This window comes from Malaclemys terrapin, chromosome 13, assembly GCF_027887155.1.
Source record: "Malaclemys terrapin pileata isolate rMalTer1 chromosome 13, rMalTer1.hap1, whole genome shotgun sequence".
Lineage (NCBI taxonomy): Eukaryota > Metazoa > Chordata > Testudines > Emydidae > Malaclemys > Malaclemys terrapin.
The window spans coordinates 34,876,209-34,997,671 of NC_071517.1; the positions used below are offsets into that span (position 1 = coordinate 34,876,209).

General features: G+C 44.0%; 5 protein-coding genes and 2 pseudogenes across 5 annotated transcripts; all 7 read right to left on the reverse strand.

The window, feature by feature from the left end:
• Positions 1–6,271: 6,271 nt before the first annotated feature.
• On the reverse strand, positions 6,272–7,210 carry LOC128848101 (olfactory receptor 1009-like). Its single transcript, XM_054047883.1, has one exon. The coding sequence runs from the start codon at positions 7,208–7,210 to the stop codon at positions 6,272–6,274; it is 939 nt and encodes a 312-aa protein (XP_053903858.1).
• A 33,234-nt stretch (positions 7,211–40,444) lies between these two features.
• Positions 40,445–41,377, reverse strand: LOC128848134 (olfactory receptor 5A1-like). The gene has a single exon (XM_054047924.1). The coding sequence runs from the start codon at positions 41,375–41,377 to the stop codon at positions 40,445–40,447; it is 933 nt and encodes a 310-aa protein (XP_053903899.1).
• An 11,145-nt stretch (positions 41,378–52,522) lies between these two features.
• On the reverse strand, positions 52,523–53,464 carry LOC128847998 (olfactory receptor 5V1-like). The gene has a single exon (XM_054047711.1). It carries the CDS (start codon positions 53,462–53,464, stop codon positions 52,523–52,525), a length of 942 nt encoding a protein of 313 aa, XP_053903686.1.
• A 10,399-nt stretch (positions 53,465–63,863) lies between these two features.
• LOC128848474 (olfactory receptor 6F1-like) lies at positions 63,864–64,791 on the reverse strand (annotated as a pseudogene).
• Positions 64,792–88,213: 23,422 nt separating this feature from the next.
• Positions 88,214–89,143, reverse strand: LOC128848237 (olfactory receptor 5V1-like). The gene has a single exon (XM_054048099.1). The coding sequence runs from the start codon at positions 89,141–89,143 to the stop codon at positions 88,214–88,216; it is 930 nt and encodes a 309-aa protein (XP_053904074.1).
• An 8,331-nt stretch (positions 89,144–97,474) lies between these two features.
• On the reverse strand, positions 97,475–98,440 carry LOC128847277 (olfactory receptor 10A7-like). Its single transcript, XM_054046666.1, has one exon. The coding sequence runs from the start codon at positions 98,438–98,440 to the stop codon at positions 97,475–97,477; it is 966 nt and encodes a 321-aa protein (XP_053902641.1).
• A 4,787-nt stretch (positions 98,441–103,227) lies between these two features.
• LOC128847999 (olfactory receptor 6C76-like) lies at positions 103,228–104,160 on the reverse strand (annotated as a pseudogene).
• Positions 104,161–121,463: the final 17,303 nt, after the last annotated feature.

The window sequence follows — 121,463 nt, forward strand, 5'->3', positions numbered from 1 at the left end:
CTTAGAGCGATCCCTAAGGGTATGACTGAGCAGCTGAAGAACACGTGAGGAGTGCAAGACATCATGTTCAGTGACTTCCAGCAGACAGCGCTCTTAAGCACTGTGAAGGAAAATCAAATGAAAAGGAGAACATTTGAGCATCTAAAATGCAGGAATTCTGTAAAGGGTTTAACAAAATTCCTGACTACCCAAACCTACAGAGTCGGTGCAGGACAGGATTCATTGGTGACTTATGGGGATACATTTTAGACAGTAACTTTACCCTTTTCATGCATAAAGATCTTGTATATTGTGAAAGCTATTTGTTTAAAAAAAAAACCTTATGTAATACTGAGGACAGTAATAATGATCCTAATAAATGAATGTGCCCAGTAAACACTCTCTAGACACGCTGACATGATTTTAAAAAGAGGGGTCTGATTGTAAGTTAATGGGAGTTTTGTTCCTAAATCACTTAAACTCCTCTGAAACTTCAACCCAATGGGACTTTTGACTCAGGGATCCTGCACTGCTAAATATCAGGCTGTTCCTACATAAGAGAATCTCTCCTGCCCTAATGGAATTGACACTGATGTGTAGTGGAAATGGGAAGGAAGCCAATGTTCTGACCAGTGTCAAATCTATGTTTATCCCATATGTATCCCAGAGAGAAAACGGTTTTCCAATTATCAGCTAATCAGACAAATGCCTGAGCAAAGAGATGGACCTTGTCTGAGTGGTAACAAAGTCACTGTGCACAGTGATACCAAAAGCTAAGTGTCTTCTCTAGAGAATGCCCTGCCTCAATTACTCACCCTCCATCACAGACTCCAAAAGTAGAAACTACTGTTTCCTACACCAGCTGATCTCAGTGTTCTCAGTGCTGCCTTGAGAAATACATAGAGAGAGATGGCTGGGTTGCCAGCCACGACCCCTATGCGGCTACTGACTCTGTGTGAGCCAACTGCTGCATTCAGGCAGAAATCAAAGGGACTCTGCAGAGAGACCCACCCCTAGAACTTGGTCCTTTGAAATTAAAAGGAAAATAAAACATTATAATGAATAAAAACATGAATCAACTCACCTGCCTTTTTAATGTGGATCATAAATATGGTGAGATCATTCTGACCTGTGGTTTCCTCTTCTTGTTTTCTTAGTCTATCTACAAATTTATTGATTTGTCTGTCTAATCTCTCTCTGCCTCTGGGAAACAGCATTTAGGTTATCTTTTTTTTTTTTTTTTTAACCAGGAGCAGTGAGACCCTTAAAGGGTTATCGGTGAGAGTGGAACAAAGACCCTTCCCTTAGCAGACTCCAAGACTAAGAGCTGATTTCTTGAGAGCTGTTTAAATGCTGTCTTGTTCCCCTGGAACAAGATCCCTGAAGTTCACTCTCTCTGACAAGGTACCAAGAACACTGCGCTGGATCAGCCCTTAAGCAACGGTGTATGGTTCATAAGAATGAGGGTACTCAGGCTTAGATTATGAAAAGAGCCCAAGAGATTTAGGTTTCCAATCTCAGGGACAGTCAATTAATAAGGCACACATTTAGGCTCAGATTCTGAAAAGTAGGCTAAGGAATTCGAGATTCAAATAGCAAATAATTTCCTCTCCCTAGACTCCTTTGAAGATGTTAGCAATAATGTATAATTACCACAAGAGGGCAGTGCAGGTGAAAGCAGGGGAATTGGCCAGCCACCCTTAAACATCAGCAATAGATCGATACACAGGTTAAGGAATGAGAAAAGCGCAATTAGACTGTAAGATGAAAGGAAAGAATAGGAGATGAGACAAAGGAAAAGCTATATTGTATGAGCTGGGCAAAATTTTCAGACAAACAGTCAGTTCACCGATAAATGCTGTTTTGATTGACCTGATACATTTGTGAATTTGAAGCAAGCTTGCCAAACGGATTAATCCAAGGCAAAGGGAAAAAAAGAAAAAAGGCTAATTTCACAAAGAGGCACAAGGAATCTCATTAACTTCTAGTACCTTTAACACATTGGTTAGGGAACTCAACACCCAGGCACATGGGAGACACTTATTCACGACCCACCTCTGCCTGTTGTGGAGCAGAGATTTGAAGTTTGGTTTCCCATCTCTCAGGAAAGTGCTTTAATCTCTGGGCTACAAAGTAGCTTGAAGCAGGGCTTTCTCAGTCTCTTTTCTTGAAGCTGTTCGCTTTGTATAAATCAGCAGCACATCAGAATTATCAGATACACGTCTGTAATACAGGCATGGCAGTGTATAGAATTGATTTCCATCTTAAATGGTTCCTTGCAAGTCTTCTTCCTTCCACAAGAGTCAGTTTGAGAGGACTAAGGTTTCTTATATCTCACAAAATTGCATCTTCCAATCTTATTCTTAGGCCTGGTCCACACTAACCCCCGACTTCGAACTAAGGTACGCAACTTCAACTACCTTAATAAGTAGCTGAAGTTGAAGTACCTTAGTTTGAACTTACCGTGGGTCCAGACGCAGCAGGCAGGCTCCCCCGTCAATGCCGCGTACTCCTCTCGCCGAGCTGGAGTACCGGCGTCGACGGCGAGCACTTCTGGGATCGATCCAGGATCGATTTATCGCGTCTAGACAAGACGCGATAAATCGATCCCAGAAGATCGATTGCTTACCACTGGACCCGGAGGTAAGTATAGACCTACCCTCAGTCAGCCTCGTGCTCTATTTCCTTTGACCCCAGATATAAAAAGCATTAGTAAAAGCATAACTTCTTCTGGGAGTTGAACATGACTCCACCATTGCAGTCATCTTCTCAACTGATGCCAGACTGCAACTTGCTGGGATCATCTAAGTATCTCCTCATTTGTGACAAATCAAACAAATTGAAGTCAAAAATACGCTGTAACTTTTGACACTGAAAATTGTTTAGTTTCCTCTCCTCAGCTGTGTTTAATGGATATGTTTCTTCAGCATATATCAGAGATGTCATCACAACAACATCTAACAGTTGCTTCTTAGTTGTCACATAGACATCCTGCTACCCAAACAGGGCCTTTGAAGGATGCTAAAATGCCATTGATACAAGAACTATCAGAGCTGTGACTTCTTCAGATTTACAACTTCCTTCCGTCAACTGACTACCCAGATACATAAAACTATTCACACATTCAATGTTGTTCTCATTTACGTGTTCTTTCTGCAGGTCATGAATAACCCCAGGCAAAACAAATTGCCCATCCAAATTATTTGTCATAGCATTCAATGAAATGAGAATGAGTTCACAAATAATTCAAGGGCACAAAACTAGGCCAACGTTCACAGCTAACATTTGACTGACTAATAAAACCACTATCATGGGTCTATAGCTTTTTCAAGAGATCAGAAACTGTCTCCTACATTTCTGAACATGTCCTGATGTGAACAGTCTAGTGAGGCCACCCAGTCTCAGGCTTCCTGCTCCCCAGTCTTTATGTCTCTTGGGTGGAGACCTGCATTGTTCTTCCTTCTGACAGGGGTGTTCCCAGTCTGACCAGTTTCCTGCCTTCACTATGTTATTCTAGGCAAAAGTCTGCCTAACAAACCAGCTCACTTCTCTTCTCAGATACACTACACAGGGATTATCCTGTGGATTCATGTTCTTCACACCCTCACCTCAGAACAAGAACAATGCCTGACTCTGCGAGTGACTCATTTATCGAGTTTGTCTCTTTGAAGAGACCTTGTATATGTAATCAGCCAGACAATCTTTGCCCAAAGTGCAGCTTCAAAAGATGGGTTTCCAGGTGAGTCATTTGCATAAGGCTGGCCCTAGACCAAATGGCGCCCCGGGTGAGAAGCATCTTTGGCGCTCCACCTCCATTTGTTAAACTTTTGAATACCTTATTTTTATTGCATTTGTAACACATTTCATGACTTTGGTGAATGATTTGCATGCATGAATTTGAACACTAGGATGTGTACATCTGTATTTTGTCGCTAACAACAAAAACAGCACTCTGAGCCCATCACCCCCCAAATCCGGGCCTGCATTTGCATTCCCTTACCCCCCACAAAATGTCCTTGGGCAGGGGTAGGCAACCTTTCAGAAGTGGTGTGCCCAGTCTTCATTTATTCACATTAATTTAAGGTTTTGTGTGCCAGTAATACATTTTAACATTTTTAGAAGGTCTCTCTCTATAAGTCTATATTATATAACTAAACTATTGTTGTATGTAAATTAAACAAGGTTTTCAAAATGTTTAAGAAGCTTCATTTAAAATTAAATTAAAATGCTGAACTTACGCTTCCAACCTTCTCAGCTCACTGCCCGCCTGGGGTTCTGTTCACCTGGGCCGGCAGCTGGCTGAGCGGGGTCTACGGCCGGGATGCAGGCTGGCAAGGGGCCGGCAGCTGGGACCCCAGACCTGGGGGGGGGGTTCAGGGGTCAGGGCAGAGGGCTGGGGGGCATGGGAGGTGTAGGGCAGAAGGCTGTGGGGGGGTTCAGAGGTCAGGACAGAGGACTGGGGGACGTGGGAGGTTTAGGGCAGAAGGCTGGGTGTGGGGGGGGAAGTTCAAGGGTCAAGGCAGAGGGCTGCGGGTGTGTGGGAGGTGTAGGGCAGAAGTCTGAGTGTGGGGAGGGTTCAGGGGTCAGGGCAGAAGACTGAGTGTGGGGGGAGTTAAAGGGTCAGGGCAGAGGGTTGGGGGCATGGGGGTGTAGGGCAGAAGGCTGGGTGTGTGGGGGGTTCAGGGGTCAGGGTAGAGGGCTGGGAGTGTGTGGGGGTTCAGGGCAGAAGGCTGGGTGTGGGGGGGAGTTCAGGGGTCAGGGCAGAGGGCAGTAGGGGTGGGGGGGTTCAGGGTCAGAGCAGAGGGTTGGGGGGCATGGGGGTGTAGGGCAGAAGGCTGGGTGTGAGGGGGGGTTCAGGGGTCAGGGTAGAGGGCTGGGAGTGTGTGGGGGTTCAGGGCAGAAGGCTGGGTGTGGGGGGGAGTTCAGGGGTCAGGGCAGAGGGCAGTAGGGGGGGTTCAGGGTCAGGGCAGAGGGCTGGGGTGTGTGGGGGGTGTAGGGCAGAAGGCTGGGAGTGTGCAGGGTTCAGGGTTCAAGGCAGAGGGCTGGAGGGTGTGGGGGTACAGGGCAGAAGGCTGGGTGTGTGGGGTAGTTCAGGGGTCAGGGCAGAGGGCTGTGGGTGTGTGGAGGTGCAGGGCAGAAGTCTGTGTGTTTGGGGGGGTTCAGGGGTCAGGGCAGAGGGCTGGGGTGCTCAGTTCATGGGGGTGTTCCCAGCCCCCTGCCCTGAGTAGCTCAGGGCAGGGGTCTGGAAAGGATATGCCCTGTTCCACCCCCTTCCCCAAGGCCTCTTCTCTGCCTCCTCTATGGAGCAGTGAGCATGCTGCTACTCTTCCCCCTCGCAAAGGCCATCAGCTGATTGGCGCAGGGAAGGAAAGGCGGAGGGGCAGGAAGGCACCAAGCTGGGAGAAGAAGCGGGGGAGGGGGAAAGCTTGGCTACCGCATGACCAAGCTTCTGTCTCCTGCTCCCGCAGAGGAGAGCGTTGGGCGGGGGGGGGCTGAGTGGGGCTGGGGGCCGGGACCACGGCAGGCAACAGTGTGCCACTCAAAATTGGCTTGCGTGCTGCATTTGGCACGCGTGCCATAGGTTGCCGACCCCTGTCATAGGACATCCACTTCACTCATATTGTCCCCAATAGTCCTTTGAAGTTCCTAATAGCTCCCAGAGATTGCATTATTCATGACTTCCTCCTAAAGAATCTCCATTGAAACCTACAACACTCCGATATAGGATACCTGATATGTGTCTCTCTTTATCTCTCCTAATAAAGCCTTATTTCCTTTGTGAATCTTGACCCAGCTGAAGATAACACTCATTGTTAATTATTGTTATTATTGGAGACAGAGACATTAATAGGGATGAATCCTATAAGTACTACAGATATTAAATAGGGTTTTCAACAAAATACTCTAAAAGAACTACAGAATGCAATAGACAAAGATGTTCTTTTCATAGAACTGGCCAGATCCTCAAGTGGTATAAATTAGCCATAGTTCCATTGAAGTCAGTGGGTCAGATTGAAAGAGATATTGGCCCAAAGAGAGAGAGAGCATGAATGGCTCTAGATCCTGGAGCTTCTAGCACTCACCCTACATGGAGACCCAGGATCCTGTCCCCTTTGCTCCAGTGTCTCTTCTACCCAATGGGGATGTGCCCTGCTGAGTTAATTGGAGGCACATTGGCCAAAACCTCAGCTGGTCTAAATCAAAGTGTCAGATACCTGAGCAGAGAATCTCCCAAACACAAGTTATACACAGTTCTATGTTCTTTGTGTTTTTTAAAAAAATAAGATCGACACTACCTGAGAAATTTGAATTTCCCCAACATTTTCCCTACAGCTGTCTTCACTTCCTTGTTTTTCAGGCTGTAAATAATGGGGTTTAACATGGGGGTCAAGATGCTGTACTGGATGGAGAACATTTCATCGAGAACCACAGAAGAGACTGAGCTGGGTTTTGTGTACTGGAAAAAAGCTGTCAAGTAAAACAAACCAACCACAATAAGGTGGGAGCTGCAGGTGGAGAAGGCTTTACGCTTGCCCGCTGCAGAGCGTATCCTCAGGATGGTGGAGATTATGTGAATGTAGGAATTCAGGGAGAAGAGAAAGGAGCTTGATCCAAGTATGACAGCAGAAATAAGAAGCACCACTTGATTGGTGAGGGTGTCAGTGCAGGACAGTTGTAATAGAGGAGGGAGCTCACAGCTGAAATGGTGGATTTGACTGGGCCCACAAAAATGCAACTTGAGGGCAAAAACAGTGTTAAGCAGGGCATGGAAGAAGCCTATTGCCCATGCACCACCCACCAGCTGAAAACAGATCCTTGTGCTCATTGTGTCCATGTAACGCAATGGGTCACAGATGGCAGCGTAGCGGTCATAAGCCATGGCTGAGAGAATGAAAGCTTCAGTAACAACTAAGAGGAAAAAGAAGAATATCTGGGTAATGCAGCCATTGACAGAAATAGTTTTGCGCTCTGCTAGGAAGTTCCTCAGTGTGTTAGGCACCGTAACCGAGGAATAGCAGATATCAACAAAGGATAAATGAAAGAGGAAGAAGTACATAGGGATGTGAAGGTGAGAATCCGCTCTTATCACTACCATGATCACTATGTTACCAGCAAGAGTGATTAGGTAAATAAGTAAAAACACCAGGAAGAGTAAAATCTTCATCTGTGGGTCACTGGAAAGTCCCAGGAGGATAAATTCGGTCACCATGGTTTGATTTTTCATTTGCATTTATTCAGGAAATCTGTGACCTGGAAGACCAGAAAAAAAATGAAATTAACACTTATTATGAAAATAAATTGATATAGTATGTGGAGATCATCTGTTCCATAGAATGAATGTAAAAAGAGTTCTATTCCATTCCATAAAATGTGTGTTTTAAGTAGACTAAATTTAGAGAGCGAGAGAAAGAGAGACGTGAGATGGCATTTGTGTGTTTTAAAAAAGCAAAATAAGCTGGATCCACAAAAGGACTTAGGAATCTAACTGCCACTTTAGACACCTAAATCCTATAATCACATCCTATTGGTATTCAGAAATTCCCTACTCAGCTCTGACTGAGGGATTGTCTGATTTGGGGCTCCCTCAGTCTCTCCTCTTGAAGCTGAACCTCTATGGATAAATCATTAAAGAGGCAGTGCAGGGTTAGAGGATACATAGTCTTCTGCATCCAGGGTGAGTGTTTAAGCCACCAGGCAATAGAGGAATTTATTCTCTCTCTCTCTGAAATCTGGCTTTATGACTTCAATAGAGCTACAGTTGTGTTACACCAGCATGGGATCTGGCAGATTGGCTGCAATGAAACTATGTTGAATTTACAATAGCTGGACATCTTGCCAAATCTATGAAAATAATCTCCTTCTCCATTACAGTCTGTCAGTTGTTCTAGACTGTTTTGTTGAAAACACTATTTAATATCTGTAGTATATAATTGGATTCTTACATATGAAAATCATTAGGATTTTTCAAGAAGAAGATGAAGAATAGAATCATAGAACTGGAAGGGACAGCAAGAGGTCATCTAGTCCAGTCCGCTGCACTCATGGCAGGACTAAGTATTATCTTGACCATCCCTGACAGGTGTTTGTCCAACCTGCTCTTAAAAATCTCCAATGATGGAGATTCCACAACCTCTCTAGGCAATTTATTCCAGTGTTTAACAACTCTAACAGTTAGGAACTTTTTTTCTAATGTCCAACCTAAATTGCCCTTGCTGCAATTTAAGCCCGTTGCTTCTTGTCCTATCCTCAGAGGTTAAGAAGAACGTTTTTTTCTCCTTCCTCCTTCTAACAACCTTTTATGTTCTTGAAAACTATTATCATGTCCCCTCTCAGTCTTCTCTTCTCTAGACTAGCAAAACCCATTTCTTTTCAATCTTCCCTCATAGGTCATGTTTTCTAGACCTTTCATCATTTTTGTTGCTCTTCTCTGGACTTTTTCCTATTTGTTCACATCTTTACTGAAATGTCACACCCAGAACTGGACACAATACTCCAGTTGAGGCCTAATCAGCACGGAGTAGATTGAAATAATTACTTATCGTGTCTTGCTTAAAACACTCTTGCTAATACATGCCAGAACGATGTTTGCTTTTTTTGCAATAGTGTTACACTGTTGACTCATATTTAGCTTGTGGTCCACTTGACCCCCAGATCCCTTTCCGCAGTTCTTCTTTCTAGGCAGTCACTTCCCATTTTTTATGTGTGCAACTGACCGTTCATTCCTAAGCGGAGTACTTTGCATTTGTCCTTACAGAATTTCATCCTATTTACTTCAGATCATTTCTCCAGTTTGTCCAGATCATTTTGAATTATAATCCTACCCTCCAATGCACTTGCAATCTCTCCCTTCTTGGTATCGTCTGCAAACGTTATAAGTGTACTCTCTATGCATTATCTAAATCATTGATGAAGATATTGAACCAGACCCAGAACTGATACCTTCAGGACCCCACTCATTATGCCCTTCCAACATGACTGTGAACCACTGATAACTACTCTCTGGGAACTGTTTTCCAACCAGCTATGCGCCTACCTTATAGTAGCTCCATCTAGGTTGTATTTCTATAGTTTATGAGAAGGTCATGCGACACTGTATCAAGAAGAAATGAATGTGACCAGAAAACATTATCTCGACACAGTGACATAATTTTGAAAAGAGGGGCCTGATAGAAAATCAATTGGACTTTTCCTCCTAAGTCACTTAAACTTCGACTCAGTGGGATTTTTGACTCTGTTGTCTGCACGTCTGAATATCAGGATGTACATACAGTAGAGAAATTTTCCTGCCCTTCTGGAAGTGAATGACTTCAGTTATTAATGGAAAAGGGAATGAAATCAATGTTCTGTCCAATGTCAAAATTATGTTTGTTCCCATACAACACTAGAGAGAAACTGAACCTTTCCTCCATTATCAGCTCATGAGATAAATGCCTAAGGAAAGAGATGGACCTTGTACTAGAACATGAATGTCAACACAGGCAGATTCTGTGCACAGGGAAATTCAATTCCAAGGGCATTTTCCAGAGAATGCCCTTTCCCTGACCTCCCCCCCCGAATACAAACTACTGCACCAGCTGATCTCCGCTATCTCACTGCTGCCTTAAGAAGGAGAAAGAGAGAGCTGGGTGGTTCAAGTAAATCAGTTTCGCCAGCCATGGCCCCTGTGCTGTAACTGAGTCTGTGTGAGCAGACTGCTGCAGTCAAGTAGAAGTCAATGGGACTATGCAGAGACCCACCCCTAGATAAGAGGGGCAGAATCCGGTCCTTTGAAATGAAAAGGATACAAAAAATAAAAAGGAATAAAAATATGAATCAACTCACCTGCCTTTTAAGTGCAGATCATAAATATGGTGAGATCCATTCTGACCTGTGATTTTCTCTTTTCTTAGTCTATCTACCTCCTTATTGATTTGTTTGTCTAGTCTGTCTATCTGTCTCTGGAATACAGCATCCAAGGAGATCCAATATTCTTTATCCAGAGCAGTGAAACCCCTCAAGGTATGTAGGGTTATCAGTGGGAGTGAAGCAAAGAGCTTTTCCTTAGCTGACTCCAAGACTAGGAGCTGATTCTTGAGAGTTGTTTAAATCCTGTCTTGTTCCCCTGGGGACAATCCCTGCAGTTCACTCTCTGTAACAAGCTTCTAGTAACATTGTGCTGGGTCAGCCCTTAAGCAATGGTCTGTGGTACCTAAGAATAAAAGCATTGAGGCTTGGGTTATCATATGCATACAAGTAATTTAGGTACCCAATGTCAGTGACAGTCAATTAAAAAGGCATGTATTTAGGCTGAGATTCTCAAAGCAGCTGAAGGGGTTAGATGCGCAAACAGCAGCACATTTCCTCTCCCTTAGACTCCTTTGAAGGTCCTAGTATTAGTGTATAATTACCACAAGTGCAGCAGAGGAGAAAGAATGGGGAATGACCAGCCATCCTTTAAAAATCACCAGTGGCTGGATACACAGGTTAAGGGATGAGAAAGGAGCAAATAGACTGAATAAGATGGCAGGAAAGAACAGGAGCAGCGGCACCGGAGGCAGCAAACAGGGCGGCTAACAGGGGAGTTTGAGAGGGAGTTCTCATTGGAGGAGAAGGTACCTGTATTTGCATCTGTCCTGGGTGTTCCTGGGTGTTCTTGTGTGTTTGTTTGTTTTGGTTTGTAGGGGCCGGCAGGGGCTGGGTGCTGGGACGGACGCCGAGGCCTGAGCAGGGGGCGGGGCTTGGCTGATTAGGGGGCCCATAAAAGCGGCCGCCCAGCCAGGCAGCGGCACAGCTGCGAGCAGCGGCACCGGAGGCAGCAAACAGGGCGGCTAACAGGGGAGTTTGAGAGGGAGTTCTCATTGGAGGAGAAGGTACCTGTATTTGCATCTGTCCTGGGTGTTCCTGGGTGTTCTTGTGTGTTTGTTTGTTTTGGTTTGTAGGGGCCGGCAGGGGCTGGGTGCTGGGACGGACGCCGAGGCCTGAGCAGGGGGCGGGGCTTGGCTGATTAGGGGGCCCATAAAAGCGGCCGCCCAGCCAGGCAGCGGCACAGCTGCGAGCAGCGGCACCGGAGGCAGCAAACAGGGCGGCTAACAGGGGAGTTTGAGAGGGAGTTCTCATTGGAGGAGAAGGTACCTGTATTTGCATCTTTCCTGGGTGTTCTTGTGTGTTTGTTTGTTTTGGTTTGTAGGGGCCGGCAGGGGCTGGGTGCTGGGACGGACGCCGAGGCCTGAGCAGGGGGCGGGGCTTGGCTGATTAGGGGGCCCATAAAAGCGGCCGCCCAGCCAGGCAGCGGCACAGCTGCGAGCAGCGGCACCGGAGGCAGCAAACAGGGCGGCTAACAGGGGAGTTTGAGAGGGAGTTCTCATTGGAGGAGAAGGTACCTGTATTTGCATCTGTCCTGGGTGTTCCTGGGTGTTCTTGTGTGTTTGTTTGTTTTGGTTTGTAGGGGCCGGCAGGGGCTGGGTGCTGGGACGGACGCCGAGGCCTGAGCAGGGGGCGGGGCTTGGCTGATTAGGGGGCCCATAAAAGCGGCCGCCCAGCCAGGCAGCGGCACAGCTGCGAGCAGCGGCACCGGAGGCAGCAAACAGGGCGGCTAACAGGGGAGTTTGAGAGGGAGTTCTCATTGGAGGAGAAGGTACCTGTATTTGCATCTGTCCTGGGTGTTCCTGGGTGTTCTTGTGTGTTTGTTTGTTTTGGTTTGTAGGGGCCGGCAGGGGCTGGGTGCTGGGACGGACGCCGAGGCCTGAGCAGGGGGCGGGGCTTGGCTGATTAGGGGGCCCATAAAAGCGGCCGCCCAGCCAGGCAGCGGCACAGCTGCGAGCAGCGGCACCGGAGGCAGCAAACAGGGCGGCTAACAGGGGAGTTTGAGAGGGAGTTCTCATTGGAGGAGAAGGTACCTGTATTTGCATCTGTCCTGGGTGTTCTTGTGTGTTTGTTTGTTTTGGTTTGTAGGGGCCGGCAGGGGCTGGGTGCTGGGACGGACGCCGAGGCCTGAGCAGGGGGCGGGGCTTGGCTGATTAGGGGGCCCATAAAAGCGGCCGCCCAGCCAGGCAGCGGCACAGCTGCGAGCAGCGGCACCGGAGGCAGCAAACAGGGCGGCTAACAGGGGAGTTTGAGAGGGAGTTCTCATTGGAGGAGAAGGTACCTGTATTTGCATCTGTCCTGGGTGTTCTTGTGTGTTTGTTTGTTTTGGTTTGTAGGGGCCGGCAGGGGCTGGGTGCTGGGACGGACGCCGAGGCCTGAGCAGGGGGCGGGGCTTGGCTGATTAGGGGGCCCATAAAAGCGGCCGCCCAGCCAGGCAGCGGCACAGCTGCGAGCAGCGGCACCGGAGGCAGCAAACAGGGCGGCTAACAGGGGAGTTTGAGAGGGAGTTCTCATTGGAGGAGAAGGTACCTGTATTTGCATCTGTCCTGGGTGTTCCTGGGTGTTCTTGTGTGTTTGTTTGTTTTGGTTTGTAGGGGCCGGCAGGGGCTGGGTGCTGGGACGGACGCCGAGGCCTGAGCAGGGGGCGGGGCTTGGCTGATTAGGGGGCCCATAAAAGCGGCCGCCCAGCCAGGCAGCGGCACAGCTGTGAGCAGCGGCACCGGAGGCAGCAAACAGGGCGGCTAACAGGGGAGTTTGAGAGGGAGTTCTCATTGGAGGAGGTAAGGGGGGAGGCAGGAGGGCACGGTGTGGTGTGTGCTCTGAGTCCACAGGCGCCGTGGGCAGGGAGCCCAGCAGGCATGAGCCAAGCAGCAGCAGCAGACAGAATGCAGATGGCTGCATGTGGAAGCTGTGGTATGTATATGGTCCTAGCAGGGGAGCCGGAACACAGGTATGTGTGTATGAAGTGTCGCCTGATAGTGTTACTGGAGGAAAAGATTAAGGGGCTAGAGATGCAGGTAGAGACCCTGGTGGAGTTTAGGCGGGGGTTTGAGCAGCTGATGGAGGACAGGCAAGGAGGGGCTGAAGGAGAACGCCCTGCGGCGCAGGTAGAGGCAGAGGAGGGTGATAGGGGAATGGAAGGGGGAGAGCATGGGAGGTGGAACCATGTGACTGTCAGAAGCAGGCCAAGGAAAAGAAAAGCCAGTGAGGGGGGAATAGAACTCAGGAATAGGTTCGAGTGTTTGGATAGCGAGGTGGAGGGGCAGCAGGTGGCGGCTGAAGGTGGGAGAGTGAGGAAGAAGAGAAGAGCGCCTAGTCCGAGAGAGAGAGGGGAGGAGTTGATGGAGACAGCACCAATTCTGGGCCCCGGGAGGATTCAGGAAGGCATAAGGGGGAGCATTAGGGAAGATAGGAACAGGCTCAGGTCAGGACTAGAGGGATTAGAGACTAGATTACTAGATGGCACTGTTGCCAGGCGAAGGCAGGTGTATGTAATTGGAGACTCATTACTGAGGAGATTGGACAGGCCTGTGACCAAGGCGGACCCGGAGAACAGAAGGGTGTGCTGTCTCCCGGGCGCAAAGATACGCGATGTGGACCTGCGGTTGAAAAGGATCCTAAAAGGAGCAGGTAAGAACCCCTTGATAATCCTTCATGTAGGAACGAATGACACGGCTAGGTTCTCGTTAGAGAGAATCAAGGGAGATTATGCCAGGCTGGGGAAGACGCTCAAGGAGATAGAGGCTCAGATTATCTTTAGTGGGATTCTGCCCGTTCCGAGGGAAGGGCAGCAAAGGGCTGATAGGATTGTGAGAATAAATACTTGGCTAAGGGAGTGGTGCTATAAGGAGGGCTTTGGGATGTATGGCCACTGGGAGGCTTTTGGGGACAGACACCTGTTCTCGCGGGATGGGCTTCACCTTAGTAGGGAAGGAAATAGACTTCTGGGAGGGAGGCTGGCTCATCTTATCAAAAGAGCTTTAAACTAGGAAGTTTGGGGAGAAGGTTGGGAGATGCACAGTTAATCTCCACGCCAGATTCCAGTATGGAAAAGGTGAGTAAAATGAGAGGAGACATAGCCGGGGAGACGAGATTGGACATAGGAAGGACAGGGGGGACGGGCGCAAGGAGGCCCGCAACATATAGTGCTACTAATGGGAGACGGGCTAAACGACATACATTAGGGTGTTTATACACCAATGCGAGAAGCCTAGGTAATAAAATGGAGGAATTGGAGCTCTTGGTCCAAGAGCTGAAACCGGATATCGTAGGAATAACAGAAACGTGGTGGAATGACGGTCACGACTGGAACACAGGTATGGAGGGGTATACGCTGTTTAGGAAAGACTGGAACAAAGGTAAAGGTGGGGGGGTGGCATTGTATGTCAACAGTGAAATAAGCTGTAAAGAAATAATAGTGGATGGATTAGATAACACAGAGTCCGTCTGGGCAATACTCACACTGGGTAATAGGACTACTAGAGCCTCTCCGGGGATAGTGCTTGGAGTGTGCTATAGACCGCCGGGATCGACCCAGGATATGGATAAGGAACTATTTAATGTGTTTAGAGAAGTAATTACTAATAGAAACTGTGTAATTATGGGGGACTTTAACTTCCCGGATATAGATTGGGGCACAAACGCTAGTAGTAATAATAGGGCTCAGATGTTCCTAGATGTGCTTGCTGATCAATTCCTTCATCAAGTGGTAGCTGAACCGACGAGGGGGGAGGCCACTTTAGATTTGATTCTGGTAAGCAGTGAGGACCTCGTTGAGGAAGTGCTAGTGGGGGACAATTTGGGCTCCAGTGATCATGAGCTAATTCGGTTTAAAATACATGGGAGGAGTAACAGAATTAAGTCAAAGACTAGGGTTTATAATTTTAAAAAGGCCAATTTTAACAAATTAAGGGGACTGGTAAGGGAAGTGGATTGGGCAAACGTATTAAGGGATCTAAAGGCAGAAGAAGCCTGGGATTACTTCAAGTTAAAGATGCATGAGCTGTCGGAGGCCTGCATTCCAAAAAAGGGAAAAAGATTACAAAGCAGGAGATTTAGACCGAGCTGGATGAGCGACCGACTCAAAGGGGTGATTAGGAAAAAACAGAAAGCGTACAAAGAGTGGAAGAGGGGAGGGATTAGTAAAGAAACTTACCTTAGTGAAGTCCGAGAATGTAGAGATAGAGTGAGAAAGGCCAAAGGCCGTGTAGAGTTGGACCTAGCGAGGGGAATTAAAAGCAATAGTAAGAGGTTTTACAGCCACATAAATAGGAAGAAAGCAAAGAAAGAAGAAGTGGGACCGCTGAAGACTATTGCCGGAGAGGAGATTAAAGACAATCTAGGCATGGCGCAATATCTCAATGAATATTTTGCATCGGTGTTTAATGAGGCCAATGAAGGTATTAGGGATACTAGCACCACTACAGAGGGGCATTCGGGATGGGGGATTACCGTATTCGAGGTAGAAACAAAACTTGATTGCCTTAATGGGGCTAAGTCGGGAGGACCGGACGATCTTCATCCGAGAATATTGAAGGAATTGGCGCGGGAAATAGCAGGCCCGTTAGCGATAATATTTAATGAATCTGTAAACTCGGGGGTGGTTCCGTTAGACTGGAGAATAGCTAATGTGGTTCCTATTTTCAAGAAAGGGAAAAAAAGTGATCCGGGTAACTACAGGCCTGTTAGTTTAACATCTGTAGTGTGCAAGGTGTTAGAGAAAATTCTGAAAGAGAAACTAGTTGAGGACCTGGAGGTTAGTGGCAATTGCGATAAATTACAACATGGTTTTACGAAGGGCAGATCGTGCCAAACGAATCTGATCTCCTTCTTTGAGAAAGTAACGGATTTATTAGATAAGGGAAATGCGGTGGACCTAATATACCTGGATTTCAGTAAAGCGTTTGATACTGTACCCCATGAGGAATTATTGGTTAAACTGAAAAACATGGGGATCGATATGAAAATCCAGAGGTGGATAAGGAATTGGTTAATGGGGAGAATGCAGCGGGTCGTATTAAAGGGTGAACTGTCGGGTTGGAGGGAGGTTACTAGTGGAGTGCCTCAAGGTTCGGTTTTGGGACCCATTTTATTTAATCTATTTATAACTGACCTCGGGACCGATTGCAGGAGTGGGCTGATAAAGTTTGCGGATGATACGAAGGTGGGAGGCGTTGTAAATTCGGAGGAGGATAGGGATATCCTGCAGAGAGACTTGAATGAGCTTGTGAATTGGAATATCAGAAATAGGATGAAATTTAATAGTAAAAAGTGTAAGGTAATGCATTTGGGGATGACTAATAACAATTTTAGTTACAAGATGGGGACGCATTGGTTAGAAGTAACAGAAGAGGAGAAGGACCTAGGGGTCCTCGTAGACCGCAGGATGACTATGAGTCGACAATGCGACGTGGCGGTGAAAAAAGCCAATGCTGTCTTGGGATGCATTAGGCGAGGTATATCTAGTAGGGATAAGGAGGTCCTGCTCCCGTTGTACAAGGCGCTGGTGAGACCTCACTTGGAGTACTGTGTGCAGTTCTGGTCTCCCATGTTTAAAAAAGATGAACTCAAACTGGAACGGGTGCAGAGAAGGGCCACTAGGATGATCAGAGGAATGGAAAACCTGTCGTATGAAAAGAGACTAGAGGAGCTTGGGTTGTTTAGTCTGACAAAGCGAAGGCTGAGGGGGGATATGATTGCTATCTTTAAATATATTAGAGGGATTAATACAAGGGAGGGAGAAGAATTATTCCAGCTTAGTACTAATGTGGATACGAGAACGAATGGATATAAACTGGCCGTGGGGAAGTTCAGGCTTGAAATTAGACGAAGGTTTTTGACCGTCAGAGGGGTGAAATATTGGAACGGCCTTCCGAGGGAAACGGTGGGGGCGACGGACCTGTCTGGTTTTAAGATTAAGTTAGATAAATTTATGGAGGGAATGGTTTAATAGTAAAACATAGTAGTCAAGGAAAACCAAACAATGGTAGGTAAATCGTATAATGGCTGACAGGGGTCAGGCTGGTGAATCTTGCCTATATGCTCGGGGTCTGACTGATCGCCATTTTTGGGGTCGGGAAGGAATTTTCCTCCAGGGCAGATTGGCCGAGCCTCTGGAGGTTTTTCGCCTTCCTCCGCAGCATGGGGCAGGGATCTCTAGCAGGAGGGTCTCTGCCGATTGAAGTCACCTAAAACAGGATTGGGGACTTCAACAGCAGAGTCCAGGGAAGGGGTAGGGACGGTTTTATGGCCTGCAGCATGCAGGGGGTCAGACTAGATGATCATAATGGTCCCTTCTGACCTTAAAGTCTATGAGTCTATGAGTCTATGAGGAGATGAGACAAAGGAGGAGCTTTTCTGAATACAGGTGGTAAATTTTTTCAGACAAGTAGTTTATTCACTGAAAAATGCAGTTTGGTTGACCCAATACTATTTGTGATTTTTTAAAAAAGCCAAATGATTTATACCAGGGTAAAACAGACAAACAAACAAAAACAATTAAAGTCACAAAGCAACACAGGACATCTTAGTGCCTCCCTAATACCTTTAACCTAGTGGTGAGGGAACTCACCGGGGTCATGGGAGATCCTCATGCAATTCCTTCTCGGTCTGATGTAGAGCAGAGATTTGAAGTTAGGCCTCTTATCTATCAGGAAAGTGCTTTAATCTCTGTGCCATAGGCCTTGCTGGAAACCTAAGCATAAGTAACTGTATTAACCAAAGGCAGGGAACCAGAGTAGGCCTGTCTTTGACAGAATAACAAAGCACTAGGTAAGCATATTGCTGACCAGAGAACACGGTACAAACACACACAGATCTCTGAAGTAGCTATGTTAATACATTCTTAAGAGATGGTACAAGAGCACACTGACCCCTGATAAGATAAGATTGGGATCACAGGATAATGGGTGAGGATGTTTTGTTCTAACTAGCAGGTACGAGGATAAGGGTGGTAACTAACAGCATCTGGAGTGTAATACGTAACTTTTTTGTATCAGTGTATAAAAGGAGAAGTCCAATGAGGGGCATCTTTGTATCGGTCAAGGGGACAGGACCCTGATGTCCCATCTTGTCACGGAAATACATGTGTTAGTGTCCCGTTAGACAGGGCACTAGTACCGTGCTTTGCTGACAATAAACCTGGCCGAGGGCCTTAGCCACCAAACGGAGCCTGTGGTCTTTCCTTAGGAATAACATCGAGGTCTGCTGAATTGGTAAGCTGCATTCCCTGCTCATGCAGCTGACACCGGAGCTCCAAGAACAGCAGCACTGAGCAGCCTTAACAACTCTCCACACCATGGTGGCATGTAGAATGGGTTTCCATCTTGAATGGTCCATTCCAAGTCTTCTTCCTTTCACAAGAGTCAGGATGGGATGATTTAGGTTTCTTAAATACCACAAAATTGCATCTTTCAATCTCATTCATGGTTGCACTGACTCTTTACTTCTTTCTTCCTCAGCTCTATAAACCTTCTGTAAAAGCATACAGTCTTCTGAACATTGCACATAACTCCACCATTGCAGTCGTCTTCTTCTCAACTAATGCAAGACTGCAACTTGCTGGGATCATTTAAGTATCTCCCTGTTTATGACAAAATCAAATCAATGGCTTTCAAGGATATGTCATAACTTTTGACACTGAAACCTGTTTAATTTCCTCTCCTCAGCTGTTTTTAATGAATATGTTTCTGCTCCATATAACAGAGTTGTCATCACTAGCATATTGAATACTTGTCTCTTAGTTGTCGCATAGACATTCTGCCTCCAAAACAGAGGGATTTGAAGGTGCTGAAATGTCATTGACACAAGACCCATCAGATGTGTGACTTCTTCAGATATAGAAACTCGTGCCGTCAAACAAGTACCCAGATAGAAAAACCTATTCACCCATTCAATGTGGTTGCCATCTACATGCAGCATCAGTGGGTCATGAGCAACCCCTGGGCAAAAGAAATTGCCCATCCCAATTATTTGTCAAAGCATTCAGAGAAACCAGGATGAGTTCACAAATGACTCAAGGCCAACATTCACCCCTAATATTTGGCGGACTAGTGAAATCCAGTAACATGTGTCTATGCCATTTTGAAGAGATGAGAAACTGCCCCGTGCATTTCTGAACATTTCCTCATGTGATTTTAATACAACATTTTGGATTGTATAATATGTTTTGTCACAGTACACTATCAGCATTATTTCTCTTTGTTCCTCTCTGTGTGTCATTTATCCTTCCATCAGCATCTATCTATCTGAGTAATAAGATAGATGAGCTAATATCTTTTATTGGGCCACTTCTGTTGGTGCAAGAGACAAGCTTTTGAAATACACAGAATTTTTCTTCAGGTCACTGTGCAATGGGTAGGACATCCTCTATGAAACAGGTACTCCATATCTTGTGGACATGAAGTGGGAGGTAAACCTGCATGTTTTATTCATAAGGTAAAAGCACTACAGAGAAAACATATAAAAATATGCTACACATATGCTAATAAGCTTACCAGTCATCACCCCAACTGCAGCCTGGGCTCTGGCAGAAGCTCTGGAAGAAGTCCCTCCTTAATATTAGCTCAGTGGTTCTGTTACTCACCCAATATGGAGGTGACCCCTGGTTCAAGGACTTGATGAGAAGAATAAATTTAAATGGTGATTTGTCCCCTCCCATATGTGTGACCTAACCACTGGGATACGGGATATGTTGATGTGGTTCTCTCTTAATCTCTCCTATTCAAGTCAAAGTCCCTTCATGAATCTAGACACAGCTCAGGATCGCACCCATTGGCTCCAAAGGAGCTATGCTGATATACATGGCAGGAGATCTAGCTTAAATATGTGTGCAAGGCTCTGGCAGGAGCTGTCCTTTAACCCCTACCCAGGGTTTTTCCTGTGGTTTCAAGTGCATCATATCTCAGCTCAGACCAAGAACATTTCCTGCCTTTGTTAATTAATTTCTCCAGGTAGGCTCTTTAAAGAGACCTTGAGTAGGTAATCAGACAGACAATGGGTATCCGCTCAAAGTGTAGCTTCAAAAGAATGCATTTTAGGTGGGTCATTTTCATAATCTTCACTCCCAAACAATTTCCTTGAAAATCCACTTCACACGTATTATCCCAAAAAGTCCTTTGAAGTCCACAATATCTCCCAGCAATTGCATTATTCATGTCTTCCTCCTAAAGAAGCGCCATGCAATCCTACAGAAGGAAATAAACAGTTGCATTTTTAATACAATAAAGTCCAAGAATGTGAAGAGTGTGGTGATCACCCTGCTACAGTATCCAAACTCAGTGACAGTCAATTAAAAAGACACATATTTAAGTTCAGATTCTTAAAGCAGCCAAAGGAGTTAGACACCCAAATAGCAAATATTGTTGTCACCCATATAATCCTTTAAAGATCCTAGCTATAATGTGTAATTACTGCAGAAAGGCAGAAGATGACAAAACGTGGGAAATGGCCAGCCATCCTTGAACATCACCAATAGACAAACACACAGGTTAAGGAATGAGAAATGAGCAAATAGACTGTATAAAATGGCAGGAAAGAATAAGAGATGAGACAAAGGAGATGTATTGTATAGAACTGGGCAAAATTTTGAGGTAAATTGCTTATTTACCAAAAAAAAAAAAGCAGTTTTGGTTGACGATTTGCAAATGTGAAACATATTTGCCAAATATTTTAATCAGGGTGGGAGTGGGGGTGGGGAGGGAAGTCTAAGCTGACAAACTCAGCATGTGGAACCCTAGCATCCCCCCCATACCTCCAACCTAGTGGTTAGGGCACTCAGCCATGGAAAATCCTCATTCAGTTCCCTCTCTGTCTGATTTGGAGCAGAGATTTGAAGCTAGGTCTCCCATCTCTGAGGAAAGTGCTTTAATCTCTGAGGTGTAAGGTAGTTAGGGCGGGGCTTCCTCAGGGTCTCCTCTTGAAGCTGTTCACATTGCATATATATCAGCGACACATCATCAGCAGCAGATACACATCACTATAATGCAGCCATGCTGGGACATAGAATAGATTTCCATCTTGGATTGTCCCTTGCAACTCTTCTGGCTTCCATAAGAATCAATATGGGAGGATTTAGGTTTCTTAAATTCTTCATAATTGCATCTTCCAATCTCATTCATTGTTGGTCTCATACTCAACACTCTTTGACCTCATATTTATAAACCTTCATTAAAAGTATACCTTCTGATGCACATTAGACAGGACCCCACCATTGCAGTGATCTTCCTCTCAACTGGTGCAAGAATTCAACTTGCTGGGTTTATCTAAGTAGCTCCTCATTTGTGACAAAATCAAACCAAGGGATGTTAAGAATACTCTTAACTTTTGACCCTGAAAACTGTCTAGTTTCCTCTCCTCAGCTATTTTTAATGGATATGTTTCTGCTCCGTATAACAGAGTTGTTATCACTACCATGCCAAACCCTATTCTCTTAGTTGTTACATAGACTGCCTGCCACCCAAACAGAGGCCTTTGAAGACGCCGATATGTCATTGATGCAAGACCAATCAGACGTGTGACTTCTTCACATATAGGACCTCCTGCTGTCAACTGACTACCCAGATAGGTATTCACCCATTCAATGTCATTGCCATTTACATGCACCAGGTCATTCATTTCCATTTTTTAGGAGGCATGCATGGCTTTGATTTTATCATCATGGATTCATAGAGTCATAGATTCCACAGGTATTTTCCTCAGCTCTTACAGCAGTAGCCATAGCTGGTCAATAGTCTCTCTAAGTAAGGAAATATCATCCACATATTCAAGATCCACTAAAGATGAATATTTAAATAGTACACCTCGTACTTCGGCTTCAATAAGCCTTGTCACTGGATAGTCAATCAGAACACTAAATAACATAAGTGAGAGATCACATCCCTGGCGTACCCTTCATTCTACTGAAAACCAATCTGTAATAAAACCATTTACCCTTATACAAACACATGTACTATGGTATAGTTCTTCTATGAGACATCCTAAGCGCTCAGACATCCCACACACAAGTTGAAGTATCCACTGAGCTGATTGATACACTGAGTCAAAAACAGTAGCAAAGTCTATAAACATGATGTTAATCTCCTTTTGTCACTCTAGCCATTTTAAAGTAACATTCCATCTATCTATTTAATGTGTGACACATGGGATTTCTCTTTAGTAATTCTCAATATTGTTTCTGGATCCATCACTACTCTTGTGCTTTTGTACTATATAATGGAATGGATATTTCACCCAAGGGGTCTGTCAGGGTTGTAGAGCCTAACTCCTTAGGGGAAGAAAGAGGAGGCCCTTTCCAATACTTGCCTAACAACTTACACCTAGGGTGTATCTATGCTATGAACTAGGGGCGTCATTCCCAGTTCACATAGACATACACGTGCTAGGTATAATTGAGCTAGCTCACTTAAAATAATAGTGTAGCTGCTGCTGAATGGGTAGTGGTGTGTGGTGGTATGGCTAGCTTTGGGAAATTCATACCCACAGGGTTCATGTGGGATTATTACTCTGTAAAATGAGCCCATGCCACTGCTCACAGCTGCCCATGCTATTACTGCTAATTTTGGAATGCTAGATCCATGAACTGGGAAACACACCTCTAGCTCATAGTGTAGATGTAGCCTTAAGTGTCATTAACAAACAGTGCCTTAAAGGCTTAGGCCTGCTGCCCGTGTGGAACACTGAAACCAGTTTGAACAGGCTTGGTCATACTGGGGGAACCACACTGAGAGTTATACGGACAAACAGGAGAATCTGGGCAGGCCAGGAGAATGAAAATCAGACAGGTTGTGTTCCTGTAATTTAAGAGCCAAGCTAAATTAATTTAGCTTTAGTGAAGTATGAGATTAGATGAGATTAAGTACACCTCTACCCCATATAACGCTGTCCTCAGGAGCCAAAACATCTTACCGCATTATACGTGAAACCGCATTATATCGAACTTGCTTTGATCCGCCGAGGTGCACAGCCCCATCCCACCGGAGCACTGCTTTACTGCCTTATATCCAAATTCGTGTTATATTGGGTTCGCGTTATTTTGGTGTAGAGGTGTATGTGTGCAGGGTTCTGACAGGAGCTGTCCTTCAAACCCTACCCAGGGTTTTCCTCTGATCTCAAGTTCATCATATCTCACCTCAGACCGAGAACATCTCCTGCCTCTGTCAGTCATTGCTTTCTCAGAATGGCTTTTGAAAGAGACCTTGACTAGGTAATAAGCCAGACAATAGGTATCCACTCAAAGTGTAGCTTCAAAAGAATAGATTTTATGTGGGTCATTTGCATAAACTTCACCCCCAACAATTTCCTTGAAAATCCACTTCACAAGTATTATCCTAAAAAGTCCTTTGAAGTCCCCAATATCTCCCAGCAATTGCATTATTCATGTCTTCCTCCTAAAGAAGCGCCATGCAATCCTACAGAAGTACATAAACATTTGTATTTTTAATACAGTGAAGTCCAAGGATGTGAAACTTAATTCAATAAGGTTAGTTCAGGATGTTACAGGATGTTGTCATATCTGCAATATAGTGTTTTTCACTCTTGCACTCTATATTGCACTCTTGTAATATAGTGTCTGAACTTCTTGCTGGACTTACTTAACTAAAATCTTCCTCAAGCCTTACTCCCATCTATATGGGGTTGGTTCTTCACATTCTTCTTATCCATTCCAGTCTGTCCTGAATGCTATTCCTTAGAAACTCTGCAGCTAATCATATCATTTAGTATGGCACCTATCCCTCTAGTTCTGGGCCTGTTAACCCTTCTCTTTCCCTCCACTTCCAAGTTTAACTCCCTGTTTCCTATATATTCTTCTGATTTTCTTTTCACATGGCCAAACCATCTATGCTTCGATTCCCTCAGCTTTTCCATAATTGGTACCACCTTCACATTTCCCCTACTTCATTCATTCCAAACATGGTCCATCCACAGAACTGCAAGTATCCATCTTTACATTTTCATTTCCATTGTATTCAAGATCTGCTCTGGTCTCCTTCTCAGTGCCCAGAATTCAGAGCCCTATGAAAGTGCAGGCCTAATTAACATCTTGCAGATCTCACTTTTCTGTGTGGTAGGTTTAGTGAAAATACAAATGCTCATATAAAAAACATATAATGCCCAATCCAGCAAGAACTTTACTGCTGTGAATATGTTGTACACATGAATAATTTTATTGTAATTACATGTGAGTACGGACTCCTAGCACGAATGTGAATCTGTCTTAAGTATGGGGGTCGTGCGTAATGTTGATTAGATTCAGTCTTGCAATTGGTCTATACGTGGAAGCCTTCTAAGCCTCAGTTGGGTTTCTGAATGCAGACAGGCTGTAGGGGTATGTCCATTTAGTCTAAACATTCAAGTGCATGAAGTATCATGTCTATAGAGAAGAAGAGATTCACAAAAACATAATAGGAAAATTAATAAGCCCACTTAGTGGAGACCTCCTCCCTTTCTTCCTGTAGGATTTTCATAGGGGAGGGTGATGGTTTTGTCAACCACTGTTGGGAGGGTGTTCCATGCATGTGCTGATGGCATAAAGAAGACACGTAATTAGACAGTGGAACTTCTTGACACAGAGAGACTGGAGATAATGTGAATGTAGGAGAGCAGGGTGAGGAGGAAGGCACTTGATCCTAATATCACAACAGAAGTAAGAAGTACTACTTGATTGGTGAGGGTGTCAGTGCAGGACAGTTGTAACAGAGGAGGGAGTTCACAGCTGAAATGGCTGATTTGATTGGGCCCACAGAAATGCAACTTGAAGGTAAAAACAGTGTTAAGCCGGGCATGGAAGAAACTTATTGCCCATGGACAGCTCAACAGCTGAACACAGATCCCTTTACTCATTCTCTCCATGTAACACAATGGGTCACAGATGGCAATGTAGCGGTCATGAGCCATGGCTGAAAGAATGAGAATTTCAGCACCAGCTAAGAGGAGGATGAATAATATCTGAGCAATGCAGCCATTGACAGAAATAGTTTTGTGTGCTGCTAGGAAGTTTCTCAGTGCATTAGGCACCGTGACCGAGGATAAATGGAAGGGTAAGAAGTAAATAGGGGTGTGAAGGTGAGAATCAGCTCTTATCACCACCATGATCACTGTGTTACCACCCAGAGTCATTAGGTAAATAACTAGGAACACCAAGAAGAGGAAAATCTGCATCTGTGGGTCACTGGAAAGTCCCAGGAGAATAAATTCGGTCACTGTGGTTTGATTTTCCATTAATATTTTTTCAGCAAGAGTGTGACCTGTAAGACAAATAAATAAAATTAACTCAAAATTAACTCATATCATAACAATGAATTGAAATGGCATGTAGAGATCATCTCTTCAGTAGGATGATTATAAAGAGAGCCCTGTTCTATCCTGTAAAATAATGAGCTGGTTGGAATTTGTGTGTTCTATAGAGACAAAATGGGCCAGATACACAATGGGACTTAAGCCCCTGACTGCCACTTTAAGCACCTAAATCGCAGAATTGGGTCCCACAGGTATTCACAGAATCTCTGCCCAGCTGGGACTAAGGGACAGTCTGATGCGGGCCTCGCTTATCATCATAATTTTCAGCCAAAGAGTGAAAAGGACTCATAGTGCAAACCAAGAAGTGATCTAAAGTTGGATTTTGGCAAAACCAGTAAAGGCTGGAGGACATGAATGCTCCAAGACTTGAAGGAGAGAAACGACAACACCGAGAAAGAAAGGACTGAGCATAGACTCACTGGACAACTGAGAGCTTAATAGCAAAGAGGAGTCATTTACACAAATGGAGTCAGAAAGCCTGAAAAGGGAGATTAGTCATGTTGATCCACATGCAAACATTTTGGTAGAACCAATGACACAGGATCAACATTAGTGTGGCACGCTGCCGGGGTGATAAAGTGGAATCAAGGGGATAAGTAAAAATTTGACATCCAAACAAGACAGCTGCTAGTGATGCAACAAGTTTTGAATAACAATCAAGACACGGACAGGATGTCCTACAGTGTGATAGAGGAAAAGGTCTGCTATCTGTGGATGAGGAAGTTGATAATCAAGAATACAATATCAAAACATATTAAAATTGAGAGACAAAATGATCATTTGTTGGTGATTAATAGCAATGACAGAGAGTGCATCCCAACCCAAGAAATCATGAAAGATAGTAGAAAGGAAATCCTCACAGAAAGACTCCAAAGTTTTACACAGAAATGAGTGCATGGACAGTGGTGGAAAGAGATCAAACCCATTAGGGATAGAAGATGCATAAACTAATAGCTTCTAGAAGGATATCAGAAAAGAGACAGAGAGCCTCAATATGAGTGCACAAAAGGAGTCCTTAAGGGTTATTTACATAAAAATAAGATCAACCAACAGAACTGCTCCCTGAACTGCCTAATGTGTTCTGAAAAGGAAGAGACTGTGGAGCGCCTGCTGAGCCTGGCTAGGGAAGAATAGACACATGAGGCCACCAAGTTCCTGCACTGGAGTCTCTGTAAAGGACAAATGTAAATGAATTGCATGTTATTACAGCCATCAAATCAAAAGCACTCTAGAGCAGGGGTCGGCAACCTATGGCACGCATGCCAAAGGTGGCACGCGAGCCAATTTTGCCGGGCACGAGGCTGCCAGCTGGGGTCCTGGCCGCCGGCCCCGCTCAGCAAGCTGCCGGCTGAGTGAATGGAACCCCAGGCCTGCAGGAGGCTGGACGGGGCCAGCGGCTGGGACCCCAGATCGACGGCAGGTATGACCCCCCGGCTCCTCCCTCACTGTGCTCGGGTTCTGTGACTCCTGGGAGTGTGAGCCACTGGCGAGCAGGGCTCTGAGCCTGCTGCGGGATGGGCGGTGGTGACGACTCACACTCCCGGGAGCCGCAGAGCCCGAGTGTAGCGAGGGAGAAGATGGGGGGCGCACAGGGACCACCGCCTGCATGCATCCACTGCAGGAGCCCCCGGGGGGGGGCACCATGCCGCAGCCCGGGCAGGCGCACACCCCCCCCCAAATCCCCCCTCACCGCGCTCAAGTTCTGCAGCTCCCGGTAGTGTGAGCCGCCACCCCTGCTGCCCCTCCTGGAGCTCCCCACCCCAGCTGCCTCAGCACTCTGCGGGGGAGGGGCTGTGAGCGCGGCAGCCCGGCAGCGTGTTTTGCCTCCACGTGGAGCCAGCGTCTGACCAGCATGGGAATGGTAAGGGGAATCCCGGGGGGCAGTCAGGGAGAAGGGGAGGGTTGGATGCGTCGGGAATTCTGGGGGTCCTGTCAGGGGGCGGGGAGTGGTTGGATGGGGCATGGGAGTCCTGGGGGTCTGTCTGGGGGTGGGGATGTGGATAAGGGTTGGGGCAGTCAGGGGACAGGTAGGGTGTAGGGTCCTGGGGGGCAGTTAGGGTGGGCGGGGTCTCAGGAGGGGGCAGTCAGGGGACAAGGAACAGGGAGGCTTAGGTAGGGGGTGGGGTTCTGGGGGGCAGTTAGGGGCAGGGGTCCCAGGAGGGGGCAGTCAGGGGACAAGGAGCGGGGGGGGGGGTTGCTGCAGCTGTCCAAGCCTGGCAAAGCCAGTGAGTGGACTCAGGGAGGGGGCCACAGGAGTGGGGTGGGGAGGGCTCGTGCGGGGGCTGTGCACCCTCCAGGGGAGTTCAGGGGGCGGGGAGGGGGGAACCTGGTCTGGGGAGCAGCCCCTGGGCATGGCTGGCCCCTGGGCAGGCTTACCCCTGGGGTCTATAAAGGCTCATTGGGATTTGCCCCTCAATGAACCGTTGTGCAAGGTGAGGGGCACAAGGTGGAAGTTTCGCCTAGGGAGCAAAATATCCTTGCACCAGCCCTGCCCCAGGAGGTGCGTGCACCCCAGATTAAGAACCATAGCACTAAACTGATAAAACCTGCATTTTAATTTAATTTTAAATGAAGCTTTTTAAACTTTTTTTAAAAACTGGGGAGGGATAGCTCAGTGGTTTGAGCATTGGTTTGCTAAACCCAGGGTTGTGAGCTCAATCCTTGAGGGGGCCACTTAGGGATCTGGGGCAAAATCAGTACTTGGTCCTGCTAGTGAAGGTAGGGGGCTGGACTTAATGACCTTCCAGTTCTAGGAGAGAGGATATCTCCATTAATTTATTTACATACAACAATAGTTTATAGACTTATAGAGAGAGACCTTCTAAAAATGTAAAAATGTATTACTGGCACGCAAAACCTTAAATTAGAGTGATTAAATGAAGACTCGGCACAACACTTCTGAAAGGTTGCCGACCCCTGCTCTAGAGAATGAAGGGGCTAAGATTTTATGGGATCTGGCAATTGTAACAGACTGAGCAGTGCAGAAAAACAGGCCAAATGTTAATAGATAGCGCCATACCAGCAGACAGTGTCATAAAAAATAAACAAGAAGACAAGATAGCAAAGTATGAAGAACACTTCCACAAAGCAGATAGATTATGGAAAAATAGAACACACATGATCCAATTGATTATTGGAATACTTAGTGATCCCTAAGGGTATGATTAAGCAGCTGAAGAACACATGACGAGTGCAAGACATCATGGTCAGTGACTTCAAGCAGACACAGCTCTCAGACACTGAGAGAACGTTAAGGAAAGTCAAAGAAAAGAGCATTTGAGCATCTAAAATGTAGGAATTGTGCAAAGGGTTAGGGTTAAAACTCCTGACTACCCAAATCTATGGAGTCGGTGCAGGGCAGGATTCATTGGTGACTCATGGGGATAAATTTTATACAATAACATTCACCTTTTTATGCATAAAGATCTTATCTATTGTGAAAGCAATTTGTTTAAAAAAATCCGCCTTATGTAATACTAAGGGACAGTAATAATGATCATAAAAAATTAATGTGCCCAGAAACACCCTCTAGACATGCTGACATTATTTTTAAAAGGGGGGTCTGATTGTAAGTTAAAGGGAGTTTTGTTCCTAAATCACTTAAACTCTTCTGAAAATTCAACCCAATGGGACTTTTGACTCGGGATCCTGCACATTTGAATAGGCAGTTCCTACATAGAGAATCTCTCCTGCCCTCATGGAATTGACATTGATTTGTAGTGGAAATGGGAAGGAAGCAAATGTTCTGTCCAAAGTCAAATCTATGTTTATCCCATATGTATCACAGAGAGAAAATACATCTTTTTCCAATTATCAGCTAATCAGTGACCACCCCACTACACACTGTCCCCCTTAAGAAAGCTGACGGGGGGGCGGAACTCCCTATTATCCCAGCTTCCCTTGGAGCTGGGCCCACAGGGAATCCCTCTTTTGCCGCAGGTTGTCCAGTGTGAGGAGCAACTGGCCTCCCTTCTGAAGCGTTTGGGTGCCCACTGTAGCCTGCTCAGCTCCCGCATGGGTTTTCCTCCCTGTTTGCCTCACCCCCGAGGCCTGTCTCACTCTTGCATGGATTTCCCTTTTGATCTGGGGTCCCTCTGCCCCAGAACCTCTCCCTTCTGGGGCCTTGTTCCTTACCACCTCCTCCTCCAGGGCAGTTTCGGACCTGGCCCAATCATCCGGCCTCCCGCTCCTTCTCTGGGGGCTGTGCCTTGTTAAATGGCACTTGGTGTGTCGGTGGAAGCACCTTCTGTGCCTTCCCTTGGCTACAGCCCTTCCACAGTTTGTTTTTGGCTTTCCCTTCCTTCAGGACTAGCCTCAGCCTGCAAGCCCCTGAGGGCACTCTCTCCTTATGTGCCCGGGCTCCTTACAGGCCCAACAAGTTCTTGACCCCCCTGTTGACCTCACAAGGGGTGCATTTTCTGTGTGGGACCTCCTTGCTCCATCTCAGTAGGGACATTCCCCCTTGTAGTGTCCAGATCACCCACAGGCAAAACAGTTTTTAGATCCAGGCCCTGGCCTCCTGCCCTTGGTGCCTGGTCTCTCACATGATTTGGGTGTCCACTCTGGCAGGAGTCGGAACAACCCCCTGTGCTGCTCAGCAATATGGGTCACCCAGGCCCTCCAATAAAAGTCCATTTTCTCCACCCTCGGGCACTGAAGTTCCACATCTGGGCAATAGTCCCACAGTCCTTGCCCTGCCCCTTGTATCAGGGGTGGACCACAATTGGCCGCATTCTCCACCACTTGTGGCAGGGCAATGACTCACTGGTGTGGTGCCTCCTGCTGGCCATCCTGGGAACTAGCTCTTCCACCCTGGAGAGCCCTCTGCAGGCCGGTGTCTCCTGGACCCCGGTGCCTTTTACCTCAGAGTTCTGCCCCCAGCGGTAACCGACAATCTGGGTCTCCCCAACCAGGGGAAACCCCAACCCTCTATCCCCACCTTGCCTCAGTGGCTACTGCCAGTCTCCATCTAGCCACCGCTCACGGGGACAGACTACAGTCTGTATACCACTCGTCATCAGCAAGCGAGGTTAAGACCTGCTGCCTTTGCCTGTCTCTGGGCTGCCCCTCTGCAGCTCTAGTACCTTTTTTGCCTTTTCGCAAGGCCTGCAGCATGGGGTTTTACTAGGCTGGAGCTTCCCAATCCCTCTGCCCTTCCCCAATACTGCTCCACCTCAGGTACCCTCCTCAGCTACTAGGCAGCCAGGTCCTTCTCTCTCAGGAAGCTAGAGAGAGAGTGTGTCTTTTTAAGCTCCTGGCTCTCACCCTCAGCCCTCTTATAGGGCCAGCCGTAGCCTGATTGGGGCATGGCCCCACCTGTGGCAACTTTCCCCCAATCAGCCTAGCTTTCCCCCCATCCTAGCCCTCTCCCAGGGCTGTTTTAAGCCCTTCGGGTCATGAGAGGGGTGACCACCCCGCTACAGATGAATACACAGGTTAAGGAATGAGAAAGAAGCAAATAGACTGTAAGATGGCAGAAAAGAATAGGAGATGAGACAAAGGAAAAGCTATATTGTATAAAGCTGGGCAACATTTTTCAGACGAACAGCTGATTCACCGAACAATTGACCTGATACATTTGTGAATTTGAAACAAGGTTGCAAAATAGTTTCATCCAAGGCAAAGGGGGGAAAAAAGGCTAAATTCACAAAGAGGCCCAGGGAACCTCATTTACTTCCAGTACCATTAACACAGTGATTAGGGAATTCACCTGCCACATGGAAGACATTGGTTCATGACCCATCTCTGTCTGTTGTAGAGCAGAGATTTGAAGTTTGGTTTCCCCGGTCTCAGGAAAGTGCTTTAATCATTGGGCTATAAAGTAGTTTGGGGCAGGGCTTTCTCAGTCTCTCCTCTTGAAACTGTTCACTTTGTATAAATCAGCAGGACCTCAGCATCAGCAGATACACATATCTATAATGCAGCCATGGCAGCATATAGAATTGGTTTCCATCTTAAATAATTCCTTGCAAGTCTTCTTCCTTCCACAAGAGTCAGTATGGGAGGGTTAAGGTTTCTTTAATCCCACAAAATTGCATCTTCCAATCTCATTCTTAGTCAGCCTCATGTTCTATTTCCTTTGACCCCAGATATAAAAAGCTTCAGTAAAATCATAAATTCTACTGCAAGTTGAACATGACTCCACCATGGCAGCCATCTTCTCAAATGATGCCAGACTGCAACTTGCTGGGGTAATCTAAGTATCTCCTCATTTGTGACAAATCAAACAAATGGAAGTTAAGAATACGCTGTAACTTTCTACACGGAAAATTGTTTAGTTTCCTTTCCTCGGCTGTGTTTAATGGAGATGTTTCTTCTGCATATAACCTAGATGTCATCACAACAAGATCTAAGACTTGTTTCTTAGTTGTCATATAGACATCCTGCTACCCAAACAGGGGCCTTTGAATGATGCTGAAATGCCATTGACACAAGACCCATCAGACTTCTTCAGATATAGAACCTCCTGCCATCAACTGACTACCCAGATAAGTAAGACTATTCACCCAGTCATTGTTGTTGCTGTGATGGGTTGGGTCACAGAAACCCTCTTGGGACTACCACCTGATGTGCTGAGACTACTTTTAAACCTGTTTTCCCTGCCAGCTTGGGACTCCAGAACCTTGCCTTGATTGAGCCCGACACGCTAGCCTGCTACAAACACAGACCCAGGTCTGCACCATGTCCCCCAAAACCTGCAGGCTTAACTGAAATAAGTTTAAGAAGTTCTCCTGTCTCTAGCACTCAGATACCCAACTCCCAATGGGGTCCAAATATTATACAGGGTAAACTCATAAATTGTTCGCCCTCTATAACACTGATAGAGAGATATGCACAGCTGATTGCCACCCTCCCCTCCTCCAGGAATTAATACATACTCTGTGTTAATTAATAAGTTAAAAATGATTTTATTAAATACAAAAAAGTAGGATTTAAGTGGTTCCAAGTAATAACAGACAGAACAAAGTCAATTACCATGTAAAATAAAATAAAACATGCAAGTCTAAGACTAATACAGTAGAAAATGACTACAGATGCAATCTCACCCTCAGAGATGTTCCAATAAGCTTCTTTTACAGACTAGCCTTCTTCTAGTCTGTGTCCAGCAATCACTCATATTCCTGTAGTTACTGTCCTTTGTTCCAGTTTCTTTCAGGTATCCTTTGGTAGTGGAGAGGCTACCTCTTGAGACAGCTGAAGACAAAATGGAACAGTTTCCAGGGGCTTAAATAGACTTCCTCTTGAGGGTGGAAACCCCTTCTCCTCTCCTATGCAGAATCCAGCTCTAAGATGGAGTTTTGGAGTCACATGGGCAAGTTACATGGCCATGCATGACTCATTTCCTAACAAGCCAAGCCACATTCCCAGGAAAGCTCAGATGTGGATTGGCATCTCAAAGTTCATTGTTAGCTTACATGTTTCTTGATTGGGCACTTACTGAGAATAGCCTTTCTCAGGAAGCTGACCAACTGCTTCATTGAGGCTATTTAAAATTAAACAAGTACATAGCCAATATTCATATCTTCGAATACAAAAATGACACATGCATACAAATAGGATGAATATATCCAGTAGATCATAATCTTTGCAGAGATGTGATACATGGCATATCTAGCATAAAACACCTTCCAGTTATGTCATGTTTACACTCATAAGCATATTTCTATAAAGCATTATGAGGTACAATGTCAGAGTTGCCATTTACATGCTCCGTCGGCAAGTCATGAATAGCCTTGGGCAAAAGAAATTGCCCATCCAAATTATTTGTCAAAGCATTCCGTGAAATCAGGATGAGTTCACAAATAACTCAAGGGCACAAAACGAGACCAACTTTCGAGGCTAACGTTTGACTGACTAATGAAAACCACTGACATGGGTCTCTGACTTTTTCAAGATATCAGAAACTGCCCCCTACATTTTTGAACATTTCCTGATGTGAATGCTATACATTTTATTAATTGTTTAATGTGTTACATCATGATAGACTATCAGCATTATTTCTCTTTATACCTATCTGTGTGTCGTGTATTGTTCCATCAGCATCTCTCTCTCTCTCTCTCTCTCTGTGGGTGTGACAAGTTGGACCACTTTTATTAGTGAAAAAGACAAGCTTTCAAGCGACATGGAGTTCTTTTCCAGGTCACTGTTCAATGGGTAAAACATCCTCTGTGGGGTGGAGACTCCATATCTTATGGACTTGAAGTGAGCCAGCACCATATGGAAAATAAACCTGCATCAGAAGGACATTGTTTTCCCTAGGAAAGGGAGCCTGGGGCAGGGAGCCAGGAACTGGATGGAGATTCTCAGGGTGTGCTGAGTGAGGTTTGCTCCTTACATGGGGCTGGCTGTGCAATGATTGGTAAAGTTCAGGAAAACTGCACCTGTGTTCCTCCTCTATGGTCCAGTGAGGCCACCCAGTTTCAGGTTTCCTGCTCCCCAGCCATTACCTCTCTTGGGTGGAGACCTGCATTGTTCTTCCTTCTGATGGGGTATTCTCAGGCTGACCAATTACCTGCCATCACTGTGTTACTCCAAGCAAAAGATATTCTGCCTAACAGACCAGCTTCACTTCTCTTCTCAGAGACACTACACTGCTATGTTTGTAAGTTTCCACACAGTTTTCTAAGCAAGTGTATTGTCATGGAAAAAGTCACCCACACATTGATTTTAGTTCACAGACTCAAGCCTGAGGCCAGTTTATTGCAATACATACCAACGCGTTGGGGTAGCAGTCCAAAAACTACCACCCCTAGCACAGCACGCAGGCTGCTTTTATTCCTTCAGACCGCAAGCATAGTACAAATAATATGTAATTTGTGAGAAATAAGAGTTGGGGTCTGTTCCCTTTTCCCGATACCTTCCTTATCAATTTACGAGAACTGGGTGCATATTGGGTTGGGGGTTTCTTGGTGGTTTCCGCTATGGGTGGTACTTGGCACCAGTTGGGATACTTTTCTTGGCAAGATACATATTATTTTCCGGGGTTTTACCGTTAAGGGCATAAGGGTTTATTACAGGATGCCCAAAGAAGATATATGATTGGTTGGTTGGCAATTTGCTGGAACTACAGGAGAAATTGGCCTTTACTAGAAGCAATTTCTTCATGTAAGCAGTTATTATATTTCATAAACAAGCAGTTATTATGTTGCTGAGGCCTTGCACATTGCTCCCTCCCCCTCCCTCCTCTGGTCATAACCCTTAACCGAATTTGGCAGGGAATTGTACAGCTTAGTCTTGTTCAGGCCCTGGCCTGTACTGGCTTTTGTAAGGGCAGTCAGTATATCGAGCCTGTGTTCGGGCCTTCTGTGTTATTCTGGCTGACATAAAGGAGGCCACCCAGTTCTTTTTCCCCACAGTATTTTAGTCTTAAGGTAAATCATTACCGAGAAAAATATATTAAAATCAATAAAAGAAACCTATACAACAAGCTTACCAGAGATCACCCCAACTGCAACATGGGCTTTGGTAAGAGCTGTCCTTCAATCCCCAATCAGGGATTTTCCTGTGGATTCATGTTCTTCACACCCTCACCTCAGAACAAGAACAATGCCTGACTCTGAGAATGACACATTTATCGAATGTGTCTCTTTGAAGAGACTTTGCATATGTAATAAGCCAGACAATCTCTGCCCAAAGTGCAGCTTCAAAAGAAGGGTTTCCAGGTGAGTCATTTGCACAGGGCCAGCCCTAGACCAAATGGCACCCCAGGCGAGAAGCATCTTTGGCCCCCTTCCATTTATTAATCTTTTGAATACCTTATTTTTTATTGCATTTGTACCACATTTCATGACTCTGGGGCATGATTTGCATGCTTGATTTATCCCTGTCATATACAATGATAAATTTGAACACTAGGATCTGTAAATTTGTATTTTGTCACTAACAACAAAAACAGCACCCTGAGCCCAGTGCCCCCCAAGCCCTGGGTCACCTGCCCCTAAATTTGGCCCTGCATTTGCATTCCCTTCCCTCCACAAAATGTCCTAGGACATCCACTTCACTCGTATTGTCCCCAATAGTCCTTTACAGTTCCTAATAGCTCCCAGAGATTGCATTATTCATGACTTCCTCCTAAAGAATTTCCATGCAATTTTACAACAGTACATAAATATTTACATTTTTAATACAACAAATTCCAAAGATGTTAAACTTAATTCAGTAAGGTTTTTCCAGGATATTACAGGATATTGTCATTTCTGTCACAATGGCAATCTTGGAATATAGTGTCTGAACTCCTGGTTGCACTTACTCAACTCAAATCTTCTAGCCTTACTCCTATCTATATGGAGTTGGGTCTTCAAGCTCCTCTTATCCATTCTAGTCTGTCTTGAATATATTTCCTCTGAAACCAAGAAGCTAAACAAAGCTTTACTATGACATCCATCCATCTAATTTTGGGTCTTCCAACACTTCTCTTAACCTCCATTTCTAAATTTAACTCTCTCTTTCCTATATGTTCTCCCAATTTTCTTTTTGCATAGCTAAAACCTCTAAACCTGGATTCCCTCAGCTTTTATATATATATATATATATATATATAATTGGTACTACGTTAACACTTCCCCTACTTTGTTTGTTCTGAACATGGTCCATCCTTGTAACTCCAACCACCAATATTAAAATTTTCATTTCCACTGTATTCAAGATTTCCTCCTTTCTCTTCCTCAGTGTGCAGAAATTCAGAGCCCTGTAAAAATGCATATCTAATTACCATCTTGTAGACCTTACTTTTCAATTTGGTTGGCTTAGTGAAAACTCAAATGCTCATATAAATATTCATATAGTGATCAATCCCCCAAAAGGGCTACTCCAGTGCACAGGATGAACACACGAATATCATATTCCAATTAAGTGTGACTATGGACCACTACCATGATTCTGAATCTGTCTGCAGGATTGGGATCATACACAATCTTGATTGGGCTCAATCCCTCACAAAGTCGAAAAGAGCAAGTTCTGTTAGTCTCTGTTGGAGTTCTGAATGCAGACAGGCTGTAAGGATATAACCATTTAGTCTAAACACTCAAGTGCATGCAGTATCATAGAGAAGAGATGCACAGAAACATAATAGATTAATGAAAAAGCCCATGCAACCAAATTCTATTTTCTTTCTATAGGATTTGCATAAGGTGAGGGTGTATGTTTGGTGAACCACTGATGGGAGGGTGCTCTATGCACAAATAAAACAGATAATTAACCTGTGGAACTCCTTGCCACAGGGAGACATAGAGACCAGAAATATAGGAAGAATCAGAAAGGGATTGCAGAAGAAAAATAGCCAGCACTATCATAATTCTTTATGATAAGATTTTTGGAAGAGCTATTAAATATCAAGTTTCAGGGCTTAAACCAAACTCTAATAATTAGAGACTCTGCTATGGGGGCAGACTATCCCACATCTGTGTACTGTCAGGTTATTGAGTCTTCCTCTGAGAAGCTCGTTCTGGTCACTCCCAGAAAGTGGATTCTAGACTACATGGCAGGTCTGACTCAATACGGAAATTCTTATGTTCCCAAGACACAGACAATGGCAGTACAAGAGGTGAGCAATTTTCTTCAGAAGCTTTCTTTATCCGAAGATCTCAAAGGACTTCATGTGCATCACTGTATTTTCTATTAATTTAGATGGGATATATAGCCCCAAAGGTGTTAACATAACCCAGTCACTGTCCAGTATTAAACTGTGTTAAACAAGCTTCAGAATTTGATATACAGAGAGCTCAGCCTACTTGTTACCATGGCAAACACACCATTAAACATTTTTTTTAGCTTTTATTAAAATCACAGAAATGAAGGAAAAACAATTAAAGCCTTTGAAAAGGAAAGTGTTAAATAAGGCATTTATTTTAACAACATCCGTTATTCCCCTCCGCTTTAACTGAAGCAAGTTTTTTGAAGGGAAAAAAAAAAAAAACATTGGTTGCCAGACTTTTAGATGGCATTAAATATGGTAATAACTATTCTTTTGGGGGAAAGAGAAGAAGTTAGTAGAGCTGGGTGGGAGCTATCGTTGCTGTTCTTGTTAAAGTCAGATTCCATTTCCTAGAAGGAAAAATGAGAAACACACACACAAGGGAGGGAAAGGAACAGCAAAGATAGAAAATGCAGCTTCAGTCTCTTGGGTTCACTCTCATTTGCAACCTCACAGCTGGAGAAACACAAGCACGGCCCACTGTCTTATTAGCCACTTAGAGACCTGGCAAGCTTGTACCAGCATCCAGCTCTTTAGGGCATTACTTTCAGTGACCTTTTTCTGGTCCCAGGCTGACAGCAGTGCTCCTAAGTATATAGTCTTGTCCTGCTAAGCCAGACTCTTATTAGACAGAAGGGAAAAGGGGAAAGATAGGAAAGAGAAGAAATAAAATGGTCATCATTCCTGTTCTAAAGAAATTACAGTCCAACAGAGTGACACTTAGTAGGCAGGATATCCTACAAAAGCAGGAAGTGAGAGTAGCTAAATCATGCTGTTTTCTATTCAATGAGCTGGCTGCAAAAGTTGTGAATTTTGATGAGAAAAAGAGCCATGACTTTTTTTCATTAAAATATTTTCAAAAAGCTCCAGGGCCGGCTCCAGGCACCAGCAAACCAAGCAGGTCCTTGGGGTGGCACATTTTCAGGGGCGGCATTCCAGCCAGCCTCTTTTTTGGTTTTTGGCGGTTGGGTGGCAAAAGCCTAGAGCTGGCCCTGGCAGCAGCAGCGCGTCCTGCACTGGGGGTGCCCTGGGGCCAATGCGGTTCACGTCGGGGAGCAGCGCCTGCACCTTATGGCCGGGCGGGCTCAGAGTGCAGGACACTCGGGCTGGGGGCCGCCCCTTGGGGAATACAGAGCCACCTGCAGGTGCCGCAGGGTGGCCGCTCCCTGTGCTGCAGCCGGGGCTGGGCAAAGCGGCCAGAGCCACCAAGGGACTGCTGCAGGGCAGCTAGGAGCAGCAGCAGGAGCCGGGCCATAGAGGGCAGGGCACTGCTGTGCAGGTCCCGCGTCCCGCTCTCCGGGGCTCTGCTCCCTCTGGGGCTGCCCTGTCCCAGCTCCTTAGCCCCCTGCCGGGTGGTCCCCCATCTCTGTCCTCCCCAGTCTCAGCCGGTCCTGGAGGCAGGAGCGCCGGCTGGAGGGACCCTGGGCTGAGGCGCGGCCTGGGAGCCCCGCTGCTTACCCCGACCCTGCCAGCGCTGGACCGGCTGGAGGTGAGGGGAGAGCGGGCAGTCTCAGCGCTGGTCGGGGAAAGCCCAGCGCTGGGGCGGCAGCTGGTGCGGGTGGGGGGAGAGCCCAGAGTTGGGGCAGCAGGGTGTGGGGGTTGGGTGCGGGGGGAGAGCCCAGGGTTAGGGTGACAGGGGGTGCGGGTGGGGTGGGGGTGAGAGCCCAGGGTTGGGGTGACAGGGGGTGCGGGTTGGGTGCGGGGGGAGATGCCAGGGGTGGGGCGGCAGGGGGTGCGGGTGGGGGGGAGACCCCAGGGCTGGGGTGGGGGCAGCCAAAAATTTTTTTGCTTAGGGCAGCAAAATACCAAGAGCCGGCCCCGACCAACTCTATTCATTTTTTGTGACGAATGTGAAACAAGAAATTCTCCCTGTGAAACCGGGAGGAGAGAGTGGTGTCTTTCTTAACTGGGACAGGGAGTGCATTCTGTTAGTACTAAACTGACATGGGAAGGGAGATGGGACTATCAGTGAACACAAGGATGATTGTGTGATTCAAGGCAGAGACAGGGATGGAGGAGATCAGGCTTCAATAACTTGCTCTCCACCGACTTTCTGACTGACCTTGGGAATGTCGCTGAGACATTTTCCCCATCCAATAGGAGTAGGTCACCTAACTTGCCGAAACTCTTTTGAAAATCAAACCAGCCTGCTGGTTGACTCTTCATTTACCTGAGACCATATCTCTGTAAGTCCAATTTTGACAACAGATGGATTCTGAATTATAACTTTATTCGCTGAGGCAAGATTCTCAGTTGATATATCGGTGTAGCCCTGTTTCTTTCAATGGAGTCATGTTGCTTTCCACCACCTGCAATGCTGCATCTAAGGGGGAATTTCACTGGGGTGCATAGTGCCAGCACCACTTGCTATTATGTTTAGGATTTAAGTGGAAATTGGATGAGACACGGGTCTTTCCAACTCAACGGTGAGGGAAATGTGAGGAATGCAAAATCACATTAGAATATGGACACTATGGGACAGATTCCCAGTTCACATAAATCCACAAAGTACCATTGATTTAATGGCGCTATGTCAATTTACACCCAGAGTTAGGTTCAAAAAGGGACGTAGCTGTTCTAATGCTGAGCATTGCAGTGGATAAATTTTTTTTTAAATCATTTGGTTTCTAGAGCCTGAGTTGGGCAGCCAGGCTCACTACACAGTGAAAGGGGAGACAAAGGCACCTAAGAATGGGATTAAAAAAAGCCAACATGACAGATGGTTCCTTAGCCAATGGGAAGGGCCAAGCAGAGGGTTGTGTTCTAAATCCCGCAGCTGTCACAGGAGTTCAGTCCCTATCTCCTCTGGGAAAAGGCACCTCCTTCACCTTGGGATTCTCAGCTGGGAAGCCTCTAACCCCACCTAAAGTGGCAAGAAACCATGGCGAGAGAGTGGAGAGAAGAAGAAGGAATTAGGTGGAGGAAACCCCTCAACTTTTATCCTAGAGTTAGGGATGTAGCAGACACTCTTCAAGTGCCTTATAAGGATAAAGATTTTAAAAAGGGATCTGCCTCCTCCCGTGTGCGTGCCCTAACCACTGCAGTGTGGGATACCTGATATCTGTTTCTCTCAGTCTCTCCTAATAGAGCCTTAATTCCTTTTTGTATCGTGGCCCAGCTGGGGATCCTGCTCATTATTAATTATTATTATTTTTTGAAGTCACAGACATTAATAGGGATGAATCCTATAAGATACTACAGAGATTAACTAGGGTTTTCAACAAAATACTCTAGAAGAACTACAGATTGCAATAGACAAAGATGTTCTTTTCATAGAACTGGCCAGATCCTCAAGTGGCATAAATTAGCCATAGGTCCATTGCAGTCAGTGGGTCAGATTAAAAGGGATATTGTCCAAAAGAGAGAGAGAGAGAGAGTGCGCACATGAATGGCTCTAGATCCTGGTGCTTCTAGCACTCACCCTAGATGGAGATCCAGGATCCTGTCCCCTTTGCAACAGTGTCTCTTCTACCCAATGGGGATGTGGCCTGCTGAGTTCAATGGAGCCACACTGATTTAGACCAGCTGAGGCTTTGAACAAAAGGCTTTGAACAAAAACCTGAGCTGAGAATCTCCCGAACACAAGTTATCCACAGTTCTATGCTCTTTTTATTTTTTTTTTAAATAAGATCAACACTACTTGAGAAATTTGAATTTCCTCAACATTTTCCCTACAGCTGTTTTCACTTCCTTGTTTTTCAGGCTGTAGATAATGGGGTTTAACATGGGGGTCATGATGCTGTACTGGATGGAGAACATTTCATCCAGCACCACAGAGGAGACCGAGCTGGGTTTTGTGTACTGGAAAAAAGCTGTCAAGTACAACAAACCAACCACAATAAGGTGGGAGCTGCAGGTGGAGAATGCTTTATGCCTGCCCTCCGCAGAATGTATCCTCAGGATGGTGGAGATTATGTGAATGTAGGAGATCATGGTGAAGAGAAAGGAGCTTGATCCAAGTATGACAACAGAAGTAAAAAGCACCACTTGATTGGTGAGGGTCTCAGTGCAGGACAGATGTAATAGAGAAGGGAGCTCACAGCTGAAATGGCTGATTTGATTGGGCCCACAGAAATGCAACTTGAGGGCAAAAACAGTATTAATCAGGGCATCTATGAAGCCTATTACCCATGCACTGCTCACCAGCTGAACACAGATCCCTTTGCTCATTGTGTCCATGTAACGCAGTGGTTCACAGATGGGAGCATAGCGATCATAAGCCATCGCTGAGAGAATAAAAACTTCAGTAACAGCCGGCAGAAAAATGAAGAAAGTCTGTGCAATGCAGCTATTGACAGAAATAGTTTTGTGTTCTGCTAGGAAATGCACCAACATATTAGGGACAATGGCCGAGGAATAGCAGATATCAACGAAGGATAAATGAGACAGGAAGAAGTACATTGGGGTGTGAAGGTGAGGATCAGCCCTTATCACCAGCATGATCACCATGTTTGCCAAAAGCGTGATTAGGTAGACAACTAAGAACATCAGGAAAAGGAAAATCTGCATCTGTGGATCATTGGAAAGTCCCAGGATAATAAATTCAGTCACTTTGGTTTGATTTCCCATTGATCCTTATTCAGGAAAACTGACCTGTGAGACTGGAAAAAATAAAATTAACACACAAGTAACTTGAAATGGCAGGTGGAGCTCATATGATCAGTAGGACGAATGTAAAGAAAGGCCTACTACATCCTATAAAATGTGTGTTTAAAATAGACAAAAATGGGCTGGATACAGAAAAGGACTTTGGTGCCAAACTACCACTTTAGTTGCATAAATCCCAAGATCAGGCCCCACTGGTATTCACAGAAACTCTGCTTTGATATTGGGACAGTTGGACATAGGGCTCCCTCATTCTCTCCTGTTGAAACTGTTCCACTGTGCTTAAATAATAATAATAAAAAAAAAAAACTTTGGAGCATAGGGACTGGATACTTGGCCTCCTGCATCTGGAGGTGTGTGCCCTAACCACCAGAATATAAAGTCACCCATTGATGCCCATGGAGCTATGGCTGAAGCACACCAGCATGGGATCTGGCCAATTCTATAAATACTCTACAAAAACTACAGAATGTAATATCTGTTGTATCTTATTGGATTGATCCCTATTAAAATCTCTAGAATTCTAGAAGACAAAGAAACCTCTGAGGCCTAGAAATTCTGGTTTCCCACCCAACGGGGTATAGCCTGTCAACTCAAACCATTATGGAGAATATGACATTCATAATAATCATTGATTACCTCTAAAGTTGGCCTCAGAAGACCTTATCTGGATGACAGCCTCCTCCCCAGCAGAGTGTTTTGTGTGGAGGTGGGCAACCTCATGTATCATGCAACTGTCCAAACAACCAGAGATCATTTGTGACAATAGAGTGAAAAGGACTCATCTTATAAACCAAGAAATGATCTGAGCTTGTCTTTTGCCAAAACCAGAAGAGAGAGTCTGGAGCAAACAAATGTTCCAACACTGGAAGGAGAGAAACGAGAACACCGAGAAAGAAATGACCAAGCACAGACTCACTGCACGACTGCGAGCTTTATTCCAAAGAGGAGAATTTACACAAATGGAGATTGAAAGCCTGAAAAGGAAGATTAGTCATCTAGATTTATATGCAAATATTTTTGTGGGAGCAGTGACATAGGATAAACGGAAGCCACAAATGGAAGAAAATTTGAGGACAAATATGAGTGAAAGAGCACTCCGAAAGAAGTACAGAAAATATGAAGGATTTGTTGATCAAGATCATGCCGAGTGTAAGAGACATTGAGCACCAGCACTATCAACTGTGAAATTTGTAGACCATCACACACTGGATGATATAATGTGAGCACTTAATGAAGTGCTCAAGGAAACTGGAGGAAAAAAACAACAAAGATTAGCCAATACAATTATATAATTTATGCTACAGTAACAGTAGAAGCTCATTGGTTTAACATGAAGCCATCTGAACATATGAACCATTGGAAAACTTCCTATCTTCAAGAACCTCCTTGGAAATGAAAGTTAAAACAGAAGAGTACTTTTTTTTTTTTTCATGAATATGAGCACAATCATTTGAAGAGAAAAGAGCAGCAAACAGCTTTGGAGATGAAATATCATCTGAATGAAAGGATGTGAGAGTTGTGAAGGAACAATGTAAAGAGAAGCTGACCACTTAGAGTCATGGACTTGAAAAGCACAAAGTTATTATCAAGAGAACAGTCACTTCACCAGAGTCCTTAGGAAATTCTTTCTTCTGACTGATGTTAAAAAACAGAATAGGCAAAAATAGAGAGCCAATAAATGTCGTTGAAGAGTTTCACTGCTTCTGGTCTGAGACTGTACAACATAAGCAGACAGCAAACCAGATTAAAAATGAGAGAAAAAGTTTACAAAACAAACCACAGAGGAATACACAGAAAAACCAAAGAAAGAAATGAGGTACTGAGATAATTGGAAATCACTCAGACCAGATGGGGCGCGTGGATTCTGGTTGTAACACTTTACAACACTCCATGATTGTTTATTTGAACAACTTAATAAATGTTTGAAGAATGGATTTCTAAGATGGATGATGACAGGGACAACTCTTCTCATACAGGAAAGAAAGAAAGAAAGAAAGAAAGTTGTAGTGATCCTATGAATTATAGACTGACCACATTCTTACCAACTATATGGAAACTTCTAACAATAATTGCAGCAAAGACGATCTGGATAGTGCTGGCTCACATTGGAATGCTGGTTCCTGAGCAAAAAAGGCAGCACAGTAAACATGAAAGGAACAAAAGGCCACCTCTGGCTAAACAAGAGGATCACACAAGATGCAAAACAAAGAAAGAAAAAAGTTAGTGATTGTGTGGGTAGACTACCAGAGAGCATCCAACAGCGTCTCACAATCAAGGATCACTGAGACACTGAAAATGTCCAAGATTCACCCACAGATCATTTCCTTTCTGCAGCAATTGATGTTTAACTGGAGCACTCGACTCTCCCAGGGAGGGACTAATTGATGAGATTCAAATTAAAAAGACAAATCTTTCAAGGGGATTCCTTAGCACCAGTGCTGTTTGTGGTAGCCATGCTGCCACTGACATGGATGCTTGTTGAGCTAACCACAATTTATCATATCAGCAAAGATCAACAACCAATTAACAATGTTCGATATGAACAATCTGAACTACATGAACAGTCACAAAAAGGAAATACAGAGATCAATGATGTACAGAAAAAAATGGTGAATATATAAAGCTACAGGTTGGCTCAGCTAACTGTGTGTCAGCATCTGTAAAGATGGCCAGACTGGTATAATCTGATGACATACAAGTTAATGAAGGAACTCTCCATGATATCTCAGTATGACCCCTACAAATATCTTGGAATCAGGGAACTGTTGGAGCTACAACATAATAAATTGAAAGAGAAAATGAGGAAAGAATATTACAGATGTATAAGGACTACTCTACGGACAAAACTCAAGTCTAAGAATTTTATCTGAGCCATTAATATGTGGGGGATGCCAGTAGTACAGAACATTGCTGGAGTGATCAAGTGGAATCAAGAAGAGAAGAACAAAATTGACATTCAAAGAAGACAGCTGCTGGTGATGCACAGAATATTAGACAGCAATCAAGTCATGGACAGGATGTACATCCCATGATGTGATGAAGGAAAACTTCTGCTATCTGTGGAGGAAGTAATTGATAATGAAGACTATAATATCAAAATATATCAGGAGTCAACCAGAATAAAGATCATCCGGTCATGATAACAAGCAATGACTGAGCTGCATCCAAGCCCAAGAAAGCATGAAAGAAAGGAGAAAGCAACCTGCCAAAAAAGATTTGAAAGGTTTACACAGAGATCAATGCACGGACAGTGGTGGAGAGAGATCAAACCTATTGGTGATAGAAGATTGACAAACTCATGACTTGTAGAAGGATCCCTCAAAAAAGAGAGAGATCCTCATTATGAGTGGACAAGAAAAATCCTTAAGGGACTTAATTATTTAAGAAGTAAAATTGACCGACAACTGCTCCCCGAGCCGCAGAATGTGTTCTAAAAAGGAAAAGATGGTGGTGCATGTGCTGAGCAACTGCTAGAGCCTATCTGGAAGAGAATATATGAACAGACACAGTGAGGTTGCAAAGTGTCTACACTAGAGACTCTGTACAAATCCATGATTGCCACAAACTATGTGCTATTAGGAACACCAAACTGAAAGCGCTCTAGAGAATGAAGAGGGTAAGGTTTATGGGATCTGGCAATTGTCACAGACCGAATGGTGCGGTCAAACAGGTCAGACATAGTTGTAGAAAAGACAACAAACAAGCCCATGTTAGTTGATGTTGCCTTGCCAGCAGACAGAAACATAAAAAAAAAAAAAAACCAAGGAGAGAGAATGGCAAAGTATGAAGAACGCTGCCTTGAAGGCACGCAATTATGGAAAACTAGAACAAAGACAACCCCAGCAGTTATTGGAGCACATGGTGCAATCCCTAGAGATAAAACATGTTAGGACTGCAAGACATCATGTTCAGTGACTTGCAGCCGACAGCGCTCTTAGGCACTGTGAGAATGTTCAGGAAAGTCAAATGACAATGAATGAATTTGAGCACCTATAATGCAGGAATTCTGTAGAGGTTTTAACAAAACTCCACACCCTACAAACCTACAGACTCCATTCAAGCAGGATTTATTGGTCACTCGTGGAGACATATTTTAGACAGCAGCTTTCTTCTTTTTAAGCTTAAAGATTTAATATGTTGTGAAAGCTATTTAAAAAAAAAACACGTTATGTAATACTGAGGGACAATAATAATTATAATCATAAATGGATGTCCCCAGAAAACACTCTCACGGCATGCTGACATGATTTGAAAATTTGTGCCTAAAAATCACTAAAGTTCCTTTGAAAAACTAATTCAATGGGACTTTTGACTCAGTGTCCTGCACATCTGAATATCAGGCTGCTCATACATGAGAGAATCTCTCCTGCCCTCTTGGAAGTGAGTGGCTATTTTCACATTGATTTTTAGTGGAAATGTGAACAAAGTATTCTGTCAAGTGTTCTGTCCAATATCAAATCTATGTTTAATACTGTATTTCTCCCCAGAAAGAAAATTTAATTCCCCCCCCCCGCCCAGCTAATCAGACAAATGTCCAAGCGAAGAGATCTTGTACTAGAACCTTAATGTCAACATAGGCAAATTCTGTGCAAAGTGAATTCCAAAGCTAAACTCCTTCTCCAGAGAATGACCATCACACACACACACACACACACACACACACACACCTCATTTGTCTCAGTGCTGTTGTGCATGAGAGAGAAAGCTTGGTGATTCAAATAGTAGCTGGCTTGTCAGCCATGGCCCCTTCCAGGCAGAAGTTAATGGAACTCTGCAGAAAGACCCACCCCTAGATAAGTGGGGCAGAATCTGGTCCTTTGAAATTGAAAGAATAAAGAGATTAAAAAGGATTAAAATTACTAATCAACTCACCTGCCTATTAAACATGGATCATGAATATGGTGAGATCATTCTAACCTGTGGTTTTCTCTTTCTGTTTTCTTAGTCTACGTACTTACTTATTGATTTGGCTATCTAGTCTGTCTATCTGCGTCTGGAATAGAGCATCTCAAGACATCCAGTAGGTCTATGGATGTGACCTTTGGACCTCTTACTAGGAGCAGTGAAACCACTGAAGGTGTGTAGAGTTATCTGTGAGAGTGGAACAAAGAGCCTTTCCTGAACTGCCTGAGAGACTAAAAGCTGGTTTCTTGAAAATGGTTTAAATGCTGTTTTTTTCCCCTTGGGACAAGATCCCTGAAGTTAAATCTCTGTAACAAGCAACCAGTAACACTGGGCTAGGTCAGCACTCAAGCAAAGCTCTGTAGTGCCTAAAAATTAGAGCAATGATACTTGGATTATCACAGGATTTAGGTACACAATCTCAGCAACAGTCACTAAAAAAAAAAAAAAAAAAAGTATTTAGGCTCCTATTTTCAAAAACAGCCAAAGGAGCTAGACCCTCTAATAGCAAATCATTTCATCTCCCCTACACTCCTTCGAAGCTCCTAGCCATAATATATATTTACCACAAAAAGACAACATGGCCAGATAGCCTTAAGCTTCCCTAATAAATGAACACAGGCTAGGGAATGGGAAAAAGGAATAAATAGGCTGTATAACATGGCAGTAAACAGCCGGTGAGACAGAGGAGATACGTTGTAAGTTTTTTCAGATGAATCATTTATTCACCAAAAAGGAAGTTTTAGTCAAATACAAATTATTCATGATTTTAACAGAAATTTTGTTGAATTGTTTCAACCAGAAAAATAAATGTTGGGCTAAATTCACAAAATAGCAGGAGGAAGAGGAGTCCTTCTGCTGCTGCTTTTCTTGTAACTTCAGTCCGTTGGTTAGCTCACTCTCCTTGCATGTGGGGGACCATGATTCTCTTCCCCTGTGTACCTGTTGGGGGGGTGGAGATCTCCCATCTATGAGGAAAGTGCCTTAATCTCTGGACTATAAGGTATTCTGGAGTATTGAAGCTGTTCCACATTGTATAAATAATGAAATAAAATACTCAATGGACCACAGAGTTGAACCTATCAATGGAGTCCCCTAACACTTAGCTACAGTGTGATTTTCCTCAAGCTTTCTAGCCCAATGACTAGCAAAGTATTTTATATAAAGTGGAATAGCTTCAATAGAAAAGCCTGAGAAAATTTCACTCTAGTGTACCTATATACTGGTGGTTAGGGACCTCAGCTGGGAGGTCAAAGTTTCAATCCCTGCTCTAGAGGAGATAGAATGAGGAATTGAACCCAGGTCTTCCAGAACATCAGTAAGTGACACTAGGCTAATGGTTGGAAGAAGGGGCACCACCTCCTCTTCCAGATGTTCCAGTCAACCAAGTCCCATTGACTTATGCTCTAAATAATTCAGGTGCTTCTGGCAATGCCACCTGCAGTTTCCATTTCATGAGGGAAAATAAAGTAGTTTGTTATATAGGGGAAACACCCATGGTGCTCTCTCAGGAAACTTGACTTGGTTTTTTTGTCAAAACTTCCTTGTTTTGTTGTTCAACTTAAGGTCCTCCTGAAAAGAGTGTGATGGTGGTGGTGTGTGTGTGTAAAGCAATGGAGGCTGGGATTTTTCAAAAGATCCTACAAGATTTAGGCAGCTAATATGCATTGAAATGCAATTTTCTTTCAATCAGTGGGAGTTTTACAGGGAGTAAGGCCTGAGTAAAAACAGAGCTCAAACCTAATTTGATTTGATTTGAGTAGTAAAAATTACATTGGATAGGAATCTTGTTCATGAAGGCTTGTCAGTCAAGGAAGAAACCAACCTCTATCATCCAGCACAGCTGATCTCAAACAGTGAGTCATTGTCCTCCAAAGGTCTATGGGCCAGATTTTTTAAAGGTATTTAGGTGACTGAAGACACAGATAATTACCTAGAAGTGCCTAGCTCCCACTGATTTCAAAGGGAGTTATGTGCTTGGATGCTTTGGAAAATCCCAGTAGGCAACTATCTTTGTAAGTCTGGCCCTATGATACCCTTCCTTCTGGTCTGGAGAGAGGAATATTTTGAAAACCAAGAACTGGGGAGACTGAAGTATTGGAAGAAGTCTCTCTCTCCCAAAGCAGTACAGAGATGAAAGAAGTTGGAAGACAACTGGCCTATAAGTTAGAAGGCTCAGAGAGAGGAAGGCGTGATTATATTTGAGAACACTTTACAGGGAGCAATGCAAAGAAATTAAGGAGAATATTTAAAGTCTAAGGGAGACCAGTTGGATCTGATCTTACATATTCAATGGCGCGTAAGGGAGTTAGGTACCCAAATCCCATTGACTGTCAACTAACTCCCTTAGGCTTCTTGAAAAATCCCAGCCTGTGTATATGTAGGTAGATGGGTAGATATCAACACGGTGAGTGGGTAGGTAGGTCAGCCTACCAGGAGAGTATAAAATGGGGTAAGTTAAAGTAGGCTACTACCTATTTTAATGTTCACCTTTTATGGCTCATAGGATCTATGCTATGTCCCAACCTTTAATCAGTCCCTTAAAGGAACCCCTTCAGTGTGCCAGAACGCCACAAGGTCCAACTTTTCTTTAAGTTCTTGTGGCCTTTCACACCATGAGCTCTGCACAGCGAGTGCAATTGAGGGAGACCCCTGGTCACAGAGACTTTTACACTCTTCAGGGACACATACACCTCAGCAAACATTCACAGTGACACCAGGAAGCCTTTTCAACTGGAACACAGCATCGGGGAGTCCCTGTGTTTGTATAGAGAAGCACAGCCTGCAGTCCATCCTGGCCCAGACAGTGCTCCACCCAGCCAAGCTGCCGTGGAATCCATTTTTGTCTCTCTCCCTCTGTCAATTCCAGGTGAGTGCTGCTGAGCTGCCCTTAACCCAGCCACCTGACACCTCTTGTTCAATCCTCCTCCTCCTGCAGACCCAGGCTGAGTCCACATATTCTGCCTGCTGGAGTTGCCCATGGGCAGGTGTCAGTTGTTCAGTCCTTGGGGCTCCCATTGTCTTTCTGGATCTTCCATTGAAATGGGTCAGTTCCAGATGTTTCTTAATGACCCATTCCTATCCCCCAAAGACAGTGACTACAGTTCAGCCCCAAGAGCCCTTTTACCCTTTTAAATCCACTTGGTAGCAATGCCTAGGCAAGTAAGTCACTGCCATACGTGTCATTTATTAAAATATTATAGAAAACTCCCACTTCATCACATATAAATGCTGACTACTCCTCATGGAATACACTCAGATCACTCTACACAACCTGCCCAGTCCCCAGTGATATTTGAAAGACTATCAGTGTCAGGATCTCAACAAGGGCAATCAGGGCCAAGGGTCTAAGCAGGGGCAAACCTGAGGCTAGGAGTAGACGAGGAGTTCATGGTCAGCTCCAGGCCAGGGTCGGTACCGAGTGTCAGAGTCCAAGTCAGGTTTCAGGGTCTGAGTCAGGAAACAAAGTCCAAGCTCAGGGCAGATGTTCAAGAGTATAGAACAGGAACAGTCATAACAGCTACGGAAGATCCATACTGTTGCTTGGACACTTTCTGGAGTGCCTCTTGGGTTTACATAGGGCAAGGAGCCATGGGGCTGCTGCTTGTCAAACCCTGGAGATGGAATGTCCCATGATCTGTGTAGACAGTGGGTGATGGGAAGTGGAGTGCAAGCTGGTTACAGTTACTGCTTGGAGGCAGCTGGAGCTGTTAACTACCTGGGAGCTCTGCAGACCTGGGTTCTGGACCCATGAGGCTTTACATTCAAATGAAGAGAAATAGTAGACTTGTTCTGGTTTAGGGTTTTAAAGTCAATGGGAGAATTAATAGGATTTAGGCACCTCCCTTACAAGCCTTTAAAATTCCAAACTTGAGCTCTCTAACAACCAGAGTAAATCTTCATTGCTCATGTAGGCTGAGCTGAGTGTTTTATCCAACATTTTTAGTGCAAATCGCACTGGTTTTCTGAAAACACAAAACCAAACAAAACCCCTACACATATACAATAAGAGTCTATGGCTGTGACATATTACTCTGCCATGGGCCCATGACCCCATTTGGGGCCTTAGGAATGAATAATCTAGCTGGGTTGGGGCTGGCCGGATTGGGAGCAGGGGGCTTTGCTGCGGGGAGTGGTCAGGGGAGTGGTGAGGGGCCTGGGTGGGGAGGGTTGGCTGGAGTGGGGGCCTGGCTGGGTGCACCGCTCCATCACTCTAAGCAAAGAAGCATACAGCCCCCTAAGCTTCTGCCTGTGACAGTTGTAGGGAACAGCAGAGGGTACCAGAGGCCTTCTCATAAACTCAAACTTTAAGGTAAGAAAGGACCATCGTGAGCATCTAGTCTGACCTCCTGCACATTGCAGGCCACAGAACCTCACCCACCCACTCCTGTAATAGACCCCTAACCTCTGCCTGAGTTACTGAAGTCCTCAAATCATGGTGAAAAGACTTCAAGTTCAATAGAATCCACCATTGACACTAGTTTAAACCTGCAAGTGACCCATGTCCCATGCTGCAGAGGAAGGTGAAAAACCCCCAATCTGATCTGGGTGAAAATTTCTTCCCGACCCCAAATCTGGCAATCAGTTAGACCCTGAGCATGTGGGCAAGACCCACCTGGGAATGAATTCTCTGTAGTAACTCAGAGCTCTCCCCTACTTTCCCATTTCTGGCCATTGGGGATTTTTGCTGCTAGCAGTCACAGATTGGCTGCATGCCATTGTAGGCAGTCTCAGCATAGCATCCCCTCCATAAACTTATCAAGCTCAGTCTTGAAACCATTTAGGGTTTTTTTCTCCCTACTGCTCCCCATGGAAGGCTGTTTCAGAACTTCACTCCTCTGATGGTTAGAAACCTTTAAATCATGATTGGACATCTCTTTCTAAAAGATAAACTCTAGCTCAACCACAGTGTCACAATATAACTGCCCCCACAGTATATAGAATTGATGTAGGAATGACCGGGTGGCTCTCTCTGGTTTGTATTACACAGGAGGTACAGTTGAGATGATTGTAATGGTCCCTTCTGGCCTTAAAATCCATGAATTAAACATTGATACTGTCATAGGTCCTAGAAGCCAACCATAATGAATCCCCATTGTGCTAGATGGAAACAGAAAATGGTAATCCCTAGTTCTGGTTTGCTACAGTTTTACATTGCATTGACATTGCAAAGGGACAATGCACAAGGGGTAAGGCTGGGCACAATCAAGACCAATACTTGTAAGAGTGGTGTGCTCTTCCCTCGATCATCTTAACGTGGTGTCAACTCTGAGACCTCATTATCTCAAATTACATACCAGCAATATCATTTTTGGAGAAACATCAAACTCTGTGGGCTTATCTCATCTCCTTGGGGTGTTAAATCTGAAAAATAATGATAACAATGTTAATGTAATTGCTGGTCATTTTTGCATATGTGTTTATCTCTGGCTGATGAATGTAATATCAAATATTGGGGTGCAGGAAAGTAAGGCTACTGGTTGCGGCAAGTAGAAAACTAAGGCCCTTCTTCTACAAATTTCTTAATTTAGGTGTACACCTGCATTCATATGGAACCTAGCTGGGGTCAGTGGGGCTGCATGTGGGCACATGGCTGAGGTACCGCTGGCAATATTTGGATGAAGAGTTCCCCATGTCCAGTCACTACCGGCACTGCCCACAAGGGACAGGACATAACAAATCTGCATCTCCCCTCTGCTGCTAAATACATAATTTGCCTCCTGGGTGCTAATCCATGTGTAAACACAGCATAGCTCTCTGCCCCCCTCTGAACAATTTACAAAGGGTTGTAGTGGATTCTCCATCACTGACAATGTTTAAATCAAGCCTGGATTTTTTTTCTAAAAGATCTGCACTAGGAATTATATTAGGTATTATTCTATGGCCTGTGTTATACAGGAGATTGGCCTAGATGATCACAATGGTCCCTTCTGGCCTTGAAATCTGAGAATTTAGCCAAGCTCACACAGGAAACGTACCAGAGCAGGGAACTGAAAGTAGTTTTCCCAAGTTGCAAGCTAGTGTCCTAGCTACTGGCACATCCTTCATTTGGTATTAAGTCGTATATGTATAGGGCATCCAAATCCCTTCAGCAGCTTTGACAAAGTTTGGACTTTGGGCTATTGACTTCAGTGAGACTACTTGTGTGTATAATGCAAGAAAGGATTTAGCAATCAAGATAGGACAGATCCCCCAGTCATGCACTTAGAATGAATTTTTACTGAAAAGCTTTTTCAATGTCTCTTTAACCTCTGTGTTCCTCAGGCTGTATACAATGGGGTTGATCAGTGGGGTCACCACTGTGTATAGCATGGAGAAGACCTTGTTTAAGTTTGGCCACTGGTTGGCTACGGGAGCCGCATAGACCACCATAAGCGTGCCATAGAACACAGACACCACGATGAGGTGGGATGAGCAGGTGGAGAAGGCTTTTTGCTTCCCTGTGGAAGAAGGGATCTTCAGGATGGTGGAGATGATTTTGTAGTAGGACAGTAGGGTTAGAAGAAAGGGCGAGAAGGACACAAGGGAGGCTATGATGAAAGCCGGTATCCTGACCATGTAGGTATCCCCACAGGAAAGTTTAATGATGGGTGTCAGGTCACAGAAGAAATGGTCAATCTCCTTGGAAGCACAGAAAGGTAACCTAGAAACCATGGGCATGGTGACCACCAGTGAGAGGAACCCGATAACCCATGACCCCGCTGCCAACTGAAAGCAAAGCTGGAAGCTCATGGTGGAGGCGTAATGCAGTGGTTTGCATATGGCCAAGTAGCGGTCGTAGGACATGGCAGCAAGCAGGAAGCACTCCGCAACCGCCAGAGAGCCAAAGATGTAGAACTGCAGGAGGCAAGCAGAGAAGGAAACCTCTTCTTGTACAACCAGAAGAGTTTTCAGCATCTTGGGGGCGATGCTGGTAGTGTAGCAGACTTCCAGGACAGACAGGTTGCCCAGGAAAAAGTACATGGGGTTGTGCAGGTTGTGGTTATATGATACCGTCACAATGATCAGGATATTCCCTGTGAGTGTTACTATGTAGACAGCCAGGAACACCACGAATATAGGGATCTTCAGCTCATGAAGATCACCAAATCCCAGGAGGATGAACTCTGTGATGGTCGTTTGGTTTTCCCCCTCTACGTCAGACATGTCTTCACAGAGAGAAAAAGAAACCCAGAAGAACATTGTTAGCTCTGAGAACAGGGCTTTATTAATAATAACAATTATTTATTTATTATTTATTTTTTTACCATAACACATAAAAGCATCAGTACTGGACCAGGACCCAATTGTACTAGGTGCTGTGCAAACACAGAACAAAAGGGAAGTTTATGCCCCAAGGATTTTACAGTCTAAGTATCAGACTAGAGACAACAGATGGAGACAGACAAACAGAGGAGTAAAAGGAAACACTGAGACTGGATTCTTCGATTCCAAGGCTGGAAGGGACCATTGTGATCATGTAGTCTGACCTATTGTATAACACAGGCCAGAGAACTTCTCCAAAATATTTCCTAGAGCAGATCTCTTAGAAAAACATCCTCTGGTCCACACTGACTCTTTTTAAGTGAAAAAGGTGGTGGTAGACATGATAAATGTAAACCAGCATTGATAATATCTGTATATGAGTGCATACAATAGTGAGTAATTCTTAGACATGGTCAAAATTGTATGAACAAGACTTTTCCCATCTTAAAACGTAGTTTAAATGAAATTGAAAGGAAAATGACAATTGTAAGATTTTTTTTTTATTTTCATGAAAAATATAGTTCTAGATTGACATTTCAACTTAAAATGTCAATTTCAAAATATACTTTTCATTTAATTTTGACATTTCATTTTTTTTCATTTTGACGACATTAAAAAAACATTTTATTTTGAAATGATGAAAGAAACATTTCATTTTGATCAAAAATGTCTTTTTTTATTTTAAAATACAGAATTTTTTGTTTGAGAAAAAAAATTAATATTTCAATAATTTGCCCCAGTTTGCAATGAAAACAAATGTCGAAGTATCAGAATTTCCTACAGGATGCAAATTCCATTTTTCGAGCAGCTCTGCTAATTCTGCAAACACTATGACATATAGGTCAGCTTTGAAGAATTAAATTTTTATCAGCAAATGTTGATAAATGTCGATGTCACAGTACACATACAGATTGATGAAAAATATTTCCATCTATAGTCATTGAAATTTATAGGCAGGCAAAGTTTAAAAAAAAAATCCAAAACACCTTCAATAACTACAAAAAACTTCAATAGAATTATGCCAATTTGCACCAGCTGAAGATGTGGAATTCATGTGAATGGATGCTCCCGATAGTAAGCAGTAGGCATGTTTTTAATTGTTTGTAGAAATCTTTGGGGCTAATTTTCAAATCCACATCCACTGAAAACTCCCATCAATGGGAACTTGTTTTAGTTAAGACTGCAGATTCAAACTCATGCAAATCTTACATAGTGTCCTCAATGGAGTTGGTCCGATTTGAAAGAGTTAAGGATCTTGTGTCGCACATGTTTAAGAAAACCAATTCAACATGCAAAAAATGGCAAACCTTTCTGTGCAAAGGCAGGGACAACACAGCTAATACAAAAAGGAAAATATTTGAAATGCTGCAAGATGCAAGGTTTTGAGACTTAGGCCTAGATGATTCATATCACAATCAAAACAAGAAGTTCTTTAGGAGACTAAGTCCTATTTTCAAAATTAACTTAGGCACTTAGGAGTTGAAGTCCTTGCCTAAATGGGACTTAAATCAACCAGCATAGCTATTGTGGAAGAAGCTGTCTGCAACAGCTATACCAGAATTGCTTCCCATTGGAACGCTGTATTCCAGAATAAAAATTACTTTATTCCAGAAAAATTACTCTGCTTACAAAGCAGAGTGATTTATCTAGACTAAAATCACTTTTATTCTGAATACAGTGTCCACATGGGGGAGTTATTCCACAATAGCTAAATTAGTCCAGAATAGTTATGCCAGTCAATTTCCCCTATCTAGACAAAGTCTAAGTCCCATTGACTTTCAATGAGACTTAGGCTCCTAGGTTTCTTACGTGCTTTTGACAATTTTACCTAAGAGCTGGAAAAAAAAATCTGAAGTTGTCTTCATTTCACTCATTTTTTCCTATTTTCAATTTTTTTTTACTTGTTTTTTAAAATATTTTTGTTTCAATATAATTTTGCACATTTTTGGTCTCTTTTTTCAATTTCCTGTGGTAAAATAATTTCAGTTTCGATACAAAGCCATTTTTCAGGCAAAGGAGGAAATAATGTGTTCAAATTATTTTTACCAGCTCTACTATGGACTTCAGAGGGAGTTATTTCAGATTTATAGATCTGCTATATGATATCAGAATCTAGCCCTTTGCTTTTATTGCTAAGTACCTTAATAATAAAAACAGTATTTCAATTCACAAATCCCATATTAGATTTCCTGTACCTATAAATGCATAACCCAGTTATACAGAGAGACTAAGTATTATAGCAATTGGTATAGTATGAATAAAATAGAATAGAAAATGAGGTGGTTTAGTCTTAACTAAAAATGATCATATTGTACCTTCAAAAGTGCCGTGATCAGAATGCATCATTTAATTCTTCTTCTCAGAAATTCAGCAGTCAAAGTTGTCTTATGTGGATCTAATACTACTCACTGTTTTCTCTGTGCACATAAAGTTATTTCAACAAATGACCTCATGCTTCTTGCAGTGGTTTTGTACTGCGTAGATGCACACAGTAAAGAACATCAGCGTCACCGATTGCCTTTATCTGCAGGGAGTCGCAGAACTGAAGACTGTGGCCAGGACCTATTTAGCTACTTTGTTTTATTAACTATTATCCATCAAGGAATTTCTAGCAGCAGCCTTATGTCTATGCAGTGTAAACAACATTGAATCGTTCCACCAATATTCTATTCCCAACTGGGAATATTTACCTTTCACGTGATAGACCAAAGCTCTGGTGGATGAACATGGAGGATGCTCTACACCTACCGGTCCAGCAACTGCATGACAAAGACAAAAACACCTTATCACTGATGGGTGAACACTTGTCACAAAACAATCACTCCATATCTGACCTCACAGTCCTTGTCCTCAAAGGAAACCTGAACAACACCTTCAAAGGAGAGTTTGGGAGCTTAAATTCATAACTTTGTTAGAAACTAAAAATCATGGACTTAATAAAGACACTGGGTTTATGGCTTATTACAACAATATATAACCCACTAACCCCCCTTTTTTTTCCTGGGTAAAAATCTGGGGAAGAAGGCAGTGCTTAGATTAATAGATTCTAATACCAGAAAGGACCATTGTGCTAATCTAGTCCGACCGCGTGTATAACAAATGCCAAAGAACTTCTCCAAAATAATTACTAGAACATATCTGGGATGCTGCCCACGCTATATATGTCCTGTGGATGAATATAAGGTTTAAGTCAAGTATGTGTATTTTTTCTGGCCAGCCTGATCCAGCACATCCAAAACACACAGTTGGTGATTTTCAAGGCTGTCACGGGGTGTGATTTCCAAAAGGGCCTAAGGGAGTTAGGTACCCAATTCCCATTGAATTTCAGTGGGAGTTGGACACCTGATTCCCTTACACTCCTTTGTGAATCCCAGCCTAATAGATTTGGGTGCCCACTTCAGTCAATGGAAACTGGTGATCTTTGAAAATCTCAACCACACCAATCTGCTCAGGAAAATTGCAACTGAGATTTCCAAAGGGGGTGAAGGGATTTAGGTGTCCAGTCAATGGGTCAATGGGAGCTAGATATTTAACTCCCTTACACTCTGTTTGGCTGTAAGAAAGGATCAGACTTGGAATTTTAGTAATCACTAGATATATCAGGCCAAATTCTCCCATCACTTTCATTGAGGCAAATGATGAGTGGTTGTATTAAAGTCATTGGAGATAGATCAGTGCAAAAAACTGGTGTGAGTGAATTATCAGGGCAGTTGTTTGTCCTTCTTTGAAACACACAAGTTAGGGGCTGAGTCATGCAAACATTCAAATGGGCCCAACCCTCAAAATCCTTACTCATGTGAGTAGGTCTGCGGACATCAGTGGTTTAATGGATAACATTGGGGTATCTGGGGTAAGAAGTACTTTCATGAGTAACAGCTGGCAGGGTCAGCCCACTGAATAGTTCTTGGTCAGGAAATGCTGATTGTGCCAGATATTCAGCTGCTGTAGACTGACATAGCTCAGTTGGTTTACACCAGCTGGGCATTTCATCCCATTGACCTCAGTGGAGCTAGGCTAATTTACGACAGATGGGGAAATAGCTCCATTGGATTCAATGGGCCATGAAAATTCACGCCAGCTGGGGATCTGATCCCATTGACTTCAGTGGATGTACGGTCATGTTGCACCAGCTGGGAATCTGGCCCGTTGATGTAAGGGTAGCTATTCCTGATTTAGACTAGAGAAAGCAAGAGGGAGGGAGATCAGGCCCACAGACACTGACATGTATATTTTTTGACATATTAATGCTTAGCACCATTCAAGTGGGATTCTCAAATAGGTTAAGTGCCAGTATCCCCAGATGGGGAAGGTGAGGCACAGAATCCTAACCCACAGCAAATACCTGGCAGTGCTGTGACAAGAACTAAAAGACTGAAAATTTTCTGATCTCGTTCACTGTGGTGGCCAGCTATTAAATGCAGTAGAGTTGCTCTGGAATTAGGTCAGTGTAACTGAGGTCACGGACTGACCCAAACTCTCCATTCAGTGCCCTAGATACCGAACCATAGCTGCTCTTGATCAGTGTACTGTGGAATAGACCAGAGGGAAATATTTAAACTGGGTCTTTCAAAGGATCCCAGGGTAGTTAGGCACCCACCTCTGACGGGATTTGGGTACATCATCTCTTAGGCTTCTTTTTAAATCAAAGCTTTAAAGCAGATATTTTTGTTTCAACATTTATTTTCTTTTTCATTTTTATATTATTTTTCACAATAGTTCACAACATAATATTAGTTGAAATAGTCTATTATTGCATTGTATTACATTTTTCTATTATTTTACTTTACAAAAACTAATGATAGCTACTACTCAGTACAGATTGATACATCTTCTTTCTAGAACCAAAGGGCTCCTGTTTGTGTTCTAATGAGGCAGTTTGCCGTTTTCACACTGTATCATATTTTCTTCTTGAAAATGTCGAGGTGGCAAACTGTTCTGATCTGTCCTAAGTAACAGCTGCCCTCAACATTTTGTTTTGTTTGTTTGTGAAAAGAAAAAGGGGAAGAGAAAAAAGAAATAAGAAAAGAAAAGAATATTTTGACTCTTCTATTGTCATATTATGAAGACTTGTCATAATAAGACATGCCATATTGCGCATACTACTGACATGTTAAACTAATAAAAGGAATATAAACAGGAATAATAAAGTAAATTGCAAAACAAAAATTTCATTTTGACATGGAGTTTTGATTTTTTTTTCAAAAACAAATTGTTTGAAATGGGCTTGTTTTGCAATTTCCATTTCGAATGGAATTTTGAATATACTTTTTTCTGTTCTGATTCAGAATTAAAACAACTTTCAAAACATCAACATTTCCCACAAAATGGAAATTCAGAGTTTTGACCAGGTCAATTGCCTCCCACAAGTATTGCCAATTGCCTTAGAAAAATGAAGAGGGTTATGCTGTTATTTGTGGAATTCCCTATAAAAAGGGCTTGTCCACAAAAGAAGTTAGTGGGCAGCAAGCTAGGTGTAAATTTACAGTGCATTAACGACTGTGCACTAACTCCGCATGTGGACTCCCTTTCCATGTACTAACAGTATCTTTGTGCACTTTAGCTTAATGCACTTTCAAGTATTTAGTTAATTCTCATGTCGTGTGGACAGCATAGAGGCCACTGAATACATGTTGTACCTCCACGTTGTTCTGTCCTGAAACAAATCTGGCATATTACAAGGCAGAATTCCTGTAAAGAACAGGTGGTTATCAATGCCATCCAACCATCATGTTATAGGCCTTCAAGGGGATCTTTTTCATCCTGGTTTCATTGGATCAAAGTCAAAGATGATTCTTTCAAGGAATGTGATAGGCATTTTGAGCAAATGACCATACCATCTTAGAGCATGTTTGACTACCATTTGAGTGAATGGGACCTGTTTAACAAAGTAAACAAAGTAGAAACGCCCTCAATAAAAGGCAATTGAGGGAATATTAAAATTACCTAGGTGACCTTATCTTTTTATGCAACAGAGGGTCCTGTAGCAAGTGTTGCGTCTGATGAAGTGGGCATTCACCCATGAAAGCTTATGCTCCAATACTTCTGTTAGTCTTAAAGGTGTCACAGGACCCTCTGTTGCTTTTTACAGATTCAGACTAACACGGCTACCCCTCTGATACTTACTTATTTACGTAAGTCCAAGCTGCCACATTTTCAAGGGCATCCACTGTCATTCATTCTAATCAGGGTTTGTGGCCAGTTGCTGATCTCAGTTATCCCAATGAAGACAGTGAAATTAAATATGGATTCTTATCTCAGTTACCTCAAGGTAAATCCACAGTCTCCTCTCTGAAGTCAATAGAATCAGAGGTGGTGTTTGATCTCAGTTATCATAGAATCATAGAATATCAGGATTGGAAGGACCTCAGGAGGTCATCTAATCCAACCCCCTGCTCAAAGCAGGACCAACCCCCTACTAAATCATCCCAGCCAGGGCTTTGCCAAGCCTGACCTTAAAAACGTCTGAGGAAGGAGATTCCTCCACCTCCCTATCTAACCCATTCCAGTGCTTCACCACCTCCTAGTGAAAAAGTTTTTCCTAATATCCAACCTAAATCTCCCCCACTACAACTTGAGACCCTTGCTCCTTGTTCTGCCATCTGGTACCACTGAGAACAGTCTAGATCCATCCTCTTTGGAACCCCCTTTCAGGTAGTTGAAAGCAGCTATCAAATCCCCCCTCATTCTTCTCTTCTGCAGACTAAACAATCCCAGTTCCCTCAGCCTCTCCTGATAAGGCATGTGTTCCAGCCCCCTAATCATTTTTGTTGCTCTCCGCTGGACTCTTTCCAATTTTTTCACATCCTTCTTGTAGTGTGGGGCCCAAAATTGGACACAGTACTCCAGATGAGGCCTCGCCAATGTCAAATAGAGGGGAATTATCACGTCCCTCAATCTGCTGGCAATGCCCCTACTTATACAGCCCAAAATGCATTTAGCCTTCTTGGCAACAAGGGCACACTGTCGACTCATATCCAGCTTCTTGTCCACTGTAACCCCTAGGTCCTTTTCTGCAGAACTGATACCTAGCTATTCTGTCCCTAATATGTAGCAGTGCATGGGATTCTTCCATCCTAAGTGCAGGACTCTGCACTTGTCCTTGTTGAACCTCATCAGGTTTCTTTTGGCCCAATCCTCTAATTTATCTAGGTCCCTCTGTATCGTATCCCTACCCTCCAGTGTATCTACTACTCCTCCCAGTTTACTGTCATCTGCAAACTTGCTGAGAGTCCAGCCCATGCCATCCTCCAGATCATTAATGAAGATATTGAACAAAATCGGCCCCAGGATCGACCCTTGGGGCACTCCGCTTGATACCGGCTGCCAACTAGACATAGAGCCATTGATCACTACCCGTTGAGCCCGACGATCTAGCCAGCTTTCTATCCACCTTATAGTCCATTCATCCAGCCCATACTTCTTTAACTTGCTGGCAAGAATACTGTGGGAGACTGCATCAAAAGCTTTGCTAAAGTCAAGGAATAACACATCCACTGCTTTCCCCTCATCTAAAGAGCCAGTTATCTTCTCATAGAAGGAAAATAAGTTAGTCAGGCATGACTTGCCCTTGGTGAATCCATGCTGACTGTTCCTGATCACTTTCCTCTCCTCTAAGTGTTTCATAATTGATTCCTTGAGGACCTGTTCCATGATTTTTCCAGGGACTGAGGTGAGGCTGACTGGCCTGTAGTTCCCCACATCCTCCTTCTTCCCTTTTTTAAAGATGGGCACTACATTAGGCTTTTTCCAGTCATCTGGGACCACCCCCCATCGCCATGAGTTTTCAAAGATAATGGCCAATGGCTCTGCAATCACATCTGCCAACTCCTTTAGCACCCTCGGATGCAGTGCATCCGGCCCCATGGATTTGTGCTCATCCAGCTTTTCTAAATAGCCCCGAACCACGTCTTTCTCCACAGAGGGCTGATCACCTCCTCCCCATGATGTACTGCCCAGCTCCCAGTTGTCTGGGAGCTGACATTGTTTGTGAAGACAGAGGCAAAAAAAGCATTGAGTACATTAGCTTTTTCTACATCCTCTGTCACTAGGTTGCCTCCCTCATTCAGTAAGGGGCCCACGTTTTCCTTGACTTTCTTCTTGTTGTTAACATACCTGAAGAAACCCTTCTTGTTACTCTTAACATCTCTTGCTAGCTGCAACTCCAAGTGTGATTTGGCCTTCCTGATTTCATTCCTGCATGCCTGAGCAATATTTTTATACTCCTCCCTGGTCATTTGTCCAACCTTCCATTTCTTGTAAGCTTATTTTTTTGTGTTTAAGATCAGCAAAGATTTCACTGTTGAGCCAAACTGGTTGCCTGCCATATTTACTATTCTTTCTACACATCGGGATGGTTTGTTCCTGCAACCTCAATAAGGATTCTTTAAAATACAGCCAGCTCTCCTGGACTCCTTTCCCCTTCATGTTATTCTCCCAGGGGATCCTGCCCATTCGTTCCCAGAGGGAGTCAAAGTCTGCTTTTCTGAAGTCCAGGGTCCGTATTCTGCTGCTCTCCTTTCTTCCTTGTGTCAGTTATCCCAGTGTAAATTCAGAGTTAGCCCTCTTAAATCAATGAATTTAGACACAGATTCTCAACTCTGCTGAGAAACTATTGAATTTCATTTGTTATAACTTAGAGTAAATATAGCATAGCTCCACTGTTTCTAACTTGCCATAACTTACAAAAAATATTTAAGAAGTATGGCCCAGATCCTCAAGGGTATCTAGAACCCTCACTCCCATTGAAATCAATAGGATTTAGATGCCTAAATACCTTTGAGGAACTGGGCCTGCATCTCTGATTCACCTCTGTTACTCTAGTTTTCAGCTTGTGTGACTCCAGATATGTATCTACCACCTCCACATCACCAGATTCATGCTGGCATCACTGAACCTATTTTATATTTTCCTTTCCCTTCTGTTATTTCAGAGGAAAAAGCTCCCTAAATATCAGTGGAGCTGACAAAAAAACAGAATCTCTTGGCCTTATCATCCACCCACTTATGCTGGTTTTACCCCAGTATAACTCCATTGACTTCAGGGGAGTTACTCCAGACTCACACAGTTCCGAGAAATTATGGGGGTGGGGAGCAGACAATTACTTTGTCGTAGTAGACATTGAGATTCAATACGGTAAGCTTTATAAACCATTAAAACACCAATTGCCAACATCACATGTCAAAATGTGCAAATTAAATATCCTTTAATCAACAAATCCTACCTGTTTATAATGATCATTCACTAGTCCATTTGTTACAAGCCTAATATCAAAATTTAAATCACTGGATTTGGACTCAAATAACTTGTCAAGCAGCATTTTTCTTACTTTGCCTATCTGTACATTTCTGTCATTATCAGTGAGACTATTTTTTCATTAGTTTGTGTGTTTATGGTGAGATCGACATTTTGCCAGCATTTACGACAAATATCTAATCCTTCCAAGTCTACGTACACAGTGTTGAAAATGTGAGGTTTATCAACACTGGATCCATATTTATATTTTACTGTTGTTTAGGTTGTGATTTTTAAAGGAGTCTAAGAAAGTTCGGCCCACCAATCCTATCAAAATTGAAGAAGAGTTTGGTGCCTAATTCCTTTAAGCTCCTTTCAAAGTCCCAGCCTAATTTCAGTGTCTAAATACCGTTGAGGATCTGGGCAATAGAGCCTTGTCACAATGTTGTACTGGAGTTAGAGACATGTCAAACATGTAAAAGTTTGTGAAAACTTGTCAGATTTACATCAAGGTGTTGACAGATGTGACAAAGTATTGTCACAGCTTCCCAGTCACATCCAAGTCTTCTCCAAGTTTTCAGAGTCTAATCAACAGATACTGGAACATAAGCAAAATCATGACAATGCAAGTGGAGATACATCAAAAGTTTTTGAATACAAAAGATCACAATCAAGTATCTGGGTAAAATGGAGAAATATATCATATCAGATTACTTTAGACACACAAACAATGAGCGCCTGATCCTCATTTAAAATAAGGCTCCTTTGCATCATTCCAGTAGTGTAAAGGGGTCTTCAAGACCTTTCAAATTACAGTTAATCCCACTTTATGGCCCATTTACAGTGCCAAGAGAGTCCAAAGTTACCCTATCATAGATCAGAATCAGGCCCATGTAACATAGTTTTCGAATACTGGGACAAATTCTACAATATTATTAACTATTATTATTAATATTAATATTATTATATGTGAGATAAAATGTATGTATTATTATTGTTTTGATTGCTCACTTGATTTCCCCTCACTGACTGCCTAAATCAATGATATCTAGGCAATTGGAGAATAGTGTCACATCATACTGAATGCCTTTCTCAAGATTTCTTTAATGCCTTTGTTCCGTAGGGCGTATGTGAAGGGGTTAAGCAACAGTGTCACAATAGTGTTCAAGAGGGTGACAATTTTGTTCATTTCCAGTGAGTTCTGTTTAGAAGTCTTAATGTACAGAAAAATAGAGCAGACATACCATATAACCACAATGGTGAGATGGGAAGAGCAAAGTGGAAAAGGCCTTTTGCCAGCTGTGGGCAGATGGGATTCTCAGGATGGTGGAGGTGATGTAAATGTAGGAGACCAGGGTGACTTCACAGGGGCCCAGGATGACAATAAAGCAGATAGTAATGTACACCATCTCAACTAGGTGCATGTCTGTGCAGGAGAGCTCTATCCAATAATCTATGTCACAGAAGAAATGGTTGATGGTGGTAGGGTCACAGAAAGATAACCTGATGATCAGAAACACTGGCACAGAAATAGTCAGGAAGCTACTTGCCCATGAGCCAAGGGCCAGATGAATGGACAAGGTGCTGTTCATGATGGAGCTATAGTGCAATGGGTGGCAAATGGCCAAATAGCGATCATAGGCTATGACTGCCAGGAGTAGATATTCAGTGCAGCCTAGGGAGAAGACAAAGTACATCTGCAGGAGGCAACTGGGGAAGGAGACAGTTTTGCTTTGGGACACAAGGATGGCAAGAGTTTTGGGAATGTAGGCAGTGGTGAAACAGATGTCTGGGAAGGACAGATTGCATAGGAAGAAATATGTAGGCGTGTGGAGGCGGTGGTGGGTACCCACTAAGGATATGATGGTGATGTTTCCCATCAGCATCAGGATGTACATGAACAAGAAAAGCAGGAAGAGAGAGATCTGCAAATACCAAGAGCCAGGGAACCCAAACAGAATAAATTCCTTCACATTGGTTTGATTTCCCTTCTCCATTTGGGTGTTCTACCTGCCAAAACACAGGAACCATAAAAAGAAGACAAAGAAATACACAGGAGACTTTGTTAGATGCAGCTCATTGTTGATAGACAACAAACTGAGCAGTCATATATAATTTTTAAAGCCTGCAGTGATCATATAGTCTGACTTCCTGCATAACACAGGCTGGATAATTCCACTCACCAAAGCCCAGTAACTAGTGGTTTAACCAGAGCCTATCTCTTAGGGAAAAAAAAATCCTATCTTGACTGGACACCCCTCTAATGTTAAAGAGCTGTATCCTACTTATATGATGTAGTGCACATTCAACTCTCAATAGGAGCTGTGAGTATATTCTTGGCTCAGGGCATTAGACTTTCAATGGCAAACTGGCACCTAACTCCCCTAGGTTGCTTTGCAAATCCCAGCTTTAGATTCCATTCCACCAGCAGAGCCAGGAAACCTGACCTAACTCACCTCCCAAAGCCAGAAACAGACCCAGGATTTTTCACTCTCAGTCCTCAGCTCTAAGCACGAGACCCCACTTCCCTCCTAGAGCTGGGAATGGAACCCAGGAGTCCTGACTTCTAGCCCTCCAACTGTTAGACTCCATTCCACTGAGCTATTAGTGCACACTGCCTTCACAGAGCCAGAAACAGCACCCAAGAGTCCTGGCCTATATTTTCAAACGAGACTGCTTATTTGGGGTGTCCCAGTTTTTTTATGTCTACCTCAAGACATCTAAAAGGGCCTGGTCTCTAGTGAGCATCTTGGGTCCCTCTCAGCTTGGGACTCCAGAACCCTGTCTTTTTGAGCCAGACACGCAAGCCTGATGAAACACAGACCCGGGGTCTGAACCACGTCCCCAAAGCTGCAGGCTTTCACTGAAAACTACTCAGCAGGTACTTCTGTCTCCAGCACCCAGATGCCCAGTTGGATCCAAACCCCAAATAAATCTGTTTTACTCCGTATAAAGCTTATACTGGGTAAACTCACAAATTGTCCACCTTCTATAACACTGATAGAGAGATACGCACAGATGTTTGCCCTCCCCCTGTCCAGGTATTAATCACTTAATCTGGATTAATTAATAAACAAAAGTGATTTTATTAAGCATAGAAAGTAGGATTTAAGTGGTCTCAAGTAATAACAGACAGAACAAAGTAAGCTACCAAGCAAAATAAAACAAAACATGCAAGTCTAAGCCTAATATATTTAAGAAACTGAATACAGGTAAATCTCATCCTCAGAGATGTTCCAGTAAGCTTCTTTTACAGACTAGCCTCCTTCTAGTCTGGGTCCAGCAATCACTCACACCCCTGTGGTTACTGTCCTTTGTTCAGGTTTCTTTCAGGTATTCTTTGGGGGTGGAGAGGCTATCTCTTGAGCCAGCTGAAGACAAAATGGAGGGGTCTCTCAGGAGCTTAAATAGACTTTCTCTTGTGGGTGGAGATCCCCTCCTCTCTCCTATCCAGAATTCAGCTCCAAGATGGAGTTTTGGAGTCACATGGGCAAGTCACATGTCCATGCATTTCTCAGTTCCTTACAAGTGGCAGCCATTGTTTACATGCTACCTTGAACGTCCTCAGGTAGACTTTTCATGTGGATGGAGTCTTCCAAGAACCATTGTCTGTTAAGTGTTTCTTGATTGGCCACTTAACTTGCAAATTCCTTTCTAAAGAAGCTGACCAAATGCTTTACTAAGGCTACTTAAAATCAAATAAGTACACAGACAATATTCATAATTTTGAATACAAAAATGATACATGCATACGAATAGGATGAATATATTCAGTAGATATGTTACATGGCATATGTAGCATAAAACATATTCCAGTCATGTCATATTTACATTTTTTACATATTTACATTCATAAACATATTTCCATAAAGCATTATGGGTGCAACATCATCTGGGCCTAATCCTTTCCCGTGGTACAGTCCCTGTTCCAGCTCAGATGGTAACTCAGGGATTTCTCATGACTGGCCGCCCCTTTTGTTCTGTTCCACCCCCATCCTTTGTCTCTCTCTGAGTTCCTTCCCCTTCCTTCTAAATGGAAAAGCACCAGGTTTAAGATGGATTTCAATACCAGGTGACATGGTCACATGTTCTGTGAGACCCCAAGCCTTCATTCTTTCCATTCTGAGTCACATGAACACAGGAAGGCTTGCAAGTAAACAGAGCCATTTACAACCAATTGTCCTGGTTAATGGGAGCCATCACGTTTCTAAACCACCATTAATGGCCCACACTTTGCATAGTTACAATAGGATTTCAGAATAATACTTTATATTTATAGCTTCAGATACAAGAATGATACATTCATACAAATAGGATGAACACATTCAATACATTATAAGCTTTGTAATGATACGTTACACGAGTTTTTTTACATAAAGCATATTCCAGTTACATTATATTCACACTCATAAGCATATTTCCATAAACATATGGAGTTCAATGTCACAAGTAGCTCTCAAAGCACTTCACCAAGGAGGTCAGGGTCACTATCCCCATTTTACTGGTGAAACTGAGGCACAAACAAGGAAAGCTTTACTCTGCTCTGAGTGAGAGGGAAATCAGTTGCAATGACTGCATAGGAGTTACTCCATATTTACACTGGGATGAATGAGAGGTAGAAGCAGGCCCATTGACTCCAATGGGCTAAAAACCAGATTATTTTGCCCTGATCATCCACTCACTTACACTGTCTTTACACAGGTATAACTCCATTGACTTCAGGGGAGTTTCTGGATTTACACTGGGATAGGCTCAGGATCTTACCCCATGTGTACACAGCATGTGCCTGAATTTCAGAGAAGCAGAGGGAATCTGAACCCTGGTGAAACCACATGGACTATATCTTCATCTTGAGTAAATAAGCCAATCTGTGCTGATTTCAATTGAGCAATGCTAGCTGACAGCTGCTGGGGATCTGACCCATTTTGACCTGGGAGATCAGGAACTACAGGTGCCCATTTCTCATTTTTTTGCCCTGAGCTGAAATTTAGTAGACCCTGTATTTCATTCTTAAAGATGCTTTACATTTACTTTCTTAAAAATGAGTTCTGAAAAGAACCATTTCCTTTTTTGAAATAGTTGTTTCCCTCACTCAACCGAGCTAGAAAGTATTTTGCTGTATTGAAACTGAAGAAAATAAAATAAAGCACAAAATATCCGTCATTCCCTCCTCATGTACCAGATGTCCCCTGCAGGAGCAAAAGCAGCCAGATTGTGAGGTGCCCAGTCACACTTTGATCTTGTAAGCCAGATTCCCAAAGGTGTTTAAGCACATAAAGATGCAGACAGGTGCCTAGTGGGACTTTCCAAAGCACCTTAATGGATGAGGTGCCTAACTCCCGTTGGATGTTATGTGGCTAATCTGCTTAGGCACTTCTGAAAATCCCATTGAGGTCCAGCTCCTCAAAGGTATTTAGGCATATTAGTTTTCTTCCAGTCTTCTAGCGCATCCTTCGGATATTCCAATACATATTGAAAATCAACATTAACAGTGCAGTGAGCTCCTCAGCCAGATCCTTTACAACTCATGGATGCAAGTTGTCTGTACCTGCTGGTTCAAAAATGTCTCATTTTAGTAGATTCTGTTTAACATCCTCCAGGGATACTAGTGGAATGGAAAGAGTGTTATCATACCATATGATGAGACTATATCATCTGTTTTTTCCTGAGATTCAGAACAGAAATATTTATTGAACACTTCTGCCTTTTCTGTATTATCATTGATAATTCTGCCATTTCCATCTATTAATGGACCAATATCATTGTCAGGATTCTTTTTGTTCTTGATATATTTTAAAAATTCCTTATTGTCCTTAACTCTGCTGGCCAAAGATGTCTACTTGTGTCCCTTTGCTTCCCTTATCAGTTTTCTACAGTTCCTAACTTCCGATTTATATTCATTACTATCAACTTCCCCTTGCTTAATTTGTTATATATTATTTCTTAGTTTGTTTTATAGCTGCCTTCACATCCCCTCTAAAAAAGGTCATTTTTAAACCAGCACAACATTTTCCCTCAGTTGTGGGATTGTGGCTGTTGGGGCATCTACTAAAGTATTTTTTGAATGATTCCCAAGCATAATTTACATTTTTATAATTACATTCTTCGTCTCTTCTCATTTGGCTCATAATCACTTTTAGCTTTGTGAAATTAGTGCCACTAGAGCACCAAGTATATCTATATAACTGGTCTGGACTTTATTCTGCTTTCACATTATAAATGTGATCAAATCATAATCACTTGTAACTATGCTACCATTAAATTTTAGTTCTGTGATCAGTTCCTCTTTATCTGGCAGGACGAGGTCTAATGTAGAACTCCCCCAGGGAGGATGCAACATTTTTTGAGTTAGGAAATTGTCATCTATGATGTTTAGAAATACCAGGGATGTTTTAGTACTGACAGCATGAAACCTCCAGCATGTGTCACTCACACTGGTGTCCCCCATGACCGTGCAGCTTTTTTTGTACACATTATAGATAGGTGTGTAAAGAGGTGGTCATCTTGTTCCCTACTGTGATTTGGTTTTATTTCATTTACTTTCAAATTATTTCTGTCAAAAACAAAATAAATTATTTGAAATCAAATTCTTTTCATGAAACATTTTGATTTTGATGAAACTTCAAGTGAAAAATTGAAAACATTTGGCCAACTTTGGTGATTAAGAAATGGGTTTTATCAATGTGGCCTAAGAGGGTTAAGCCCCCTCCTCCAATTGATAGCCATAATGTGAGGCCAGAAGGGACCATTAGATCTAGTGTGATCTTCTGTATATCACAGACCATTGAATTTCATCCAGTTACACATGTATTGAGGTCAATAACTTGGGTTACACTTTCAATCCTTAGGAGACTGTTGTGAGCCACAGGCAGAGACCAGGAGAGACTGAGGTGACACCAGTGCCCATGGCCTCTGCAAATACAGGGAATTGGTCAGTTGAGATATGTCCAGATGATCCCAGCAGTCAGTCCATGCCCCATGCTGAAGGGGGGTGGGGTCTCTACCAATTGACCTGGGGGGAAATTCCTTCCTGACTCTAAATCTGGGGATCACTTTAAAGTGATCATGTGAGGAAGACACACCAACCAAGCTCTTGAGAAAGAATTTTCTGTACCACTTCAGTTCACCGACCCATCCTGTCTGGTGTTCTGTCTTCAGCTGTTTCCAGTCTCTGATGCTTCAGAAGAAAATTTAACAAATAAACAAAACAACCACCACCAACAGAATACAGAGCAAAAGGGGAACAAAAACCCACCTTCTTCCTGACCCTTCCATGTGACCGGCTGAATCCCTGAAGCATGAGATATGATTATAGTCATTACCTGAATACAGAGCTGCAAGTTTTATGAGAATGTTGAGGGCAATGCAGGCAAATCTGTGCTCTCTGGGTATGTCTACTCAGCACATTAAGCCTGGGCTCTGACTCAGGTTTGAGACCAAGATCCTCTTCTGTCCATATACAAATCAGACTGACTTGGGTCAGCAAGCACTTGGGACCCAGGTGCTAGGACCCTACTAGGGGCATGGGTCAGAGCCCAAGTCCTGCTGTGACTTGGGTCCAAGCACTATCATTTTTTTGCTGTATAGACACAGCTCAAGCCACAAACCCGAGACAAAAGGTCTGCCGAGTGCAGTGTGGACATGTTAGTATGGCTGTGAGACCTGGGTCCAGCAATTGTAAACCCAGGTTTACAATGCAGTGTGAACGCTCAAGCGTGGGGCTTGGAAACACCGAGTCCACAAAGCCATGAAGGAAGGGATGAACAGGTGGATTCATAGATTCATATTTTCACAGGCTCCAAGGCCAACACCCATCCAGGCCAACTCCCCATAAAAACACAAAAATACAAATGCATACAGGCCTCAGAATTTCTCCTGGAGGCTGGATTAAAGCATGTCTTTTATAACACAGCTCCATTCCTTTCATCAAAGTTACCTCTCATTCACACTGAGAGGAGAAACAAGCCTATTGGTTTCAGCGCAGTTGCTTGTGATTTAGGACAGTGACAATGGGATGAGAATTAGTAGGGGCTCATGAGGAATATAGAAGTGACAGACCAGAAGATTGAGCCCTTTCCTGCATCCACCCAAAATGCAGATCATAGACACTAGCGGAGACTTGACTGGAAGGTTGAGTAAGAATTGAGTAAGAATCTCAGGAGATAGCCAATGGACTTCAGTGTGAATATGGCCCAAGTAACAATATTGCCCAGTAAGGCTGGGATTTTCAAAGGGGCTTAAGGGAATTAGGATCCTGGTTTTCAATGGGACTTGAGAACCTAACTCCGATAGGCTCCTTTGAAAATCCCAGGATAAGTGAGCACTCAGTAAATAATGACTAATAAGAAAGTAAATAACGAATGAGGACTGGGTAAACCCCAAATCAGCTTTCTACAACTTTGACTAGGCTTTCTGTGCCTTTGCTGATTGGCTGTTCGCTCCAACGCTCCCCCTCCCCCAGCCTCTTCACCTCAAGGTGTGTACACACTGCATGCTTTTTTTGGTGGCATGTGGAGTACATATGCGGGCAGCCCTCTAGCACGGGTGTAAACAGCAGTGTAGACGGTGATGCACAGCTTAGGTGAGATAAGAAACACTTGAAGCCTGTTTGTATGTGTTCAAGTACAGACCCTACACAGCTCTCTACTCGCCCAAGCACTGCAGTCTACACTGCTATGTTCAGCTGTGTAGTGTCCTGCTGCCTCCCCAGTGCCGGAGCCTTTCCCCACACCAGGAAAAGACTCCAGCAGTGGGGAAAGGCTCTGGCAGGGGAGATGTAACCAGAAATGGCTCCAGCAGCTTCTCACTGCTGAAGCGTTGCCCCACTGCCTTCCCCCTGCCAGAGTCGTTCACTGACCTGTGCAGCTGCACACCGCAGCATGGACACCACTTGCACTGCACTGCAGCATGTAGCTACACATGCCCTACCCACTGTCACCAGTGATGTGTAGTGTAGACATAGCCTCAGTTTCACTTCACACCTAACCCCCTTAACATCTTTTCCCCTGCCCTGTCCTGCTCATTCCTCCTTCCCGTCCATGCCCCCTTTCTCTTCCTTTTTTCCATTAAGCTGATCCTCCCCCTAACTAACCCTAACATAATAAATGAATGAACATTGAGCAAGGACATAAAGTATGCATGAGTAAACATGGAGTTAGAAATGAATGAACAAAGAGCGTAAACTTTGAGTAGCCACTGAATGATGGTCTCTGGATGTAGGTGAATAAGTAATATGATATAGGATGTAGAGTGTGTATGGTTTTTTTGAGGGGGAAGGTTGAATTTTTTTCCCCCACATCCTTACTTAAGCTCCACTCAGTCATCTTTCCCAATTATTGTTTTGGCAGTGAGGAAGCAAACTGTGGAGATGAGAAAGGGAAACCACTCCTCACATACTGAATTTATCATCTTGGGCTTCCCAGGGCTCCCAGAGCAGCAAGTCAATGAAAAAGTCAGGAATAGGACCCAGGTGTCCCGAGTTCTAATCAGAAGCCCACAAATCCCCCCCCCCCCCCAACATTTGGATGGGCAGAAAATCCTAAATTCCTAAAGGGGTTTGCACTTAGTTGCATTAATTATTTGGCTTGCTGTATCCCCTAGAGGTATCTCTACACAGCCCAGGCCAGTAAGCCCCCGAGCCCAGGTCGACAGTCTCAGTCTTGCACTACTGCACGAAAAATAGGTGGGTAGATGTTGTGGCTTGAGCTGGAGTTCGGGCTCTGACGCCTAGAGAAGGGGCGGGAGCTTCAGAGCTCGCACTCCAGCCCCAGCCAGAACATCTTTACAGTGATTTTTAGCATGATAGCATGAGCCCTGCGGGCCTGAATCGGTTGATCCAGGCTCTGAGTCTTGCTGCTGCAGGCTGTGTAGACATACCCCAGGAGCCCCAGTCATACAGCAAGACCCTGTTCTGACAGGCACTGTACAGACACAGAACAAAGAGATGGTATCTGCTCCAGAGTATTTACAATGTACCTCTGCGGTTATGCTTCTGATGACTTATTAACACCGATTCATGTAGTTAGACACTCTACATCCACATGGAATTTGATGGCAGCTGAGTGACTAATTCCCTTAATCTCAACCACACCACATTTTAATTGGTGCATACATTTTGGGCTGCCCCACTTCACAGGAGTGAATTTCAGCTTGAGTCGAAAACTCACCTTAGTATCTGAACACGTTCAAGACATTAGTGACCCACTGGAGCAACTCACAAAGGGTTTTGGTGGATTCTCTATCACTGACAGTTTTTAAATCAAGAGTGGATGTTTTTCTAAAAGATCTGCTCTAGGAATTACTTTGGGGCAGTTCTCCAGCCTGTGTCATGCAGGAGGTCAGACTAGATGGTCCCTTCTGGCCTTGGAATCTATGAATTTATGGGAGAATAGCATGAATGACAGTTCATTTAAACAGGTGGGATTTTGAAGTCACCCAAGAGATTCAGGGCACCCATTTTCCATTAGTGGGAATTAGACATCTATATGCCATAAAATCTCTAAACAGGTCCTATGGGGACCGCAGTAATGCCTAGACCTTGTGCTGGCCCAATGGATCGGTGAATTTCACCCAGTGGGGAATAGATCAGACTTGGGCGTAATCAATATAAACAAGACTCATTGAGGATGCACATCTGGGGCTGCCTGCTGTCAGAGACAGGATACTGGACTCCATGGACCATGGGTCTGATCCAGTCTGGCAATTCCAAGGCACCTGCGCTGGTTCTCTAGACCCCAGCCTGCACTGTTTAATGGCACCACACAGGGACTGGACTTGAGTAAAGAGCGGTGCAGGGTGGGATTTTAAAAGGGGACCTAAGGGAGTTAGGTGCACAACTCCCACTGAAGTACAGTGGCATTTAGGTGCCAAACTCCATTAGACTTCTTTGAAAATCCCACCTGGAACAAACCTGCTGGCTCAGTATTGGGCACTGCGCTAACGCCCAGTGCAGCATCCACACTCCATCCAGCACAGGGAAGGAGGAGTGATATCCTGAGCCGGGAGGGGACCTGTAAGTAGCATGGGAGCTGCTGCAGCAGCCTGAGAGCTGGCTGCGGAGGGAAGGCCGGATAGCAGAATCCTTAGAGTTGGTGAGGCTGAGTGAAAATTAAAATGAATATCAGCCTCCGTGGCCTCTCTCTGGTGATCACTCCTGAACGTTCTGTCACTTATGCTGGTTTAACGCTGGTGAAACTCCACTTAAGCTACTCCTGATTTACAATGCTGTGAGAGGAGAACCAGCCCTATTGCATTCAGTGGTGTCACTCCTGATCTGCAACTTGAGAAGTGAGAGAGGAATCAGGCTCTATCACAGCTTAAGTGTTCAGATCTGAATGTCCAAGTCCATGAAGATATTCGTTATGAAATACCTATACATAAGACTGTGAATAATGGACAAATTTATAGACAAGAGGTTTCTTTGGTAGGGCCTAAGAGAGCAATGGCCAGACTTTTAAAGGTTTTCAGGTACCTAGGTGGATTTTCTAAAGCATAAATTAAATAAATTATTTAATTTAAATAAATAAATTAATGGAGATATCCCATCTCCTAGAACTGGAAGGGACCTTGAAAGGTCATTGAGTCCAGCCCCCTGCCTTCACTAGCAGGACCAAGTACTGATTTTGCCCCAGATCTCTAAGTGGCCCCCTTGAGGATTGAACTCACAACCCTGGGTTTAGCAGGCCAATGCTCAAACCACTGAGCTATCTCCCTCCCCCCATCTAGGTATCTAACTTCCATTGATTTCAATGGATGCTAGGCAACTAGGTGCTTTTCAAAATCCCACTATTTGCATCTTTAGGTGCCTAAATACCTTGAAAAATCTGGCCTTTAGACACCTAACTCCTATTGACTAAGTGAGATTTAGGCACCTAACTCCCTTAAGTTATTTTGAAAATTCCAGCCTAAGCTTCAGATCTCCCTGTGAAGGTAATTATTATTATTAGCCCCATTTTGAGGATGAGGAAATTGAGACACAGGCAGGTTCAATGACAGAGCTGTGAATAGATCCACATTGACTGACTTCCAGCCTTAAGTACCAAGCCACTTTTTTGCCCTTCAGTGGAAGGATGCCCTTTCCCACAAGTGGTCTTCGGATCAACCCTTTGGGCTGGGAATTTCAAAGAAATGTAAAACAGTTAGGCTCCCAACTCACACTGGGCCAAGACATAGCCTTTAACAATAAGGGTTCCACAAGGAAAGTGAGAAACAAATACAAGCCCAACCAATTTAGGCTTAATCAGTTTTTGCCTTTATTTATACATTTTCTGACAGAATCATTATCACTTGTAGTTTCTGATCATATATTTAGGACAGAATAAAAAGATAAGATGGAACAGGTAGGGGCCCAAGTTACCAAGTTCAGGGTACCAGGAAGCTCTCCACTTCATGATGGTCCTCAGTCTCTGGTCCGGTATTCTCCAAAGTGGACCTTGTTCACTTGTTTTTTATATGTTAATTTGCCCATCAAATCTACGTCATGAATCTTATATTACATATTCATTAGCTTTCTTTCAATTACACTTTGACACAAACATTCGTATGTTGTTTTCCATTCTCCATTCTATGCTATTATAAATTATTAGCATTCCCTCAACATTACACCAAGTTTAACTAACTAAACGTTACTCTTATTTTTACCATTCAACTATTTTTCATCTTTGGATATCATAGCTCAATACACATGTATCACCCTAAGTTATTCGTTAACCTTTATATTTTGAATAGGAAAGTTATAGGGAACAACATGAGCTTAATGGCAGCATATTCTTATCTTTTCCAAACATGGGTTTCCAAAGCAGTTTTTTTTTATAGATTCATAGATTCTAGGACTGGAAGGGACCTCGAGAGGTCATCGAGTCCAGTCCCCTGCCCGCATGGCAGGACCAAATACTGTCTAGACCATCCCTGATAGACATTTATCTAACCTACTCTTAAATAGAAGTTTCTGACTTCTTTGCTCAAAGTTCAACAAACCTTGTCTGTTGAATTTTAAGGGTTGCTTTTTCAGTTAAGGCCCAGGTATTTAATAGTTCCCCAATACACCGGAGGATGTATACTCAGGTGTTTTAGACAGGTGACTACAAAGCTCACCACATAACACTGTGTGAAGCTCAGTGAAGGGGAGCTTAGAGTCTGGGGAAGTTGGGAGGGAGGCTGTCTGGGACAGAACCCGAACGCTGATGGAGGGTAAGCTCGGGAAGTCGATGAGGAGCACAGCACAGGCCCATGAAGGAGGGCTGTGGAGTCCTGTCCCAAGGGAAGCCGGGCACTGGGGCAAGCCCTGCTGGAAGTGGAATGATCTGGAAGATGGCGTGGACTGCACTCTCAGCAAGTTTGCAGATGACACTAAACTGGGAGGAGTGGTAGATATGCTGGAGGGTAGAGATAGGATACAGAGGGACCTAGACAAATTAGAGGATTGGGCCAAAAGAAACCTGATGAGGTTCAACAAGGACAAGTGCAGAGTCCTGAACTTAGGATGGAAGAATCCCATGCACTGCTACAGACTAGGGACCGAATGGCTAGGCAGGAGTTCCGCAGAAAAGGACCTAGGGGTTACAGTGGATGAGAAGATGGATATGAGTCGACAGTGTGCCCTTGTTGCCAAGAAGACTAACGGCATTTTGGGCTGTATAAGTAGGGGCATTGCCAGCAGATGGAGGGACATGATCATTCCCCTCTATTCAACATTGGTGAGGCCTGATCTGGACTACTGTGTCCAGTTTTGAGCCCCACACTACAAGAAGGATGTCGAAAAATTGGAAAGAGTCCAGTGCAGAGCAACAAAAATGTTTAGGGAACTGGAACACATGACTTATGAGGAGAGGCTGAGGGAACTGGGATTGTTTAGTCTGCAGAAGAGAAGAATGAGGTGGGATTTGATAGCTGCTTTCAACTACCTGAAAGGGGGTTCCAAAGAGGATGGATCTAGACTGTTCTCAGTGGTACCAGATGGCAGAACAAGGAGCAGGGGTCTCAAGTTGCAGTGGGGGAGGTTTAGGTTGGATATTAGGAAAAACTTTTTCACTAGGAAGGTGGTGAAGCATTGGGATGGGTTACATAGGGAAGTGGTGGAATCTCCTTCCTTAGAGGTTTTTAAGGTCACGCTTGACAAAGCCCTGGCTGGGATGATTCATTTGGGAATTGGTCCTGTTTTGAGCAGGGGGTAGGACTAGATGAGCTCCTGAGATCCCTTCCTACCCTGATATTCTATGATTCTATGAGTCTAAGTGAAGCACAGTCCCAGGTCAGAAGGCTGTGGTCACCCTGTCCCAAGAGACCAACAAGGAGGGCACAAAATATAGGAAGAGGCCTTGGGGAGGAGAACTGGGTCAGCTTGTGGCTACAGAGGGAGACAGTTCCTTTCCCAGGGCCAGGGCCCATGGGAGAGCATAGTGTCATAGATTCAGCCAGGCGCTCCCTTCCAGCCACCCACACGAGTGTGCCCTGGATTCCTGAGTCATTTAAGCTTTCAGAGCCTGAACAAAGTCCAGCCAGTGCCCCTATCCTGTGGGTGTGGGTTCCCCCATGCTACCACCCTCGTAGAGGGTGCAGCAGCCCCTGATATTAAGGGGAGGAAAGGGGATTAACCAGAACCCAGGAGGGCTCAAAGCTGAGACCAGGAAGAGATGGGCCAAAGGCTGTTGTGTGCCCATCACAGATTTAGAATGGAAGATTGGTGTTTTCCTTTGGACTTTGATGGCACCAGAAGGGATGGGGCAGAAGGTTTAGCTAGAGGGCTGAGTCACCTCAGTAACTGAACTGTGCTGAAAGTCAGGAGAGTCACTGCCCCAGGAGGGAAACTGAGGCAGGTTGACTGCAGTGCCACACCATGAGGGGGTGTGCTCCAGGACTGCACCCGGCTACAGGTCTTCTTGAAAATCCCAGTCTTGATGTCTACTCCATTCTTTGGACTTCAGAATACAGGCTACCTCATATCAGGTAAAAAGGAAACAGACTCAGACACCACAATAATGGGGTTGGCTAAATAGACAGACCTATAGACGGGGATCTGATCTGAAGCCATTGTCATATGTCAGATGTTCAGGTAAGTGCCCACATTGATGGCTTTATAAACAAGCAGAGTGGAGCCCATACCTAAGCCTTGCCTTGCAGATGACAGCACACTCTAACCCTTTTGCTCTGAAATAAGAGAGGAATGCATGTGACCCTTCTTTGCCCAAGAAAACGTATCAATTACTGGCCTGAGGGGCCTGAACCTTCATACAGCTGTGTGACACATGATATTTGTACCATGGGTGCTGCTGTCATGTAAAGGCACCACCTCAGCAGTGGGAAGGGGGCAGTGAGTTCTAGTGGATGAGAAAAGGGGAGTTATACCGTATAACGGGCATTAGGGCCAGCAGTGGGTGAGGGATGGGGAAGTGAATTAATTTATTTTGGTTTACACCTGCTCAAGTTCTGGTGGTATACATTGAAAATATGGGAACTGGGACTTCTTGACATAAATCAGGAGGAATTCCATTCACGCACATACGTTTACACTTGACAGTCTTCTAAATTAATTTGAATGGAAAATTAAATCCTAAGATTACATATGTGAATTAATGGGAATGTATGGGTGGGGAAATGAATAACCTCACATGTGTCAGTGAAAGGATAATGAAGTGAAGTGTGTGAGCCAGGGAATGATTGTTTTATTTGGTGGTGTATGTGCAAGGCCCTTTGTTTTCATTTTTTTATTTTGTAAAACATTTCCTGGAAATTTATAAGTGTTTATTATTAAAAAAAAAAAAGAAAGAAAGAAAGAAACAAAACAAAAAAGGTAAAAAATCAATGCAAATAAATTAACCTCACAGTTTCTGGGTAAATATTGAGGTTAATATTGGAGGGTGGGAGAACAGAAAAAAACAAATAGAGAAGTCAGAGTATAGGAAGTAAAAGCAGTTTAATGCTGTGGTTTATTTAATGAACAGTACATACACATATGCACATGCATGTTTGTGTGTGTGTGTATCTTCCACTACATTGCCTTCGTTTAACAGAAACTAATTTATTATTAACACAAACATCTATCTAATGTAATGTACTAGAGTTTCTTGACATAATCAGTATGTTCATGTTCTTGAGAGGTGCAAAATTCAGGTGAAAAATGGTAAAAAAATATAGTTTTTGGAAAATCTGGGAATTTTTCAGTAAAAATTGGTAAAAACTGAAAAAGAAGGCCCTTTGCATATGTTAGAGTAATACTGGGGGGGTTCCCTATATATGCACCTCCTCATGTGGAGTGTGTGTGTGTGTGTACCCATGCTTATGTGTATTACTGTATGTGTGTTTATCTCTGTGTCTCCCCCTGTGTCTGCATGTGTATCAGTGTGTGAGTGTTGGGAAACAAATGCTTGGTTAGTATTCATGTGTGACTGCTCTGTGCATGTGAGTTGTGAGTTGCTGTGTAACAGAGAGCTGAAGCCAGATCCTCAGCTGGTGTCAATGAATGTAGCTTCACTGAGGACAACCAGGTTAGCTGGTGAAAATGTGTGTGACAATCTAGCCCGACGTTCCAATGTCTTTCTGATTTCTCCCCTGTACCACTAATGTCCAGGCACAATTTTGCTCCACAGTGCAGTCACTGCAACTGGCTGATGCTAAATGCACCTCTTCCTAATACATCCATGGGGTCATCTGCATCACTGGCAGCAGCTGTGTATTGCCACTGTCTTAGACCTCTGTCCAGGCCTCTCTGTGAATCACTTGGTGGTCTCAGTCTAATTCATAGCAGCAATGGGCCTGAATGAAGCTTCCTGGACTTCAGGAAGTGAGAAAAAAAAAGTTCAGATCCAAATACCCCCAATTAATGTGGTGAACTTCAGAATCCAGAACTGAATTTCTCAGTCCTGGTCATTCGCTTGTCATTAGTTGGACAAGCAGCCACATGAAAACCACAATCCTGTGGACCACACCGCCTGGCCTCCTTACTGGCAGGCTCACAAGCCACGTTAAGGGACAATAGACATGGAGCGTGAACAAACTTCTGGGTTCTGACCCAGAGAAATGATTACCTTGAGGCACTTATGCAGCACACTGCCTGATGGGGTCGGGGGGGGGGGGCAATGACAGTGGGAGAAAACATGTGCACATGTATCTCCATTGATCTACCTAATCATCTCTTTATTTATCTCTTTATGAAACTATCCATCCATCCATCTGTCCATCTGTATAATCATCTGTCCATCCACCTAATTGTCTTTTTTTGCTGTCTGTCTATCCATCAAGATGTCTGTCAATTTTTTCCTCCTTCTGCTCTTTGTCCATCAAATTATCTACCCATTGGTCTGGCCAATTGTCTGTCTACACTTCTGTGAATCTGCCTTGCACGCTGTTCATTCTTCTAATCATCTCTCCATCCACCTGGCTAGAGGTGTTTACATTCCCCTTATCTAATTTACCACTAATGGACCCATCCCCATGGAAAGTGGACTTCAGTGGGCAGGGGCTGCTGAATGGGGACATGTCACAGTCAAAGGCATTACATTCAATTTAAAGATATATCCTGATTTTTGGTAACTAAGGAACATCCCTTCTCATTCTGTGCAGCTAATTTCACAGTCAAAGCAGGTGGGAATTGGAGCCGACGAGCCTTGCAATGTGACTAACACTGTGCAAAGGACAGCAGTGGCAAGGGGATAGTCTTTAACAAGTGCTCTGTTGGTCCCTAGTGACTGATCAGAGAAGTGGCAATGAACAGTCTGTCCATGGTGCATAAGGTGCTTGACCTTAAGGATGCAGCTGTTTCTATAGATCTGATCACAGACCTGGGACAGATGCCCCATTAGCAGGACCCTGATCAGTTTTATTTGGGATAAATTAATTTCACTGATTCTTTGCTCAGATAAAAATAATTTAAAAAAATAAAAGCTACTTCATTGTGTGCTTGTTAAAACCACCCTGATTAGCAACACACCTACTAAAATGAAATCTCTCCAATTAGGCATGCACCACCTGTGACTCTATAGAGATGTACGGGCGGACACACGGGTCATTAAAACTTCTCTTGCCTTAATCAAGCACTCTGAGGAAAGTTAAACCCAACTGAGACCTGGGCACTGGCTGGAGATTTAACAAACCTCTCAAGTAATTATGGGCCAAGGGCAGAAACAAAGTTACTCGTTATTTTAATGAGTCCCATTGAGGGCCATTAGAATGGAAAAGCTGCTGGGAAATGCAGGTCTCAGTGGAAGTCCTGTTGCGGCTGATTAGAAAAGAAAGTGAGAGGCATTGATTAAAGTTATACAAAGGAAGGGATGGGTCTGTTCCTATGTCAAGTAGCCCTCAATGGTTAAAGTGAAAGGGGTCAAGCCGTTCATTCCCAGCCCCTGTGAATGGTGATCCCTTCCTTCATAAATTCCATCAGACCCTCAGGTAGCGAGGGAATGTAAGGGGGAGAGATGACTGCAATGAAACTGACATGTAAACAAACCTCAGATTCCCACTAGGTTAGTGAAGACAGCCCGGCCCAGGTATGGTGAGCAAAAGGCAATTCCAGGTTTCTAGGCTCCTTTCACAGCTTTGGTGACATGCCTAAGTCCTGACTTACATTACCACTACTATTCCTGTCACAAACCTGCTCCCCTGCTCTGCCAACACATCAAAATAATGAGCTACAACCACTCTGTCATTGCTGTCCTACCCCAAATGCACACCGCTGACAATGCTCCTCAGTCCTGACCCTCTGTTAGTCAAGTTCATGCCCACCCACACACCCCTCTTTGAATTCACTGATCCTGATCCTTGCTAGCCCAGGCCTGCCATCTTCAGAGCTCCGGTATTTCTGCTGATTCGGACCTGCCAGTCCAGTCCTGGGACAGTGCTGAGCTGTCTCAATGCATCACAAAGAAGCTTGCACTTTTCATCTCCTATGCGTGTGCATGCACGCGCACATACACACACACTCTGCTATGCTAGTCCTGGACCCCACCTAGCTGCATCAAAGTACATTGGCCTTTACCTGTAACAGCCCCTATTATGCTTAACTTCCACATGCACATGGAACAACAAACCTATGTCAATCGACAACCCACGCCACCTGCCAAAATACGCCACACTGTGCAAAACTTTGATATTCATTTTGGCTGTGTGCACACACACACACAGATTGCAGTCCATCCAAAAAGGGCAGTAAGAGTACACACACACACACACACACACACAGAGAGCAAATCTTATTGCTTCCAGAAAGGGGTAACAAGACACACATACACACACTAACACAATACACATACACACTGAACAGGATTCATTTTTCCACCAGGGGCAGGAATCACACACACACACAAAACCTACTTCCCCCAACATGGCAATAACAGACAGATACACATGCACACTGAAACACTCATTCCATGCAGCAGGACACACACACAGGGAGAGAGAGAACAGGACTGGTTACCATCATCAGGACATAACACTGACACCCAGTGATCCCTGCACAGAGATGAAGGCTGATCTTGAGTTTAGGGCACTCGACCGGCCCATAGAACTCTCAGCTCAGTTCCTGGCTTTTCCCCTGACACTGCATGTGGCACTGAGATGGTGACTGAGGTAGAAGTTTACAAACCAAACCAGGCTAGGAAAATGTCAGTCTTAAACACCATGGACCAGACCTTCAGCTGGTAGAAAGTGGCCTTAGCTTCATTGGGTCTGTGACGGTGTACCCCATAAAGCTTCATGGGAATATGCTTATGAATGTATATATAATATAACTAGAATATGATTTATGCTACATATGCCATATAACATAACTCTGTAAAGGTTATGATCTACTGAATCTATTAATCCTATTTGTATGCATGTATCATTTTTGTATTCGAAGTTATGAATATTGGCTGGGCACTGGCTTGATTTTTAAGTAGCCTTTGTAAAGCATTTGGTCAGCTTCTTAAGAAAGGAATGCGCAAATGAAGTGCCCAATCAAGAAGCACTTAAGGGACAATGGCTCTTGGGAGGCTCCAATCCACATAAGAAGTCTACATGAGGACGTTCAAGGTAGCAAGTAAGCCATGGCTGCCGCCTGTAAAAACTGAGTCATGCATGGACATGTGACTTGCCCATGTGACTCCAAAATTCCATCTTGGAGCTGGACTTTGCATAGGAGAGAGGAGTGGGTCTCCACCCACAAGATAAAGTCTATTTAAACCTTTGGGAGTCCCCTCCATTTTGTCTTCAGCTGGTTAAAGGGATAGCCTCTCCGCCCCCACAAATACCTGAAAGAAACTGGAACGAAGGGCAGTAACTACAGGGGATGTGAGTGATTGTTGGGCCCAGACTAGAAGGAGACTAGTCTGTAAAAGGAAATTTACTGGAATTCCTCTATGGGTGAGGTTCTTATCTGTATTCAATTTTATTACTGTATTAAGCTTAGATTTGAGGGTTTTGTTTTATTTTACTTGGTAATTCACTTTGTTCTGTCTGTTACTACTTGGAACCACTTAAATCCTACTTTCTGTATTTAATAAAATCACTTTTTAAATTATTAATTAACCTAGAGTATGTATTAATACCTGTGGGGGGCAAACAGCTGTGCATATCTCTCTATCAGTGTTATAGAGGATGAACAATATAAGCTTTATACAGGGTAAAACAGATTTATTTGGGGTTTAGACCCCATTGGGAGTTGGGCATCTGAGTGTTAAAGACAGGAACACTTCTTTAAGTAGCTTTCAGTTAAGTCTGCAGCTATGGGGCACGTGGTTCAGGCCCTGGGTCTATGTTGGAGCAGACTGGTGTGCCTGGCTCAACAAGACAGGGTGCTGCAGTCCGAAGCTGGCAGGGAAAGCAGGGGCAGAGGCATGTGAGCTGGCGTTACAGCAAACCCTGCCAAGTGCACCATAGGGTTTACAGAGGCCAAATATCTTGGCTACATTGTGGGAAAAGGTCTGGTAAAACCCCAACTGAATAAGTTAGAGGCCACACAAAATTGGCTCCGACCAAGTCGCAACAAACAAGTCCAGGCATTCCTAGGTGTGGTGGGGTATTACCGACAATTTATCCCCAACTTTACCACAAGGGCAATCCCCCTGATGGAACTAGTGAAGACTCATGGACCTGATCTGGTGAGATGGTCTGACACTGAAGGGAGAGTGTTTGCAGACCTATGGACTGCCCTCTGCAGTAACCCTGTACAGATAACCCCAGATTTCACCAAGGAATATATCCTGCAGACGGATGCATCAGAAGTTGGGTTGGGGGCCATCCTATTACAGATGGTCAGGGAGAAGGAACACCCAATTCTCTACCTCAGCAGGAAACTCCTTCCAAGGGAACAAAAATATGCAGTGGCAGAGAGAGAGTGCATCACTGTAAAATGGGCCAAGGAAACGTTGCACTAAAATCTGCTCAGGTACAGATTTGTCCTTGTGATTGACCATGCCCCTCTTCAATGGATGCAGTGGAAAAAGGAGAAGAATGCAAGGGTGACCTGGTGGTTCTTATCCCTCCAACCTTTCCAGTTCTGTGTGAAACACAGAGCAGGGAGCCATCATGACAATGCCGATAGCTTGTAACATATGCACTGTCTGACGTCCCAAGCTGCCCAACCCCTTGGTGTTGAGCAGCAGGGAGGGATATGTGACAGACCCAGACCAGGGGGGTACAGGAGTCTAGTAGAAGGCAAATATACTGGCCACTGGATGAATAGTTTTCTGTTCCCTGAGTGATCAGAGCAGGGGCTGCGCTAGAGCAATCAGGAACCTGCTAGAACCAATTAAGAAAGGGAAGCTAATTAAGACACCTGGAGCCAATTAAGAACATACCAGAATCAATTATGGCAGGCAGGCTAATCAGGACACCTGGTTTAAAAAGGACCTCCCATCAGTTAGTGGGGGGTGTGCAAGGAGCGAGAAGGCGTGCTGCTGGAGGACTGAGGAGTACAAGTGTTATCAGGCTTCAGGAGGTCTGTTATAAAAGAGGATGGAGATAAATTGTTCTCCATTTCCACTGAAGGTAGGACAAGAAGTAATGGGCTTAGATTTAGGTTAGATATTTGGAAAATATTTCTAACTCTAAGGACAGTTAAACTCTGGAATAGCCTTCCAAGGGAAGTTGTGGAATCCCCAGCACTGGAGGTTTTTAAGAACAGGTTGGACAAACATGTGACAGGGCTGGTCTATGTTTCCTTGGTCCTGACTCATCACAGGGCTGGTACAGATGACTTCAGGAGGTCACATCCAGCCCAACATTTCTATGATTCTGTGATATGTTACCCTGTTAAACAGGGGACCATAAATGTTCATCTAGCCCCACTGCTGCTGTGGAGAGAGGGACTCTAGCAGTGGCCCAACTACCCCCTGCCTCTGGTGGAGTTTTAGTGCTGCAGTGAGTGTTGGAGTCCACAGATGCTTGTGTGCCGACACAGGAAAGGCTAACTCTGTGCCATGCTTCTCCATGGGTCACCTGGGGTGAGGCAGGCTCCTGGACTGTCTGCTTGGTACCATCGAGAAGAACTAGGGTTTAGCTTCACAAATTAACTTTTAGGTGCCTAGAAAACCACTGGGAGTCTGGGATTCACAAAGGTTGAGTTCAGCTGTCAGGCTTCCTGTGCAATGAGTGGGAAGCAATAGGTGCCTCAGAATGGGATTTGCAAAAGCCAGAATGCTGGTTGGGGAACCAGCTAAGGTAACCAATGGGAGATGACAAGGAGAGGAATGTGTGCTAATCCCCGCCCCTCTCAGGGAGTTCAACACCTAAGGTGATTTTTTGCAAGCAGGGGAAGGAGGAGCTCCCCCATAACTTTTAGCCTAGTGGTTATGAGACGCACCTGGGATATGAGAGACTCCAGATTCACATCCCCCATGCACCTGAGTGACAGAAGGGATTTGAATAGGGCTTTGCCACTTCTCAAACCACTGCCCTATGTGATATTCTGACAGGGGGCTCACTCAATCTCTCCTGTTGGAGTCATTCCAGTGTGGATAAATAATGAAAGTCATTGGAGCAGGGGGACTGGATTCTGGGTCTCCCAGCTGAGTGCTCTAACCACCAGGCTACAGAGTCATTCCCGGTCTCTCTCTGTCTGGCCTACCCAGAGCAGAGCAGGAATACTCCCTCTATATATGTCTCTAGGGAATTAGCACCTGCTCAGCTGTAGGCCTCTCTTTCCCCAAGGCCTCTTCTGCTCTAGCAGGGATGGGGTAGTCCCGCTTTGTCTGAGGATACCCTCCCCACTCCTGGAAATTCTGTGCTCAGATCAGGGCCCCAGAATGCCAGAAGCCTTCCAAATAAAAATAGACCCATGTGCAATGGAAAAACCTCACTGCCTTTTCTGAGCTACTAGTGAGGAGCTCAGGTACTATGGTGAGGGAAGTCATATAATTAGATTCATAGGCCAGAAGGGACCTTTGTGATCAGCTAGTCGGACCTCCTGTATAGCACAGGCCGGAGAGCTGCCCAAAATAATTTCTAGATATCTTTAAAAAAAATCCCATCTTGATTTAAAAATTGTCAGTGATTAAGAATGTACTGCAACCCTTGCTAAATTGTTCCAATGGTTAATTAATCACTGTAAAAACCTTATTTCTTGATGGCATAGATAGGATAGACTAGATAGATACTCAAGAATAATATTTTATTTTATGTAACACCCTTTTAGACAAAATATATCCCACACATTTTGCAGAGAAAAAAAATACATGTAACAGGATTAAATAGTACACAAAAGCAGAGGGAAATAGACATAATTAGTATAAGTTAATGAGAAATAAACACAGGCAAATGAGAAATACTATAACTAAACTTTTTTTTTGTCACTTTGGGCTTATCTATTACAAACTCTTGGCTGGGATTGGTGTGTTGGCAGAGCCCCGTAGCAGCATAGCTACACCATCTGCCTGATGACAAACCATGGCATCAGACACACTCTTCTCTCAGCATAGTTGCCTCTACATGATGGATTTTGGTGGCATAGCATGTCAGTGAGGGGCTGTGATGTTTTTCACACTCCTAGCCCACATAACTATTTGACAAACTTTGCAGTGTAGACCAGACCTTCCATAGCATTTCTCATTTAAAGATATTAAATGACTTTACAGATAAAAAAAGGTTGGGAAGTTTGTTTTTGTTTTTTTGAAGGAGGCTAACTCCCAATGGGAAATGGGCACCTAAATCCTGTTGGCTCCCATGAAAATCCAAACATCAGCCTTTGAGGGAGCTAGGCAATAGGGAATTTTCAATTCACCCACTACTAATATGCACCCATATCAGGGATGGAGCATCAAAGTTCTGTAACGAATGAAACACAGCAGAGGAGTTTACAGGCCTGTGGACTCTTACTCCTGTGAGTGAAGGGATTCATGTGCATTGGCAGCAGGGGAGAGGATGTAAGTCAACCAGACAATTATTCATGGCTGTGATTTTAAAAGGGCACAAAGAAGTTCATTGAAAAAAAAAATCAATGGGGGTTGGGTGCCTAATTCCCTTAGGCTCGCTTGGAAATCTGAGCCTACATGCTTAAGTTGTTGAAGGACTGGCCCCCCAATTTTTTTTTTACTCAAATGTATATCATAGAATCATAGAAATGTCAGGCTAGAAGGGACCTTGAGAGGTCATCAAGTCCAGCCCCCTGTGCTGAGACAGGACCAAGTGAACATAGACCAGACCTGACAGGTGACTGTCCAACCTGTTCCTAAAACCCTCCAATGATGGGGATTCCACAATCTCCCTTGGAAGCCTGTTCCAGAGCTCAACTCCCCTGAGAGTTAGAAAGCTTTTCCTAATAGCTAACCTAAGTCTCCCTTGCTGCAGATTAAGCCCATTGCTGCTTCTCCTACCTTCACTGGGCATGAAGATCAATTGATCCCTCTCTTCTTTAGATGAGCCATTAACACATTTGAAGCCTGTTATCAGGTCCCCACTCAGTCTTCTTTTCTCAAGACTAAACATGCCAAGTTTTTTTCACCTTTCCACATAGGTCAGGTTTGTAAACATTTCATCATTTGTGATACTCTCATTTGGACTCTCTCCAATTTGTCCATATCTTTCATAAATATGTAAAAGACATTCAAGGCACAAAGCAACTAACATTATGTTTACAAATGAAGGTTCAGTTTAATTGTAATGTTCTATTGTTGGATCCTTTCTCAGACTTTCCTAGTGATTGTCCTCCACATTTAATAATAACACTTAGCACCCCTATAAAAGCTTTCATCCATAGATATGAAAGCTCTTTGTAACAGTCCAGGGACTTCAACTCCACTGCTCCAATCCCTAGACCCATTCCCCTCCAAGACTCATCAAATATAACCTAGGATCTTCACTTCCAGCATCCCCCCCATCTCTAACCACTAAAAGCCACTCCCTTCCCAGACGGCAGAATAGAACCCATGAGTCCTGACTCCTAGATCCCATATGTTCTAGCTTACTACATCCCACTCTTGTAAGTATATACCAATGCCAGTATTCTTGATTATCTTAGAAGAACATTTTCCTCACAAGGATCTTTTTCATGGCTCTCTTCACATCCTTGTTCCTCAGAGTATAGATCAATGGGTTTAACATGGGGGTGACGATGCTGTACAGCAGGGAGATTAACCTGTCATTATCCAATGAGTAGCTAGAGAGGGGTCTAACATAGGTGAAGATACTACTCCCATAGTAGAGCAGAACTGCAGTGAGATGCGACACACAGGTGGAGAAGGCCTTGCTCCTCCCCTCACTGGAATGTATCTTCAGTATCCTTGAAACAATGTATCCATATGAAAGTCCAATGCACAGGGTGGGGCTCCACCCCAAGAAGATGCTCGATACCAGTATCATGGTGACATTGAATGAGATGTCTCCACAGGAAAGAGACAGCAGGGGTGGGATGTCACAGTAGAAGTAGTTGACCTCATTGGCCTCACAGAAGGGCAGGCGGATGGTGAGGAATGTGTGCAAGGCTGCATTGAGTATGCCACTCAGCCAGGAGACTGATACCAGCAGAACACAAAACTTCCTGTTCATGAGCAGCGTGTAGCGCAGGGGTTTGCATATGGCCACGTAGCGATCATATGCCATGGTGGCCAGCAAAACACACTCAGCACCCACAAAAAAGATGAAGAAGTAGAGTTGTGCTGCACACCTTGCATAGGAGATACTGCTCCTGCCTGAGAGCAGGTGTACCAGCATCTGGGGGAGAGTGGTGGTGGTCTGGCAGACGTCTAGGAGGGAGAGGTTTCCCAGGAAGAAGTACATTGGGGTTTGGAGACGTGGTTCCACGAAGGAGAGGAAGATGATGAGCATGTTCCCCAAGATGGTGAAGATGTAGATGATGGAGATGACCCAAGAGAGTAGGAAACGTAACCCCTGAATATTATGAAATCCAAGAAGGATGAATTCAGTTGGCATGGTTTGATTCTTCATGATCACATCTTCTCTTGGCTGCAGCAGAGAGGAGAATAGTCTATAAACAAGGAAAAGGAGTTACGATACAAGAATTTGCACATTTCAGTTTGGTCACTGGCAGAACCAGGAGTCTAGAATTTCTTTCCACTAATCCACTCTAACCATTAGATCCCATTTCCCTCTCAGATCCAGGAATATAGGCTAGACATCCTGACTCCCTGACCCTGATCTAACCCCTAGAACCTGCTTGCCTTCTGGAGATTGTACTAGATCCCAGGAATGTCACTGCTAGAGCACACCATTCCCAGGGCTGAGGAATGCTCATGGCTCCTAGACCTCACTGCTCTAACCACTACAATACACTCCCTCCCAGAGCCTGCAATACAATCCATGAGACCTGTCTCCAAGCCCCCTGTGCTATTCCCCACTCACCTGCCAAAACTTGGAATAGAAACCAGGAGTGCTGACTCCCAACCTCTGCTTCTCTAACCAATAGACCCTACTCACCTCTCATAGTTGAGAATAGGACCCAGGAGTCCTGATTCTGAGTCTCCCAAATCACTAAACAGTAGAGCTCACTCTTTCTGAGCTTGGGATAGAACTCAAGAATCCTTCCCTCATTGGTAGATCACATACCTTTACGAGTAACTGAAGGAGGACATAGGAAAGCTCCTGATTCACCGTCTTTGCTTTAACACTTAGATATGAGTCTTTCCCTTAGCCAGGGCTAGTGCTTGTGTATTGGAGAAAGTTGGTCCTTCCATGGACCATACTGCACATATTCAAGTGATAAATAAAGGATTTTAATCTTCATGGACTGTTAATATAATACTACAGTCAGAGGCATGGTACTGTGAAAACACTGACAGTGGAGAGACAGATTATTACCACAAGCTGGTAAAATATAAAAACAATCTAATCTTCATTTCTTTAGCTGCTATACATTTCCAGATTTCATTCAAAATAAACATTTAGAAAAGGATAATAGGGTAAGTATGAAATATATTTGCCTGTCAAAGGCATAGTAGGTTACAATGTCTTTCTACTAAAGAGCCAGATTCTACCCTCCACAAAAACTGTAAATTGCAATTTACTCAGACAGATTAAGAGACACAGAGAGATGCATGTAGATGGAGAGTGAATAAGTTGGTGAGAGAGAGAGAATGATGAGGAGTATAACTTATTTTTAATTAATAAAATATACAAAATATACAATCATTTTATTCTCTCTTTAACTGCTTTATATTTCCACCATGCAAAATATGTCAGTCCACTTAGTATTGGGATCCATTTGTTTTCAGTTTAGCTAAATGATAAAAATTGCAGTTTCTCATGATTGCATATATGAAATCTACATACCCGTCAATGGTGTGGTAGGTTAATACAAGACATTACAGAAAAGCCGTATTCTGCCTCCACAACACCGGAAAGTTTTGAATATTCCAACAGAGAGACAAATAGTCGAATAGATAAAGACAGAAAGAAACACAAAAAGAGAAATGGGAAAATAATATTATGACAAGAGCTAGCTACCCACCTGATTTGATAGATTCGATACCGACTGAGACAGAGATGATGGTGACGGTGAAGATGATGATGATGAATGCTTTTATTAAAAGCATTAGTAAAATATAGTAGTAAAATATAGAATCACCCTATATTTTATTTTGATCTATTTTATGTTTCCAGATTTTCAGCATACAAAGTGCCAGAGTCCAATTGATATCAGGATCCATTAGTTTTCTCCTTACCTAAATCAGAAAGATTATACTCTCTCATATTTTCAAGTTAGCTGTACATTCAGAAACAAAACCTAACATAAATAAAGTGTTTATATTCAAAATTTCTGTGCCCTTCAGACACTACAGAAGAGTGAAATTGTGCACCCCACAGCACCAGAAAGTTTCATATAACTCACTAAAGCGAGAAATGGTGACATTGATAGACTAGATAGATGAAGGAGATTCAAAACATCCATGAAAGAATGAACATCCAGAATCGTTATATAATAGCTACAGCAATATGTGAAATGCCTCTCACCTATCAGTTCAAAGAAATTCATGATGCTGGCTCTGCATTACTAACAACAGGGACCTTGAAGGAAAACTTAAAAATATATTCTTTAAAAGGACTCTTGAGAACACATCCCCAGAGCATTTGTGTTCAAAGATGAAGCTGGTTTGGGTGGAATTCCAGTGGGGAGGAGGGGGAATGGGAGGGAGATATTGTCAGTTTGTTCTCTGGTGAAATGCCTGTAACTGTACTGTGTAGTGGTGATGTAAATTGTATTTTGAAATAGTAGTGTTCATGTTGATGTACATCTATACCCACTGATATCCAAAGCCAGATTGTAGCTCTTTGGAGAGGAGCATAGATCACAGACATTTTTCTGGTGTCTTTGACACTTTCTGCAGAAATAAGCATCTAAGCCCTACAGATGGAAAATAAACTCTCCATATATGACCCTGATAAAGGACCCTGTAGGGCTGTGAGCAGAAAGAGGTCTTGAGCATCTACAATTCTTAAGGGTCATTTGGAATCCCCAGAGAAAAATATCTGTTCTATCATCATTTAAATCAATAGATTTATGCCAGGGATGAATTTTGGCTCCATTACTTCTCAGATAGGGCGATGACTCTGAAACCTACTGATGACACACTGGACCAGATTTTCAAACTGGGTTTACCTAATGGTAAGGACTGAGACTGGGATTTTCAAAGAGGCCTAAGGGAGTTAGGAACCCAGCTAGCTTTGCACTATGTCCAATGGAAGCTGGATGCCTAACTCCCTGGGGTCCTTTGAAAATCCCAGGTACAAATTTTTATTTGAGCAACTTCATGTCAAATTCTACTTTGACCATTTGACAGCAGAAACTTAAAGCGCTTATTGGATTTGGGGTAGAGTATGGTATTTTAGTTGGAGTCTGGAATATCTGTATGGTGTGAGCACAGACACCATTTGCCTTAGCCGAGAACTAGAGAATGCCCTCCTACCATAAGATCCACACATTAACTTTGTCCTACAGTCTATCCTAGACTGCTCTGGAAATCGGAGGACCAAGAACTCTATGAATTCAAATCACCTCCACAGCTGATCAAGCTTCAGTAGCATGCCACCACTTTTCCCCATTCTAAATTGACTCCTGCCCCTCTTTCAGGAAGAACCACGTATGCTTTAGGGAGACAATAGGACTTATAATTTAGTCACACATCACAGGATACAAATAACAGTTAGATATAATAGTGTGAGGTGCTTTACAAAATTTTTAGTTAGGGGTGAATTGGAGCCTAGAGAATTTAGTTTTGCCTTGAACCTGCAGGAAGGGAGTAACACCCCCAAATAGAATTTAGCCATGATAGCAGGGCTGACAAAAGAATTTGGCAAAATTCTAAGCAACTGAAAACAGGAGTGTAATGGGGTTGGGGTTCTCACCCCTAGCAAGGGCCATTGGTCGAGTGTGTACAGGCTCGCACTTTCTCTCCCTGTAGCCCTCCTTGGGCTCAGGTCCTTAATTAGTCCCATAATCTATCAATGGTCTTGGCCTTGGTGTTGAGCCATACTCCCAGGGCTTTTCCCGGGAGGCAATGTCCTCACCTTCTCTGGGCACCTCAGGCCCCAGGTCTCTTGCTGGGCCACTAAGGAGTTCTGTTCCCCTTCTGGGGTGCCTCAAACTCCAGGCTACTACTCCCCCAGCGGCTAATGGGGGTGGGGAACCCAGGCCCGCCCACTACTCTGGATCCCAGCCCAGGGACCCTGTTGATAGCAGCCATCCACTGTGTCCCTTTATCTAAGTCATACTGCTGCTTTAATTCCCTGGGCCACGTCCCTACAGCCCCGCACCTTCTTCACACTTACCTCAAGACCTTGTCTGAAAAGGGTCCCAGCTACCAGCCTAGAGCTCCTTCTCACTCCCTCATCCAGCCACACACCATCCACACTCCACCAGTTCCAGCAAGGAATTGACTCATTCTGGCCCTGCAGCTCTTCTTTTACTAGCCTGCTGGTCCCTGATTGGCTGTGTCCCACATAGCCCTTCTAGACAGCTTGGCGGAGCCTCTCCACTGCCTTTTTCAGGGACAGGGTGTGGCAGGGCCATGGTGTGGCAGGGCCATGAGGTCTTGTGCAGGGGGGCAGTTTGTAAAAGGATGAATTCTTCTGTTGGCCTAGCTACCATTTCTCAGAGAGGTGGATTAACTACCTCAATGGATAAACTCCTTCCACCAACAAAGTAAGGGTCTATGCAATAGCGACACAGCTGCAACACTGTAGCTGTAGTATTGACATGTGCATATCTTCATTGGAGCAGGGATTGAAACCTGGGTCTCAGGAGAATGCATTAGCCACTAGGCTATAGAGTTATTCCCACTCTCTCTATACCCTCTAGCACTCTACAGAGAGAATTGCTAGGACATTTTCCTGGGATACCCGCGTTCCACTCCCTGCTCCAATGAAGATGTCAGTACACAGAGTAGAACAGCTTCAACAGAAGAGATTGAGAGAGTCCTTTGAGCACAACTACCAGATTAGACAGTGTAACGGTGTTGGGACTCATCCCCTGGTGCCTCCTACTGGTTGTGTCTGAGAATTAGCTCTGTCCAGTGGAGCGCCTCCTCCTGGTGGTGTCCCATCCATTGTCTCGCCCTCAGTTGGTGTCTGAGCCCGCATTGCTCTCCGGCTTGCGGCGCCCTCTTCCTGACCACTGCCCTCCAGCAGTGCCCCTTAGTCCATCTACACCACCTTCTGGGGAGAGGAGGGGGTGGTAACAAGAGTCTTTGCACCAGCCTCAGCGGCCTGCCACAACCCCCAAGTCTAGCCCCTCTTATGTCAGGGGGCAGGTTGCAGCTTGATTCAGCCACTGCTCCATGGCCTGGGGCAGCACAAGTGGGGGAGACCCAGGCCCGCCCGCTACTCTGGATTCCAACCCAGGGACCCTCTAATGGCAGCCTCTCGGCCCTCCTTCTCTCCCCTTGCCTTCAGCCTTCCCTGGGTTACTTCCCCTCTGACCCCATCGCACCCTCTAGGCCCTTCTACTCCGGGCCCGCAGTTTGGCAGATATCAGGCTGAAGCTCCACTCTGCCTCCCTGAACCTGCCCAGCACTGCGCTGTCCTGGGTGCTGGTCTCCTGCTCAGAAGACAGACCTTTCTCCCTGAAGGTCTGGGACAGACTGACTGCTCTTTCACTGAGCAGCCTTTTTGGTAGGGCTGAGCCTGGCCCTGATTGGCTGCCTCCAATCAGGTCCCTGATTGGCTCCCTATAAGCCCTTCCCCGATTGGCTCCCTGTCTGCACAGGTGCACTGGCTTGCTTCAGCCCACACCTTCAGGGAGTGGGGCCATCTGCTCCACTACAGACCCCCACAAGTGAGATACCTGATGGAGCACCAATTTTGTAAATGCCACTGGGGAGTTTGCATGAGTCAGGGCTGAGCTGCTTATTGGTGTCAGTAATTTGATGGCTTCCCACAGGCCCACTGGCAAAAATGTAGGCACCTCTTGGACTTTACTGGTGGAAAGTTAGGCACCTGAGGACATTAGACAACTACAGGGCAAGGTAGCAGGGGTTTCATGAATGTCAATGGTGTCTAAATGTTGGCCTTAGGAACCTAAGTTAGGCAGTAAGGCACCTAAATCCTCCCTGTGAATCTAGCCCTAAGTCTTTAGATGGTGTGGTGGCAAAGAAAACCTAGCAAATATGACCTGAGTGAAACCCCTGTGGCAATGCCTGCCTGAGTATATAGAGAGCCTGAAAAAACAGCTTGGAAGTGTGAACTGCCTCATTTATTTTAATGGGTGTTGTTCCAACCTGGCCTTGACCTCCCCCTGGTCAGACATCAGTCTGTTGTACTCAGACCCAAACTATGGTTCCCACATGATTCTAACCCATCTTGGTCTAGATAGTGACTGGTCACTGTCCCTAGCTCTGGGTCACTTTCATGCATATTGCCAGGTGAGGACCCCATGCATGACACCTTTCTTGGGCAGTGGGAGTCTGCAGTCCACCTGTCTTAGACCACAAAACAACTGACTCATTTCTTCCATCCACCAGTTACTTATACCCATTCCTCCTCACCTGACAGTGGGAGCCCAGACAAATCCTTCAGGGACAATGCAGCAGGAAAGGAAGAGACGCAAACACTTTACAACACAACACCAGAGGTACAGAATTTAGGAAAACAACATCCTCAAGGCACCCCTCTCAGTCTGATCTCACCACCCCTGGCAGACCTGGTTCTGGTCAGCATCCTCAGGAGATGCTGAGTCTCACAGCCACATCCTGTTTCCAGGTGCTTTTGCTCAGGGAATTTCCCAGCTCCAAATTGTACCCCTGTTTGCTTCTGTGTAGGGAGTCAATCAAATTCTGCGGCCCTGCCAGCAGAAAACCCATTGTTCCAGGATAGAAGAATCAGTATGTGTTGATGGCCAGTGATGGATCTCTCCCTGTGAGTGATTTCCAAGGCATCCTGCACTCTAGCAGGGGCAGCAGTGCTCAGAAAAGACTGATGCTGTCAGAATGGGCCGCTTTTTCACTAGCATCTGGATGTTCTAAACCAACAAGGAGGTTACAATGGAAAACAAAGGTCTCAATGAATAATCACAAAATTGCTAAAGCACATAGGCATGCTATGTCACCAGCCCTGTACAAATCTAACTCTGCGTTCATAAATTCTTTGTGAGTGAATTTCCCAGGTGTTTTTATTTTTGTTTGTTTTTTAACAGAAAATGCTGTTGGTAGGAGATTAGAAGTCATTTAGGCAGTTGTAGTTGTCAGACATTCATAGAAACGTAGGGTTGAGAGGGATCCCAAGAGGTCATCAAGTCCAGCCCCCTGTGCTAAGACAGGAACAAGTAAACTTAGAGCAGCTTTGCTAGGTGTTGTCCAACCTGTTCTTAAAAACCTCCAATGATGGGGATTCCACAACCTCCCTTGGAAGCCTGTTCCAGAATTTAACTGCCCTTCTGGTTAGAAAGATTTTCCTAATCTGTAAACTACATCTCCCTTGCTACAGATTAAGCCCATTACTTCTTGTTTTATCTTCAATGGACATAGAGAACAATTGATCACCTTCCTCTTTATACATACTTGAAGATTGTTGTCAGGTTCCCCCCTCAGTCTTCTTTTTTTAAGACTAAACCTTTCTTCCTGTCAGGTTTTCTAACCCTTTGATCATTGTTGTTGCTCTCCTCCAGACCCTCTCCAATTTGTCCAAATCTTTCCTAAAACATGGATGTAATAAAATACAGACCAGACTTTAAATGTGATCTGCCCTTCTGGATGCCTCCTTTGTAAGCTGCCCCTTTCTGAGACCCTTCTCCAGTCCCAGGAGTGAACCCCGTCCATGTGGTCAGCTCATGCCTCTACTTCTCTCTGGGGTGGGATCCTGAAATCCAGATGCACTTCAACGGGGTCACCAGTTTCCCCCTTCATGGGTGCCAACCCCATTACCTCTCAGGTCCAGATGTGCTTGGACTCTGCCAAAGTTCCCCTTTGGGTCCCTGTGGTCAGGAATCATTTGCAGTGACACAGAACCAGAAGTATTTGTCTAAAACATGCACAGTGCTTAGAGAAGCAGATTTTTAAAATAACAAAATGACCTATAGGACCCATTGTCGTCCTTACATTTGGCATTCCCCTCCAGCCCCCTGGTAGACATGACCCACCCTTGGTGTCTCCTGTTCTCTCTGGGCACCAAGTTACAGCTTGACCACTGCAGTTGCTGCCTCTCACTCTGTCCGTCTGACTTTCTTCGCCCTGATGGCTCTGTGTCTTTTTGTCAGGTTCCAGCAGAGCTGACCACTTCTTTTTTAACCCTCCAGGGTCTTTTCATCTCAGCCCTAGCCTTAGGAAGAGTAAAACATTCTCTTATGGATGGTACCAGCCAGGTCAGTTCTTCCCCAAGTTGATGACCCAGCCCATTGTTGTCTTAACCCTCTGAAGTGGGAACCTCACAGGCTGAAATATTTGAGTCATTGTTTTATCCTTCATGGGTTCCTTAACAGCACACTTTACAACCTCCTTTGCTTTAACATTACACAGTCATAAATCACAGGGTTGGAAGGGACCGCAAAAGGTCATCTAGTCCATGCCCAAAGGAGGACCAATCCCCAGACAGATTTTTGCCCCAGATCCCTTAAGGACCACTCAAAGATTGAACTCAGAATCCTGGGTTTAGCAGGCCAATGCTCAGACCACTGAGCTATCCCCCAGATAGACGGCAATATAGTATTAAAAAGTGAAATGAAATTATACATCATATTGTTAAGCAATAATACAGATATTTTCCCACTTTGAGACACCTCCCAAGTTGAGATACTTTAATGGGGCTCAATGATCAGAAAAAAAACAACTGTATTTATGAGAACAAAGAAATGTTACTCCTAGTCAAGAATTTCCTCAGAGCCTCCTTGACTTCTTTGTTCCTCAGGCTGTATATGATTGGGTTGAATGCTGGAATAATGACCGTGTACAACAGGGCAAGGGCTCGATTGGTGTCCACAGACACATTGGAACTGGGCCTCATGTAGGTGATAAAGCCGCTGCAGTAGAATAAGATGACTGTGATTAGGTGTGAGGAGCAAGTAGAGAAAGCTTTGCGTCTCCCCTCACCTGAGTGCATCTTCAGAATGGTCCAGATGATGCTTGCATAGGAGATGATGATTAAGATTAAGGGGACTATTGTGAACACCACAGTGAGGAAAGAAAGAATGGCATTGATGAGTGATTTGTCCGTGCTGACCAGCCTAAGCACTGAGAGGACGTCGCAGAAAAAGTGGTTGATTTGATTCGGCCCGTGGAAGGGTAAAATGAATATGGCTTCCGTTTGCTCACATGCCACCAACTTGCCCACGATCCACACCACAGCTGCCAAGCTTAGGGTGACCTTTCTGCTCATGATGAGCGAGTAACGCATTGGGTTGCATATGGCAACGTACCGGTCATAGGACATAACAGTCAGCAGGCCACACTCTGTGCTGCCAAAGAAAAGGTAGAAGTACATCTGGACTGCACAGCCTAGGAAAGAGATAGCCCGCCTCTCTGAAAGGAGGTCGGTCAAGGTCTTAGGGATGACCACGGAAGTGTAGCAGATCTCCAATACTGACAAGTTCCTGAGGAAGAAATACATGGGGGTGTTGAGGGCCAGGTCAGCAACCGTGACAGCGATGATGAGGCCATTTCCTATCAGTGTGAAGAGGTAGATGAGTAAGACGATGACAAAAAGAAGGGGCTGCAGATGCTGGAGGTCTGAGAAGCCCAGGAAGATAAAGTCTGTCACTGCAGTTAGGTTTTCTTCCATTGCTCGGTCCTGTTGAGACCACATAGGTATTTAGATCCCTCTCAGGGGTTTGCATGGTATCTCATAATAGATAGATAGATAGATTAGATGATTGTGTGAACACAGATCAGGTGTTCCGTCTCTTGGATCTTACTCATCTCTGGTTGGCGATTCTGACACCATGTCCCACACTCACCTGAGCAACGGACATTGGTAGTTGCTGTGTCCACTCCAGAGGGGCAGTTGGGCCACACCTGAGTGCTGTTGTGACCCCGTGCACTTGGTCACAATGCCTGGAGTGGGGGGCTGGGGACATCCCCCAGGACAGGCACTGCAGGAGCCCCGACTGCAGGGTGAGTCATGGACACACACAAAAAGTCATGAACAAATGGGAAAATCACAGTGTCTGTGACTTCTTTCCCATTGTGACAGACATGCAGCCCTACGAATGATTATTAAAGAGCACCCGCACATTTGTTCCCACTTCCTTACCTCACACGGTGCCATCCCATTAATGAGAATGAGATACCAGAGTGTTGAGAGAAAAAGCACTAGACAAACCAACAATAAACAGCCTAGACACATGGCTCGTCTCGTCTAATCTTACACTTCACTGCCAGCTAATGTGGTTAGATTTACCTCTCACGTTACTGGAACTCAGCTGGACCAATTTCTGTTCTTCTAGAAAGATAAGATTCTCCGGTGTGTCTGTGGGACTCTCAAATCTGGGTAAGACGAGAGACAATCCTGTAGATGAATATATTGTAGGTGTCTTTGAAAATGACATTGTAAATAGATAGAGTCGATAGGCAGATAGATGAATCATTCATTACCATTAGTCACCTTGATAGAAAGATGTTATGCATAATACCTTTGAGAAAACAGAGAGAAAGAAATTAAGAACAATTCTGTAGATTAGATACATAAGAGTAAATTAGATTGAGTGATTAGATGAGAGGGAGAGTGAAAGAGGTTGTCTATTTTTCCTTCAATTCTGGAGATAATTTAGGTGTTGATGATGCCATAAAATGAACTTAGGGTCATAATAGTAAAGAAGGAAAATGCCTCAGACTGTCCCACAAATACCTTACTCTGAGCAGTCAAAACTTCCCACTTCTGAGCAGTTCCATCAGTTCCGAAACTGACTTATCTTGACAGAAGCTTCTCTGCTAGTGAATCTCAGACGTTGATCCTTTCTGTACTGTTCAGTGACCACTGGGATAAAATCCCCAGGGTTCTCTCTGACTATGGGTGCCTGGGAGTATTAGTAATTGTATTCTGTTTGTAAGCACTTGGATCAATTAAATCAACTCAGCAATAAAGAAACTACCATTAAATTCAGTGATGGTCGGATCCAAATTGCAGTGTCAACTGTACTTGTTGATAAAGGTGAGAATATTGGTTTACTGACAGTTCACCAAGCATTGACCGTTGACATATTCTTCATCATTATTAAGATGTATTTGTTGCAATAAGGACCTAAGCCCTTAGAGCCTGGAAAATTTATATAAGCTTCTCAGGAACAGGCTCCTGAAGGACATGTAATAAAGATGTATAAATTGTATCTACAAATGTCAAGAACAAATATAATTGATAGGTAGGCCAAAAGCTTTTAGCAATAATTGCCAGTGATCTCAACAGCATAGATCTTGGTGGAACTAGTGTGAGATCTGACTAGTCTTTAAAGAGACATGGTGTTCACTTCATCATGATCTCAACATCCAACTTGGAACACATTGATCTCCATTGTTGGCACGCTCAGGATGGAGCTGAGAACTCACTGGACCATGGGTAGTTATTAACTCCCCTCTCATCCCTTGAATGAGTTCTTAAAGACAGAGTTGAGGCACACTGGTCAAGAGTGTGTGTAGGGAAATTCACAGGGCCGTTTCCAACCTGTGATAGATTTACAGAAAGCCAAGAACAGCATCCTCCATGGATGTCAGCTCTTCCCACCATTAATTTATAAATCTCCAGTTCAGATCTATCCCCTGGCAGGCGTGACTCCAATTTGTTATCACATGATGGCTACTTGTTGTCTCATGTGAAATGTATGCAGTGGTTCTCAGACCAGCTCCCAGTGGACAAGTCTCCATCTCTAAAATGTATTCACCAACAGCCTTGGAAATAATTTTCAAACTTCTTGGTAAATTCATCTCAGTGGCCAAGGGCTAGTGGTGAAATTCACTCCGGTGTCATTCACAAGCCATTCCCATTGGGGGTAACTTTCAGTGTGAACTGGACAATCATCTCCCTTTCGCTCCTTTGAAAATCCTAGCCTAAACCTGCAAAGGCCTTGAGTGGTGCACAGGCCTGGAGTGTATTTGACATGGAAGGATCATGGACATTGAGCTAGCCTGGGACACCTGGATGCAGGCTCCCCAAGGCTGGACTGAAGCAGGTTAGTGGGACAGTGTGCTGGAACTGTCGGTACTTCAGCCTTAGCCTGAGCTGTTTGATGAATCACTGGAGGAACTCTGTCCTCATGTGCAGAGTTGCATTATTGCCTTGTTTTATAAGGGTTTTCTTCACCTTCCTCTCAGATATCAGATCTTTGCAATTGACAAAGTTATGACACTGATGGCAACAGTGTCAGCCTTTAGAGCCAATCTTTTCTTGCCCATGATTTTCACCAATCATGATTATTAAGAAGAGGCTGTATACGAATAATAAAACCTCTGATTGATAGATATGTTTGTGAATAACATAGTAAGGACACTTCTCCAATGACATGAGAGAAGTCTGTTCCAAGAAGATCGACTGTTATAGCAGGTAGCTGAGCATCAGTTTTTCTGGGTTCAATTCCTAACTCTGGGAGAGGAGTGGGTGTAGCAGTTAAAGTGTGTGGGGTGGGTGTCTTGGCGGCAGATGGGAGTCAAGTTTTTTAGAGAACAGGGCACATCAGGGAGCTCTCTCTGAGTATTTATGTATTTCATAATCTCTCTCCTCCTTCCTGTGGAGGCCAACTGTATTCTTTAATTGATAGCTCTTCAGTGAAGGCACCAATTTTCAATTATACCCTTATTATGGGCAGATCAATAGATCCCCGGTCTTTATTGGATCATCTGAGGATTGATATCACTCCCTACATGGTTGTAGACTTGGATTTTCAAAGGAGTCTGCTGGACATAGGCTCCCAAATGCAATTCAAAACCAAGAGGAGTTGGGTGACTGACAATCTCAGCCTTTATTATTTTAGCCATATCATCAAGGTCTACAAAAATGACTGAGTGACCATAGGCTGGTGGACAGAGTCTGTGATGGTTTCATTCCCCTGAAGAAAATCTCAGTTTTCAACACTCTGGGAAGCACTGAGGAAATGGATTCTTATTCTGGGATATGATTCCATTAAAACACAAAGGCGAATACTCACAATCATCCAACTCCTATTGACTTTGAATGGCATTTGGGAACCTCCTCAATTAGAATGTTGTGAAAATCCAAGCGGGTTGTCAATATAGTTATGGAATACACATCTTGCACATCTTGATAAATTTCTTCACACCCCTCCCGTCAAACTTTTCACACTCCAGATGTCAAAATCGGTTCTCGCCCCTCAGTGCTGGTTGGTCAGGGGGCAGTGCTAAGAGATTTGTTGGGGGCAGTGCTAAGGGGGACATGATGTAGGTCCTGCACCCATTGAGCATGTGCTCTGGGGCACAGGCAGGAACTTTTGCTGGTAGTTCCTCCTCTCCCCTTGACCAATCAATACTGAAATCCAGAAATCACAACTGTCAATATCTCCTGAAACCATGCTTCCCAGGGCATTTGTCATGAGTGTTTGGTTTTATCTCCAGCCCCCATGACACCTTCTGCATCCTGCCCACACTCCTATCTGTCTGTTGGCTCCGTGCAGGTCCCATGGGAGTGTGAGCCAATTGGTGGGGCCTTGTGGCAGTGGGGCCCTCAAACCCCAGACCAACCTGAGAAGGTATATAGGTCAGAATCCTGACCTCTAGTCAGTCAAGTGTTGACAACTTTTGCATCCCCAAACTATTTTGAAAATCACCACCTCAATAGATAGAGTCAATAGGTAGATAGATGAGTCACTTATTTCGATGACAAGTATCAGAGGGGTAGCCGTGTTAGTCTGGATCTGTAAAAAGCGACAAAGAGTTCTGTGGCACCTTATAGACTAACAGACGTATTGGAGCATAAGCTTTTGTGGGTGAATACTCACATGCATCTGACGAAGTGAGTATTCACCCACAAAAGCTTATGAAACTATACGTCTATAAGATGCAACAGGACTCTTTGTTGCTTATTTCGATGAGTTAGCTTGAGAGAGATCATGATGCACAATCCATTTCACCATGATTGCACCATCGCACTGCCATAATATGTTTACCCCATAACCACACCTACATAACTGTCATGTATTTCATAGTCTTTATTATTTATTATTTGTATATCAGGATCAACTAGGATCCCCAGTAATAGACCAAGACAACATGGGCTAGATTCACAAAGGGACATAGATGTTCCGGTGCTGATAATTGAAGCAGCTGATTTTTAGGTACCTAGAAATTCAAAGGGATTCACAAAGCCTCAGTTTAGGCACCCGGCTCCCTACACAATGAATGGGGAGAGGTAGGCACCTAAAAATGGGATTCACAAAAGCCAGCATGCTCAGGGGTTGCTCATCTAGGCTAGCTAATGGGAGATTCCAGGGAGGTGCCTAACTGTCAGCTGTGAACACTTTCTTGGGGTAAGGCACCAAAGGTGTTTTTCGCAAGAGGCCTGGGGAATGAGAAGGATGACTCATTCATCACTCTTAGCTCAGTCATTTGGGTACTCAACTAGGAGGTGGAATTTCAATTTCCCCCTCTGCCTTAGGAGAAAAGGGATTTGAACAGGGAACTACTCCTCCTCAGGGAATCTTTCATCTGCTGGTTCCTCATGCTGAAGATGAAGGGGCTCATGAGAGGGGTCACCACTGTGTTGAGCAGGGCCACCAGCTTGTTGAGCGAGGTGTCGCTGCCCGAAGGCCGGACATACATGAAGATGCAGCTGCCGTAGCCCATGGTGATGATGATGAAGTGGGAGGAGCAGGTGGAGAAAGCCTTGTTGCATCCTGAGAGGGATGTTATCCTGAAGATGGTGGCAACAATGTAGGTATAGGACACCACCGTCAGGATCAAGGAGCCCAACAGGATGGCGGAGGAGGTCATAAAACTCAGCAGCTCCACAAAGCTCGTGTCCACACAGGACAGCTTGACCAAGGCCAAGCTGTCGCAGAAGAACTGGTCGATCTGGTTGGCATTGCAGAAGAGCAGGGTGATGATCAGGATGGTGGGGGTGATGGTAGCCAGGAACCCCATTGCCTACGACCCCACCACAAGCTGGAAGCAGTGCTGAGCATTCATGACCATGGTGTAGTGCAGTGGGTTGCAGATGGCCACATAGCGGTCATAGGACATAACGGCCAGCAGGACAAACTCGCTGCAGCCCAGAAGGAAGTAGAAGTAGCACTGAGTGATACAAGCCAGGTAGGAGATGGACCTGTCACCCGTCAGGAAGCTGACAATCACCTTGGGTAGGACAGAAGATGTAATAAGGATCTCCAAACAGGAGAGGTTCCAGAGGAAGAAGTGCATGGGGCTGTGGAGGTGACGGTCTAAGAGGATGATGGCGATGATCCTGATATTGCCGGACAAGATCAGCAGGTAAGAGGCCAGGAAGCCAACAGCCATGAGGCATTCCAGATGGTGGGGGTAGAGGAAGCCCATGAGGATGAATTCAGTCACGTTGGTTTGGTTCCACATGGGTACATTGGAGCTATCTGTGCGGGGTAGAGGGAGGATGGAGAGAATAGGGAATAATGTGTCAGATGAACAGGAGAAAAGAAAAGTAGAAAAACAGAAGAGTAGAGAAGAGGAAAGAAAAGATCAGAAGAGAACATAAAAGGAAAAGGAAGAGAGATAAGGAGGAAAAAATGATAAAATGTAGAGGAGGAAAGCAAGGGTGAAATAAGAAAAGTGAAGAAGACAAAAGAACAATACAGGAAATAAAAATTTACCCTGTGGGCAAAGGCTGAGATGGGAAGAACAACAAGTCAATGTGAGCAGGGAAGGGAAGACAATGAGAAGAGGAAACAAATGGCAAACAGAATAGGAAAGAAAAGCAGAGGAGAGAAAAGCCCAAAAAAGAGCAGAACTGGGTGGAATTGTTTCCCTGTGCAGATTTTTGACTTTTTTAGAGGTGTGGGGGAGAGAGGGGAAGAAATAAGAAAAGTTTTCAGCTGAAAACTCTTCAACTTTCTGATTTTTATTTTCTTAATGAAAAGTCAAAAATTGTCCACAGAAAGCAGACACTTACCACAAAGTTTTTAGTTTAATTGAAACCCCCGCCCCTTTTTTTTTTGGTAAAAAAAAAGTTTTGATAGAAATATTTGGACTAGGCTTAAAAATAGGGAAAGAACGAAAAAAGTAAAAAAAAAAAAGAAAGGAGAAGAAAAGTTAAAATAAAGGAATAGAGAAAAGCAATAAAGGAAATGAGAGGGTGAAAATGAAAGTAGAGAAATGAAGAATGAGAATAAAAAGGAAAGTAGAAAAAAGATAAACAAAAAACGTAGGAACCAAAAAAAAAATCAAAGTAAAAGGAAGGAAAGAAAAAAAACAAAAAAAGAAGGAAAAAAAGATGAGTGAAAGAAAGAAAGGAGAAAAGGGAAATGAAAATATAAGAAAAAAGGTTATCAAAAATGGAGATAAAATATATTAAAAAAGAGAAGAGGGAAAAGAAAAACAACAAAAGGAAATAAATAAATAGAAGAGGGGGCAGAACAGTTACTCACGTTAGTCTAGGACTGTGATGTTAGGAAGATACCATAATGCCAAACCGGCTAGACACAGATTGAGCCCTGTGCCTCAGTCATCAACAACTACTGTAGAACAAATTCTTGTAGGATAATTTTTAAATTCTAGTCCCTGCTCTTTTGGATTAAATGCTAAAGTAGTTTATTCTGAACTTCTTCAAAGACGTAAAGAAGTAATCATTCTGATTTTTCCCTTCATGTCAAGTCGTGAGAAGCCCTCAAAGAGCACCCGCAACATCAGGGTCTCTTGACTTGTCCAGTGGGTATTGTCACATCTAAGCGAATTGTACTTTTATATGTTGACTCTAGTTCTTCTGGTCTCAGGAATGATCTACTTGCCATTCTCTGTGAAGTAGGTCTGCCTCAACTGGGTGAGGCTGATTAGTTTAAATGATCACAGGTACCCCAGGGGATCCACTCACTGGAGAATCCCAGACCCACTTTTTGAGAGGTATATGAAAAGATAAAAAAACATGACACTTTCTTTCCAATACATTTTAACTAGGTTACCATCTGTGAACCCAACCACTAGTACCTTTCAGAATGTTTTAGTCTTTGTCCATATGTCATAGGCTCACTTGTGATGGCAAAGACCTTTAATGTGCCATTTAATTCATTTCTTGTGCCTCCTACCATATAATTATTGTGTTCCTTACACTTCTTTGTTACGCAGCATAGTCCAGTGGGTTATGCACTGGTCTGGGCAACAGGAGATGCTCACTTCTAATTATATCTATTCCATTTACTCAGGGCAGGTCCTTTAGCACAAAGACCCAGATCCACAAAAGCATTTCGGTGCCTAACTACTGCTGTGACAATTGGGCCCATAATTTTTGGCTGCTTGGGAATTAACTATGGAAAGTTCACTAATAAATGTTATCAACAGGTTAAGTCCCAAACACCACCTCAAATGAAATGGGATTGGAGGGACTTTAACAATAACAGCTCCAGCCCATCTCAACTAATTTCTTTACTTTCCCTCCAAAGGACAGTTATTATCATCTTTGATGCCATCTAAGAGACTGATGGACAAGGGTTGTTGTTTTTCCTTCTAAAACTCTCTTCAGCTAAAGTGACAGGGAGCGAGGGACGTTGTTAAAATGAAAGCCTTATTTAATACCTTACATTTCAAATGCTTTAACTGTGCTTTCTTTCTTTCTTTACCTTTAATAAAAGGTTAAAATGATTTTAATGGTATCTTTGCCTTGGGATTAAGCAGGCTGAGGCCTGTGTGTATCAAACCCTGAAATTTGTTTAACATTGTTTGATGTTGGCCAGTGACAGGGTTATGCTAACACCTCTGACTTTCTGTGCCCACATAGTCCATCTTAATTAACACAACACTACTACTTTAGACACCTAAGTTCAAAATTTAGGGATGACTGAGATCCTCAAAGCCCCCACTTAGCTGTTGCCTAACCCTGTAAGTGCCTTAATTCACTTGATGCCTAAAGTTTTGCTGCAAAAGTCCCCTATGTGCTTATGTTTCTGCCTCTAGGCATGCACACTGCTGCCTAACTTGAGGTGCCTGGTTGCCTGTCTCAAGTCTAAGCCCCAGCCAGATCCTCAAACCAGGTGAACATAGGCATTACTGCACTTTTTTCTCCTGTGGAACTTGATCTGGTTGGTGGGTTCTGAGCATGCCAAAATCCACACAAAACAGTGGAGGGGGGAAGGAGGATTTCCTTCATAACTAGGCTAGGAGGGATTCGATTTTTATTGGTAAATATTAATGTCAATTTCACCAAAGACCCACAAACTGACAAAAAAAAATTCAATCGATAATCAAAATTGACAGATAGGCAAAGGAAGAAAAATGCTACCTGAGAACTTATTACAAATTTATTTAAGGATATTTACTTTGTATATTTTCACATGTGATGTGACAATGTGTATTATAACATTTTATTAATCTTTATCTTTTTGAAACTCAGCATCTACTGTCATTAAATAATTATTGTATGATCCCCTCCACCATAATTTCCTGCCTCTGTGAAAATTTAAAAAGATAAACATTGTGGGGATGGGGGGGGGAGCTTAAAACCCCTGATTTTGCACAACAGTGAAATCCTAAATCAATAACAATTGGGGGGATCGGGAAGCTTAAAAATAAACATCAATAATATTGCTCAAAATTATTTTTTTTTAAATGAATTCTGCCAACCCGACTCATAACTTGTAACCCAGGGGTAGGGACACACACGGGGGATGAGGGACCCAATGTTCCTAACCTCTTGTTTCTGGTTTTCACTGGGTGGCCAAGGCCCAGATCCACAAAGAGACTAAGGCATTGCAATGTGTTGCAACACCTAATTTTAAGACACCAAGACAGCCAGTGGAATCCACAAGTCCTGATTTAGGCACCCAGGCTCCCTATACAATGAATGGGAAGAGATAGGCACCTAAGAATGGGATATCCAAAAGCCATTATGCTAGAAAGAAAGAAAGAAAGAAAGAAAGAAAGAGGCAGGAATAAAAATATGGCTACTTCCATGCCCATGAGGTCAACAAACTTGGGTTGCAGTGGGGGAACAGTCAAGCAATTCCAAAATCAAGGGATATTTGCTGGAAATGAGCTGCCCCCAACCCAACATACTGGAATTCTATTTATTCTGTAATAAACTACAGCAGATAAGTCTATTTATTCTAGGCCTATGGTCCAGAATTTTTAAGGTATTTAGGGGCCTAGTGGGATTTTCAAAAGCATCTAGGTGTCCCTGATCCTTTGTAATAAATGGGGTTTAGGCACCCAGGTTCTTTTGAAAATCTCGCTAGATGCCTAGATAGCTTTACAAATCTGGCCTCAATTCTCTGATGCCCCCTGCTGCTACCAACTCACATCCAGGCACCAGTTTGTTATTATGTTCTCTGTCATTGGGTGAACAGCTCATCCTAGATACACAACAATGTCTAGTAGCAATCCCATCACTGTTGTTCCTGATGTGGCTGGCAAAATCAGGGATAAGAACACACTAATGGACTTATCCCAGGCCCCTCACTGACACAATACATTCCCAAGTTGCTGTCGAACTGGGATGCAGGAATCCATGGACACTAATTGTACTTTGGCTGCTGAGTCCAAAATTGACAGTGTAACAAGCCTTGTGGATGGGGGGAAGTGGTAGATGTGGTATATCTTGACTTTAGTAAGGCTTTTGATACTGTCTTGCATGATCTTCTCATAAACAAATTAAGGAAATACAACCTAGATGGAGCTATTATAAGGTAGGTGCATAACTGGTTGGAAAACCATTCCAAGAGAATAGTTATCAGTGGTTCACAGTCAAGCTGGAATGGCATATCAAGTGATCCTGCAGGGATCAGTTCTGGGTTGTGGTCTGTTGAATATCTTCAGCAATGCTTTAGCTAATGGCATAGAGAGCACACTTATAAAGTTTGCAGATGATAACAAGCTGGGAGGAGTTGCAAGTGCTTTGGAGGATAGGATTGAAATTCAAAATGATCTGGACAAACTAGAGAAATGGTCTGAAGTCAATAGGATGAAATCAATAAGGGTAAATGCAAAGTACTCCATTTAGGAAGGAAAAATCAGTTGCACACATACAAAATGGGAAATGACTGCCTAGGAAGGAGTACTGCGGAAAGGGATCTGGGGGTTATAGTTGATCACAAGCTAAATATGAGTGAACAGTGTAACACTGTTGCAACAAAACCAAACATCATTCTGGGATGTATTAGCAGGAGTGTTGTAAGCAACACAAGAAGAAGTAATTCTTCTGCTCTACTCCGCACTGATTAGGCCTCAACTGGAGTATTTTGTCCAGTTCTGGGAGACACATTTCAGCAAAGATCTGGACAAATTGGAGAAAGTCCAGAGAAGAGCAACAAAAATGATGAAAGGTCTAGAAAACATGACCTATGAGGGAAGATTGAAAAAAATGGGTTTATTTAGTCTGGAGAAGAGAAGACTGAGAGGGGACATGATAACAGTTTTCAAGTACATAAAAGGTTGTTACAAGGAAGAGGGAGAAAAATTGTTCTCTTTAACCTCTGATGATAGGACAAGAAGCAATTGGCTTAAATTGCAGCAAGGGCAGGTAATGTTGGACATTAGGAAAAATGTCCTAATTGTCAGGGTAGTTAAGCACTGGAATAAATTGCCTCGGGAGGATGTGAAATCTCCATCATTGCAGATTTTTAAGATCAGTTTAGTCAAACACCTGTCAAGGATGGTCTAGGTAATACTTAGACCTGCCATGAGTGCAGGAGACTGGACTAGATGACCTCTTGAGGTCCCTTCTTCCAATCCTACAATTCTATGATTCATGAGATTAGCTCTGTCTCATCAAGCTTGTCCTATGGCAGCTGCTCTGATGTGAAAGACATTTTCTTTAAGCAGGTTGGAGCTGGGAAGTGAAGATTGGAAAAAGGCGAGGGAAGTGCCCTGATCTGTGGACATAATCTCAGTGAGATTCCCTGCACCTAGCTCCTTTATGCCTCTTTGAAACTCCATGATGGGGAGGAGACATGAGTTAACCAGGGTCCCAGAAAGCATCTGTAGTAGGGCAGAAATTGAGTCCAACGCCTCAGAATCTAAGAGCAGTGCTTTACCTACTAATACATGCTCCCTCACCATGCACAGCAACAGATCACTATCCTTTAAGGTGAGATTTTTAGGGTTGGTTGACATTTATTAGCACACACAGAAAAAAAAAACAGAAATACGAGCTTTTCCACAAAACCAAAATTTTACATAGGAAAAATGTTACTTATTGATTGATTGATTTATTAATGGAATGTTTAATTTCTTGCTTTTTCAGAGGTGGCTAAAATAAAAGACATTGTCATTCCCCCCATGCACACATGATTTTCTCACATATTTCCTGCCCCCCTTCACTCCACATCTCTTTTTTTCCTTTGGAGAAAGTGAGGTAAAGTAAAAAAAAAAAAAGAGAAAAAAATGGGTAGTGGGAGAATGAAGGTAGCATGACCACTCCTATACAGAACTGGACTGGAATTCAGTAAAATCTATGTTTTATTCCTGGCTCTCCCCTCCCTGCTTTGTGCTTCTGGTATTCTATCTGTAAAACAGGGATAATGATAGTAACATGCTTTGAGATCTATGGATGGAAAGCATTATACAAAGCAAGCTATTATTAAAATTGAAAACTATTTTTGTTTTTCAAAAAAGAAATTAAAAGGTAAATTTCTGTTAGAATTTAATCTTTAATGTTTAAAATAGAAAAGAAAACTTGGATTAGAATACCAGTGAAATACAAACTTTCATTTTCTTTGCTTCAGAAATGTAACCATGATTGTTTGTTGTTGTTTTTTTCAAGTCAAATATTTAATTGAACTTTTTTGTTGGGAAAAAGTGAGTTTTTCAACCACCTCTAACGATTTTCAAAAATGTTAATGGGAGTTCAGCATCCATAATTCCATGGCAGCTTTGAATATTTCACTCTAGATGCGCACTTGGAAACATTTATGTCTTCACCGTTTTCAAATCTGGTGCTTAAAGTTCGTCACCAAAATCCATGAGCACCATAATTCAGTGACTTAATTTTTCAGAGATGTTGAGTACATGCTATTCCTGCTCAGATCAATCAGGCATAATTCTTTCTCTTCATGGAGCAACTAGAAGGGGTAAAAGAACAGCATTGTATTAAGGTGGGTTCAGATGTTCAGTACATCTGATATCAAGGCAAAGAATTGGGCTTCGGAATCCCCTGAATCGGTGATTCTCAATTTTCCATTGCAATTCCCCTTGCATCTTGTGAGGATCTAGCTGGCATCTCCCTCTTATTTAGCATCTGTGATTCCCATGATCAGAACCCCTGGACTCTGAGAATCTCCACCTAAGTGCACCCCCTACAAATCCACATTCTTCCCAAACCAGAACCTCTAGACCCCATCACTAATCTGTGGACCCTGGGAGGTGTGCACCATCAAGGATGCAGGAAGATGAATGGAGACAGTGGTTAGTATGGGGCTTGTTTCACAATGTAGACCACTCCTGTTCATTGGTGGAGATCCTAGCGTCTATTAAAGCAGGATTACTCAATATTGGGGATGAGGACAGAGATATAGAATTTAGTAAACAAAGGAAAACCCAAGCAAATGTGTTTGTTAAGGTGGAGTTAATGTTAATTTAATATCAATAATGTACTGGGATTACATCATAATTATATCATCACTGTTCTCTCTGCAGGTATATTTTGAGGTTAAAAAAATGGAGAAGAGGAACCTCACCACCCCAGTGACAGATTTTTTCCTCTTGGGCCTCACCGAGAATCCTAAGCTGCAGTGATTCCTCTCTGTGGTTTTCCTCATCGTCTATGTGAAAACCTGGCTGGGACACTTCACCATCATCACCACCGTGATCACTGACCACCAGCTCCACACACCCATGTACTTCCTGCTGGCTAATTTTGCTTTCCTGGATGTTAGTGACTCATCAGTAAATGCTCCATATTGTGGTTCTTTTGTCTTTCTCGAAAAATTCCATATTTTCAAAATTTAAGTACTAAAGAGGTTGTTCTACAGTCATAATCATTTAGGCACTTCTTCCTCAACAGGTCTACTCCTCCTATGTATCAGAACTTGATTTTCAGATCCAAAAATGAATTATAACTATTGATACTCCTGTTAAGACCTCCAGTACAAACACTGCTCTGAGAGAACAGCTTCATGCTATTTCTAGAGAGAAAAGCTGGATGAGATCATTTATTTTATTGGACCATCTTCTTTGGGTGTGTGAAACAAAGTCGGAGTGTCACAGCTAAATACCAGATGTACTCCTGGGGGAATTCTGTGACCAAAAAAAAAAAAATTTCTGCACATAATATTTTAAAATTCTGCATATTTTAGTTGTCAAAATAACAGAATATAATCATGCCAGTTTCAATTATTTTCATAATTTATTTCAAAATACCTATCAGCAAGTATGTCTGTAACAATACAGATTAAAAAAAAGATTCAGAAAATGTTTTTTTGACAAATAGATTCCTTACTTGACATATTAATACAGAACTTTGAGTAATTCATTTAAACTACAAGACAGAAACATATTTCCTGCTCCCCTCAGAAGCAGTGCAAAGACTTGGGGGAATAAGGGTTAACGGAGGAGCTGAGGGAAAAGGAAGGAGCCTGGGAGTGGACCTGGAGGGTTATTGGGTGTGGGAGGGTGAAGTATGGAACAGTTTATTTTGGGGAGGGATTGTTAGGGATTTAGGGAGCCTCCCCTGTGCAGACTCTGGCTAACCCCGAGCCTCTCCCATTCAGTCAGGCACATCTGTCCCTGTTCCCATGTGTCCTTGCACCCCCCTGTCCCTCCCCCGTCTCCATGTGGCCCTGGAGCCCGCCTCCTATTCAGCACCTGGCTCGAAGCTGTCATCCCACTAGCTCCTGAGCCTGCACCCCAGTCTATCCCCGCAACTAGCCCTTCTGAACCCCAGTCTGTGACCCCCACAGCAGCCCCATGTGCCCCAGTCTGCCAACTAACCTGTCTCCACCGGCAGGCTGCTGCGAGGAGCCAGCTGCTAGTTGTTACTGCCAGTCAGCTGGCACCACAGCAGCCTCTGGTGGGCAAAAGGCAGAACTGCAGCACTTCTTCAGCAGAAAGTATTTTCTACATAAAAAATTCTGTGCATGTGCAGTAGCGCAGAATTCCCCCAGGAGTAAAGATAGAACAGATAATTTAGCTTAAGTAGTTGACACACATTGCAAGGGATTGAAGGACATAAATCCACACCGTGTAGAGGTCAAAGCATAGGGGTTTATTACACACAGCGCTGGCAGAGTGTCACCTGGCTTATCAGGCTCAGAGACACTGTCAATTAATTGATTACAATGAAATATATAGATTTTCCATGGGCGGGGGAAAGTGACGGGGTAGGCAGTTCCACACCCCGGGATAGGTTTTGCAGCAAGACAAGATAGCACAATAGCCAATGGTTAAAAGGTTACACAATGTCTCCGCCCATGGTCTCAAGTTAGCAAATTAACATTTGATTAATACTTTGATAAAATGTTATTAGTATAAAATATATATGTTGAATTCTGATTTGGGGTCCATAGGAACGGAGTAACTCCTTTGATTGTCCAACAGGTACATGTCTAGGGGATAAAGCAAAGAAACAGTGAAAGCATATGAAAATAGAGATTGTCTCCTTTATGTCTTAAGGCAGGGCATTGGTCCCTTGGAAGGGAGGTGGAAGGGTGCCATATCATTATAGTGACATGTGCCAATATTTCATAAACTCAAGGTTGGATCTGTGGGAAGACTGTTTTCCCTTCAGGAGAAACACAATAGGAACAGGGATCCTTTGTTCAATTTGAAACATTGGATGAAACATAATTATTCAGTTATTGCTTCAACATCTGGCATTTCTACTGACCAAGCAGATCTTAGTAAAGGCAATGTTATTTTGTTTACCCCAGCTTTCTCTTAGCTGATCACTATTAGTTAGGCCTCTGGTCTCCAGACCAAACTCTGGACTTCGGGTCTGAAAAAGAGCTGGCACAATCCATATATACCAGGTTGTTATATAACATGCACATGGATTTTAACCCTTCAGTCCCTCCTCTTGACCCTAGGGTTCCCTAACCCGCCAGGTCAAATATACCAATTTTAATGTACTCAGCCTACTGCGGAGTCGCCGATAAAGCACCAGTACCATTAGGAATGTTAGGATAGACAATCCCCACATAACTTGACAAAATAACACCCAGATCCATCCCCAGGGAACCTTGTCACCTGAGATGGCATCGCCCATAATCATTGCTTTAACCTCCACTGCCTGGTTCCTTGCCTTTGAGTACTTCACATCGGCCTGGTCCACGGTTTCTCCTATCTGAGTGTACCTCAGACGGCCTTCCCCAATATGCCTCTGGGCCTCGGCCACCAACTCCTCGATCTTCGCCTGCAGGGCCTGTAGACCCTCCTCTAGATACTTACTGCCGTAGTGCCATTCCGGATCCCATGTTAGGTTACCCATCATTGGCGGAGTACGGTGGAGCCGCGTCCCGTCAACAGTCAGGGTTGACCTTCGGGGGACCGTCATGCACACGGATGGATGTCTCGAGGGGCAGGACTTTCCATTTAGCTCGATGGAGTGGTTTTGGGCAGTCACACACCAGTAGGTACCATTCATCTGGACCAGCTCCGTGTGCGCCAGTTTCTCAGTAATGGCCACTTCGAACCTAGACAGATTCGTTAGAACATTATATGGACATGTACACAGAATTTCCTTATCAGAATGGGTGCAACATTCACTAGGATACAATGCTCTCCCTGCGACCTCAGCGTATGCAACGCCTTCTATTTTAATAACATGACCCCTTCTCCATACTGGCAGGGAGGTCACCATCCTAGCTTGTTGCAAATGAGGGATGCCTAAAGGTACCAGAAGGCTAAAGAGTATACTGTTACCTGTCCAAACTGGTCTTTGGACTCTCATTGATTCTCTGTTTCCCCATGCCCACGGAGGGGTACTGGGGAGATAGGGTCCCACCACTTCCATAAGGGCTGGATAGACCCGGCCATCAAGGAGATCGGTTACAATTCCTTGTGTGGTGATAGCCAAAGTTTGTCCTGCTCTCCAACAACTTTCCTCCAGTGCCTTTATTTTAGTCCCATTTATTAGCAGGCTGGTGACTTCTTGACCCAGGTATTTTGTTATATCTAATGAGGTGGATACAGAGTTTGACAGATCCTTTAAGCTATCTAGGATCAATCGACTGGCCTTAGTAGTATCCAGTCCTCCCCGGGCATTAGAAATTACAGCGTCAGCCAACCTTGATTCCAGCCGGTCCCTCCTCTCAGCTTGGCGTGCTATGGTATAGGAGTTGCCAACAGAATTACCTGCACCAAACCATCCTGCAAGGGTATCTAGTAATCCCCTCTTCTGTCTAGTTAAGCGCTCACCAATTTGGTTTGTTAGGCTAGTAATGTTTCTACTCATTCGAGGCCTGACCTTTGCACATTGTCTGTTCACTTCCTCTAAAGGAATACGCACCTCGACCCTGTAAGTGTGGAATACCACCGAGGTGAGGACCGGTAGAGCTGGTCCTATCATTATCAGTCCTGGTTTTGGAACAGGGATTTGTTCAGGGCATGACACACAATTGGGTGGTTCCACTCTGTCTCTGATAACCCGGTTAATTGTTACCAGTCATGGACATTCTAATTTGGGCCATCGTTTAACAAATGTATGCCATGCCTTTGGGGTTACCTTCATTCGGGCTTTAAGTGGTAAGCCCCATCCTGATTCAACAGGCCCAACCTCCACTGGTACCATGTCAGTATAATTGGCACATAATCGTTCATGAGTGTTTGGTTTCTTTCCCACAAAATCCCACACAAATTCCAGTATCGAGGTCTGTGTGTTTCCTCCCAAACCATCGTGGCAATATGCCATGTAATTGTGTTCAAATGAGGGATAGCCCAAGACTTTGTAGTCCCCTTCACTAGTAGTACGCAGCTGTCCCCCTTTAAAGGTAACTCGGACACTGGTTGCATTAAGTATAGACACTGTCCCTCTAAGAGGGCCACAACATCGTCTAAGAGCGTCACCCTGTTCAAAGGGGTAGCTCATACACTTCCATGATTCCTTCCAAATGCCTCCATGAAACTCCATAATCTCTGGTACTTGACACCAGCGGATAACAGGGCAGTCAGCTGTTATCAAAATTGTAATGTTACTAGCCTCCCTGTTGTTATGAGCATCAGTGTATGATTTTATTTGGACCTTCTTGCGTTCTACTGTGTGCTCATGTCCTAACCACAGTGCCACCTTTACTTCTGGCCAAACTTGTTTATTGGCCACTGCACGTGTCTTGCAAAAGCTAAGTGTTTCCTTAGTGCGGCAATTAAAACGAAGCAAACCCGGAGGAGGGGGGTTAGTGACCCATTCCCAGTCCTCCTTTTCACATGGCATACTACTTGCGTCCTTCCTCATGCACCACATGGACAGCAAGAGCCACAGCAGAAGCCTCCCCATGGTCGTTCTGGTTGTCCTGGTCACCCTTCAGTCCTTCCTCTTGTTGTTTTCCTATAGAGACACCTGTGGAAATGTCGTTAGTATTGACAGATACTGATTCAAACAATTTTAACTGATTTTGGTGACGCCAAAATGTTCCCAATTTTCCCCCAATCTTTGCACATGTATTAGTAGTCAGAAGGACCCTCATAGGGCCTTGCCATCTTGGCTTTAAAATTCCTTTAACCTCTGGGTAAATGCGACACATTACCAAATCCCCAACTTTAAATGCAGGTTTGTCCAGACTGCTATTATCATCCAGCTGGGTTTGATTTTTCTTCACCTGATTGTATAAATCCTTCACCTCTCTGTCCAATGCCTTGATGTAGTTTTGCAGCCTGTCTGCAAAAAGCCCTGACTCCCCCGCAGGGAGGATCACAGTGCTAGGCATTCTCATTGCTCTTCCTGTCATTAGCTCAAAGGGTGTCAATTGAGTCAGCCTATTTGGGCTGCCTCTAATTCGGTACAATACAGCAGGAAGCATAGGAGCCCACCCTTCTCCTGTATCCAGTACTGCTTTTGTTAAGGCTGTTTTCATTGTTCTATTCATTCTTTCCACCATTCCCGAGCTTTCAGGGTGGTATGGTATATGGAATCTTTGCTTTATTCCCAGTGCCTTGCATGCCTCCTTCATTACTCGCCCTGTAAAGTGAGTTCCTTGGTCAGAGTCTATTGACAGTGGTAAACCCCATCTGGGTATTATTTCTTCTGCTAGGATTCGAGCTACTGTTGTAGCAGTACAATTCTTGGTTGGGAATGCCTCTACCCATCGGGTAAAAGTGTCAATAATTACCAAAATGTAAGTGTACCCTCTGCTTTGTGGCAAGGGTCCAGTAAAATCAATTTGCAAATTTTGCCATGGTCCCTCTGGTCGTGGTTGGTGATTTAGAGGCACCTTTTTCCTTCTACCCACATTCACTTGTGCACATGTTACACATCTTTTGAGAAATTGCAAAGCATCTTTTTTCATGGCTGGCCACCACCAGTATTCCAAGGCGGCCCTCATTTGTCTCCACCCCAGATGAGCTGGAGAATGAATGGCATGGAGCAGTAGAGCCCGTATGCACTCCGGGGCTACCAGCTCCTTCCCCCCTGGCCCATACCAGAGGTGATTTTTATATACACAGCCTTGTTTTTCCAATTTACTTTTTTCTTCTGGGCTTATGGTTGCATATAGTTTTCTTAAATTCACTTCCTCTTCTGGCACTCTAGCTGCACAAATCTTAATAGGACTTGCTTGTGCAATTTCTTTGGCACGTTTATCTGCCCAATAATTTCCTTTTTGTTCCTCACTTGAGATCTTACTGTGGGCTTTTATCTTTACTACTACTAGTTCTGATGGTAGTTTGGCAGCTTTTGTTAGTCTTTGAACTGCTTCCATATTATTAATCGGCTTGCCAGTTGTTGTTATAAAACCTCTGCGTGACCACACGTCCATGTAGTCATGCACGACTCCAAATGCATATCTGCTGTCTGTATATACAGTGAGCTTCTTGCCTTCCCCCACTCTTAAAGCTTCTGTGAGGGCTGTTAGCTCCGCTTCTTGTGCTGACTTTGATCCTTCCATCTGACCTGACGCTATCACCGTCCCATCACTGAGTACCACTGCTCATCCGGTGTGTGGCACTCCATTTTCATACTTTCTTGATCCTTCTACATACAAAACTATATCTGGATTCTGTAATGGCTCTTCTTTAATTCTTCCCAACATTTCCTCTTCTCCATCTATAAGACATGCGTGTACCTCTCCCTCTATGTTCAGACACTCGGCTACATTCATTCCCTTGTCTCTTACTATGGAGAAGTTCGGGTTTTGCAAGCACAATGTTGATTCCCACTGACTCCTGCGGGCATCTGGTACAGATCTTAGTCGCCCGGTGTTGAGGAGATCGATAAGTGTATGGGGTGTATGGAGCACTAATTTCCCTGTGAGAGTGTACGATTCACAAGCTTTCATAGCCCACGTAGCACAATCTAGAGCTGCGACGCACTCCGGTAATCCCTGGGATACAGGGGGTCTTATGGTAGACAGGGATGCTACCGGACACTGTCTGTCTCTGTGAAGCTGGGTTAGTACTGCAGAATACTGGGTCCCGCTATAGCTACAGTAAAGGTGGAACGGCTTTCCCATATCGGGTAAGCCCAGGCTGTGGGCGGAGGCTAAAGCCTGTTTTATTTTTATAAATGCCTCCTCTTGCTCTGTGCCCCATATTACTAACTCATTTGCAGGCTTTCCCCCCCTAGTGAGGTTTTGAATTGGTTCCACCATCTCTGAGTACTCCGGTATATAGGTTCTACAGAAATTAAGGAGTCCCAGGACTTTTCGGACTTCCTTAACTGTCCGTGGTTTCTTTAACCCTCGAATTGCTTGCTTTCTGTCTATTGTGAGTGCCTTTTCTCCCTGTGATATGTTATGCCCTAGATATAAAACTTGCTGCTGTTACAATTGGGCTTTCTTTGGGCTTAATTTAAATCCTGCCTCGCGAAGATACATGAACAGTCTGTTTAGGGTTTTTAAATGGTCCTTTTCATTTGAACTGGTAATTAGCAAATCATCCACATACTGCAGTATCACAGTATTCCCTTCCAAAGGCACTTGTGCTATTACTTCTGCCATTGTCCTGTGGAATATGGAGGGAGAATTATGGAACCCCTGAGGTACTCGGGTCCAAGTGTACTGCTGGTCTCCTACTGTAAATGCAAATTTCTCCTGACTTTCCTTTGCAAGGGCAATACTTCAAAATCCATTAGCTACGTCCAGGACTGAGAATATTAAATGTCCTGGTGTTAGCAAATTAAGAATCGTGGCAGGGCTTGCCACAATAGGATGTGCCTTTGGAGTCACCCGGTTAAGGTGGGTGTAGTCTATAGTTAACCTCCAGGTCCCGTCTGGCTTTCTGACGGGCCAAATTGGGGAATTAGTTGTGGAGGTGGTTTTTCTAATCACCCCTCTGGATTCCAAATTAGTGACTATACCTTTAACTGCCTCTAAGGCTTCCGGTTTAATTGGGTACTGCCTGTGGGCTTTGTGAATTGGTCCTTCTACAGATATAGGCTTCATGTTTACTAGCCCACAATCTTGTTTATCTGTTGCCCACACTTCAGGGTGAAGGGAACACAGGGTTTCTACTGGGCTCTCCCCCCACTCTGGTATTATTACTTTATTACTAAAAAGCAACAGAGGGTCCTGTGGCACCTTTGAGACTAACAGAAGTATTGGGAGCATAAGCTTTCGTGGGTAAGAACCTCACTTCTTCAGATGCAAGTAATGGAAATCTCTAGAGGCAGGTATATATCAGTGTGGAGATAACGAGGTTAGTTCAATCAGGGAGGGTGAGGTGCTCTGCTAGCAGTTGAGGTGTGAACACCAAGGGAGGAGAAACTGTTTCTGTAGTTGGATAGCCATTCACAGTCTTTGTTTAATCCTGATCTGATGGTGTCAAATTTGCAAATGAACTGGAGCTCAGCAGTTTCTCTTTGGAGTCTGGTCCTGAAGTTTTTTTGCTGTAAGATGGCAACCTTTACATCTGCTATTGTGTGGCCAGGGAGGTTGAAATGTTCTCCTACAGGTTTTTGTATATTGCCATTCCTGATATCTGACTTGTGTCCATTTATCCTCTTGCGTAGTGACTGTCCAGTTTGGCCAATGTACATAGCAGAGGGGCATTGCTGGCATATGATGGCATATATAACATTAGTGGACGTGCAGGTGAATGAGCCGGTGATGTTGTAGCTGATCTGGTTAGGTCCAGTGATGGTGTTGCTGGTGTAGATATGTGGGCAGAGTAGGCATCGAGGTTTGTTGCATGGGTTGGTTCCTGAGTTAGAGTTGTTATGGTGCGGTGCGTGGTTGCTGGTGAGAATATGCTTAAGGTTGGCAGGTTGTCTGTGGGCGAGGACTGGCCTGCCTCCCAAGGTCTGTGAAAGTGAGGGATCATTGTCCAGGATGGGTTGTAGATCACTGATGATGCGTTGGAGAGGTTTAAGCTGAGGACTGTAGGTGATGGCCAGTGGAGTTCTGTTGGTTTCTCTTCTGGGCCTGTCTTGTAGCAGGAGGCTTCTGGGTACACGTCTGGCTCTGTTGATTTGTTTCTTTATTTCCTTGTGTGGGTATCGTAGTTTTGAGAATGCTTGGTGAAGATCTTGTAGGTGTTGGTCTCTGTCTGAGGGGTTGGAGCAGATGCGATTGTACCTCAGTGCTTGGCTGTAGACGATGGATCGTTTGATGTGACCGGGGTGGAAGCTGGAGGCATGAAGGTAGGCGTAGCGGTCGGTTGGTTTTCGGTATAGGGTGGTGTTAATGTGGCCATCGCTTATTTGTACGGTGGTGTCCAGGAAGTGGACCTCCTGTGTAGATTGGTCCAGGCTGAGGTTGATGGTGGGGTGGAAGCTGTTGAAAGCATGGTGGAATTCTTCCAGGGCCTCCTTCCCATGGGTCCTGATGATGAAGATGTCATCAATATAGCGTAGGTAGAGAAGGGGCATGAGTGGACAGGAGCTGAGGAAGCGTTGTTCCAGGTCAGCCATAAAAATGTTGGCATATTGTGGGGCCATGCGGGTGCCCATAGCGGTGCCACTGGTCTGGAGGTATATATTGTCACCAAATTTGAAATAATTGTGCGTGAGGATAAAGTCACAGAGCTCAGCAATAAGTTGTGCTGTGTCATCATCAGGGATACTGTTCCTGACAGCTTGTATTCCATCTGTATGTGGGATGTTAGTGTAGAGAGCCTTTACATCCATGGTGGCTAGGATGGTGTTTTCTGGGAGGTCACCAATGCATTGTAGTTTCCTCAGGAAATCTGTGGTGTCACGGAGATAGCTGGGAGTGCTGGTGGCGTAGGGTCTGAGTAGGGAGTCCACATATCCAGACAGTCCTTCAGTGAGAGTGCCAATGCCCGAGATGATGGGGCGTCCAGGATTTCCAGGTTTGTGGATCTTAGGTAGTAGATAGAATAACCCCGGTCGGGGCTCTAAGGCTATGTTGATTTGTTCCTGTTTTAGTGTAGGGAGTGTCCTGAGTAGATGGTGTAGTTTCTTAGTGTATTCCTCAGTGGGATCTGAGGAAAGCGGCCTGTAGAATTGGGTATTGGAGAGTTGTCTGGCAGCCTCCTTCTGGTAGTCAGACCTGTTCATGATGACAACAGCACCTCCTTTATCAGCCTCTTTGATGATAATGTCAGGGTGGTTTCTGAGGCTGTGGATGGCATTGCGTTCTGCACGACTTTACTGCTTTGTCTGTTTTGTCACT

Excerpts from the sequence above, each read along its gene's own strand:
- LOC128847998 (XM_054047711.1), bottom strand. The coding sequence starts at position 53,464 with ATGTCTGACGTAGAGGGGGAAAACCAAACGACCATCACAGAGTTCATC.
- LOC128847277 (XM_054046666.1), bottom strand. The coding sequence starts at position 98,440 with ATGTGGTCTCAACAGGACCGAGCAATGGAAGAAAACCTAACTGCAGTG.
- LOC128848237 (XM_054048099.1), bottom strand. The coding sequence starts at position 89,143 with ATGAAGAATCAAACCATGCCAACTGAATTCATCCTTCTTGGATTTCAT.
- LOC128848101 (XM_054047883.1), bottom strand. The coding sequence starts at position 7,210 with ATGCAAATGAAAAATCAAACCATGGTGACCGAATTTATCCTCCTGGGA.
- LOC128848134 (XM_054047924.1), bottom strand. The coding sequence starts at position 41,377 with ATGGGAAATCAAACCAAAGTGACTGAATTTATTATCCTGGGACTTTCC.